The following is a 111,476-nucleotide window of genomic DNA, read 5'->3' on the forward strand; positions in this document are numbered from 1 at the left end:
GTTCAGTACAGGACAATGATGTTTGAGGAAATGGAGCCTTGGAGTATAAATAAAAAACTAATAAACAAGGAAAACTACTATATAACTTCATTACTACTATGTAGCTTTGGCAGTTTTCTGCTTCACTGATGAATATATGTATTTATTTTTGTAAAAACTAATCTTTTATTTGCAAGTTGTCAAACATTAAACCTGCTAATAATAACTAGTAGGATCGCCCTTTCACTGTTTGCATTTTTCCTATTTATTCAGTATTGCTTGTTGAGGCAACCATGTGTATTTACTGCCATCTAATGTTGGGATAAAATTGTGATGAAACCAGTTTTCCATGATCTAACTGTATTTCATTGAATATGCAGTGTGCCTGCATGTCGTTGAGATACTCCAACATTTTATTCCTCTTTCTGCTAAACAGAAACCGTTTAATAACCGAAGACAAAAATCCATTTTCGACTTTTATTTTCCATTGCACAGTAATCTCTATCTACAGAATTTCTAAATTTTTGTGGCAGCAGATAAAGTCATAAACATCCATGTGAAAGTTGCATAAAACTGTACAAGAAAATTGGCTACAATGAGAAAAATACTGCAACCCACTGATAACTGTTGAATCGAGGACAGAAGATGGCATATGGCAGATAGACAGGACTCCCTCTTATTGAGTGTGGATCATATCAGGTAGGAATACTGCATACTGTAGTACATGGGCTGAAAAATCAAATTCACTCAAAGATGGGAAAACAAGTATAACATTCAAAGAAATAACAGCTGGATTAAAGGGAAAGACATCAAACGGATATTGGTGGGGGGCTGACTTGTAGCTAAAACAGCTATTTTTCCTGAAGTACTTCGTTTTGTCTCTCTTTTTAAGCTTAGGGGCGAAAGATAGACCAACCAGCCAACATTCACACCACAATGCTTACTGGAAACACAGGAGGCCACACCTGTAGCTGCGCAACCAACGGAGAGAATACAGAGGACAAGTGAAGGACTTTTAAATTAAACCAAAATTTAGAGGTCGTCCTCACATATTATCACACATTATCTTACCCTTGTCCTCTTTTTTTTCCTTTTTTACTTAATTGGTGGTTTGAGTTTGTCCACACTTACCTGAACTAGGACATCACCAGCAATGAGTAAACAACCGGAACAAAATATAATAAATCATATCACTTCATTTACATGAACATAACCTTACATACAGACAGAGAAGATGTACAAATACACCCATTCACACAGATGAATACCATAAACATCATTTGAGGTGTGGTGGAATGATAGTGATTTTTATGATCCATCGTGTTATAAATGGCTGAGTTCCTTTGCGACTTTCCATTTCCTGAACCCTGAAAAGTGACAAGGGTGATATATCTAAACTGGATAACACATATTCACATGTACCGTGTGGTTTCCAGACTCGCGGCCAAATGCTATGGGACAACGCAATGGGAAAGGTAAAGCAATTCTTTGGCGTCAGAAAAAAATATGGCCTGTCTCCTCTTTTGTTGCCTGAGCAACTTCGGCATTTACTTTCCACTTAGATTGTCAAACTATTTACTTATATACAAATAAAGGTTAAAAGCCCGGCAGACAGATACATCACATTTGAGTTCGACTGCAAACATGGAAAATAGAAACAGGATAATAATGAAGATAACACCAAACACAGCTGTCTCCTCCACCTCAGTAAGTAAATATTAAAAGGAATCACACGTACAGACAAGTGTGAGCAAAACACAGAAAAAATTGTAAAAAAAAATACACGAAAAAAGTTTCAAATATGTCCCTTTGAAAGATTACTCAGCCATTTTCTTGTTTTTATCCCACCTGTATGATTACTGTTAGGATTTATGCTTGCAATGTATGTAATCCAATACTGATACTTGGCTATTTGTGTATTTAACGCTGATTTCATCAAACCACCGAGCTCGTGACATCGGAGACAGAGCGAGCAAGTGGGAGGCAGCTCACATTGCATCTGCTAAGTGATTAAATTACATTTTCAGTAAAGGAATAAATGTGTGTGGCTCATACATTCTCTCTTTTAGAATAATAATTAAAAAAAAAAGCTGATGTCACCATGTTACTGAGTCCCAAATATGCCTTTTATATCCTTGCCCTCCTTATAGATTCCAGCCCTTTTCATAAGGAGAAATTAATTTCAGTTGTTAGACAAAAGTCACAAAATGTATTTTCTTTTTCAACAAATTAAATATCATCCACTTTCACAACAATAGAAAAATAAGAGTTTTTCCAATAATATTACTACTAACAATAATGATCATAATACAGACGGAGCAAATAACCCAACAAATAACAAATAGAGGAATGGCGAGAAAAGAAATTCACGCACGCACATACGTTCTCACGCACGCACCCACACACACGGTAACGATTTGAAAGTTTGTCAAATACAGAGGTGAGTCTAGAGATTGAGCAAGATGATGAAATATCCAGTGTACTTCCGAATGAGTTATCCCTGCGACCCTCTGCATAGAGGAGACATCGCTATCGCAGCACTTCTTATACCTCTCCAACGGTGCCTCCTTCGGCCCTCGCGCCCCGCTTCCATCTCCCCGATGAGTTATCCCTTTGTTTTGTACTTGTCACTTGGAAGTGGATACAGCATTGCACATTTATTAGATCTATGTATATATAATGATGTATTTACTTTTTTTTTTGTACATTTTAATAACTTTTTGAAGTCTTTGCTTCTTCATTACACATTTGTCTTTTTTTTTTTTTTTAGCCAGTTTGAATATTGGCCACGAGGGTACAGAGTAGAGACAACAGTAAAGAACATTTTGGCAAATGAGAGTGAAGAATCTTCAGGTGCATGGGCCAGTCAGCTACCTCAGAGGAGAGGCTGAACAGAGATAAACAATGAGACAAGAACATAAAAAGAAGACACCATTTATTAAGTTATTCCCTCTGAGGTCGTCTTCCTCTCCTGTCTACCCCTCAGTTCCACCCCAAGACTGAGGTAAGTACAGTGTTTCATCGTTGTGCTAGGGAAGAAAATCCCCAAGTGTCTCAGTGAAGGAGGCTTGGAGGGACGGATGAAGGGACAGACAGATGGGTAGGGGTCACGGTGAGTCCAGATGAGCCAGATGAGGGAGGTCAATCAGACAATGGTGTCCACAGAGCTCTACTCCACCCCTTCCACCAATCAGAACTGGTACCACTTTTTGTCTTTGCACTTCAGCATCATCTGGAAACAAAGAACACGTAGTCATGGGAACATGGTCCAAATGATCGGGCAGTACCACAAAACCATCACGTCTCTCTCTAAAACCACTTCCATTTGCTGTTGATAAAGTTAATTTTATGTAAGAATGTATATGAATTTGCTTTGATTTTGAATTTTGTTTACTTGGTCAGTCAAACACTGTAAAGAACAGGGGCCCTCACATAATTTTAGAAACCGTTTCCATTCTGAAAGAAATCTACAATTTGAGTAAGTTTCTTAGTTACAGTACAGTGAAAGTTTCATGGTTACATACTGCCCTCTACTGGTTAAATAGTGTCAGGTATTACATGTAATATTTCACAGTAACTGCTTTGCTGTGTAAAATATTTTATGGAGGGTCAAGACTGGTCACAAGCATTTAATTTCATTGTTTATTGTTTGTTAGTAGCACTAATGTACAGTGAGCATTCATGATGTCACATCGTCGCTCTGTTAATTGTGGGTATGAATTTTCAAGCTCGACGTCCTTCTTGACACTTTTGCTCACCTCGTGGGCGTGTTTGGAAAAAGAGTCTGCACTGGCCATCATGGCGGCCGTCCTCTCCTCCAGTTCACCCAGTTTCTGGCCTCTTTCATCTAGTGCTATCCGGGCACGTGCCAGATCACCAACCACACCAGAGGCAGCTCCCTTCATCCCCTCAATGCCACCTGGGCCAGGGATGTGCTGGGCCAGACTTCGCGATGCCCTTCCAGCTGTTACTTCACCAACTGATCGAAGGAAGAAAAGACAGATAAGCATGAAGTGATGGTACATATAGGACAGAAATATACTGTATATATATCATCAGATACATATTCGGCATACATAGTTCCTCTCTGTCCAGCGACTGTGCACCGCCACCAAACAGGCCTTTGAAGAACCCTCTGTTGGGGGCCTCCGGTGTCTCCACTGGTGTGAAAAGTTCACCCAGCATCTCCTGAAATATTAACACATTTTATAAATACATATATAAAATGTATAAATATAGATAAAGATATATATATACTAGACATATAGAATAGAATAGAATAGAATTCAACTTTATTGTCATTGCACATGCACAGGTACAGGGCAACGAAATGCAGTTTGCATCCATCCAGAAGTGCTTTAGTGATATAGATATATTACAATATATATTAGCAATAATATAGATATGTAAGTATATTACAGAAATGGGTCTATTATGGTATGTTATAATGTACACGGTATGAAGTATGTTGTGAATATGCTATAACTATAAGTATGTACAGGCTGTAGTGAGTACAAGCTATGTACAGGCTATGAACAGGATATAAATATGAAAAACTATACAGAATATGAAATAAATAACTTTACAGAAATCTGAGATATACAGCTATACAGAAATGTGAACTATGGAAGTTCTAAACAGTTGTAGAATTAAAGATTATCGAATGTACAGAATGATTATTTACACAGAGCTATACAGTAGTGCAGTTAAGATAAGTGAGGGTGTAGATAGTTTCTACAGAGGCTATATAAAGTGCTAGTGGTTGTGAGTGGTGGTTCAGTCCATGTTATTATTGTGTGTTTGAGGGTACAGTTGTCCATTGTGGGTGTGTGTATGTTCAGTCCATGAGTTAACGTGGGTCAGATGTCAGGAGGCAGAGTTCAGGAGTCTGACAGCTGTGGGGAAGAAGCTGTTCCGGTACCTGGTGGTCTTAGTCCGGAGGCTCCTGTAGCGCCTCCCAGAGGGAGGGCTATCCCCCAATAATACAAGTCCCTAGCTTGTGAGACACACTGCAGTAAAATCTGGACACGGTTATAAATAGAATAGTTCTCACCATGGATGACTCAGTTCCCCATAGTTATTTCAGGCCAAGCAACTTATGTGAGACAAGTTTCAAACTACTTAGGCTACTTTGGATTAACTCCATTCCTTGCATTCATTTATTGATGTTTTGTGTTCATTAGCTATGACACAGGCAGTAAGTGAGTGTATGACAATATAAAGGTATCTCCTGGTCCAGGCTTAGGCGTGAGAGCTTTGTGTGCCCGCTGGATATTCAGAGCAAGGTCTGGTGGGAGAAAGAGCTCAGCTCTCAACAAGTGTTCCACAAACTGCAGCACAGAGTTTCCTTCAGAACCTTCTATTAGGCCTATTGATCCATTGATAATATACATTACTGGACAATATACATTTTTCTAGGGCAGCCAGTTTTGTTACAGTGACTGAATTAATGCATCTTTTGTGGCCATGTTCCAACTTTCCATCTCTTCCAAGTGTTTTGCAGCTTCTTTGAGTCTTGTCTTATAGCTAGCTACCTCACCTATTGTTTCTGTCAGTTTTATATTAATGTCTGGAATTCTACCTTCATTTCTTGTTTAATGTCTTTGTTCAGTGGGACAAAATCAGTTCTGAACTTTGCCTTAAGTGAGTGAATTTCTTTAATGATGTCCTGGAAGCCTGAGTGGAGGTGGCTAGCCCCTTCTCCTTCCACATGCTCACCTTGAATTTTGATTAGATAGAGGGAGTTTGGCGGGAGTTTTTCAAAATCTCATTCTGGCATGACAATAGGAATATAGGGTTATGGTATTTCAAAATTCTTCCTGTCTGTTACCCATAGAGACAAGGTTAATTTTAATACGTGAATATTTCTTATAGGTATAAACAAACCAAAACAAAATAGCCTAGGTACTTAGTTGGCTAATGTGTGTCTCCAAGCCATGCAGAGATTTTAAACTGTTTTGCAATAGTAACACGTAGTAGTGCTGTATATAGAAGGCTAATTCACCTGTAGGTTTTCACAAGTGTCCTGACTGTAAGTGATCCTCTGGATCTCAGTGGGGGAGCAGAGGTACATGGCCTGACCCAGGTTAGTAAAGCAGAAAGTCCTGGCTATCCGCATGTCTGTCAAAGGTAGGTAGTTCACATCCATGAGCGGTCTCAATCCTGGCACACTGTATGGGAGGCACAGAAACAATATCAATAAAGTTTCTGACCTACTCTGAACTCTAATTATTTAAACTCAACGTCCATTTTGTTAGGTATACTATTTTGTTAAGGCAAATAACTCATCAGCCAAGATGTGCAGCAAATCCATAGACAGTCAGACCTGCTGAAATACAATCTGAGCATCAGAATGGGAAAAAAGGTGTCAGATTGTCTGGTCTGAATATTTCAGAAACTGCTGATCTAGTGAGATTTTGCCAGACAGACGAAACTAGACAATAACCCAAGATCAGCAGTCGTCTGAGTTGACAGGAAGGAAAGAGTAACTTGCAAAAATTAAAAAAAAAACAAACTCTGGTTATAAACAAGTTATGCAGAGAAAGATCTCTGAATGTACAACACGCTGAACTTGAAGCAGATGGGTTACAGTAGCAGAAGACCACACTGGATGTCAATCCTGTCAGCTGAGAACAAGAAACCAAGGCTATATTTTGTAGCCCAAAACTGAACAATAAAAGACTGGAAATTGTTGCCTGGTCTGACGAGTCATGATTTCTGCTGCGACATTCGGATGGTAGGATCAGGTGTTGGCATAAACAACATGAATGCACGGATCCATCGTGCTTTATATCAATGTTTCAGACTGATGGTGGGGGCGTAATAGTGTGGGGATAATTTTTGGCACACTTTTGACCCCTAAGTACCAACTGAGCATTACTGAAATGCTACAGCCTGCCTGACCATGTTCATCTCTTTATGAACACAGTGTAACCATCTTCTGTTGTTTCCTTCCAGCAGAATTACACACCCTGTCACAAAGCTCAAGTCATCAGACTAGTTTCTTGAACATGACAATGAGCGGTGTAATGAGAGATTCACGTCATAAATGTGTAGCCGACAAATCTGGTCAAACTGTGTGATGCCAATTCCAATATGGACCAAAACCAAAAGCTCTTAAGATGGAATGTTTCCAGCATCTTGCTGAATCTAGGACATGAATAATTAAGGAAGTTCTAAAGGCAAACACTTTTCCAAACCAGTAAAAGCAAAGTGTACCTAATAAAATGTCCAGCATTGCCTGGTGTTTTGCACTTTATCCTTGCTTTTAACATAGTCCAGAAAGAGCCTGTATTATGACACAAAGTCTGAATTCTAAAAATGAAGTCCAAAGTGTGAAAAAAAGTGAGAATGCTGAGATTAAAGTTCGAATTCTGAAAATTCAGTCTGGAAAAAATTTTTATTTCTAAAATCAAAGTCCAGATTCTAAGTAAAAAATCTAAACTTAAGATCTGAACTAATTAAAGTCTGTATACTATAAAAAAAACACCTCTGGATTTCGATGAACAGGTGCAAATTATGACCAAATTAAATTATGACCCCAATTTTTGTATGTACCTGTCCTCTTTCTTACCATATGGCAGCTTTCGCTGTACACAGTTTACAGATTTTGTGTGGAAAGTCTTTGCAACAAGCACAAATATGAGCAAAATTATTTGCTCTCCTGCTTCTTTTGTTAAGTCAATTCCAGTTCATGTATATAAATATATAGACATGCCATGCATGATAGAGGGGAGAGCAAACATTCTTAATTCTAACTGCATGTATTGGTTGAAACATTGCCTGACTTTAGATGTAGCCTTACCTGAGGGTCATGATGTGGCCGTTGGCACAGAAACAAGCCACGCACATGCCTTGGTTCATCTGCACCACATCTGCCCGTAAGATGAAGGAGGTCTCTGTGATACTGTGTTTATAGATGCAGGACTGGGAAGGAAGGGCAATGACTTTGGCCTGTTTCTCTGAACACACTACAGCATACTGGCTCTCATTGAGGTCCTGGGAGGTGGAAGGGGACACTGAGACGGGCCGGCGCTTACGGACTTTTTCTCTTTCTTCGCCGTCTGCTGTAACGTTGGGTTCATACCAAGGCTCATATGCAGATGGCAGCTGAGAACCCGTGGAGTCTATAAAGGCCATCCGCAAGATGCTTCCCTTCAGCCGTACCAACATACCTGGTGAACAGGAGGAAAAAAAATCTATTGGAACATTATATTTCCAGAGGACTGCTGCATTTTGGAAATGCTTAGTGTGTTCTGGTGAAAAATGACTCCAAAGTTCAGTGATGGACGCCGAGATAATGCCATTCAAAATAAGTATCAGGCTAGACACTGGCTGCCTCAGATTTTTAAATACAAAAACTAAAGTTTTGACTGAATATATCGATAGGAAATTACAAGTTATCAAGGCCTTCATATCCTTTATATCTTTAAGACACTCCTGCAGTTTAGTAGAGGACAAGTAGAGGACAAAAGAAGAAGAAGAGGCAGGCCTAAAAACTTACACACAGAAGTAGAACAATATATGAAATTCGTTTCTTTGAGAAACAGGAAAAATCTAAAATATACACATGATAAACAGTATAATCCAATGATCTGCATATGATCACACCGTATATTTAAAACAACTATTTTAAGAACTTTTGGAATTAGTCATAATGTCAGTAATTAGTAAATAAATGACTAAAGTGCCTACTTTAAAGTAATGGTTTGATTAAAGCCACCTTAAAAGCCTCTGGTATGTAGCCTATTAGCAGAGATAAATTGGTCATACTGTATTTATGTGTACCATTTTTGGTCCATTTTCACTTAAACATTTAAAAATCATTGTGTACTGTTTTTCCTTAAAATTTACAGAGTGGGTTGCCAAGTTTGGTCTTTATTGCCGTTAAAAAAAACAAAAAAAACCTCTCACACTCTAATTTCCCTCCCTCCCTCCCATCTGAGATTGCTTTACCCACCGGCAGGTGAAAGGATAACTGGCTGCAGTTGCCGTTGCTCTCCAGCAGGTGGCAATGTGAGAGCCAGAACCAGGACAGTTCCCAGGGAGGTGCCCACATACAGGCAGGGTGTCAAAATGCTGTCCCCCTTCCGAGCGAAAGTCTCACAGAAGTGGAATGAGCTGATGGCCTCTCGTGCTTCCTTATCGATGCTGGTGACACTGGACGAGCGTGAGCGGCTGAAAGAGTTGTCCCGGTGGTCTAATGGGTTGGCACCCCGCGGCGGGCATACAGACAGGAGGACAGTAAGGAGAAAAAACAGAGAGGTAAAGCACCTGCAAAAAAGTATTATTGCAAGACAGACAATGGAGAAGTTGGCACAAAATATGCTAAAAAAAATAAATAAATAATGAAAAAAATAGAAACATAACAATCACTAGCTTCTTACTGCCTTAAAAGAAAGAGTTTGGAAGTTAAATGCAAATGGATTTACACTTTTCAAAGCAAATTCAAGGCATACCAGTAATAGCATTTTTATTTGTTTATAAATGATTGATTTTAGTACTGATAATGTAGATACTGGAAATTGAGAGAAAGAAAGTCGACTCGCACTTTTAACAGCTAGTGGCAAAATAAAAGTAAATAGTTAGTGGTCTTGTCTTTCTAGGAAAAACAGATCTCATAAGTTGAATTGCCTTTTTTAACAGAGCAGCATCATTTAAGACCTATTTGTTGATGATTTAACATCACTGCAGTTCCCTTACATTATACAAGAGCCATCAATTTAACACAATTTTATTACTATAAAATAAACCAGCTGTTTGGCACATTACGAAAGTTAAATGTGCATAACACTGAGATCATTAAACAAGCATACAGGTGAATATCTTATTTTAAACCCATGAAACCTAACAATATTCCATGTTTGGGAAGAAGGTTGTACAGAAAAAAAGTTGTATTGATATTATTTTATTTTATTTTTTTTGAAGGACCAATCAGACAGAGAAAAGAAAGCCATGAAAAACACACAAGAGAAAAGAAAAGCTGCAAAAGTTACACAAAGCTTTAGAGTGAGATGGGGTGTAAAAAGTTTAGCTTAGCACCACTGACCTCTGCTTTAACCCCCACCATGGTCAAAAGAAGTGTGAGCAAGGGTTCATTTCCAACAATTTGATTGAGTTCAATCATTTTAATTCAGTTCAGATCAGTGCTACTTTTGATGCATGCAAACTAAAGAGAACAGTTGCACAGCTTGCCAATTTTGAGACTAATAACCAGAAAAAAAACTGGACTAATGTAAAGTGATGGAGTCCAGTCAGAGCGAGAAAAGTATATTGCATTTCATACAAATTGTTTGGAGACACGAAGTCAAGGCTTACCCAAGTCTGGCTTTAGCTCAGTAGGCAAGCTTAATTTCCGTGACATCTTTGCTGGAAAAAAGAGAACATCCCTCTTTACAAACACATGTCTAAGCTAACACACGATGCCATGCAAAGCTAGTTAATCTAGCATTGGACTAGGACTGTGCACACACCTGAAATACACCAAAATGGCAGAAGACTGTTGAACAAGTGCCAAGGGATTGTTTTATAGAATAGGAGAGCCAAAATGCTTTAGACAGGAGGAGACACTGCATAAGGATTAAGAGACGACCCTCTGTATCACAGAGGCATGCTGTTACAGACTAAACAAAAGAGGTGACGTCTGTTTGCACAATGCCCTGAAAGACAGGACAGGTAAGACACACGTCAAAACTGCACGGCCATTCAGGACCTTCATGCCAAAGGAGCATGCAGCAAGAAGAAGGAAGTAACAAGAAACAAAAAATGAACCAGAGATGGAAGAAAACATAGTGAAAAGGATGGTTAAACCTGCTGCTGGTTATATACTTTCAGTACTAGTTTGTAAAGCATTCCATCTTTCAGAAGAGTGAATATAAATAGCAGTGAATGAAAGTCCTAAATATTATTTTCTCTGTCTGTAGGAAAAAGAAGAAGGACGATAAAATGAGACATTCAGGTAATAGAGTTATGACTGTCTTGCAATTTAAACTGCCAGAAACAATACATAAAGAAATCCATACAAGTCCCTTTAAAAAAAACTGCAACATTCGTAATACCTTCAAGTATTTGAGTTGAATTTGATTATTTTGGCTTTTTATCATTAGCGTTTTATTTTTTAAGCTAAGTGGAGAACATAAAATCTTGCTGTTGCCCGTCTACGGTACTTATGAAGGTGTAGACCAACTTTTAGAGCCCAAAACGTGCATATGCTATCCATACATGCATGATTTATCCAGATGATTTGATTTCTGTTCTCTAGTATGCTGGAAATTGGGGGAATTTTATTGACTTTATCAAGATTTTTTTAAGCTAAACTAAAATACTGAACTCACATATGTGGGTTTTGGGGATATTGTAAAAATATTGCACTGTGAATAATCAGGTGTTAAAAGGACTCAGGAGGACCAGTTTCCGGACCAGGCTAAGCAAAGACAAATAATCCAGCACAAACAAAGCAGCCACAACATTAAAACTATTTACGAGACGTTGTTAACAACAATTATCTTGTACTCTGAAAAGCTGGCTCTCAACAGTCACGTGAACGTTACTTTGGCATGGTTCACCCACCTTCACATTGCTAGAGACCAAGTATATCGGACATGACGACAGCAATCCCCAAACTTTGCCTCCTGATGTTCACGTGGACGTTACTTTGGCATGTTTCACCCACCCTACACTTTGCTGGAAATCAAGCGTATTGGACATGGCAACAGCGATCCTGAAAGGCAGAGGCCTCCCCAGAAGTGCAGAAAGTGATCAGCAATAGCTCAAGCAGCATGTCAATGAGCCCAAGATGTTGAACTCCCAATACCCATGGGATGTGCCTGAGTAAGCCTGATCAACAGAGGGCTCCACTGTCAAAATGTGAGACACTAAAGAGTCAGGGCTGCTATGTCATCACAATGACCAAAAGAAATTTGTGCAGGTGGTTTTAATGCTGTCGCTGATCGGTGTGGATATTGTACTTACTCACTGTCACTTGTATGAGATACCGAATCCTTCCTTTGCTAATCCTCTTTTTTGACTTGCTCACTTAGTTTAAATGTACTTTTACAAAGTTTTATCAACACACACTGAAGTTGGACAAAGACAAAATCAGACAGACGAATTTCTCTCTGTTCAATGGTATCATCAAACTTCGTACAATTAGTTGGGACAAGTATCAGATGCAGGCACATTTACAATATGACACTCGTGCTACATACATGTAGCATGCAATATGTACAGTATATTTGACAAGTAAGGTGTCTCAAGAAAACTGCAGTCCCACCGTCCTTCCAGGTAAGCTTTTGCTTCACAAGCTCTGAATCCTTAGAATATAGTTTTCGTATATTACTCTTCTGTGCTCAAATATCAAATATGAGCATCTTGTCATTTCAAATGAAGAATACTCATTTATGTTAAAATACAAAGTGGCTTCAAAGATAGTTGAATAGAAGCTAACCCAGGAGTATAGAGGAACGTCAGCTCTCTGTTCCCTACTTTAGTTCTTCCCACTGTGGTGAGTATGGACAAAGGAAGACAGAGACACTTTCTCCACAAAAAGAAAAAAAGGGAAACAAAACAGGGCCACCAAATCTAGACCACGTTTTTTCCTGCCTAAACAGCCTCTGATAGACATTTTTGCCCAATCTTACCTCCTCTACCACCTCCATTGTAGAATTGGTGTAGATTGCTGTTTGACATCAAGACTTTTGAGGGTGTTGGGGAGGAGGGAGGAGTAAAATAGAGTAAATGCGCAGTTAGAAAAACACCCATTTTTACCCCATTACCCCAGTGCGTGTGTGTATTAGCACAAAAACTGAGTAAATATTTATTTGGTCAACTATTTCTTTGTTGTAACAATGCTTCTTGGCAAAAAATCTTGGAGAGGCAGTTTTTTTACCCTTAAGTGATGCCACATTTGTAAGGAAAATGCATTTGGAAATCCCCCATTATATGGATGTTAGCCCTCAATTTGGAGATTGTACTAAGGCTCACTCAAAATGGTTTTATGGAACACCAGCTTAAAGTTGCCCTGTGGCTCTATCCAGATCAGTCAAATGTGGCACAACCCATACTCTGCTGCTCAACCCACAAATGCATTTTCCTTACAAATGTGGCACCAATTAAGGGGAAATAAACAGGCTTTCCAAGATTTACTGCCAAGCATAGTTAAAACAAAGAAATAATCAACCAAACACAGATGTGCTTACTTGTTCTGAGCAGAAATTGGCTTGTAATGTCAATGGCACCTTTCTTTTTGAAGGAACACTGATTTCACTAAGACATCCTGTCTTCTGATGTAAATTATTCTCGTACAATGTAAAGAACTGGGAAATAAATCAAGCCAGGCCATCCACATTTACACTGTATTTAAGTCTAAAACAAGCCATCCTACAAACGTTACATTATTCCTCTGCAGAATTCATACCACAAATACTCAAAGAGAGACAGAGAGAGGAAATAAACAAAAATCTAAAACAAACTGGCTCACACTTAAAACCTAGATTACAAAGAGAGTTTTGTAGGAAAGCACTCTTTTTCTCTCCCTGTCCCATGAGTATAGCAAAGCAGACAGATGTATCACATCACAGTCTGGTGGCACCAGACACAGAGACTGGGACAGCCATCATACCTGGAAATAGCAGCAAGCAGACTCTGTGATTTGTTTTCTGTCTGACCTTTTTAAAAAGCTCCTTATTTTCATCGTGGTAATGCCAAGTTACCCATAATGAGATAAACCTAGGCTGTTCTCTCTTCAAGCGCCTTCAGATGAAATACTAATGACGCAGATTAAGATGGAAGCAAGTAAAAGAGCAACGGGGAATCTTGTTCCTGCATATCACAAAGCAGTAGATCATCAAAAGGCTGAATATTTAAAATCAGAGGTGGGATAGTGCAGCATAAAGTGGATTGTGTTTTTGTTCTAGTACATTCTATTGAGTTTGCTGTCTAAATGTCATATACACACAAAAACTGCTTAATTTGGCAATACATTTAGACGAATCTGCTTCAATACACTGCATCCGGACACAGGGAAATGTTGAAAGACGCACCCTTATCGAAATCCAAGTTAAAAATAATCAAGAATCTTGGCATGCAATATATTTGTGAGTATCAAAAAGCATGGAATTTCAGTGCTACGGAATATGTGAAGCCCCTTTTCCTACTAATATTCATGTAAATGAATAGGTTTCTCTACCAGAATGCAGAGTTTGGTTTTCCCATAATTTCGAGCAGCCTCAGTGAATTACCATCAGTCCCCGGATGCATTTACAGCCTATGTAACCCAGTTTTTCAGAATACAGAGTGAGATTATAAATGACGTATTCCCCTTTTTTCAACTCTGCAAAGTGGTAAAAAAAAAAGAAAAAAGCATGGACATATGGCAAAACTATTATAAATCCATAAATGTGCAATATTTAACTGAAACAGTGCATTTTTAAAGAAAGAGGTTGAATGAAGCCAGACACGTGAATGACTCAAAAAAGAAGAAACTTCTAGAGTTCAAGTTTGATGAGCAACAACTTCATTACAACATTAATAACCGTAAAGGCTATTTTGAAACATTAATCTTCCTCCCAGCACACGTAAGTGGTTTTCTAGGTATATTTCTGACTGCTTTACTGTTTGGTTGTTATTTCTGCTATATTCGCCACTCCTCTCTTTCAATGACAAGCTGAAAGATATGTTACCTGAAGTAGGCGACTTGCAGCGGTCCTCCGATGTAGCCGAGCCTTCATTGATGTCACAAAGACCTGTATGAGAGATGACATAATCAAAACAAAAATCAGGTGGATTTTCAAAAAAAAAAAATATTGGCTGTTCGCTCTGCGTATGCATAAAAAATATGTTTCTTTAACTTTATATTTTAGTGTCGCCTTGGCTAGGATCTATGTGCAGTCTCATCCGCCATCTGTCAGAGACTATCAAGGTCTCTAGTTTTCCTTATCCAGTTTTAAATGCTACTTCCTCCCTTTCCCGCATGCATGTTTGAGTATAAGTGTGTTTATTTGTGTGTGACATTGTTCTGTGAGGCAGAAAGCCAAGCAGACAGAAGTCCCTATTGGCAGAGCAACACAGCTGGATGCCTGATTACTGCTCACACTTGCCAACCACTGACAAGTGCCAGCCCACTGCTCACCAGTTAGTGACACCAGATGCTCTGCGAGTATTTAATGTGAGCCTTTTTGTGAACATTCGGATGTTTACACATACAGTACTTTGAGTCTTTACTTGCATGTGTGGTTGCTTTGCATACAGCATAAAAATCTCTCAACCCACGTGGACACACTTTGCTAAATTCATTAATCAAACTTTTGCTCAAGTATGGACAGGAAACTGTCGTGACGTTGCGGCAGTATCAAAACATGCACTGCTGTTTTCTGACACGTGGTGGCAGTGTGTCCTTACTGGAAAGGATACCGTTCGCTGTCCGTGGTAGACAATAGTAAAAAGGAAGGGATGCGTGGAAAAGGGATGGGCTGCGAGAGAGTGGGTATGTGAATGAGAGGCAAAGAGAAAGAGAGAGGCGGATAAACAAAGAGAGAAAGTCAATCGAAGCACAAAGAGAGAGCGAGTATTTGGTCGTCATCGCTCAATCATGCGTCAGCATTGTAGACTAAGCAAGAAAGAGAGCATCATTGTGCATTCAAAGCGTGTCGTCACTTTATTCATTCTCATATTTGCATCAGTTTACAGTTTAGAACGGGAACTAAAGAACTGTGGGGTGAGCTGTTCTGGCAAAAAAAAAAAAAAAAAAAAAAGCTGTCATGCTCAGAAAAATGAATAAAATGTTTTTCTTTCTGGCTTCAATCTTCTCTCTTTTTATTACCTCCAGAAGGCTGTCGCGTCTTTCTTGGCGACCGGGGCTGTCTCTGGTAGGGGTCATTAGAGCCATAAAGCTCGACCGTCCCCAAGTTGAGGACTACTGTCTTCTGGATGTAGTCCACCACTGCCAGACCGTTACTGTTGCCAAATACCACTCTGGGGATTGGCAACAAAGTAAAGAAGAAGTGGGAAGAAAAGGAGGGGTGAAAGTTTTTAAAACAAGAATAACGGAAAGTTACAGTTAGGAGATTTGATTTTGTTTTGGAATACGTAAACATTGTAGTTGAAGCCCAAAATCAGGTGGAATCTCTTAAATTCCCGTAGCTGCTGAACTGTGTCGACAGGACTTGAGCAGTAACTTCTTGAACAGCACCGGTATCTGTGACGATTTTGCCTGCAATTTGATTTGCGCTAACTTTGCTAATGTTGCTTTTTACCTTCAGATTAAGCGTCTTAACATAAATAGCATAAATCCCAGCAAAGTCCCAGAAAATGCTTCTAGTTTCAGTTAAGGCTTGCGTGTACTTACAGGCCGTAGGAGGAATTGACGGCCAGACTTGTGATCTGCTGAGGAGGCTCTCCACTCACCCACACTAACTGGACCACCAAATCTACCTGGTAACCTGGAGACTGCTTCAATGGAGTACTGCGCACTCTGTGGATGAAAGGAGGCCATAGACAAAAAAAAAGGTTTCATAAAAAGAATGACGAGGGGCGCAGCTGCGGTTGTGAAGCTGTTGTGTATTGAGTGGCTGCAGGGGAATGTTGGGGAGGCTGTGGCTGAGAATGCTTCGAGTGTGCTTGAGGCAAAAGGCAAGACTCTTGTGTGCATGAGTATGTGTGCAAGTGCTCCTGCAGCTTATGAGCGTTTATGCGAGTGCTTCTCTCTCCCTCTCCTTAAAGTTATATATGTGTGTATGTGTTTCATACTTGAGGCAGGGTATGTTGCCTCCATCAGAGTTGTTGCTGCTGGTGGAAGGGTGTGAAGGTGGGCCGCTTGTCTGAGGAGAGGCACCGGGCGTCGGGAGCGCCGATGTCTGTTCACCCCCGCCATCTGGAGACTCTATGTCATTCAGCTCGTACTGCATTCGCACCTCTAGCAACTGGATGAGAGGACATACACACAGGTGCACATATTAACATGCACATTATAAACGAGGAACATCATGGAACTTCCTCTTCTACATTATTGTAAATAATAATTCCTCAGGACATGATGACTGTGTCGCTAAATGGCTTTCATATGCGATCGCAGAGTCACTTTGATGATAAGGAGGTGTTTGATGTTTGTGTGGGAAGATTGAGAGTCTTAGAGGTCCTCCAATACTGCGATGTTTCATTCCTTCTGAGTCCTCCTTCAGGCTACCCCTTTGCAACCCGCGCCTTCGCAGAGACACGCGTGTACGATTCACACACACCGATACACACGCAAACTCATCAGCTCCTCTCTTTTGCATTCTGTCAGTCTCATTAGCCCCACTGACATGTGGGAGTGAAGAGTGATCAGTGCCCTTGTTCAGAGACTACCTTCATTTCTGCAAGGTTATTTAGAGGTGTTTGACCTTGTTCTAACACGGGCTGTTTCGCCTAATTACTGCTCGCCATTGCTGCATGTAGCGTTCTGATCCACATTACAGCATGTGGCGTTTAGGACTAAGGGCTCTAACATTTCTCTTCTGCGTGCATCAATGCTTACTGTCATTTACCCACAGAAAACTGCAAAGCTTTCAAACATGAACGTAGCTGATTTTTAATCTCTTCCAACAGCTACTAAGAGGCTCCTAAGCAAGGCACTTGAAGTCTATAAATTCATAATTGCTTCTCGCTGTTTGTTTGAAAGAACAAAACATTTGGGCATTTAGGACAAACAGTGCTGAACACAAAAAGGGCATCAGCTAAACGCGCCACAGTGCCACCCACATGCTTTGATTGACAAGTGAACACTGCGAAGTCTGCTGCAACAACACCTCAGCAATGACTGTTCACAAGAAATATGTTGCCAGGACTAGAAAGATAATCTCATGCTAGACACTATTTTATTGCTTTGCTACCACAACCAACAGCAAAGCATATATGCACAGTTTCACGCTAATACAGAAGCTGTGAGCATACGCGGAGATAATAACGGCATTTCTCTTTATTTCATTAAGCACCCGCTCGCATCACACCACCATTAGCATTTACATCGCTATCAAAGCAGGTCATAATGATGGTCTAGCTTTGCTTGTTCACTGCCCTGTCTGTTGGCATGGTAACCATACTGCCTGTGACTAGGCAGATCTTTGAGTTCATGTGGTTGTGCATATGCCTCAACATCTGATGCTTAATTTATAATACCGCAGTTGTGTCCGTTTGCTTACGGAGAGGGGTTTTGGAGCGACGAAAACCACCCACTGCCAGACGAATGTGGATGACACTGTGCATCGGTCAAATGCAGATTGGTTGACGAGTGGGCTGATGTCATGCCAGAAAGTGATTGCCTTCATTTGCAGTGTTGTAAATGACTTTTGGCCGATAATTTGTCAGACATATTATGAACGATGAAATCATTTTGAGCCAGAAAGAACATTTCTGTCAAGCTGTAAAGACACACTTATATATCCTTTATTTATCCAGGTAAGAATAATCCTAGATATTAAAAATGTCCTTTTTAACCAAAATCTGGAGAAAAAGGCAACAGAAACTACAACAAATATGTCATGAAAGTTCTATAAAGATACACTAAGTGGTCAAAAAGGACAAGATAGATTATAATGTAAAAAACTGAGTAGGTACAATAACGCAGAGTTATAAAAATAATCGCAAAACAGGTAATTTCTTAATTTTATCTCCAGTGCTTTGTAAATCCTGTTGACTACGGCCTATTTACCAATTTTAAGAAATTATATGAAACATAAAAAACATCTACAATCACTTTTTTGCAGATAATCTTGTTTTTGACATAAGAACAGGGAAGGGAGTGTGAAAAGTACAAACAGTGGCTGCAGTGGACACTTCATTGTTTTTAACACTGTTTCACTTCAGCTCTTTGTATCTCATAACTTAGTTCTCCTCCGAGGCAAACCGATGGACCAAAAACAAAACAAATAGTAGCCCACAGCTCTACAACATATTTCTGACAATGCACCCAGTGAACAACAGGCATTTATTGCAGGCAGGCATTAGGAAGCCACGTATTACAAAAGATGATTAAGAAAAACATGAAATTCCTGGAAGTTGAGGCTAAAGGTAAAACTGAAGACTGATACCCACCTGAACCACCTCAGTAGTTACTTCCAGCTTACTGAAGCGGTAGATGATAACATTGGCTGACACACCGGCCACACACAGCATCCGGCTCTCAGGGCACCAGGCCATGATCTGAATGGCAAAGGGGTCTTCATCTGACACCTCAGTGCTGCCCTTGTCCTCCTTAGACCTGTTCCTGTCAAATATCTTGGCTGTTTTGAGTTTATAGAGCACCTGGAGCATTACTAGAAAGAAAGGAGGAAAGAAATAACATCAGGAGGAGCAGCTATATTGAAGCCTATGCTAAAGGAGACGCTCTTACAGGCTTAAATGAATGAGTAAAAAACAAAGTGTCATTTAAATTTTCAAAGTCATTCTGTTTTCTTTCTTTCTTGACTTCCCTCCTTTTTCTTCCAAGTTAAATTGAAACTCAAAGTGTCCTTTGACTTTTTCTGTTTAAAAGCTAATAAAATAGTCAATAAAATAAACTATATTTGTAATTTATGAGCTTAACCTACTTGCAGAGGCATCCCAGAACTTCACAGTTCCATCAGCGTGCCTGGAAATGCACGGGAGTGACACGAGACACAAATGAAGGACCATGTCAGTTATAACTTTTGACTTTTTATGTGAGCAAACAACACCAGCCAATTTGTAACATTTGCAGGGAAAGAAAACAATATCAGCCCTGGTAACAAAAATGTGTCAGAATTTGCCATAGTAAAGCTTTTACAATCAAATCTCATGAGAAGTGAGAAAATCAAAATACACTTAGAGGGTAAAATGACTGAAAGGGAAGTTATTTATCCCTTAAAAAATCCTTTACATCAGCCACACGTCTCTTCTTTGAAACCAACAAGCTGATTCCCAAAGAGCTATTACCCGAAAACTTGGTGTGCGGTGTGTTCTTGAAAAATCTGAGGAAACTGGACAAGTGGAGTGAAGTGGAGTGCAAATGAAGAAGTGACAAGCCTATGTCATGGTTTGATCCACCATGCAATACAGTACCATCTCCAAAGCATCAATAGATTGATGTGAAGGTCAAAGTGATAATGATGCTATATAGAGCTATTTAAAACATGTTTGTTGCTGCTATTATTTTGTATTGATAACATATAGGTATTCTTTGGGACTCTGACATCTTCTTAAAGATCAAATAAGTCAAAACTTTTATAAAATGTCTTCTACTGTTAAAAGGATGCTGACATTTCTTCTTCTTCTGTTTGTATAGTGAACATTTAGATAATGATACTGGTATCTGGGTATTCTTTCAAGTTGTTCCCAAAACGCATTATATTTTTAAAGAAGGTATTGTCAACATAAAGAGAATGAGCTATTTCTAGTTAGTTAGAAATATACTGTAATAAGCTCTCATTACTAAAGTAGTAACATTTAGAATCCCCATATGTCATTTCATATATGCCTATATGCTGTCAATACAAACAAAAAAAATAGTTCTATATTGCATTTTTATCACTCTGACCTTCAGACCAATCTTTTGACCTTCAAGGAGAGGCAAAACGTAGCATAATTTAAATCTTCATACAGCAGTTTCTATTTGTTAATAATACACACTACACTTGTTCACATGACCCCACTCTACACCCCTACAAAGCTATTCAAAACTTCTCAAGCTATCATATTTAGAGACAGAACGATACGCATGCATGTAAACACTACCAAAAACATTTTGTCAGAGGTAATTAGAGACAACTCAAGCCTTCTGCGCAGCGCTGTCATTTGTGATTTTTTTTCATAACTATAACAGTAAGAAATAAATATATAGCCAGAAGTATTCGGGCATCTGAACAGCTCCAAAGCAATATCAACATAATTCAGATCACAAGACGTCCTAATGATATAACGAGGAGATATATTCTAGACATACACGGGTTCCCAACTCACTAACAAACATTAGAAGAAGAAAACCTTCAATGATCCATTAATATCCAAGCACTTCTAGACAAACATAAAGGCGTAACATCAATATGTGTTATAAAAGAATGCTTTCGTATTGATAATTGACAGATTTTCTATTTGGTGTCACAAAAAAATGCATGTCATTTGGCTGTGTTTCTTCTTTGTTTTGTTGGCAATTCAGCTAAGTGGAGAGGGAGAGAAATACTGTGCAGGCTGTGGCACTCTTCGAAGGAAAAAAACCTGGGCAGAATAATAATGTGGCACATGGGGGAGAAGAGACAAGGAGGAAGGAGAGGAGCAAGGGCCTCCTACTGCCTAACCCATACCTCAATGTCACTCCTTTCCTGCATGTGTTCTGTAAAAAACACCCACCCCCCACCCCTGGCCCCCTTTGTTGACAGCTTTGAGAGGGATAATAAGCATCAAATGGGAGCAAAGTGCACATGATGGGAATATATAAAAACTTGGTGACCTGACAGTGCAGGAGAGGGGAAAGCAATTGTGCAGGATAATAAAGATAACACTAATGAAATTAGTGTCTTACCCAGTGATGATGATCTCTGGGTAGCTCTGTATGCCTTGACCCCAGTTTCCACCACTAATGGGCCATTCCTGGACAGACAGCAGACAACACACGCGTTACCTTAGTAAATGAGATCGTACAGGAATCACTATGTCAGTAAACAAGGTGTCAATGAACACACTGATTGTGCAAATAGATGACATGATAAACCAGCGCAAGTGTGAGTGCACGCAGGAAAACAAGCGCGAGTCCTTGGTGTACGTCTCTCAGCGTGTCTTGCGATTATGGTGTGCGTCTCCATGTGTGTTAGCGGGGGTTTGGCTATGAACACGTTGACACATACAAAGGTCAACGGGATGACTCACGGTGATCTTTATGTGAGAATACCCTCCCGCAGCTCAGTAAGGCTTGTGCTTAACAGGAAAAAAAAAAAAGGAAGAAGCTAGGCTGCCAGTTTGGGTCAGTGCATGCTGACATTTCAGACAGAAAGCCAGAACAAGGCAACAGAGAAAAGAACATAAGCATACATAATGGCTGAAAAAGCAGCGGGTCTGTCTTAAATGATACAGAGATGTGAGAAGAGAATGAGAGGAGAGAGGAGGTGTACTGAGGACGGGAGTATCATTAGGTAATACGGCACTATTATATAGTCCATTTGGCTTCATGGAAACATTAAAAAATATGTTTCCGAGGACTAAGACAAATTCACCTATTATGTAGAGCGAGGTATTAATCTACCCTTCATCCTGTGACCTTCTTGTTCTTTATGTATGTAGGCGCATTGTGGGAATTTCTGTTTCTTCGTTCATCACATCAAAAATCTGTGATGATTATTTCATGAGTTACTGCAATTCATTTTATATCAAAATATTTCAAAACGTGCCTCATTCAAAAATGTGGAGCAGCATTTAGTTGTTTGTAGTCTCAGACTTCTAATTACAGTTCAGTAACTTCCTAATAATTTGTGTTTTCTGTGACGTTTCCCCAAAATACTCATTTGACACCAGTAACAGCTGTGATAGCAGCTCTCTGAGACACAGTCATGCTTTGATTTCATTTCTAACAACAGCATGCTATGCTGACAAAGCGGCAATATAAATATAGGGCTGTTTAGCATGTGGTGTCTACCCGAGGCCTGTACTCAGAAGCTGGATTTCAAACATAACCTGCTCTGGACCTTGCTGCGAAAATATTGAGGTGTCTAGTTGATCACTGAAAGCTTTTTGTGTTTCCCAAATGACCACTGATAATATAGATTTTTAGACGCAACTTTATTCCTTGTTTTTCTGCTACGAGCAATTTAAAACCCGTTATTGTTATATAAGTTTTAATACAGCAACATAAAAAAGGGCATGTGAGTCTAGTGCTTTCCGAGCTTATATAATTATATATGCAACTAAGCGTAGTTACTGGTTTGATATTGTTTTTGATATATATTTTTTTCTTTTATTGCTCTCAAACCTTTTTTACTGCCTGGTTTGCAGCTGAGGGACCTGCTAAAATTGTCTTACACACCATAGGTAGGCCTTTATTTATTCATTATTGTGCAATAAGAGCAACATATCTATGAATTTACAGTGTTTTTTCCCCCTATCATTACTTTCTTGCTTTAAAAACATTTTAAGTAGCACCTTTTTCATCTTACTTACCACTCGCACACATGCAGCACTTTTTATGACGACACTTACTTTACAGCAGTTTCCTTCTCACGCAGACTCACATACCACCTTGACTAAAGCAGCTGTATTTCATTTCATTTTAAGTATATGCTTCTTTCTTTTTATTTGTTTTATTACATCTAAAATATCGCAAAAAGCAACGAATAATGCCTCGATCTAAATAACCTCAAGAACAGATCAAAAAACAAAGTCACTGACGTCTATCAGTCTGGAAAAGGTTACAAAGATATTTCTAAAGCTTTGGGACTCCAGTAAAAAAAACGAGCTGTGAGAGCCATTATCCACAAATAAAGAAAACTTGGAACAGTGGTGAACCTTCCTAGGAGTGGCCAACTCATCCAGGAGGTCACAAAAGAACCCAGAACAACATCTAAAGAACTGCAGGCCTCAGCTAAGGTCAGAGTTCATGATTCAGCAATTAAAACGATTTGGCAAAATAATGGTATCCATGAGAGAGACCCAAGGAGAAAATCTGTACTGACCAAAAAGAACTCAAAAGCTTGTCTCGCATCTTGATAATCTCCAAGATTTTAGGGGAAAATATTCTGTGGATTTATTAGGTTTAGGGGTAGTTACTTTTTCACACAAGGCCAGGTTTGGTTTAAAAAAAAAACCCAGATTTTTTTATTTACTGAGGTTATCTTTGTCTAGTATTACATATTAATATTTGCTGAAACATTTAAGTGTAACAAAAACACAAACATATATGGTGGATGCACTACTTTTAGTCTCCTCAGAATAAATGAATATTTTCAACCATGTAAAACTGCAAATCTGAAAAAAAAAAGAGGCTTTGCCCTTTGAGTCTATGTCTTAATCCAAAGTCTCTTCTTCACCCACGATATGTTATACAAGTGATTTTCTATTAAGATGTCAGAGGAAGAAGGACACATAATGGCATCTAATGATAAAACGTGCAGTACCTTTTTGCTGTAGCCCTGTCGTTTCTGCCGTGAGCCAACAGAGTAAAGTGCAGGTATGAGGTCCACAGAGCAGTCGGCAAAGTACTCGCAGCAGGTCACAGGAGACTCGTGGATAGTCAGAGGATAGGGGTTCTCGAATATTGGATAACTGTTAAATACAGCCCGCACATACTCAAGTGACAAGTCAGTCTAAATAAAAATAATATGTCTGCCGGTGTCAGTTGCACTGGTCAAACACAGTGTTGCATACCTGCAATTCAACAAATGTTGGACATTGACTAAAAATGTTGAGTAAAGAAAGGAATAATAAACAACAGTGACAAGCTGTACTACTGGGCCAAGTAGCAGTTTACCCCATGGTTAAGAAACAAAAGTCAAGATAATGAACCATTTTTTGAACCTACCCATTTTGTGCAAGGTCGATCACAACTAAATCCTTTTCTAGAAGGACGACCACAGCATAGGGTTCCTGAAAATCTGCAAACCGCACAAAGATTCATAACATCACACTTTTATCAGTCTTGTAATTCCATGAGAAAAGAGCTCCCCTAAAATATGCAAACCACATGGGAAGAATTTCCCACTCTTTATACAGCAAATTATATCTATGCCCTTAAGATGTGAGGGCAGGAACGCTCAACGCTAGAATTTTATTATACTATGTAATTTATAACTGTAGGGGATATTGCTCAAGTTGAATATTTGTATCAGTCTGATTTGAGAGTAAAATGTCATATTCCATTTTAAGATTAGTGCCTCATAATAGATTTTAACTGTGGTAATGAATAAATTCATTTTATTTTACTTGCCACTGCATATTCTGCAGAGGCTCAGTATATATTGTAACCTGCAGTGCAAAAATTACTTCAGTTTCATACATTTGCAATAATCAACGTGTCAAGTGGAGCGTTTCCCAAATCTGGTTGTTATTAACAGCCCCTTGACAAAAGCAGACTGGAGTTATAAAGACCCACTTAATTTGTGGGAGAGGGCAAACATGCAAAACCTCCTCTGGAGCTTGCTGCCCTAAAGGTTTGTCCAGACCCGGCTGTCACAGAACACAAGGGTTGTTTCCTATCATATCGTCCACGATAATGTAAAGTAAAAATTCTAACGTGCCATAAAATGTCATATGCGATATAAAATGTTTATGTTTCCTAGTGTGTGCCACCATGAGACAAGCCCAGGCATGTCTGAGAACAAAAACTGTGTCATAACCCTCGATGACAAGCTTTAATAAAACACCATTTCTCTTATATCGTCAGAAATATCATCATTGCAGATTTTCTTGACATATTGTTAAATTACTTTAAGTCCAAAGACATGCAGTTAGTGGGGATAGGTTATTTGGAAACTCTAAATTGCCAATAGGTTTGAATGTGAGTGTGAATGGTTGTCTGCGTCTATGGGCTAGCCCTGCTACAGACTGCAGACGTGTCCAGGGTGTACCCTGCCTCTCGCCCTAAGACAGCTGAGATAGGCTCTGGACCTTCCTATCAACGCATCTGTTGACCACTTACTCCCTATAAATGGGGACATGGCAAACCAAAACAACATCATTTCCCCTCACTGAAGTATAAAGCATTTAGGCATTTTCTTTCATTTGTCTCCTATATGTCTGTACTCTAAGTACACCTTAAAAAATTCTTCAATTTCCAACACTACCGTTTGTCAGTGTTTGGATTTTTATCATTTCCTTGTCTGTCTTAAGAAATCCTAGTTTGTCTGTTTAGTTTATCATTCATCCAAAATATTCAACTTTGTATTGACAAATATAGTTTATAAATGATATTTAGGGATACCGTCTCATCTGCTTGTGCCAGGATTATTAGACTATGTGGACAAACATTCATTGTGGAATCCAAAGACCCAGTAATGTCCATTACCAGATGATTTCAGTGAGCAGTGACATCAGATTGTCAGTGACATAATGAAGTCGCCATTCTTACATAATTCACTAATCCGTCCTGTAGCTGTATACGTGCCAGATAACACAGCAGCAGAGATTGCATCCTGGATCACATACATACAGGCCATACTGGTAAGCTCCAGCTGTTGGCTCCTCAATACCATAAATAAAATAATAATTAAATTTAGATTGAAGGGCATTGTGCACAGCGGGATGAAATGAAAATGTAATAGCCTATGTGTCAGATAATAAAACTGAAAAGTAGCATCCTTTCCCTTGGGAAATTTCTGATTTATTACAGAAACACACTCACACACACAGACAGGCTGTCCAACATAATTAAGAACCAGAAAGTTGTGTGCATATTTCCGCAGGTGTTAGTGCAAAAGAAGAGTAAATTAACAATGTCCACAATTCTCAGACGTTCTCATTCAGACCAAAGTATGCACACTTACCATTAGGATATGGTGTCTCACATAGCGTGAGGAAGTCTACTATAGGATAGTCCATCTCCAGCACAGCAGTACTCTTCCCATGCATCACTGTTAGACAAGGCCTCCGGCCCACCGTGTCGTAGGACAGACCACCAGAAAAGATTATGAAGGGGTCTCTGGAATGAGTTGCATTCATGCAATTATTTACTTAAATGGGTTTTTAAAATATTAGGCATTTTATATGGTGGGGCTTTATTTAATAATGTGCGTTCACACTCTTAATATTTTATTTAGCCAGCAGGAAATTGTTGTGGCATTAAGAGCCTTGGCACAACTTAAAGCACGAGTCAATCTGACTACAAATGAAAAAAATCAGTACAGTGAGCTTAATTTTTCAGGAACTGTTGCATGGATATTAATGTATGTATACCATGGTATACTGTAAGTAAGATGTCATCATGCATACAAAATAACATCAGGGTTGGAGTTAAAACAAAAGACTTTGATTTAAAGAGGACTGGGCTTGTCTTGTCTTGTCTTTAGTATCCACAACTCTGAGTTTATGCTTTATATAACAAAATAGCTGATTAAGAAAAGCTGATACTACAAAATATATAGTTTTAAATGATTGGCTTAAGTTACAAACATGAGGAGTATCTGTATGTAAGTAAAATGCAACTTGAGCTGCTTTGTGGGGACTTTTGTCATGGCTCTGCCTGCATTAAACACATGCATGTCTATAAATATGCTCAAGTGAACGTGCATAGGCACAAGTGTATAACAGTATATGTGTACGCGTGTGAGACTGAGGGACCATACCCAATTCTAGTTGTTTTGTACTCCACTTTAAGAATGGGCTTACAAGACTCTGGCTTCTTCCCGTCCTTGGGCTGTTTTCCTAAAATAGAACAAACAGAAGTTACTTTGGTTTGCAGTTCACTCCTTCTTCACCCAGTCTCTTCTGTCATCTTGGGGTTTTTTCCCCCCAGAAGCAGCATTGTAAAATGCTGTGCTGAAGAGTATGCAGCAAAATAACAGAAACCTATTCATCAGAGAGAAGAAAGACAAATTCAAGGACGGGGACATGCAAAGAAAGGTGTAAAGATCCTGGATGATTTACAGAATCCATCTTTTCAAACCTCAAGGGGTGTCAGTGTGGAATAAAATTACACATCCATCACATGCATGCCTATGTGTGCGCATTTCTGTATCACAAAGTACAGTGAGCAGTTGAATTTATATGAAAAGTCTTACTGAAGAGCGAAAGTGACCCCAAATGCAGGTTATGCAAGGCAGGTCTGTATAATAAAGAACACTTTTTAATAACTACCATTTAATAATGGATATCTAAAAAGACAATTAAAAGAGGACTTATAAGCCTTACTTAAACATGTCAAAGGAATTTGCATAATTGCCCATTAAATACCAAACTAATTATGCATGCAGCAGTGGGAGAAACAACTAATTAAAAAGCCCATGCGGTGAAATCTTTTCTGCAACCCCCGACACATAAAATCAGCTTGAAAAACTGATTCAAAGTTGTTGTAATTTTTGATTTAATTTCTTTTCTTGTTCCCTTTTTCTGACTCTCTTGCTTTCTCTGCCCAGTTGCCGTCGCCTATTTTTCTTCCAGGTGCTTCATCTGTGTGAACTAAGTGGGGTGAGTCAGTGTGTTGGGGGACAGAAGAGTATGGATTAAATGCATCTTCAAAAGAGCAGACTTGCTTTCTGCAGGAAGTAAACAGAGGACGCACATGCACACACAAAGTAAGGAAAACAGAGGCAGGAAATAATTGAACCGACAATAATCCTCTGCCTGAAATGAGGAAACAATGATTGAGCCATGTGTAGGCAGACACTTGAGAGATGGCTACAGCGAGAGTGGCTACAGAGGGAACAACATAATCAACACTACAAGACCGTCAAGTCATCAGACCATGGGCAATCAGTGTTTTTATGTAACAATTAAAAAATAAAGTTACAATCACACTCTATATGGATGTTTGTTCCAAAGCTATATTCGAACAGGTGGCACCCAACTTTTTTGTTTAGATCCTCTAAAGCAAAGTCTACCTGCAACCCATCCACCCATATTTTAATTCTCCAGCCTAATAAACATCTCACACCCTTTAGATTTATCTCAACACTCTCCATGGAGGTCTTGATCCCTTCACCGAAAGTTTCTTCACTGTCCTCAGTCAACTAGCTTGTGAGACAATATAAATTAACTCCATATGCACTGCATGTCAAATTTCAATAATGGTGATTGTTATACAGAAACGATGTGCGTCAAAGATTATAGAAATGTTGAATCTTGAGAGGAAAAATCAGTTAGAGTTCAACTATAGTTGATTAATGACTTATGAAGTGTAAGGGCTATTAACTTCTTATTAGTGATTGTGATTGACAACAACTGGCAGTTTCTCTTTCGATGTATAAAAATAATTGTTTTGATCTCAGAACAATGAGAAAGTCCTAAATGGTGGTCGTTTTGAGCTATTTCTAAGTAACTTAAGACACCAAGATCACTTCAAACAGGTGGAACATCAATATAACTGCCCATAGTGAAATGAATTTTACATCACCATGGACTGAGAGGGTGCCAACCAAAAAAGAAGCCCCTACTCCACTGACACCTTTAAGCTTGACTGAAGGTTTCGGCTGCCCACAGAAATAACCCAAATGCCTTGTGAGGTAAAGTTTTATGGTCATATGTGACAAAGATTGTCATTATGACCAAATAGCTCAAAGGTGTGTTTAGAAGAGTAAAGGTAAAGCTTATAAAGCTAACATTGTACCAACTGTACCAACTGACAAGGTGGTAGCATTGAGCTCTGCAGCTGTTTCGCTACCAGTGGTACTGGTATATTGCACAAAGTGGATGAAATAATGAAGAAAAACTCCAAATTCCCCAGGAAACCAGCCAATTCAAATGAATTGTATCAATGAGCGGTGAAATATCCAGCAAGAATTATGCCAAAAGCTTTTTAATACCTACCAAAGGCATCTAGAAACTAGCTAAGGGACATTTAACCTATCAGTGAGTGCATGGTGTATGTAAATATTTGAGGCAGCACGTATACCTTTGACCCTGTCTGGATTAAAGGAAAGACAAAATAAAGTCAAACTTCTTCACCCAGTTCTAGTCATTAAAAATGTAGGAACCCTTGAAAAAGACCAGTTCAAGGAAATCATTACAAGCCAAAAAATTACTGTGACATTGTATGTATAAAGTGTGTGTGTGTGTGTTTTTTTACTTCCTTACCGTGTGGTGTGATTGTCTGTATGGGCTTGCCCTGGCCTCTGACGTTCCATATGGTCAGAGTTCCATCTGAGTGACTGCAGATGAACTGCTTGCCCTCGTGATGCCAGGCAACTGAGTGGATAGCCTAAGAAATGACAGGCAGGAAGGCAGGGGTTGGGGGCAGTGGTTTATTCGAATGAAACCTTATGTGCCAGCATGCAACTTGCACACTACAAGTTTGTTGCATTACCACAGCCATATGGTACATGACTTTCATACGTGGCTTAAATGGCCGCGACTTTGCACACTTGCGCAGATGGTTGAAGTGAGATAAAAGAGCTCCCTGGCTTTAGAAAATTTCCTGTGGCACAAATGCATATATTAAAAGCTTTCATAGGAACCATTTGTTGAATGTGAAATAAAGAAAAAAGAAACCCCAGCTAGATGGTTCCATTAGCAATATTATTAACTTAGGAGTCATATTTCATAAAGATACAGCATTACTCTGACAAATGTGTCCATAATATTCAATATAATTGAAAAACCGCTAATACTTCAATCAAGACCATATGGTTTAGCATGAATTACTGTGGAAATAAGAAAAAAAGTATTTCGCTTTGACTCTAGTCCATCATTGAGAGCTAGAGGAACAATAGAAGCTTTTTAAAAGGTTAAAAAAACTACTAAAAGGAAATACAGTTAATCACAAGCTTAATATCAACTACAACAGTTACAGAAAAGGTTGGAAAAGAGGAAGTTTAAGAGGTGACCTTTAGTTAGGGCTTCAAAACCGAGAAGAAGGCACAAGTGAAGAAAATAAAGACCAAATGGAGATACAGATCTGTGATTCACAGACAAGCTAACAGATAAAGAGAATAATGGGGAAAGACAGACAAGATTGAGAGAGCTGGTGCCCTCTCTGTCCTCTCATCTTTCCCATCATCTGAACAGTCCTGCTGCTGTTGTAAGCCTGGCTTGGGATGATTTATGTACTAGCAACAAAACACAAACACATCAAAACCAAAGTGTATCTGCAAAGGCCAAGCTTGCCCTTTTGTCGTCGTATTCAATGCTGATAATTAAAACCAGCAAACATTTTGACATCAAACCATATGTTGGCTGCACGATGTGTGAAGCCGACAGCCATCCACATCAGCCCTTTAATATTTAGGGCATTTTGTCTGAAAATCCCCTCGTTGTCACTGGTCCCACTCGCCTTGTGTCCTCGGCGCAGCTGCTTGTCTCACATTGCTCATCTGAAATGAATGACTGCCTCTCTGTCAGAGCTGATGTGAGTGCATGGTCAGGTTAAGTCAATCTCTTCCAATTGCAGCTGCCATTTATTTAGGTGTATATCAATTTTGCCTTGAGTGTGTCATTAATCATAAGCAGTGCTATATGTCAGGCTCACCAAATCTGCTGAGTTTTAAGAAAAAAGCTGCATGAAAGGGAATAGCATCAGTCAGCGCTCTTATGGCATGCTCTGAGCGGTGTACCTGTTTTGTGTGCTCCAAAGTGAACAGTATCATACTTTTGCTTCCTAGTTAAGTGTGTGGTGTGCTGCACAGACTCTCCTGGCACGTTTTATGAAATCATAAAGACTGAATCACCTTTATGATCACACTGCTTGGTTTTAACAAACTAAAGACCAATCAGAGACTGAGATCAGTCTGCTATAAAGCGTAAAATAACCCCCCCCCCCCCCCCCAATGTGCTCTTGGTTCTGAGGTTTTCTCATGGAGATTTCGTCTTCCTGAGGATTGTTAGAAATAAATAGACATGATGACTAACGGCTTCTGTGTCTCTTTAAACTGGGGCGGCGGTGTGGAGAACATGGTGGGGATGGTTGGATGCAGCAGCCCAGAAGGAGAGACAGTTTGACAGCACTTTTTTTTCACTATACACCAGTGATTCACTGGTGTATAGTGGCAGGTGGTGTGGATGTAGTTATTTGCAGGTGTCTCGAATACAGTGCGAACACATCTCTAATTTTGTCAAATGTTTAGCATCCCACACTGTGGAAATGAAATCAATGTTCCAAGTTTTACTTTCAGTTATAAGTGCAGACTGTTCTCCTGGGGATCTAAATTCTGTTGTCAACACTAAAAGTATACTTATGGATAGATGATATCTAATAATGGATACTGGTATAAACTGTCTATGATTTTCCCTCAATGCAGTCCAGTCCACTTTTGAATATTCCTCCCTGGAAAATTCGCCCATTCTGTGTTACCCTGACACTAACAGACTTCTAGAAATCTATCAGTGCATTGTTCATCACGCCAGTCCCAAGAGGCAACAATGCCCTGTGCTTAATTGGAAATGAGCAGGATAATTGAAACACATGGCACTCATCAAATCAAACAATACCAATTAAAAAGGCTAATTTCATGATTTATCACATCAGGTCAGTTTTTCATAGATTGGTCTTTGGGGGCTGAGAGGATCCTGTCTACATTCATCACAGTTACACAAGACCTCCTCACACAGACACACAAATACACACTCGCGACAAAGACGCTAACAAGCATAGAAAACAGGAGAAAACAAACACATTAGTTTTGTGTCACAGTATGACCCGAAACAGCCCTGAAATATCATTGGCTAACCCTAAATGACACTTTACCTTAGAGTAGGGCTGTGCGATATGAACAAAATCTCATATCCCAATATAAGAATTCTATCATCCTGATAACGATATAAATCACAAAAATGTAACATTTTCTGTAAATTCTGTGAATCTCGGGCAGCTCGACTTGCGGGAAGTGTTTCCAGCTGCGCGTCATGTAGCTGGAGTCGAGTGTTTTAACAGATGCATGAAACGATACATTTTTAGACATAAGTTGTAAAGGCCGCCGTTTTCTTTGTGAGTATTTATTACACGGCGTGCTGCGGGGAAAAGCCTGGGCCCTGTGCTTCGTACGTCGCTTACTACATCCAAGATCAAATGAAACATCCAAGACCAAACCATCGCGCTAACCGTGAGCGCGCTAATCCGGTTCCCCGAACACACCTGCTGTTGACGATTAGTACAGCTGGACGCAGTAATGTGACATCACTGGGTGTCGTAAAAGGGGCTATGCATCGATAGTAGAAACATTGATCGGCAACCCTCTGATTGGTCGGCGAAAATGTCGACGGAGCGCGCTCGGCTCGGTATTTTTCGGCAGCAGAGCAAGAACTCTTGAGTGAGGGATTTCAGGAGTTTCAGAGTTTAATCAGAACGCAAGGGAACACTGCAAAGGCTGCAAAAGCAAGGAGCGAGGGCTGGCAGGAAGTTGCTGACAAATTAAACTCGTAAGTAATTTAATAATAACAATAATAATGGAGTGGATTGATATAGCGCTTTTCAAGGCACCCAAAGCGCTTTACAATGCCACTATTCATTCACTCTCACATTCACACACTGGTGGAGGCAGCTACAGTTGTAGCCACAGCTGCCCTGGGGCAGACTGACAGAAGCCAGGCTGCCATATCGCGCCATCGGCCCCTCTGGCCAACACCAGTAGGCGGTAGGGTAGATTTATTATATTACACTATATTATCCAATATTATATTACATTATATTATAATATGTTATATTTTATCCTCTTTCACATTAGAGCCACGACAGGACCCACTAGAACATGGGAACAAGTAAAAGTGGAATATAAGAATATTCTACAGAATGGTAATATTTATCACTTATATTGCTTTTAGTCTCTTGGAAAGAGACCCTGGAATACTCTGTTTGTTTATAACAGCAACCAAGAAAAGGGCAGAGCAACAAAAGACAGGTGGTGGTCCTGCACCCCCTCGTCAACAAGTTGGTTAAGTAAATAATACCCTCACGGGAAAATCGATATCTCTCTATGAGCACACTGTCGCGCTGAGCTAAAGGATCCTGTCTGTCCCACAATATACGCTGAATTCTGAGGACTCTCCTTATCAATCTTGCACCTTCCGCAATGGGTGGCTCGCGTATACGGACAGGACATGGCTGCGACAGACTTCCCAAATCCACCTTCGCTTTTATAGCCGTGGCCCAAATCCACCTTCGCTTTTATAGCCGTGGTCTCTCATCTTGATTACACGAAGTAATTTACAATTGCTACTCTGAAATATGAATTAAATCTGTAATAATCACATACATGTAATATTAATTTTTATATAGTTAATAGTACATTTCCCTTTTTTAGGAAATGACCTGTGTGAAATCAATAAATGGATCAGGTGCTGCATTAAATGCATTAAATAATTTCCCCCAGGGATCAATAAAGTATTCTGATTCTGATTCTGATTCTGATTGTCTTTAGTTACATTGATGTTATTTATTTATGGTGAAACAGTGGTGGAATATCGCTGTTGCTTTCGTATGAATGACGCGGGCATACCTGCGTGGCCGCGATCTAATCCTGTTTACATAAAGTAAACCTGCTCCCCAGCAGGTTTACGCTTACGGCTCTGTTGCTATGACAGCAAGTCCCGGATGGGCTTCGGGGAACCGAACGATCCAGGATCACGCGAAATCGTCAACAATCTCATCCAGCTAACTCACTTAGCGCGGTACGAAGAACAGGCCCCTGTTCTAACATTTGAGTCTAAGATTTATTTTTTTAGCACCTGGCGGCTCTTTTTTACTTCTCATCCGTAAATAAGCTGCTCTTTCACGTGGTTCAGTTTATTTTGAAAAGTCTCAACAGGATCTTGAGCTTTATTGTGAAAGGTTTATGTGGAACATAAACAAGCGGACACGTGATGGTGTTGTTACCGTCGTTGTTGCTAACCACAACACATAAAAACAGGCGCTTGTCCGTCCATAGTGTGGTTATATTAAATATAAGAGAAAGAGAGAACTTTAGGAAATTAATATAGCCACTACAGTGACCATCAAAACAATGAAAAAATATTGCTGTAAATAGTTCATTTTGCGACACCACGAAACAAACGATAGCATAAAATGAAACAATAGACGTTTTTATGTCGTCATCCGATATATATCGTTATATCGAACAGCCCTACCTTAGAGCAAGACTTTACACAGAGTACTCAACATACTGCTGTACCTGTTTTTGTACACATAAAAACACATACACACACACAAGCAGTCACATACACACAGCAAAAGTAATGCGAGTCAAGCAACACAACCAGCTTAATCTGAACAAACAAGGCATTTGGGGGCAAAACGTCAGCAGTGATTTGCAATGAGCAATCCATTTTTATTCAGTTATTTTAAATCCACATTTTCTGCTTTTGTGTTGCAAGATGCTCGTTACATAAGTCTTGAAAGAAACAAGCCCCAGTGAGCCTCTTATTTACACATTTAGATTTGTCTCTGTATTATGAAGATGATTCACCATCACTGTTTCTGACTGAATAAACAACTTTGGAAGCACAATATACTGTCAATCTCTACATAACCAGCATAATCAGACACTCCGAGTATGATGGCAAGGTGGCAGTGTGTAAATACCCGTCTGAACGAAAAGCTTTTTTTCTGTTCAGAGAATCAACAGGTCGAATTTCTTATTCTGCAAAACTCAAACTGGATCTTCTTGAGATCTTTTATAAGTTTTTAAAGAATTCTAAAAAGAGTAAACAGTCAGTATCCAACATGAAAGCGTGGATCCATCCTGCTTTGTATCAAAGGGTCAGGCTGCTGGTTGGGGTGTAATGGCTTAACTGCCACAGCCTGCCTGAATTTTGTTGCTGGCATGTCCTTTTCTTTATGACAACAGTGCACAAACAGTTAAGGCAGTTCTGAAGGCGAAAGGGGGACCAACCCAATATTTGCAAGGTGTACCTAAGGTGAGTGGTGGCCAGTTGATAACATGCTAATGTTGAAAATAAACTCCAAGTGGAGCCTCACAGAGCTGTTGGCATGGCTGTGCGGTTTACTTGTAAACAGGGTGTTGTGGTTTTTTTGTTTTAAATGAGTAAAAATGACCAAATCAGTGAGATATGTTACATGTTCTTATGTGGGTTTTTTTAATAGTCTGAGCAATTGATGACTATTCTACAGAGAGAAAGACTCATCCAAATGGTTGGGATACCACCCTGAAACCTCACAGCTGGGATGATTATGTGACTCACGTGTTATAAACAGCAGCTCGTAAACATCTCTAAAACAACTTCAGGGTGGGAATAAGCATTAGAAAACCAAATTCACCAGCAAACCAAATGCATGGGAAGTCTTGTTACAACATTACACTTATGCATTTGCATCCACTTTATCCTGATGGATGGACTCCCTAAGAGACTGACCATCATGTAAAGAGTGATACTCTCACCACTAATGGGTATTATGCAAGCCTTGCCAAATCACCCATGAGCTCTGTACAGTTAAGTTGTCTGTCTGAAATCTCAACAGGTCTTAGGGGGAAAGAAAACACTTCCTAATGAAGCCACACTTGTGTCAGATAGTTTGCAGATCATTTTGTAGCATTTGTTTTTAATCTTAAGGGATAAGCAGATGGGAGGGATTCACTGCGAGAGGACGCATTAAATTAAGATAGCGGAGCTGCCCATCACAGAGAATGCTGCAGGAAATGTGTGGAAGTCTTATCTGCCAGGTGGATTTTTTTTTTTCTTGTCGAGAATCTCACCCATCCGGTTAGAACAGTGCCGGTCTGATTCAACAGTATTAAAAATACTGGCAGGCTGTTTACAAAATGAATGCTGGAATAAAATATGTTAACAATGCAAATTTGTCCACAACTGGAGCAGGTTATTGTTATGTTTTATTTAAATTCAAATAATTAATGCTTCGTGGTTGAGGGGAATATGTTTTCCAATTTTATTGTTATTGTTGCCCTTTATTAGTAGCTGCGAGAATTATGACCTGCTCCTGCACAAATCCCTGCAAATATTTTGTCCCCCAAGTTTTTCTCTTGTGTTTGTGGACTTTTCTTCAGATCGTGGCGTAGGTGCTAAGTTTGGGTGCGCTTTGTGTTTGCGCGTCCTGGTTATCGTAGTCGCAGTCAAAGTAACCAATTTCTTATTGGTCCATTTGTGAAAAGAAATAGAAAGGAAAAGAGGAATGGGGAGAACAAAAGGAAGGGTAATAGGGAAAATAGAGTGCCTTATCTGTGCAGCTTTGGCTGGACATCTGTGACAAAAGCCTGAACAGGTCGTGCCTTTGCAGCTATAGAGACTGACTGCCAGATGCACTCCGAAGTTGAAATCAATAAAAATAAACTGCAAGCTGCAAAAGTAATGTTTTTTTTCCAGGGATACTAAAGATGTTTACTTGAATTCTACGCTAAATTCTTGTGAATAATAGCGGGTGCTGTGCTCCCTACTATATAACACTGTATGGCATCTATACACCAAAATACTACTAATTTTTTTTACTGTAAATGCACATGTATGCGTGCAGAAAGGAATGTTCATCTTTCTTAAAAGCTCCTTTCCTTCATTCCTTTCTGCACACAGTGGAAGAAGGCTGTCTAAATTAGTGCAATTAAACAATAGGCTTACTGAAGGGGAAAAAAGGATTACAAATTCCATCCATGCATTCAGTGTGCGCCACCAGGACACAAACACAGAGGGCAGAGGGAAGAACTAACTCAGATTTGGCTGCAATATTAACCATTCATCAGGTTTTGAGTCAGATGGAGAAGAGCGAGGCAGGGTCACAGTGACAGATGCTCTCTGGCTAGCACTCACTGGAAACCCATACTGCTGATCCACAGCTAATAATAGACAATCCACTGAAAGACACAGAGTTGAAGGCGTGCTCTCTCAGCTCTTTAGGAGCTTGTAAAAACAAGTTTTATTGCCTTTGTTTGCCTGAACTCTGCTGGAAAGTGTCAAAGTTTTTTCTTTGCGGTACAGGATAAGTTTGCTAATTTGCTAACTGTTCTTCAGTTTGTCAGCATCTGTAATTTCCAAATGCTGCCTTCATATATTTTTTTTTAACAGAAAGAATTTCATTTCCTCTACTTGCACAAATCATACAAAAACGCTTGCAAGACATGTTAAAAAATGTGGCAGGAAAACAGGAAGTGGCATTGCTCATTATCTCGATCTTTTGAAATCAAAGACCACAGACTGCCTTTCAGCTGTTTAAACATTCGCAAATTTCCATCAAGAGTAAAATACGCTTTAAGATGTCTGTGCATTTTCTAAAGTCTGAATCCATCACCGCGCGGTCTGCTGGCTTACTCTGCTGTTGAAAAGGAGAAGACGAAAAGCTTCCTTGTTCATTTCAGTTGACAACTTTGATACTTGGCAGGAAGCTTCTAGGCAAATAGGGTTTGAATGAAAGCACGCTGGAGGAAAAAAAAGCACACGCGGCAGGAAGACTATAGCTTGGAGAGGATGTGAGAGCTGGAAAAGAGTTACTTCACAGTATTGTTTGAAGAAGCTATGTGGAGTTTGCATAGAGTCATGATGCCAGTAAATCACAGCCAGCGAATATAACATCGCCTGCAAATCCATGCATTATCAGTGGCTTACAATTAATGTTAATAGTTTCATTTATATTGAGGTTAACAAATGGATGCTAATTCTATTTATGCTTATTATTAAGGTTACAGTGGGTGGCATTTTAAAGCATATTATAAGAAATATGCTTTAAAATATAGACAGAAAATAAAAAGAAATTAACTGCAGTGAAGTCCATTTTAAAGATACCTGACCCTGGAAAACATTTAGATTTAGTAGCCAGGGGAGTAACTTCACCACATATCAAATGAGATGAAAGAACAGTTGCATGTTGCAGGCCCTTTTTTTAAGTCAGCCAGTGAAAAATTACATTGAAGCAAGACATAACACCCCGCCCAACCTCTAGCTCAATACCCTGTCCCTCAGTTCCCACCCAATCTAACCCCCCCAGTCCCTGGGGAGGTGTATCTGCGAGGGTTTGGAGAGAGGAGATGAGCTCCTCTGGGAGATTCAATACTAGGATCTGTAATGCCCAGGAGCAGTGGGAGGATATTAGCTTATCTGAGAAAAGGATGTAGGGAGAGCAAAGGCAGAGAGGCAGACAGAGTAAGAAGGAGAGCTTCATACATACTGAACATACAAAATCTCCACCTCTTTTTTTTTTGTATTTGTATCTTACAGACTGCCAACAAGGTGAGCATCTACGTGAGTGATACGATAATCTCATTATCTTAAACAGACTAGCCCTTTGTAAGGCCGCAGACACAGCTGCATGGCCGTGTACATGCTGAGTCAGCATGTGTGTCTATGTGTGTTCTTACAGCCATTCAGCTGGCTTAAGCCTCAGTAACAAAGTTATGAATGAGAGGTCCTATTCATAGAGATGTTTCGCTCCTACCAGGAAGTCTAAATCATGGACTGTAGGAGTTCAGACTATAATCAGATTGAAGGGGAACAGCTAGGTTTGATGTAAAAAGGCAGATATTTCTTTTACCGACTAATAGCATTAAATTAGTCAAATTTAACTCATACATTAGTAGAATTTGTGGGGGTTTTTTAATTGCAAATCAATAAATTAATAGAGTTTAGAAAGCAGAGTAAGTGATACAGTGCATGGCTAATATCAGCGTTATTAGTCATGTACTGCTTATAAGATGAAAGCAGTGAACATGAGTCTAAATCTTAGTTTAAAACAAGATTTCATTACAATGCTGTTTAACTTGCAAGACCCAATCTCAGTCAGATAAATGCTAGGTCCAGAGAGAGTCGAAGCAGCTCTGACACCATCTCTATTTAACTGTCATGTTTTCTGTTATTTACAGAAATACACTGTTACCTTATAAAGCCAAATAATCCATTATTTAAAAAAAAGTGTATCTGTTTTTATACAAGAAAACCACTGTGCTGCTTTACAATCAGACATGAGCACATGGCACTCTACTGTGTGAATCATAACCGTGGTAAAATATGTATTTAACAAAGTCTTCTTCTTTGTAAATGACACAACACATCTTCTGCAGTGCTACCCAGAAATGCTTTTAAAGCTTTTAGAAACTACTAAAGTTTTACATACTTAAAATTCCTAAATATCAGCCCGTGCCAGCACTTCATTTGTAATTTTACACCCTCTCATACTGTTTGGGTGAAATTTGGCCCGTTTTGATATTTGACAGCAGCAAAAAATATCCTAAATTGACCCAGAATACAAATGAAAAGTGAAAATATTTTAACATTTTGTACTGTTACCTTGTACATTTAGGCTGTTCTGGGTCAAACTGAACCTGTATCTATTTTAAATGGATTTTAGAGCCACCAGTGTGAGTAATACCAAGGGAAATGGTGGTTTTAGGAAATCTTGAAATTGTATTTTCTTACGGGACAGTGGTGACAGAATCTAAGGGGGATTTTGAAACTGTAACAAGAACTGTCTGTGTTAGCCTGAGCTCCTGCTGAGATGGGCACCTGCTGGTCTTTGAAGGATAATGGGCAAACCTTGAAACAGCGAAACAGAACAGAATACGGTGTACATAAGGGGTCAGGCAGAGGTTAGAGAATTTCTTGAGAGATGGTTCCTGGACACTTGAGATCTATAACAGAGTGATGCAGTGGTTATCACTCTCACCTCACAGCAAGAAGGTTCAGTTTGAAGTTAGAGCTGGGCGATATGAGATTTTTTCATATCACGATATGTTTTTTTTCATTTCAGGCGATAACGATATCTATCACGATATAAGCCAAATAACTATATTTGTAAGATTTAAATGTGCCGTTGCTCACAAGTAAAATGTGAAATAATCAGCAGCTTGTTTTTATTTAAATATTTATTTCCCATAATAAGTTCAACAGGGTAGATGTACTTAAGGAACATGAGACTTTTTCAGATAAATAAAGGCAAATATTGCAAACTACACAAAAGGCAGCCGCTAAAGCGTTTAAGTTTCAAAATAGAACAAACAAAACAGACTAAATTGTCAATTCCACTTAGAAACAAAATATTAATTCTAAAAATAAATCTTAGTTTGTTTTACAGAAGAACAGACAAAACTGACTAACTTTTGTCAATATCAAATAAACTGAGAACTAAAAGGAAATTCTCAATCTCTCCTTGTTGTATAGCTTAGCTTTTCAAACAGTTTTAACAGTTACTTTAGTCTGACAAAAGCCGAATGACGAATTAGCGCTTCCAGTCAGAGACTGAGGCCACGTCCACACGTACACGGGTATTTTTGAAAACGGAGATTTTCCGTTTCCGTTTTAAAAAAATAATCCCGTCCACACATAAAGGCAGAAATGAAGGAAAACGCTGCTATGAACATGCCAAAGCAGCAGGTGGCGCTAGATTCCTAACCGTACCGAAATGTTGGCCAATCAGAAGTCTAGAAGCCTCGGTGGGGAAAAAGTAAACAAAGCTGGGGCATAGAAGCAGAACCGAGTCGTATGTGTGGACGGACAGTAACTGTGTGTATATGTAAGCATTTAAACACTGCAGAGAGTAGAATTAACAGTAACAGTATTGTAGAAATTCATTTCACCGAAACAATAACGTGGCGCACAGTGTGACGCATGCACCAGTTTATTGTATTTCCAGACTTGCTTTCGGCACAATTTACAGTGCACGCTACTCTGTTTTTTTGTCAGACTTGAAATAGCCGAAATACCTTCACACTACGGAACTTCTATGGCTCTTCCGTTTGACAATCTCTCCGGCATTGGAACCATCATCTGTTTTCTCTTCGGTCACGCTCGGTTGATTTTTCTAGTCGGCACACTCATTTCCTCCATTACGCGCCGGCTCCATTACCCGCTGGCTGCTTCCCAAACAAACACACGTGCGGCTTGGCACTTGTGCTGTACGTAACAAGTCACGCGACGTGACGCTGCGGCTGTGATTGGTTTGGCTCTGCGCTACTTAATTTGGATTGGCTGACTTTTTTTTTTTTTTTTGAGGACAAGAGCGGCGAGGTCTATCGCGATAGCTTAATTTCTCTATCGAGTAAAAGTTATATCGCGATACATATCGTTATCGTTCTATCGCCCAGCTCTACTTGAAGTATATGGACTAAAGTGCTGCATGGATGCATATCTCAGGTGGTTAGTAAAACTATAAAAGCTCTACGTGAATGTCAGTACATTACATTTGCATCTAGGAGCTTCCACAACGTAACAAAATAATCTGAGATTAAAACAGAAATCAAAAGAGGGACTGGGTGTTTTGTTTATGATACAGCAGTGAGAACAGAGTTTAACATTTACAGAGGTTACACGTGTTTTCCATGATTTATGTAAAGCAGGACATAGTACTGCATAAGAGTAGATATTTTCTCAAAAAACAGTAGTAATTAAGGTTTAATTATCCATTAATTGTCCATTTTTAAGTCTAAATTTCCAAATAAACCTGTAGATCAAAACTTGATTTAGACACTTAAATGAGAGAATTCTTGGCCTGTGTCAAAATGGACCCAGACCATGCTGTGAAGACATAAAATATGAACAGTGTGTGAGGGATAAAGAGGAAATACTTTGTCTTTAGCTTGACAACACAAATCTAGTTAGTGATGGCTTATTTAAAAGTTATTCTCTTATTAAGCAAATTCTGGCTTCATCCTACTATGAAGTCAAACCTGACAGCCCCCCTTTCTTATTGAGGTGAAGCAGAGACTAGAAAGTTTTATCTTTCTTATTTTATCACCCTGCCAGCACTCTTTTTGTCCTCCATTGTGTGGTTTAAAGCACAGACAAGAGAAAGGAAACACAGCTGTAGTAAAGTATTTCAAACTCAGGTAGACACACACACACACAGACCAATACACACATTCACAAAAATGTATGCAATTCAGTTCAGAATATGTGATTTCACTTCCAGTCCTCGTATTACATTTTCTTAAAATGGAAGTCAAATGAATGCTGGAAATCTATTAGAGAAGAAAAGAAATCTGGGATATTTGCCTACCTCATCATATGTGTAGCGATAGTCTGCCTTCTTTGATTTGAGATCCCACAGGACCACGATCCCAGACTCAAATCCAATTATAAGCTGGAGAGGAAGAGCGACAGGCAGTCAGTGAGATAGGTAGGAGAGATGACAGACAAGGGGATAGAAAAGACCCCATGATGGGCAGAAAAAGAAGTAATACGTTTGACATTCAAGCACAGCGTGAAAGGAAGTCAGGTGTAAGAAGACTACAGCGGCTTAGGAAAAAAAACCTGCCCACCCTACTTCACAAAAAATGATATCAGATAATACAAAAAGAGCTGTAGAAAAAGAACATGATGCTTTAAAAAAAATCTGAGCTTATTCACAGAAAAATACTTCCCGCACTCAGTCTCAAAAATCATCAAAAATCATCTGCATTTGTGTCAAATTCCTCTCATCAATTAAAATAACCAAAACAAATATATACAATAGTTGTCCTCCAGCACCTCATGGGTGCTGTCTTGTCAACTTATATCCTTATATACTTATCACACGCTGTTTAAAAGGCATGCTGATACATATCTGAAGAGTGGTCAAAGTGGTCAGCACAACCTGCATTCAAATTAAACTATACTCTAAATGGGGCTACACTAAAAAACTAAGTAATGCTTTCTCTTGACTCACCCCTTGTTTCTTCATATTTTGCATCCGAGGTGCCAGACTTCCTGTAAATTATTTTTAAAAGTGGGCTTAAGCTGTAATTTTCCTGGCTTTCTGAAGCTCTTTCAAAGTTTTTCATTGTGCACTGACTGCTTTTTCACTCATTGGCTTTCAATGAGGCATTCTTAAGGATAGGAAACAGGAAGAAAGGGCCGAGATGTGCCAGTTTACACAAGAACTGGCCTGAAAATTAGAGGCAATAGGTCTTATGGTGAGATCAATACCAATTTAAAAACTCTGGTGCAAATTATCATCAGTACGCTGAAAAGTACCCTCAGATGTTGATCCACCATGCAATATCATCTGGAAAGTGTCTGATTGGCAAATTTCAACATGGCAATGATCCCAAACGCACTGCCAATGTAGTAAAAACATACCTGGACAGATTAAATCCAGGTGGAATCAACCACGGAACATTATCAGTCATGGCCTCAACAAAGTCTGGACCTGGACATTGTTAAAATACTGTGGGATCATGTTAACGGAGTCCTTTAGGAAGCCTGGAGAACTATTCCTAAAAGTTACTCAAATAAATTACAAGAAGTGTTGCCTAATAGAGTTCAGGTAGTGTTAAAGAATAAAGGTAGTCACATTAAATATTGACTTTCAAGCTTGTTAAAATTTTATAATCTGTTTGCTTTATATACTTTATATACTGTGCAATCCCTGTATGTTTCCATGTTTTAATAACTCGCTGCACATTTATCCAATTTCTTAGAAAAATATAAAGAATTGTGGGGTAATTCAAGACTTTTGCACAGACTTTTGACCAATGTAAGCTTTGCAAGATATTGCGATTGGGTGCAGAAAGCCGCTGATTCTTACCTTTCCTTCATCCATGGGGTTATCACTTATGTGAACAACTGGTCCAGGATGAGCCTTAGAGGACCTTGTAAGAAAGATCAAAAAGACAGACAGTTTTTTTTCCCCTTTAAGCCAGGATGGAGAAGACAGGCATCATGTAAGATTTACTAATATGACATGGTCATAGCCCTCATCTTAACCCCTAGTGAGGGTTAAGATGAAGACCGAGTGTCTTTGGACTTGTCGAAGAGGTCTGCTGGGAGGACAGAGCTGTCAATCATTCCAAGGCTCTAAAAGGCCGTACAAAGAAATAAGCTTCCTGAAGGTTGTGATGGATGACTCTGTCAGGCCAGGAAGTCCCCAGTGGCTATGTGTATGTGCATCCACGTGCTGATATGTGTGTCCATTTGCATGTCAGTGGAGATGATAGAGCAAAAAGTGCTCGACAGCCTCTCCTCTCCCCCTGCTGTCTGTGCTTTACCCTCCAGACAGTCTTATGTCAAAACTCCTCTTTCTGTGAGCCACATGGGAGCCAAATGTACCTAACCTGCCCTGCCTTAAAGAGATGATGTGGACAGAGGATTGCCAGGCAAGGTCACTGCTGAAAAAAGTGGTGACTCTTGGAGCCTGAAACATATCCCCAGCACCGTGAAGCAAGGGCAGGGATGCCTGACAAAGAGAAGGAGAGGAAGGAGCTGCAGCCAAATGTAAGTAATGCAAAAATGAGGCAAGGCAAAGTCGTTGTTTTGACCTATGCCTTTGCATATTTGTGACAGCGGAGGACACGCTGATGACAATATCAAAAATGTAAAAAAGATGTACATATTTCACTGGGAACATATTTTGGATGGAAATCAATTAGCAAGGGATGAATGTTAACTCTGCTCATTTGATTTAGCTTAGTATATTTCCATGAATCTATGAATATAACCAAAGGGCAATAGAAGGGAAGAAGAATAGACAACAATGTGTTTGTGTGTGTGCTTGTGTGTGTGTGTGTGTGTGTGTGTGTGTGTGTGTGTGTGTGTGTGTGTGTGTGTGTGTGTGTGTGTGTGTGTGTGTGTGTTAGAAGGTAGCAGTTAGTGGGCAGGCAAGCAGTCATTCAGTCATCTCTATATTTAGCCCGTTAGTGCTGGAGCCTTATTACCTAAGCTCTGCTGCAGCCAGAGTTGTTGATTTATCTAATCCCCCCTTCACTGCCTGTGTCTCAGCGAACAGCAGTCCACACCCGCGCACACATTTGTGTGTCAGTGCAATTAAGACACATCTTAACATCTACCCCATCTGTAAACAATCCCCCTCAATGCCACAGCAAAATAGTACTCTGTTGCCAAACTACAAACTGCAAGTTCCCCTCCGTCCCACATGGTTTACTTGGGGTTTTAGGGTTTTTATATATAATGTTCTCTGTGCTTCCCTTGAGACTTCACAGCAAATCTATTTTGTTAAAACCTGTTGTCGTACAGTAAATAAACCAGAAGTGAACATATTTACAAAGTTCACAAAAAACCCCAACACATTCAGGTTTGGAGATAAAGGAATCACCATAGCAACAGAGGCAGGATGGGCAGAGCGCGAGCAGGCTCCCAAAAATCATCCACAAGCAAACACACACATGCGCACACACACACACACACACACACACACACACACACACACACACACACACACAGATACACGGAATGGTGAGATGCTATACTGTGCATGTATGCCACTGTATTTGTCTCAATATATGCTTGTGTGCGCAGAGTATGCTTGTATTCTCATAGTATGTTCGCATTTATCACATTCTTGTCTTTCAAAACCTAAGTGAAGGTTTTATATGTCACACAGACAGACACGCACACACACGCAGAACCAACAGCAAGAGTAAAACTAAATACCCCGTGGCAAATATAAGGCTTGTTCAGAACGTCATAAAATCTTGCAATCCCCCCCACCCCGATACCTTCAGCCAGTCATCTGTTATAAAGCCTTACTGCACCAAATCCTTCTCTGTATATCAAACATTCTCCCTACCCAGCAATGCCTTTAGCGCATTAAAGAAAATGGCCTATTACAATACATATGTTGCATGCATGCGCACGTGCACTGTAAAGCAATTGTCTTTGCGTGTATAATGAACACAGGAGTGAGGGGGTATTTAAGCACTTGTAAAGGTAACACCTCATTGAATTTAAAAGCATCTCCTCGGCGCTGACACACCCACATTTCCTCATTCACACGCAGAGAATATAGCAGTAACTGAACTCATAGGACGGTATAATTTCAGATATTATGCATTTAGAAATGAAAGCACAAAAAAATCATCGAGCATACCTATTCAACAGCTTAACTCCAACACTGACACATGCCCACACAGTGAAGTCCTGAACATCTGGTGTCATCATGGGTGACAATCTCTCAGGCTGCAGAGGCGCAGTCAGCATGGCAGTGCCTCTGCGGCAACATGGCTTGAATAGCCTATTCGCAGCCTGCTGATTTCTTATGTGGCCTGATGTGACCTCAACAGACCACGCGTGTTGTATGCGTGTATGTGTGTGTCTACTATAGCGTCATTTTGTGTGATTCTTTATGTAAGCATTCATGACAGCTACATATTTTTCCAGCATAGGATCACGTTCCAGACATCAGTCCTGGCTTAGCTATACTAATTCTGCATAGAGAGCTGCTTCCTCATCAAAACTGTAGCCTCCTGAAAGAGACCAAAATCAGCAGAGGCAGCCATGAAATGGTAATTGTTATATTATTGGAACAGATTTACTTTTTTTGGAGACGTGCTCTCATTCATCTTCCTGCCACAGGTTAGAAAATAGGTGACACATCTCGGATCCGTTTCTTAAAAATGAAGCTACCACTAGACATCGATTGGCTTAGCTGAGTACAGCTACACAATATCTGCCAGAACTCGCTCATAATCCCAACATCCGATGGCATAAACCCCTATAAAAAGGTAACATGTTTTTTTTTAGAGAAAGAATAAATGAAATTTTAATTAGTGACATTTAGCGTTACTGCTAGGCTTGGTTTAAGACAGGGTAGCTGTTTTCTGCTGCTTTCTGTCTCTATGTTAAGCAAGCATTTTCAGTCATATTTAATGTACAGAAATAGAGTCTTCACCTTCTTCATCTTTCCTAATGTCTTCACCCTCTAGCAGGCCACAAGGCCACAAGTTCCCTCCATTTAAGTTGTCCCCTGAGCTTGCCCTCAGGACACAACAGTTCTCTTCCAGATAATTCAGGGTCTGCCTGGTTTGTTTTGGGGGGGTTTTCCCCTGGTGAAGTCCAATTAATGACCCAACCATTTAAAACATTCCAGTTTTACTTTACTGCAACGAGAGTCTTCCACTCTAACTTTCCGAAAAACACCAAATACAGGTATTTAAAAAAAAATCTTGATGTTTTACGACCAAAAATCTATTTCTTTGGTACTGAAAAAAGATTAGAACAAGAACCAGACTATAAATATGTGTAGGAACCAAACAAAATTAACCTGTGAAGTGACTTATTTCTACCCTTAATTAAACAGAATATCAAAAGGATATGTATAACAACAAAAGATCACTGTACCGGGTCTACAAGCGGTAGCACAGCATTCCTGAAGTCCCAGTACATGGCTAGGGGGATACTCCCAGCCATAAATCTTCTCTAATCTATTTTAGTACCAGCTGAGGATTTCACACATGCATATAAACAAAGTGTGCAGGAAGTATTCATGTAAGAAATTTTTTTTTAAGATTCAACCAAGTATTTATACTAGCTGCAGGGTTCGAGTGGGGGAGCAGGAGGAAATGAAAGTGGACAGAACAGGAGATGCCTCGGGTCAACATGTTCACGTGAACTATGTGTCGTAGTAAGCTCTTAACATTTGCTCCAGTCCCACTTCTCCTTGTCTCTCTGCACCCAGTGACTGTTTAGCTGATTTAACACACACCAGCGCACACATAGTCACTGCTAGATACATACAAAACAGCTTCAAACTGTATATTCAAGTTAGATGAAAGGATACGTTGAACACTTAAACATTCAATAACTGCATACCCTCCTACACAACTAGACAAGAAAAAGGAGCTGTGTTAATATCAGAACAGTTAACAGCCACTGAAAAGGATATAATAACTCAATCTGAAATCATGGAGAGATGTATTACAAGTACGGGGTACTTAAAGAATATGCCTTTTTTCAGAAATTGTTAACTTGGTTATTTATTTATTTTTCTTGTCTTTTTCATAATTCACTTTTTGGGGGAGGGAATGTAATGCCACTGGGAACGCAGCAGTGGAGTGATGAGAATGTAGGGGATCCTAATGGAGTTAAGTCTTTGATAGGGATGCTTAGTAGAGCACAGTGGTACACATTTTGCATGTATAAAGTTTGTGTATGCTAATTTATGATTAATATACTGCAGTCAAGTATATCATATATGAAGGATTAGCCTAATTCTATTTAACCTCCTAAGATCCTGACTCTTTAATAGCATGCATTTTTAATTTCTCTTTGCTATTTGGGCTGATCAGGACCTGATGAATGCGAAAACAAAGAATTACATGATTTTTGATTTTTTACCTCATTTTTGTTTCTGAGAAAAAATGAGATCTGTATATGAGGACATTTGCTTTAAATTTCGATAGAACAGTGGCAGTATAACGTCCTCGTAAGTGGATATCAGGCCGTTGTAGAGCAAAATTTAGCATTTTGGTCTAGACAACCCAAAATGTGATGTCGACATATGTGGACGCCAGGTCCTAGGAGGTTAATTTGCTTTCTAGTAATGTTGTAAGAAGAGCTTTAACCAATACAGAATTATTTAAGACCAATACTAATACTGATATTCCAATACACTGGCTATTTTCTTTCCTTTCAGACACACCCAAAAAAAAGATTTCCCTGATATTTATTATATTTGCTTGTTTAAGCTCTTCTCGGATCAGCTGGATATTGTGTTTTTGGGGCATTCAAAAACACGTGTGTGGCTAACAAGGAAGTTGGAGAGTGCCTTCCAATGACTAAGGCTACGTCCACACGTACACAGGTATTTTTGAAAACGGAGATTTTCCGTTTTCGTTTTTAAAAAAAAATCCCGTCCACACGTAAAAGCCAAAACGAAGGAAAACGCTGCAACATACCAAAGCATATAGCGATATATTCCTAACCGTGTAGAAATGTTGGCCAATCAGAAGTCTAGAAGCCTGGGTGGGAAAGAGTAAACAAAGATGGTGCATAGAAGCAGAACTGAGTCTTATGTGTGAAGAAAATCTCCACCCTGGCAGGAGTTTTTAAAACACAGTTTACGTGTGTACGAAAGCTGCAAACGCACGGAAAAATCTGCGTTTTCAAATATAACCGGGTACGTGTGGATGTAGCCCTAAGTCTGTAACGTCAACAATCATAACATGATTAAAGGGTTTTCTTGTAGTTTTCATTTAAAAGGCTCTTATAAATGCTAATACCAAGAAAAATGGCTAACATCGGCTGACAATATCGGCCCGCACATAAATCGGTCAAGTTCTAACAGTAAGTTTGTTGTGTTGTTATTTAAAGTATACAATATACCAATTCATTTAGAAGCAGAATCCTTTTGTTGTCATTAAACATCAGATGTTCAACGATATTAAAGGCAGTTTCCTGGTAGCAGCATTTAGACTAAATAAAAAAGTAATAAAAGCTAGCAGTAAAACACACCTAATAATGTCAGCTGTACAAACTAATGTGCAAGTTTGCTCTGAAGTATTGCACTTTTCTTGGGGTGTGGTGATGTGTATGAGATATCATGTCTATTGAGATATCTAAATTATTTCTATGATTGTTTTAAAAAAGAAAAAACGTGCATGTTAACAAACTCAGATTCATATGTTGACGTAGCAGCCTTCATGCCTGTAGCACTCAGTCAACAACAGCGCTGTGCAGACGGCGTAGGATGTTAGTTGGTCTAAAAGTCCAGTACAATTTCTAACACAGTAACTTGGGAACAGAGGTGTGAGTCATCCAAATACTCGGAGCACTCGGCCTGGGGCTACTGGCACAGCAACTGCACAATTTGTCTCCAAATAGCAGGGCCCAAAGGATGATGACCCCTGTACACACTGCATCTTATCCTCATTAGAGCAGTCACAGCTGCACTGAGGTGTACTAGGCAGGGCTTGAAATACAATGTTTAGGTTATATTTTCTATAATACAGCATGCAGATAACAGCAAGAACATTTTGGATATTTATGTCTAATGGAGATTTGTTTCATCAGAAAGCTGCCCAAGGTGACACCTTCCTTTTTTCACTCTTAAAAAAAGGCAAATTTTAGAATTTCATACTTGACACCAGCAGGTGTTGTTTGATAAACGAGACAAACAATTAATCACTTTGCTGATTGGATATCTATCACACAACCAGTCACTGCAGATGTAAGTGGAGTGACTGTGATTTTGACAGAGCACTATCTTGATCTGATGAGAACAACAGAAGACGCTTTTGTATCTGGAAAGTGACGCTACTAACGCCACAGCTGGCTGAGGCTCAAGAGACAACAAGAGAATCACCTCACACCTCTCTGATCTTCATCAAAGCAAACAACCGCCACACACTCATACATTTAAACAGATATGCAAACTGAATGCATCCGCATCAAGTCTGAGAACTGATTCCTGACGATGCTGACATCTTATGCCGTCGATCGAGGCTTGAACCGGAGATATGTCCTCCGACTCACACCGCAGGTTGGGACAAAAACAGCAATACGTGAAATAATATTTTGTAACTCTATTTTCTACAAACCTGAATGACTTAATGTCGTGTGAGATGATGCCTGATAGGGAACACGATTCATCTTCGGCTCGAGGTAATGAAATGAAAGGTGAAAGCAGATATACTGTAGAGATTTAGATGTGAATGTGATCTTGAGAAAAAGTGGAAATCTGAGGAAGGTATGGAAGCCACACAGGTCAATACATATCAAGAATGTTTAAAGAGATCTAGCATGAGCAAAAAGACAAGTACGGCACGCTTTTGTAATAATATTTGGTTTTAATACTAGAAATCCGGTCGTTAAGTGATGACGTGACGAATCCTACTTCCGGGCCTAAAGTAGTCTGCGTTTAATATGGCTTTTGTGTTGTTAACATGTTCAATGTTATGTATTTTCTTCTATTTAATCTCAAAAAGCTCCTAAAACAGTCAGTGATCACTGTTGACCTCCCTCGGCTTTTATTACCGCTAATCATTTATTTAAGCTCAGTTTTTAAAACCTTAGGATGTAACTACAGCCCAGCCCATGCAGCAGTATATGAATGACTAACCTCATATTGTGGATGGATTATCTCAGTTGTTCTCCTAGCTGAAGTTTGGTCCTTTTACAGCATCCTGCAATGCGATTACATTTGTTCCTGACCACCGAGAACACTCACGTTAACTTTTATCGAGTGGAAAAAAAGTTAGCTTGTTTATATTATGCTAACATAGCTGTGTCGCTAGCGGTCACGTAGCACATCATTATATACCAGCTAGCCAAACTTCAGTAACCTTACAAACGTCACTGCTGTTTAGTTTTCTGTCTTCATTTATGTTGGAAGTGATAACAGAGCTGTACGTTTTAATTTGTTTCCAAAACCCCGCAGTCAGGACATGCTATATTGTATTTAGATAGAAGCTAGCGAGCTAACTCCCTGCTAACTTCTAACTCCGTTAAATGTCATAAATTCCGTTTTCATGGATTCCTGGATGTTAAACTCAATTGTTACACCTGGTAGAGCAGAACGCTGATTATTTTATTAAAGATGAAAGACTTTAGACAGTTTTTCAACTCTCAGTAATGCCATAGTGATCGTTTGATATATGGACCTGCAGCAGAGTTTAGGCCCAGACACGGCTAGTGACGTCAGACTTAACGACCGGATGGAAGGACTAGATTTTTATTATTTCCAACATGGACGTTTTTGCAATTTGTGATATCAAAATGGGAAATTGAGTAATTTTTGAGATTACTACTTTGAAGAAGGTAGAAGAGTAGGGTAAGCTTTTACTTTAAACTTTCACAATTTCACATTTTCTGGAGAATATCACAAATATTTTGAAACTCAACAAACAAAAGTGTAACTTTTGGTGAAGCAGCCATATTTAAAGCAGCTAAAACGTCACATTTCAAATCAGATATTGTTCCTACGGTAGTTGTTATGGCGAGTGCACTGGTAGCATACCACAAGCTGTGTGTGAGAGTCTTAACGAATTTGGAAGTAAAAGAGAAAGCGCTATTTCCATGAAGTCAATGTTAACATATACATATGCAGTATTAACTCAACTGGCTGTACATGCAGCTGATGCCCAATAAACTGCTATTTAAATATTCTTCCAGAGATGAATACATTTCTCATAGTGCAAAAGTCTTTACTCTTTCATTTCCCACCAGACAAACATTAAAATAGAAGTCACTGAAACAATTTATGGGTGGCAGGGGATGCCAAGGGAAGGTGAACAGACATTATGAAGGTGAAGGGGAACAGCGTGGAAGGTTTTGTTTGTCCTTTAGTCAAAAGGCACCACGGTATCTACCTCACCATCATCCATATCTACTCTCCATCACACATTATTACTCCTTGCTTTCCCCCTTTGCCCTTTTTTCTTTAATTGGAAAACTTTTTCATCTGCCTCTCTGACTTATCCGTGCAACTTTATTCTTCTGGGCGATCATTCCCTGCCCTCTCTTACCTGCATTTATCCTTCTGTCCTACTCCATTCCTATATCACTCTTCATCTCTACATGTCCTTTCCCTCAGGCAAAAGCCCTGTGTCATCCTTTCCACTCTTCTCCCCTCCTCTTCTTTCTCTCCCTCTCTCTCTCTCCCAACGCTCACTCTCGCCTTTTCCTCCCTGCAGCCCTGTCGACGAGACGAGACGTCTGTGTGTACCATACACTGATCTCGGCAGACACCTGTTCCACCCCCTCTCTCCCTCCTACTCTTTTCACTCCGTCTCCACACACACACACACACGCAGACACACATGCACAGTTGGAGATGAGGGGAAAGCATGAAGCAAAATGCTCCAGTGAATAATTTAAGTCTATACAGCAGGGAACCAAAATGGAGCCTGTCAAGCTGACAGATCCATTCAAACAGCAAAGAGACAGGTCCCTTACTAGCTTGAATCTGATACTGGGAGTGGAAATGATACAGTGACTAATGATTCTTTCTTATCTCCTTACATTTGGAATACAATAACCTTTTGACCGGTAAAACGTCAAACGGCGTTCTTCTGTTTTCAAGGTGAGTCACAAGACCCCAAGGTCCTCATTGGAGTGTCGCTGATATGAGTTCAACTCTAACAAAATCTATATATTGATCCACTTATCGGTGATTCTCTTTGGATAAGATACCCCGCCATGTGAGACAAAACCTATGAAGGTTTTTAAGTATAAGACAAAAGCAAAGCTTTCAGGACACAATCTGGAAGAGAGCATCAGAGGGTAAAAAAAAAAAATCACGAGGGCCACTCACAGTTCAATGGCTTTGTTCCACATGATGACGTAGCCTGAGAGCATAAAGGACTCCACGTTGACAATGTGGATGTTCCCTCGTTCTGTGCCGATGTACAACCATTTACTCTGGAAGGGCAGGTGGCAGAAAGTTATTCTGTGGACAGAAGGAGAGGAGTGTTAGAAACAGAGGAAAGGGAGGAAAAGAAAATGTGGACAAAACCTCAGAGGAAGACAGAAAGCCAAAAGTAAGAAGCTTCTTGAAAATCACTCAGTCTTATTCTAACACGACAAATTATGCAAAACTATGAGAGGATTATTTACCACTCCACCAGGTCGAAGCAGTCAAGATGAGAGTGGCAAACCACAGATTTCTGAGTCATTCAATCAGACCCTTTTCCTCTACACCCACAAGATACATGAGGGCAAAGAGGCAGCCATCATTTTCTTCGGTTTTTTTTTCATTATCACCCACATCTCCTCCTTTTATCCATCAATCAGACTCAAGTTTAATGAGAGGTTATAAACCCTTCCCTCCTTATCCATTCATCTTCTCATCCCTTTTTCATCATTTTGTTCTTTCATCCATTCTCCAATTCAACTTTCAATCCATCTGAGGAATAGTAATGTACAACCTTGCTAATCCGGCTTGCTAATATTTCAAGGTTATTCGGCTCCTCCAGCGATCCTTTTGATTCTGCACGGTGGTTTGAGCCACACCTGTGGTGCTGAGAAGCTTGTATCTATAGGACAAAGCCCATAAGTTTCATCAGCTGAGAAAGCCATCCATGCAGGAGGAGAAATAAAGCTGCACTTCTTGTTCAGTATTTCTAACAATGGTACAGCGACGTACTTCCTCCTCAGCGCTGACGGGTTTGCTCAAGTTTAACAGCAAAGTCACTTGGCACAATTGCTGGCAATTTGCTGCTATCAAAGACAGATTAAGTGGAGGCAGTGTGTCAACAAAATGCTTTGAGATAAAACAGAATATAGTTTACATTTATCTTGGTACCTTGGCAGGGATGAATTAAAAAAAACTGAACTTAAAATCAGGCTCTGTACTATATCATGAAGGATTAAATTAACCATACGCAACTAGGGCTGCCACGATTAGCCGACCAGTCACAATTATGTCGACTATCAAAATCGTCGACGGCGTTTAAAGCCTTGTAAAATCCTGAAAGACGCAGGAATACGTAGTAGGATTTAAGTGTGTAATAACGGACTGAAACAGAAGATGCATGTACATGGATGCCAGCTGCTGTTAAACCCCGACGAAGAAGAAAAGTTATATCGTAGCTGTGTTCAGGGGCCGCATCCTTCGGAGGCCGCATTTGAAGGCCGATTACGTTACAGCGACATGACGAAGGCTTTCCAAATTCGAAGCCTTCTGCAAATGCAGCCGACAAATGCGTCCTACTTTTCCCCAGATTTGAAGGATGGGTCGGGCGTATCCTTTGTGGCCCAACCTATCCCAGAATTCATAGCTCAGCCAATTCGAGTTTCAAACAATGGTGAATGTAGCTGTGTAAACTTCAAATATCTGCTCGGTTTATCAAGACATCACATATTTGTGCTTCGACGTTTTCAGAGACATCTGTTACCCACCAGCTCGATAGCTAGCCGGGGTTCAAGGCTCACTAGAGCCCGTGAGAACACCGGACTCCCGGCAAATTGTTTTCAAACCCACCGCGGTCTTTCGCTACTCAGGTTAAACATGATATATAAGTCACTTAGATAACTTAAAACTGTTACTGTTTGGCTTTTTTCAGTGTTTTATTTGTTCCTGAGTAAATCGGTTTGGCTGATATTAAAGTTACAGTTTTCACACAGCTGAATAAATGTCAAACAGAAAACTGATTATCAGAAGCATGAGATGGTCGAGAATTTACTCCAGTGTCCTGTCATATTTTAGATAGCAAGAAGTTTATTAAACTTCACCGAGACAATCTGCAAATTTTATTAAAAGTTTAATAAACTATCATCTTGTCTTTATTTTTAGTTAGCACATACCGTAAATACTTAAAGCTGTAAGCTAATGATAGTTATATAAGTGCAGACGCATGCTGATGCAATAAGCTGTACGTTTTACGTCCAATGGATGCATGATCTGATTAGTCGACTAATCGCAAAAATAATCGGTGACTAGTCGACTATCAAAATAATCGTGTGCGGCAGCCCTATACGCAATATTAAAACAATTCCTTATAATTAGAAAAATATGCAATCCCATTTTCTGCATGATTCAATGATGATTCAATTGAGCATAACTAATGTGCAAAAGCATTTTAGAGATTAGGGATGGGTATCGTTTAGGTTTTATCCGATATCGGTGCCAAACCGGTACTTTTGAAACGGTGCCCGTGCTCAAACTGGTGCTTAAAGAATGGAGAACACAAAATTGGTCCAAAAACCTCTCATGTTCAGCTGTTTTTTTGTAAAAAGATAACAATGTTAGCCTTTTTTATGGCATCACTCTTGGCTGGAAGCAGTGCTTAATCAATGGAAAAAACACAAACTTTGTCCAAAAACCTCTCATGTTTAACTGTTCCCCACTTTTTCTTTGGTCATTTTAGCCTTTTTGGCCAGGGTGAAGGGAGTATCTGCCATCAAACAAGAAGACAGCCGCATGTAGCTATGATGATGTTTGCTAGTTCACCTTACATGCATTAATTTGATAATGCGGTTAGCCTACTCAGCGTAAATTACACACGAACAACATTAAGCTACTCACTCAGAGAAGAACAGCTGCTGCTGCTGCCGTCATCATCCGTCATCATTTCTGCTACACTGGCAGGGCTAGGGGCCAGGACTCTCCTCTTCGGGTTTTTGGGGGATGTTGCTAACTCCGGGTCCGATAACAGGCACCACACCCGCAGTAGATGCGCTCGGTGTGAGGTCTCGCAGCAAGCTATCAAATACGGCGCATTTCTCAGCTTTTAAAAAAAACGCTATGCGTCGCCAGGTGTTTCATGGGATTCGAGGTGTTACCTCCTTTGACAGTATCACAGTATCAGCTTAAAGCACTTGTTGCAGGCTGCTGAGTTTGCATATTTTGCTGTGAAGTACAGCCAGACTTTGACCACTTCGCCTTGGGCATTTTTAATCTGTAGCTCTGCTCTAAAAGAACGTACGTACCTGGACCCGCCTGCTATCCTCGGAAACGTAAAATGATTGGCTAGAATCTAAAGTGTATGACATCTCAGGAAAAAAAGCACCGAAATAAAGCACCGAAATGTGCGCTGCTTTTCGGTCTGGTTACTACCGTTTATGTCAGAACCGGTACCCATCCCTATTAGAGATACAACTAAATAATAGAAACTGTGATCTTGGTTATACATATGCAAAAAAAAATACCCTGTTGAAGCATGACGGGTAACTCGATCTCTAGTTATCAGGATTTGTGTCTCCATGTGCAGCATATGGATGTTGCCAGTGAACATTAGTAATTGCATCTCCTCCAAAACTTACTTCGCAAAGCTGTTCGGTAGCTTAAAGCATTTTAAAACTTTTCATTCACTCTGGGAGTCGATCTCACACTGTTGCTCCGGGGCTGTACTGAGATCAGCAGCAGCTCTTACTATAACACACGCTCTTCCCCTCTCTGCCTCCATGCTCTGCTTTAACAAATAAATATATTCATACTTTTGGAGAGGCAGCAGGCTGCATCACATACCAAGCCTCCAAAATAACACATGCAAAGAGACATAAAACAACATTTAACTCATATTTTGTATGACCACGTTTATTCTTCAACAGAGGCTGAACCTTCTTGAGCGATTTGTCTTGTGATTTCTTTAAGTAGTCTTCAGGAATAGTTCTCTAGGCTTCTTAAAGGACATTTAAAACTCTTTTTGGATGTTGACTGCTTTTTGTTTTGCTCTTAATGTTCCCAATGTGTTTGGGATCACTGTCATGCTGACAAATGAAACTGTTGCCAATCCAGTGATTTCCACATGGTATTGCATGGTGAATCAAAATCTGATGGTACTTTTTGGTGTTCTTTATTTCATCATATTTTGTGAAGACCCCCACCACCACTGGCTGAAATTCACCCTAAACCATGACAGAGCCTCCACCATGTTATACAGATGGCTGTGGACATACATTCTTGTACCTCTTTCCTTATACTGTTGATGATTTGAACCACAACTTTCATAGATTTATCAATCCATAAGACCTGTTGCCACTGATTTTCAGTCCAGTTCTTGTGTAATTTGGCATTTTGCCACCTTTTCCCCTTCTTAACAGTCACCTGAGATCATTTTTCACGAGCTTTCGGCAAAGTGTAGATAAATCAACCTGCAAAGACCTGAAACAGATCCTGTGTCAGAACCCAAGGACATGATTTTCAGATGCCGTTCATCTGCCTTGCCACTTCTTCCAAAGAAATGTTCGCAAATTCTTTAGAGACACATGCTTCATGCCTAGATACACCAGGTTTCCAGCCAATAGCTCTTTGGGAATCACTTTTTTGGTGCAAAAATGATATTTTATGCTTGTCAAAATGTTTTATGTTTAGCATTTTTTGTAAATTCAGCTAAAGAAATGGAACAACTTTGTGGTTTTGCAACAAAATGCTAGTAACATTGTGTCTACAATTAAAAATTGGTTATCTGTTATGTGTAGACGTAACAGTGGTTCATCCCTTGGGCTAGATGGCTCTTTTGCGCTTGAATGGTTCATAACTCAAAGGTTCACAAAGCCAAGGACATTTTAAAAACTGAAGAATGAATGGTTCCCCAGAAGCAAAGTGTAGAGGAGTGAGGTGTGGATCAAGGCCTTTGGACAGTCTTGTACTATTATAAAGTGGAAGAGCTTAGCTTTCATCATACTAGGTTCATGACAAAATCAAAATCAAGTTTTAGCATATTGTGGAAAGTACTTTGCAGTGACTGACCTTTTGAAATCTTCAAAAAATAAATGTAACCCAGATTTTTCACGTCCATGTGTAAGATGCATCTACGCAAAGCAGGGACATGATAAGGCTTAAAGGTTGCTGATTTGATTTTGTGTGTTTACCAATCTCAACAGTTTCCATATATCTCTTTCTTCAAGAATAGTGTTACATACACACTTCAAAATCTCTTAGGGAAAAAACGAACCAGATACCAGAAACCATAGTTGAAACCACTAAAAACGTGATTTTTAGTGGCTAACTCGCATGTGGACAGATTATCAGAGAGATGCACATGTTTGTACAGATGCACTTAACCAGAGGAAATGTAACAGCAACACGGATATTCATGATAACTTGTGGGATCCTTTTATCTAGCAGACGGTCCACTGCACAAGCAGATGTGCCTCGTCTATGCATATGAGGGCTTGCATGTGAGCATGCGTCGATTTCATGAGCGATGGTTTTGTAAAATGCAAACATATTGTAGTTGTTACTGCATTTATGCTTACTGTCTGTCTGTATATGTGAGTGCAAATGGGTGTGTGTGTGGTTATTACGTGCTCCCCAGCTGTTGATATGAATTAATGTAATTGCACATGTATTGTGTGCAAATGTATGTTGTGTATAAATAGGTTTGATCCATGAGCATATACAATTCAACTGCCAGAATATAAGGGCCAACTGTGAAGCATAATTATACAAATTATCCTTGCAGTTTGTTAGTGTGTTACTGTGTATGTGTGTGTCCATTTCTCTGTGCGTGTGTGCAAACACGCACTCAGTTGTTTGTGCAGTTGTCATTACGTGTGTGTCACTGTGTTCACACTTGTTGTGCATGCACGCGTCTCCTGGTGAAACCTCCAGCTTCAAGTGGTCACCACACAGCTGCTGGTTGCAGGCTCGGAGCCAAGCACACGGCCTCAGAAATGACAGACACCTGCTGCACAACACAACTCTGACACTAACTGCAATGTGAGCTAGACGTATGACAGTACGGTTCGCTGTGAATTAATTGTGGAGAGGGGACACTCCAGAAAGTCATCTTTTATAAAGCCTGGTTTTATGTGGCGTTCCTATCAGTGAGGATCATCCAGTAATCTGCTCGCGCCTGTAATTAGAAATCACCAGTTACAATACTTTGATCTACGCTGCCTTGATCTTGTGACACTTTCCTTTTTTCTGAACAACATTTTACCATGCTATCCTTCAGCACAGACCACAGGGTGCAGAATGGCTAAATAGACAGTAATATGAAACAAAGTTGTTTCCAGTGAAGCTGTCCTGTGTGGTTTTATATTAATTCACATTCCTGTTTGCAAATACACTCACTGGCCACTTCACTGGTTACACTTTTTCAACTGCTCCTTAATGCAAATACCTTATCAGCCAATCACATGGCAGCGATTCAAAACATTTAGAAATGCAGACAAGTCAACCTGCTGAATTTTTCCCTGCATAAACATCTATAAGGTTTACAGAGAATGATAAAAGGAAGAAAAAGAACATATATGCAGTGAGCAGCAGTTTTGTGGGTGAAAATTCTTTGTTGACACCAGAGGTCCAAAGACACTGTTTCAGGCTGATAGGAGGCCAACAGTAATTCAAATAACCACTTGTTACAGCCAGTGTATACAGAAGGGCACATAATACATATAATCGAAACTGCAGCAGATGGGCTACAACAGCAGAAGACCACACTAGGTGCTGGATTAGTCCACAATTCACCTGCACTAATCAAAATCTGATAACAGAAGACTAGAAAAACGTTGCCTGGTCTGACAGGTGTCAAATTCTGTTGCAACATTCAAATGGGAGGGTTAGAATTTGGTGTAATCAACAGGAAAGCATGAATCCATCCTGCTTTATATCAACGAGTCAGGCTGCTATTGGTGTTATGGTGTGTGGGGGAAATTTTAGTACCTTCGTGCCAACTGAGCATCATTTAAACACCACAGCCTACTTGAGTATTATCCATCTTCTGATGGATGCTTCCAGCAGGATACTGCACCATGTCACAAAGCTCAAATCATCTCAAAGTGGTTTCTTGAACATAACAATTAGTTGACTATACACAAATGGTATCCACAGTCAGATCTCGATCCAAAAGAGCACTTTAGGGATTTGATGGAACAGGAGATTTGCATCATGGATGTGAAGCTTTGCAGCAACTGTGTAATGCTATCATTTCAATATAGAGCAAAATCTCTGAGGAATGTTTCTAGCGCATTGTTGAATCAATGCCATGAAGAATTAAGGCCATTCTGAAGGCAAAAGAAGGTCCAACACGAGCAAGCTGCAACTAATGAAGGGGTGAGTGTATATTAACAGGGGTGATCATGAACATAAATGTATATTGTTTATAAATATGTTTGATCTGTAAACAATGGGAGGAGAGGATGAAGACAAAGTTAATCATTGTTTCATTTTACTCACTGTGTTTCTTGCCAATATTCTCTTTCAAAAGCTATTCAAAGTCTGAAATTTTACAATAGTTTGGATTTCTTTGGTATTATTTGGATTAAATTGGATTATTTGGATTAGAGTGATTCAGACACAGACAGCGAACAAAAAGAAATCTCCATAAAAATGACATCACCATTGTCAAGCAGTTACAGCAGCCAAAAAAAGTCGTGTAAGAGTTGAACAGTCTTTAAACATAGCAAATTATCCATGAGAATGAAAGCTTCTAATACCCCAAAGCGGTTAGGGGATTTTAATCTAAGGTGCCAATGCTCAAAGACATGCACATACTTTTTCACCTTTGCATGTTTCAATGCATGTGTGCAAGGTTAGAAGCTGGGGAGAAAGTTGTGGAGTGAATCAAATCGAAATCATCAGCCCTGCAGCAGCTTTAATCAGCCAAATATCTCTGAGCAAAGTCTGCTGAACTGAATAATTCATTTTTCAAGCATTTTTAAGACATTTGATTGACGCACTCCCAATGTCAGCAAACTCCTAAGTACAAAAAAAATCTGTGATAGCAGGCTGTGACTTTAGGCTTATTATTAAGTCACCTTGATTGACTGTCAGACAGCTTCACTGAAGTATAAGAGGAATACAATGAGGTAGTATTTATAAAACAGACTTTCCTTAATCTTACCACAGAGAACATAAAATATTAGGTGTCACTTTTTTGCAAGCACACACTCCCACCTCTCCCACCATTATCTCGTATCATATCACCCTATTTTGACGATAACATCCACATCTGCAATGCATTCCTGTGAGGCCAGGAGGTGACGAGAGCATCCTACGCCAGAATGACTCGGCAGGATTTCTTTTTCCCCCCACACTCCTTCCCACAGACTGACTCACTGCTCTCTGGCTGAGGCCCAGTGTGTCTCAGCTCATCCTCTCTTCCTTTCTCTCATCTCCCTGTTGCCTAATGTGTATGGATACTGATGCTTGAGGGGCTTTCTGCAACACTGCTCTCAATCATCAACTCAAATTCTGATCAGGGCTCAATTAGGGAGGAATGAAAGATCTGTTTAGAGCACTTGAACAGGCCTAAAGATGATAGGAAGTGGGCTGTGGTGGCTCAACAGTGATATTTCTATCATGGAAGAGCCCACACTCTGACCCCAGGTATCAAGCAACTTGGCATACACGGAGAAACAAAATTTCCCAGCATGCCTACTAACCAAACTACATTTTTTGGCCATTAATCACCAAATATAGTTCGCTTTCTTTAGCTTCTCCACATTTTACAGCCTTATCAATAGTAAAAGTGAAGTTACCGTTTTAAAGATAGCAGTCATAAAGACTGATCTGCTGGCGAGAAAGCTGTCGAAAGCGAGTGCCGTCCAAAACCAAAACATCCATTAAAGGAATAGTGCAACATTTTGGGCGACACGTTTGCAGTAATTGCTTTCTTACTGAGAGATACTGCAGCTGGCTAAATCAATAGCACCCTCATGTCTGTGCATTAAATACAGAGCCTGAGCCAAGAGGCATTTAGCTTAGCAGGAAGAAACAGCAAGCCCAGCTCTCTCCAAAGTTAAATAATCTGTCTACTGGCACCTCTATCCCTCTCATTAATTAACGCGCTTTATCGTGTTTCGATAATCACGGAAAGAAAGAAACAATTTGTGGCTTTGTGGTAAACGCTGGAACTTTCCAGACGTGTCACAGATTTGTCATCACCAAGAGATTAAGCAATAACCACTGACTGCAGTGAAGCGCAGAGCCAAAGGAATTTTGTTCATTACGCCAAGTTAAGTCCATCTACAACCACAAGCTGTCATAATATTTGTTTTGAATGTTGTCTTAACTTTACTATGACTTAACATTATTATTATAATTTTTATTACTATGGTGGAGTATTTTTCACCCTGTTAAGAAGCTGCTGTCACAGTTCTGGATGGGTGAGTCAGTGCTTTTCTTGATGGAGTTCACAGCTGCTCTGTCCTCTGGCAAGTTCAAGTCAAGCTTTGAACAAAGTGTCAGAGAGGGCAAGAAGGAAAAAAAGATGGGATTGGATTGCAGTGGGTGACCGACATCTTGGCCTTACAAATAATTGAAAGTTTTCTGGCTTTACTAGAACACTCACTCTTAACTTCAGATGACACTTCAAGGTGTGATATCTATTGGGAAACATGACCTCATGGTATTTCTTTCTTTTGACAGCTACAGAAAGTATGATCGGGGTGCACACTTAAAAAAACGCACACACACAAACATAAACAAAGCAAGGATTACAGATATCTGTAGCTTCTTTTTAATGGTGTGACAGAAAAGCTGAGTGTGCATGAGGTCCTACAAAATCTAAGTAATTCCAAAGATCAGTTGTTTTAATAAAAATACCTATGGGAGGTATCAGCATATAATAGTAAGCTGATTTCTAATACTGTTAAAGTTTAAACCCATTAGCTTCTACACACCTATCATTGTATGTTTAGTCCAAAGAAGTCATCCAAAAAGCCTTATCAACTTCACCTTATCTGGTATTTTATATGTAAGACCAAATCAACTGATGCACATTTCTATCCGATTGTTCAGTCTGACGTCACTAGCCGTGTCTGGGTCTAAACTCCGCTGCAGGTCCATATATCAAACTATCACTATGGCATTACTGAGAGTTGAAAAACTGTCTAAAGTCTTTCATCTTTAATAAAATGATCAGCGTTCTGCTCTACCAGGTGTAACAATTGAGTTTAACATCCAGGCATCCATGAAAACTGAATTTATGACATTTAACAGAGTTAGAAGTTAGCAGGGAGTTAGCTCGCTAGCTTCTATCTAAATACAATATAGCATGTCCTGACTGCAGGGTTTTGGAAACAAATTAAAACGTACAGCTCTGTTATCACTTCCAGCATAAATGAAGACGGAAAACTAAACAGCAGTGACGTTTGTAAGGTTACTGAAGTTGGGCTAGCTGGTATATAATTATGTGCTACGTGACCGCTAGCGACACAGCTATGTTAGCATAATATAAACAAGCTAACTTTTTTTCCACTCGATAAAAGTTAACGTGAGTGTTCTCGGTGGTCAGGAACAAATGTAATCGCATGGCAGGATGCTGTAAAAGGACCAAACTTCAGCCAGGAGAACAACTGAGATAATCCATCCACAATACGAGGTTAGTCATTCATATACTGCTGCATGGGCTGGGCTGTAGTTACATCCTAAGGTTTTAAAAACTGAGCTGAACTGAATAAATGATTAGTGGTAATAAAAGCTGAGGGAGGTCAACAGGGATCACTGACTGTTTTAGGAGTTTTTTGAGATCAAATAGAAGAAAATACAAAACATTAAACATGTTAACAACACAAAAGCCATATTAAACGCAGACTACTTTAGACCCGGAAGTAGGATTCGTCGCGTCATCACTGAACAACCGGATAGGCCTGTAATGTACACAGCTACACTAAGGTTTCTATAGTATTACCACTTGTCTATAGAGAAGCACCAATTTTTATCTACAGTATAAGTTGGATGAGTATAGCCCAGCTAAAGACAGCTGACTCAATTTGTTTCAGTTTTATTTATATAGCGCCAAATCACAATAACAGTGAAGTAACGTCAAGACCCCACAATAGTATGAGAAAACCCCGACATTCAGATAACCCCCAATGAGCAAGGTGACAGTGGGAAGCGAAAATTTACTTTTAACAGGAAGAAACCTCCAGCAGAACCAGGGTCAATCCCTCACTGCAAAATAGTTGGGGGTGAGGATACTGTCTGCTGTGTCAGATGACACAGTGGACTTTAACACCTACAACCAACCATTTTCTTCTGTTCATTTAATTCAGAATCAAGGTGCAGTTGAAGCCTATCCTAGCGGTTGACAGGCGATGTACATCCTGAGCAGGTCAGCAGTCTGCCGCAGGGTTTTACCATCATTAACACCTCAGCTAAGTTGTATGTCTTTAGAAAGTAAAAAAAATCTATTCATACCTGAGAAAAAATGCAAACTCATATTGTGGATACACAGGGCAAATAAAAAGTTAATTCAAACCTCAAGCAAGATTGTGCCTGTGAAGGGCAGAAGAGATAGTCAGTCTGATTTTCCCAATGAGTCTGACTGGAAAGACTTCTTCATGAAGCTCAGTTATCTGAATTTTCTCCAACTTGTTACATGTTGTGTATTGATTTCAACTGAATGGGGCTGAGAACATGAATGAATTAAATGGATGCTCCATTCTCCTGCTCCTACCTTATAACCTTCTTTGGTAATCTCTAGCTTTCTTTTCTTATTCTATTTCCATCTCAAATTCGTTAACTGTTCTAAGCTTCTTCCTAAGATTTTTTCAGTTGCTTCCATTGCATTAGTTTAACGGTCTTCTCTAATTTTCCCATTTCAAACGTGTCAAGTGACTTTGCAGCTTCTTTTTCCCGTCTTGACGTCTCTTAGCAGTAACTCTGCTCTTCTTTGATGCTGTGTCTTGAGGTCATTCGGCTGGGCGGCAATGTTTACTAAATGTCAGAGGCAGTCAAGCGCCTCCACAAGAACACAATCCGCCCTAAAAGCTGCTGCTGGCCACCTGTCCATCACATCATCGCCATCTCAGATCATTTGTTCTGAGGTTTAACCCTTTCACCGCTTTCCACAGTGACAGATCGTGGGCCAGTGATATGATTGGCTCTGATGGGTGTACACTAACTTCCTGGAGGTGAGGTGATTCTGTACTTGTGTCTCAGAACTTAAACTGCATAAAAAAAAAATGCAGTATTCAGACAGTATGACTTAGAATTTTGCCAGTATGTGCACCATTCCCTCTGTCCTTTAGATGCAACCCTGAGAAGATGTCTATCCTGGCACCTTAATTATCATAACACAATACAATTATAGGCAAAAAACAGTGTTGATTCTTCAGAAATTTACATCACAATCTAATGTTAGGAAGTGGTATACTAGCGAGCAATAATATGGTCCACATATCCATATGTGGATTTGGGACCTGAAGAAGACTGAGTTTTGGACCCAGATTACTCGTTGAGGCTCCTGACTACGGTAGCTGTAATGCTCAGACAATCCATTAAGCGGTGCAGCTTCGTCGCTTACCAAAGTCGTACTAAAGCATTTTTGATTTTTGAGCACCGTGTAGCACATAAAATCAGTTCGAGGTCAGTAAGCACAACCAGAATTCAAACATAAGGCGCCCTGGATTATAAGGGGAACTGTGGATTTTTGAGAAAATTTGTATTTTAAGTGCGCCTTATAGTGTGGAAAATACGGTAATAACTTAAAGTCGATTGAAACATGCAAAGTGGCCGAACAAATATGTATAGACTGCTTTTCTTCTTCAGGGTAACAATAGGGTAGATTTGTCCAGTGGAGGAAAGGTTTACATCACCATACCTGATCAACTACTTGAAAAAAAAAATCACTCACATTACTTCTGTTTTTATTCATGACATGTTTGTGTCTCTGCGTGGTGTAAACTGGTATAAACCTTCAGGTGTTTGGGTAGGTTTCACACCTGTGCCCCAGTGATGGGAAAAACCTCAAAGGCAAAGCAAGTGACCCAAATACCAAGTGTTTAGTTGGAGACCAGCAGAGAGAGAAATCGAGAGTATCAGACTCTCTGTCACTTCCAGTGCTCTGTGCACAGTTTTGCAAGCGCACAGACAAATGTGCCAAATGAAATACCATCTGTTTGCACACTGTATGACTGCAAAAACTAACAGCTGAAACAGGCGGCAAACTGACACTAACCCTACTCAGAAAATCACGGTTCATGTTGCATCAGACCAGGTGTGGGGTCTAACTGAGCATGCAGAGAAACAACTGAGAGAAAAACTGGAAAGCAAGTGGACTCAATTAAGTATGCGGTGTTTCTGACCAGCTGCAGCTTTTATGCGCGACCCACTTACCTCTCTCTGTTGAACTTGAGGGAGTGGAGGATGGCTGGTCTCTTCTGTCTCAGGTTCCATAGGTGGACGCTGTCATCTGCCAAAGCGCTCACCAGCGCCCCCTGTCATAACAGAGGCATTGAGTTTCCTTTTTTGAAGGTGACAAAGGAAAAGCATTCACACAAACATGGTAGTGTCATTAACTACATACTACTGAAGCTTCCATGAACACGTCTGCACATTTTGTCTGCGAGCATGACATGTATTAGTCAGACTGCATTCCCTAGAAACTCAGGGAACTGAGTTTAAATCAGGCAGCTTTCTCCCAGGTAACGATGATGATTCATAAGATGTATATAAGTGTATGTCTGTGTGTGTGTGTGGGAGGCACAAAAAAATCATCTCGATCTCCCTAAGGGTTCGTTTGAGCTGCTGAGTCACAGCCACACAGATGCTAACACACACAAGCACACATACCGGAAACACTAAGTATGAAATACTGCACTGGTCGTAAGTGATAAAAGTCTGAAAAGATAGTCAAAAATGTTTGTGTCTGGCCTGTACAGTACTGTGCAAAAGTCTTGAGCTGCTCCTTCATTTCTTTATATTTTGCTTCCAAGGAGCCAGCCTTTCAGTCCAGGCTGGCTGACAACTCTGAAAAAAAAAAAAACCTCATAATTTCTAATTTCTTTAGCTTATTCTTTAAAAAATATCTAGGATAGCACAGTTAGTCAGACATAAATAGTATTTTTTAATCAAAGAACCGTTGACATATCTCAGCATGCTGTGCAATGATTTGAGAAAACTGAACAACAACAAGAAAAGTGCCGTAAAATTTTGAACCATCGTGCAAAATATGATCTCAAACACACTGTCAATGCAGTAAAAATGTACCTTTATAGAAAAGACATCAGAGACCAGACATCAACATTGTTGAAGCACTGTACAATGATTTTAACCGAGCTACTTTTGCACAGTATTGTAGCTTAAAATTATATAAGAGGTTTTCTGGTGCAGAATAATGTTTGGGTAAGTTGTGCTGTGACTGTGTTATTACAAGGAACAAGCCAAAAAACAGTTAAACTGCCACAAGATGTAAAACAACTTCATGTTATATTGTTTTTTAAATCAATTCGGCACAATAAACTTTCAACGCATCAGTATAGTTCAAACACAAGCAGCCATATTGTTCTAAACTGGAAAAAGCTCAATATTACCTGATAAGATCAATGACGAAACAAAGAAGGTTGGAGAAAATCGTGACATGGCTGTTGATTGCTAAATTTCAAGACTAAACAGCAGTTGTTTGAAATAGCAAAATCAGCCTAGTAGCTGCAATCAGTCATCAAGCGTGTATTAGAAGTAACCACAAGTAAAAATGGGAGTCATTTCTCTGTTTTTGTAACCTACCTCATTGATGAGAAACTGTAGCTGGATGACAGCCGCTCCACTCTCATGCTGACAGTAACACTCCACACCAGGACGCCCGAACCTGAAAGGCTCTCAGTCAAGGAACGTACAGTTCCAGCAAAGAGATCATCAAAGCAATAGCGCATGTTTCTGTTTGTGCAGAGAAAGCTGGTGTGTTCTGTGTCTGCATGAGAGAAGAAAAAAAAATGGCAAAAAAGAACAAGTGCCTCAGCATTTGAAAGCTCGAGGGTCACGACACCTGATTTAAATGTCATGACATGTGTTCCTGGGTAATTGTTAGGAAGGAAAAGGAAACATCCACAGTGACGTAAATTTTATGGTCTGGTAACAGAGATTCAGCCCATTCCTCCCCTCCAACAAAACTCTTTACAGTGCAAGACTTCCTCCTTACACACATTTCATTTAAAATATTAGCTCATTATGTACCCTACAGATAAAAATCACAGGGATCAGTTTCACCAAGGAGCATTTAATTTTAACCGTACGCTCTCAGTATGTATGCACTGCAAATGTAACTCAGGAAACAGTAAGCCACTTACAGTAGATGACTGCAGTTCTGTAGAAATAGCAATAAATATACAGAATCAACACAAAACAGAGCTACAGTAAGGAACAGACACAGACAGATTGACAGCGAGAAAATGGAAATGTGGGGTCATGAATTCAAGTATAGAGAATATGAATCAGCAGAGAGGAGGTGGATATTATGTGACCAGCTGAGCAAATAAGAGCAGGAAGAAGAAAAAAAAAGAAGAAGAAGAGAAAGGGCACATTTGGATATACTGTACACTGACAATTCTAACAACAGATGCAGAGAGAGAAAATAGACACAACGATGGAAGTTTTTTCCTTTCTTTAAAATAAATAAATAAATAAAGGGGGAAAAGGAAGGAAAGAGCACAAGTCTAGCAAAGAATAGCAAGTTTCCTTTCTCGAGGAGAGTGAGTGGGTGAGCTTACTGATTATTTTTATTCTTCCCATGAGTATCAGCACTAAGGCAGGGGGTGTCAATTTTCATATGGGGGCACATGAAGACACCGCACTCTGGGGATGACACTATCGCTCATCATTAATATGCGAGGGGAGGGGGTTGTGTGTTTTGGCATGTGGCCAGCTACAGTAAATTTCCTGAAGAGCTCGATATTTCTCTTGAATCTACATAGACACAAGAAGCAGGATGATTCAAAGGCAGAGAGAGAAATGTTGGTTCAACAGTGGTAGCGGCAGCAACAACAAACAAGAAGAAGCTTATCTCACCTGAATGCAAACACCAATAATCAAGTCCCACTCAACACAGTGCGCCATGTGCCATAAGCCCTAAACATAGGTATATCTTATCAAAGTATTTTACAGGTGATCATAACACCTACGAAGCCTTTAACGCAGCTAGCATTCACCCAGCTATGTTAGGCTTTTCGTTTCCTCCACATTTATTCTTCTTTTGGCCTCAATACACAGGAAGGTATATATAAATACACTACAGTATATATTTATCTGAACTCTATTCGTATTTTTGGTCATTTAGTCCTTTGTATTTAGTCATCTGTAGCTATGTTGACAACAAGGTGTTGTCTGATAGCATGGACAAGGCTATGCCTAAACCAGCTCGAGTCAGTATGTTTTATATTGATCTTATTATTATTATGTGTAAATCACAAGGTTCGCTCATAGCAAAGAATCCACAGAGAACTGTTGCATCATTAACCATGGAGCTCTCATTAGGCAGCAGCAGGTAGCCAGTTTTAGCTTTTAGCAACTCAATAACCGGATATTTTCATCAAGAGCTGGTTGAATCTGTATGGGACTGTGAAGAATTTCCACTCATTTGAATCCCTGTTTTACCCTGAACAGGATTATGTCTAAGGTAATGAAAGCCCTAGGACCCCTTGACAGTTTTTCTAAATATTCTAATTTAATTCAGCGTTTATTTTGGTTGCTCATGTTGAATGGTTTTGCACACTGTCCTACTATGGACCCAGTGACACCTCTTTTTCAGTAATGTTTTTGTTGTAAAGCACTTTGTGATATTTATCTTGGACGGTGCTACAGAAAGAAAAAATATTGGGGCAAAGTCTCAACAAATACCTGACAGGGAATTTACCTGGTAAAACAGGTTGTTATAGAACAGAGTTTTAATTGCTGAAAGGGGGTTTTGTTTGGTTTTTATTTCAAATCCAGTTGTAACCTCAATATTTGTACTGAATAATTTTACTTTTACATCTAGAATTTCTTTTATACCTGGTGTTGTTACTCAACATAATCTGTAATTTAAAAACTGCATTCTTCTTCTTGAGTTTGCCAAATTGGTTTCATATGAAAAAATGACATACCAGCAGCTAGCTCTCTGTTTCTTAAGGAGTAGCAAAGTGACTGAAGACTACACACACGTAAGCTAACCTATTTATTTAGAAATACAATGTGATACAATGTTTACAATGTGGTTTATCATTTGCAGTGTTGGGAGCAACACATTCCATTTAATCACATTACATTTCTCAGTGATGTAGCAGCATACCATGCCACAGTGATTACATTACATTTACAATTATGCTATCACTTGCGTTACAAAGGTTCAAACAAACAATCTTTTTCTTCTTTTTGTGCAATTGTGCTGCAATCGGCTGATTTTACAAAATAGTGGGGCAATCTACCGCTTTTCAGAAGTGGACACATGTGCACTGGGTTTATTTTTATTGCACAAAAAGACAAGACCACATGGCACAAACTGCCCCCAAGCCAGAAATAACTACATTGCACTGCTAGCACAACATTAGCTCTTTGTAAGCATCTGCACAAAAAGCCATAAGCTAGCCAAGAACCCAAAATGATGTTAAAGCTGGGTGCCAACCCCAGCCCAGGACCTAGAGCCTGAACTTCAACCAGGTAGTAAAGGCAGTGATGAGCAGTCAGGCTTGTAGCACTGTAGCGTCCATTTTGACATTTACACGTTTTTACAGTAAAATGCTGTGAAATGGCACGTTGCATAAAACTTTTGTGGTTTTATGGAGAAATGTGGTGCATGTCTACCACTGTGATGGCATTTGTGTGTGGTTACAAAAATGTTCATGAGAAATTTTTAAAAACCACAGACAGGACATAAAGAAGAAGTTTAGTGACTGCAAAACTCCTCAGACAGTATTGAGTTTGGGGCTACAAATGAAGAAATAAAAAAGAGAATAATGAATATAACAGAGGGCCAGAGAGCTCATCAGCATGCACCAAACCTTTTACACCCAGTGGATGAGAGTCTCAGTGCTCTCTCCACTTGACCTAGTGTGCCTTCTTTCCTCTAGCATACCGCTACTAGCTAACCTGTCACAGGGTAATGTAAGCCAAATGTGCAAGTAAGGGGGGAGAGAATGATTATAAATATATGAATGTTGTGTTCATATTACATAAGTGTTTTTTTCATTACACATCACCCAACTTTTTTTGGAACTGAGGCAGTACTTTGCACGGCTAATGTAGCTAATGTCACCATTAGTTTTGATCGTGTGTACAGAGTTTAGTCCAACTTGTTTTAAAGGGAAAATAATTTAGAAATTGTGCCTCAACTTTGAGAATTTCGATACGAATACGATTGCGTTGTATGGCATAGCAACTGCAGTCTCTCTACTTCTAGGTCTGATTCTGATCTAGAACATTCAAAAATACAATAAATAGTACAGTCTACAATAAACAGCACAGTTGAAATAAAAGGGGCTTATACTATGAAGTAGTGCAGGAATTTATATATCTACAACAGTGATAAAAACCAAGAAAAGTAAAAAGGAAGTTAGTTAAAAGTAGTAAAAGTAAGACTGAAGACTGACATTGTGGAAGACAGAAGTGCAAATTGCATTAATAAATATTAGATCAGAGCAGACTAGGCTTAGAAAAGGCTTGACAGGACAAGGGCAAAGACAGAATATTTCAGACAGAGAAAAAAAGATGTGCCGCTCAGTTTTTTTTATATTTAAGCATGTAAAACAATTCTAGCAGACCTCTAAAATAAAAAAAGAAAATGATATTATTGGCCTGTAAATGATAACAAGGATTTTTTGTTTCAACAAAACTCAAAGTAAACGGCAATACAATTGTTCTTAACCATCAGGTCACAAAGTGGAGCTAAATCAGCCTGCATGACATCACCTTATGAAATCACTCTGGGTTTTTTTCAGAGGGGGGGGTTTAAAGAACCATTTTTGGATAATTAGTGCGAAAGTGGCCCTTGTACACATTTTGTCTTTCATCTCTTTGCAGAAAGCTGCCGAGCAAACAAGCAGAAGGGCCGGCTTGCTGTTAGTTAAGATGGTTTGGACCCAGAGACAGTGCAGACCATCTAAGTCAAAGTGGCTTAATTGAAAACTCTGTCTGAATGTTGCCTGGCAACCAAATCTTCCTCTCTGTAAAAGAGAGGAAAGGATTTAAGGTTGTGCTTTTTAAACTGCTCTTATTGCTTTCTCTCTGAAGGAAGGCAGCCATCCCACATGTACGATATCATGAAGCGAACACACAAACACGCACACACACACACAGCCTGGGGATGTGATCAGGAAAACATCCTGCCGCAAAATATGTTGAAAACACTGGCTTTTTAAAAATTGTTTCAGTGAGTGTCGCTCACTTTTGGTCATACCCTCAACAAGAGGGTATGACCAAAAGAAACTGGTCATAGACTGAATTTCCTCATGTGTAGTTCAGTTTGAGTTTACCTCTGCTCTGTGTTTCTCAATTGGCATGCACCAATTCCCTCGGCATCCAATCAAGAGTAACCAAAACTGTCAAAAGTGCCCTGTTTCCTCTTTTTATGTGTTATATTGTTGTTGTGTCTCTTCAGGCAAATAGAGGAACTGCAGGACAAAAATCAACATTTTCTTTTTACCATTTGCTGACATTTCAAAGAACTAATGATTAATTAAGGAACAACAAGAGTCAATAAATCACTAAACAGGCCAACAAGCAATTCATTAAACAAAAGCAGCTATATAAAAATGTTTTGTACAGGTTATTATTGAATGCCCTTTCTGCTGATCTCAATATCTGATTAAATCTTTATCCAGTAAAAGAAAGCTTCTACTTGTGTTTTTGTAAACCTCTGGGCCGAGTAAATGTTTTCTTATGCTTTGTCAAAATGACTTTCCTATAAAAATACAAATTCTCTCTGGCAGTGTGTTTGTGCTGCAATTTCATGGCAGGGTGGGAAAAAAACAACAACACAGCTTTCAATTCCTGTGAATTGTTTTCACATCACTGACTTTTAACCTGTTATAACAACACTGACCGAATATTTTAGCAGATGAAGAATGAGGAAGACAAATTAGAGACAAAGACAAAGTTTCTATAATGACCATGCTTTTCTGTATCGCTTGATGTACAACCACGATTCCAAAAAAGTGCAAACACTGTAAAAAGAAAATAAAAGCAATAGAACATAGAAAACGCATCAAGTGCTTGAGCTGATGTGAAGATGGCACAGGTTCACCAATTGGGGGAAAGAACTGCATCTACAAACTGTGAAACGATTTCTGAACAATGTTCCTCAACATAAAATTGCGAAGACTTTGAATATGACTGTGCCTTCCACAAATGCAGGTTAACATTTATCATCCAAAGAAGAAACCATATGTGAATATGATTTAGAAATAGTGGCATCTTCTGCTGGCTGAAGTTCATTAACATGGACTAGCCCAGGACTGTTGAGCAGCTAGAGTCCTGTATCAGACAGCGAGGGAGCAACGTTACCGTCCCAAAAGTCCAGCAGCTGATCTCCACAATCCCTGCCCATTTATGGACTGTTGTTAAAAGAAAAGCTACACAGTGGTAAATACAGCCTGTGTTGCCGTCGTCAAGTTTAAAATGAGCTAATATTTTTCATTAAATAGTAAAATGTCACCGTTTAAACATTTAATTTGCTTTCTATGTTCTATTGTAAATAAACTTGGTTGTATGAGATTTACAAATGGTCGCATTCTGCGTTTATTTACATTTTGCACAATGTTCAAACTTTTTATAAACTGGGTTAGTACACAGAATAAAGCGAATGTATTTTACCTCTAATATTTTCTCAGAGGAAAGCATTTTAGTTACTCACAGTCCAGTACTGGTTGCATTACTGAAAACAGAATAAGAATATTACATAATCACAATGATATTCACCACTTTGCAAATAAAAAGTCCGGGACAAGTCAGTTGTATTTTTTTCATTAAACAAACATGCTTCAAGCTGTCTCAGCTCGATGCACATGGGACAGGCTCAGTAGGAGCCGTGTCGCAGTTGTCGACAAGAGCGGTCCTCATTCATTTTTACTCGAGCGAGCTCTATCTCAGTTTACGTCCCACCCACTGCACCGACTCTAAAAGTGGACCTCAGGCAGCGATAGCAGCGAGACAAGTCAGGAAGACAGAGAGCAAAAGCAGAAAGTGGGTCAGCGTCCCGTCTTGTCAAGCCTAATGAAAGTTTCCTGAGCTATTCTCGAAGTCAAAGATGACTGACAATTCGCTTTTTTATTGCTCTTCTTATATTTATCTTTGTCAAAGCCACAGGCAATTTTTCTGACAAATAAAGGTGAGTCAGTGGGAATTTGGTAACGGAAAAACGGTCATAAGGAGGACTGGCTGTGGGAAACAGACTATGGTATGGAGCTTAGCTTATCTTGATAAGTGGAACTGAACAGGGATGAGCCTGTGTGTCATACAAGACAGTAATCTTTGTTAGCCTTTCTGCTCACATCAAACATGAACTCACTGTGCATGGTATGTTTTTGAGAGGAATAGCAAGCCACATCAAGGGGGTGCAGCTTCTGACGAGAACAGAATAAAGAGGGTGGACAAAGAGAGAGCAAGAGACATGAATCGGAGTGATGCAAAATAATGAAAAGGCATGATAAAGAAATGAATTTGCAAAACGTGAAACATTAAGAAAAGTGACCATATCAGAGGAGTATACAGTGAAAGCGAAAGATGGGGGGGGGGGGGGGAAAGGGGATTAATGGAGGATACAGAGGAAAAGGAATGAGGGAGAGGCAGTGAAAGAAAGCACCAGAAAGAGCAAGCCTGGGAGCACTGAGTTGCTGTGACGTTGGGCCTGAAGTGACGTCAAAGCTAGCCACTCGTACATCACCCTGCCAAAGAAGAGGCGGGGCCACGGGGCACAGCACTGCTCTGCACTGGACCCAGTGACAGGGATGAGGTGATGGAAGTTGGGAGGCAGAAAATGCAAGGAACAGAGTGAAGGCGAAGCGAAAACAGTGGGGGGAAAAAAATGAAAGACAAACAGAAATAAAAGAATAAGAAGGATAGATGCAGGGGAAATAATACCATAGCAACAGCAAACCAAAGAAACAAACTGAAACAGACAAAAATGTTGCAGAGAAACCCGCCCCGCGGACAAAGGACTCGGCTGCCTCTCCTCACATCATCGGCTCTCATTTAAAGGCAAAATCCTACTGATCGTACATAACGTCGCAGCAGACCTTCACCTCAGTCTGCTAGGTCCCGTGTCACTTATCTCTTGCCCTTCCTCTGGCTGCCCACTGTTGTTAACATCCAATTTAAAAGCTGCTAAAGGAAGCTGTATCTCCTTTTTCTCCATCATGAACAAGCCCTGCGCTGCTATTACCAGACACCTTTGTTAAGTCAACCCATATTGCTTCATGCTGATTTGGCACATCTACAGATATCCTCATGCATTTTTGATAAAGATTATGATTGCATTTAATGGGCACTAAATGCATTTCAATGTATGACTTAATCAATTAATTCTTTTGGTATATTCTAGAGTCCACAGTATATCTCTCAGGGTTAACACATTTTCATGTGCCTTTATAGCACTGTAACACATTCTGTGTGTTCACAAGGACCCTGCTTTATAGTGTTGACATGGTTTTATTAATTTAGGTTTAAAAAAAACAAACATGCAATGGGTAGAGAGAGCAGGGCTGGATTTTATTTATTTGCGGAGCAGCACAGTGCTCAGTAGAACTTAATAGCATCTCAGCTGTAGCGCACACTGCAAGCTACAACAAGCTTCTGGGCACAGGTCTTCACACTGAGCTTTAGAGGTAGAATATTTTAGTACCAAAGAGCCCCCAATGACTTATTTGTGTTCATTTGTTTTCCTTCCGCCTTCCTCTGACACGGCAATCAGGCACAGGACACACCAGTGACAGAGAAAGTGCAAAGATGCTCCAGAAATCACTCTTTTTCCCGACTTTCAGTGTCACGCATGCAAAACAGACAGTTTTGATAGTTAGATAGTTATACCGAAACACAAAAAGCACAAATGCAAAAATCGTATGCAAGCAGCATGCATGTAAAAAATAAATAAATATGCAGAGTTGAGAAAACTGGTGATTTATTTGTTTAACACGCTCCTTGTATAAATAATCCCCCCTGACACATTTGATTTATTATGTAGTCAAACAATTAAACTGTGTTGAGCCACAGTATTTTCCGCTGCCTCAGCTCCCACACACACACGTGCATATATATAACACCCCCTATGTCTATAGATGACATTCCTGTCAATGGCTATTTGCTGAAGAGCACAGCAACATGGCAGTAATCGCCCTCCAGGTTAAAAAAAGAGGCCCGTTTTAGGAATTTAAAGATAGGTAGCTTATTAGGAGCAGTAAGCTGCAGAATGAGTGGTGCACTGGCAGGTCCATTGTGTTTAGAAAAATCATAATTTACCAAGAGTTGCAAAACAATGGGCAAAGAAGAATTACCAGCATTCCAGAAAAGATCACTTTTGACTTGTTCTTTTTTTTAGGACTTGTGTATTGTGTGTTGCACTGAATTAATCTGGCCACCATGCTACTATGCTCATGTGAGCCTTTGGTCTCCTTGAGTGACTTATGAATGCAATGCAATGATGCAGAGGCAAAAATGTTTGTGGCCAATTGTACCAGAATCTCTGTTCCGTTAAGAAATATTAGTCTGGGTCTGAGCCAGTAGGCGATGCAGCCACAGTTATGATTCACAGTAAAAATGCTGTAGGGATAATAGGGATTGTTGGGCTCTGGAGTATGGCCAGTATTAGGGTGTTAATAACCAAGAGTCTCATCTATACCAAGACAAGTCAGCGGTTAGCTACTGTGCATCCACTCAAGAGAAGCAAGAGAAAGAGAGTGAAGAAGAAGAGAAGGAATGAAATTAATCCACTGGCTGTAGAGATTGAAGGTGGGAAAGCGTAAGGGAGGGTGGGAGCGGAGAATCGGCAAGGCCAGAAAGGAAGCAGAGAGCGAAGGGGGTAAACTATGAGAGAATAAACGTTGAGTCAGCGGAACAGCTTGTGGCCGATTGCTGCTGCAAGAACATGCAAAGCAAAAGGGAGAAAACGAGAGATGTGAATGAAGGAGGAAGAGGTGAGATCGAAAGAGACAGGAGAGGAGAAGGGAAATAAAAGAGTGCGACAGAAGAAAGAGGTAAGTGGATGAACAGGAATAGAAATACAGGGATATTTAGTTGTATGACAAGATCAGCTTTTCCTATTCCCTGAGCATTTTGGAAAGAAAGGAAAGATTTTTTAGGTATGCTACTGCAACCGCCAAAAAGTCTAAAAGTCTCATTTAGATGACTCTGACAGCCTGCAGCTTAACAGAAGTCATGAGTTCTGCTGTTGTGATTGCAATGCAAAGCCAGTTAAAGGATTACGCTCCAACAGGCAATGGAGCTCAACACAACAGGGAGTGTGTGTGGATATTGGCACTGATTCCTTCTGATTTGGAGCCCCTTAGTGCTAAATTGATTACATTTAACTAGATCTGGTTTTTAATTTGATTCATTTACATTTTTGGTGTTTTCAGTTATGCCACACAAAGTGGGATAACGCAGTTTTACCATGCATGAACTGTCAGAACCAGATGTTTCTGAATATTCGCTTTAAGGACAAATATGCCAGAAACTGAAGGGCTGAGGACTCGTCCACCTGCAATGTCTGTGCTGCCTATATAACGGTGGGGTTTAAAATGTAATAGTAATGCCAGCGAGTAACATCAGAATAGAAAGAGTCATATTTTCAGTGTATTTAATAGCAATCAGACAATCCCACATAGTAGATTATCCTAATTTTCCATATGATCGGATTTCACAGGAAATCCAATCGCATCATAAAGTAAATAACACCATTGTATAACCCTTCCAGCGCAACATGAACCGTGTGATTAGTTGTAACAACATCAAAATGCATTTTTAAGGTCACAGACGTTTGTAATCAGAAAACAGGATGGCGGACTGACATCCCGAAAGAACCATCAAAGTCGTCAAGCAAGCACCTTCACAGCTAATGTCATGTGACCACGTGGGGAGCTTGATCATTCGTGATTATAGCCCAAAGGATGGTCCCATCTTTCGGCCAGATTGCGCACTGCTAGCAACAAGCAGTGGACAAGAAAAATTAAGTTTAGTGTACAATTTAAATCAGATGGAGATCACCAAGAATTCACAGGCCTCCTATGAGATCCCTCCCTGAGCCTGGTTCTGCCGGAGGTTTCTTCCTGTTAAAAGGGAGTTTTTCCTTCCCACTGTCGCCAAATTGCTTGCTCATAGGGGTCATACGATTGTTGTTTTTTTCCTCTGTATCTATTATTGTACGATCTACTGTGCAATATAAAGCGCCTTGGGGCGACTGCTGTTGTGATTTGGCGCTATATAAATAAAACTGAATTGAATTGAATATGAGATGTATTATTTACTATATGACATTCTGGAACTTACGATAACCACACTGTAATGCCTCGATTTCCAAGAAAAGGACATTTTGCATATTCCACATCATTTAGCTCTAAATGAACCATTTACAAATATTCAGTGGGTACACAAGGCTAGTATTTCATGCAAATACATGTTCACTCAAAAAGGTGCTGAGACTGAAAAGATTTGTATCTTTAAAATAAAAATTGTAATAATTAAAAATGTATTATTTTTGTTTAGACCTAAAGAAATGCAGCCAGATTGCTGTGCAGAATAAAGAGGTTCCTGCAAAAAGAACCTTTTAGATTCTTGTTCAGTTCTGGTTCACGTTCTGTAAAATATTTAAGAGAGATCATTGGCTTTGGCAGAGGATTGTGCTCTTCAGATGCCCTTCTTATTTCATATGTGACAAGAGAAATATTTGATAAAAATTAAAAATGAATCACACAACCCCCTTATCTCCAAAGGGATACTTGCAATTCCTTTGCACACAGAGCTTATTTCTATTTCTTCTGCCACACATTCGGTATACCGTGGTCAATGAATTGCACAAAATGAGCATTATCAATATGAAAACTGTGTTCAATTCATAAGCTCATATCAGATAGGCCACCCAATTGGGTATTGAATTCAGGAAGGGCTGTGGAGAGGAAGAATAAAAAATCTCCTTAACATCTGGGCAATTTTACCCAGTAAACATAAGGTTTCATAATAAAACACGACTGTTATTGAATATAGTGAATGAAGAGAGTGAGGAGGCATCTAAAAGGCAGATCCAGTTGAAATGCTTAAAGTGTGTGAATAAGATACACGTGTAATAATTTTCTCTCTGTCACACAACTGAGAGATTGAAGACTGGGGAAAAAAGACAGCGGGGAAATAAAAGTGGCTTTTAAAGACAAAACCTCGAGTGGAGATTGAGAAAGGCACCGGGGAGAATTATTGAAGGAAAAAACATGGCTGGAACGTATAAAGATAGAAAGGAAGGAGAAAGAGAGGGAAAGGGAGAAGAGGAGGAAGACACAAACATCTGCAGGACTAACTCGGTGACTGGTTTTTCCTGCTGTCTATGAATAATGGATGTGGCGAAAAGGAGCCAGTATATGCATTTAGATAGCCTCATGTATTATCCTTTCAGAGTAGTTGGGAAGAAAATGTTTTATTAGAATTTAAATCAATGCCAAATTAACCTTAAACACATTCACGTGGCAACATCGGGATACAAGTTTCAACAGCAATAAAATGCACCTGGAGACCTCGTTTATTCTGCTCTGAACGGGACTGCGTGGAGGGGAAAGTGTGCTGTTTTCTGCTGTATTAACTCGAATAAAAACTAGCCACTAATTTCAAGCCAGGTTTGGGTGTGGGTGGTTGTCACGAACAAATACAGATAAGCTAAGGAAGAAATATAATATATAATGCAAGCCCTTTTACAAAATCCAGTATTTCTGTCCACTGAAATTTTTAAAAAATGCTTACGTTTCTTACTTCCAACCAATGTTTTTTTCTTAGCTGCTTTTCGAGCTATGGTATGTGAAGTTCCTTGGACGTTTCAAAACTAATGTTTGAAAGATGGTGCTTAGTTTTCAACTAATCACAGATAGCTAGGAGACACTGGAGAACTTAGTACTCGAGAGTTAAGGTGAGAGGCAAGACAGCTTGTCGCAGTGAGAGTCTCACATCCACAACTACAGTTAATTTAGATTTTTGTGTAACAACCACATTTTTGGACTGTGGGAAAAAATCGCTGCAACTGCACCAAACACAGCACGCCCCTGCAATAACCTTACAGGGCAAATGATGCCTCTGATATCATCCTGCTTCAAATAAAGGTCTGTTACATGCTGCGGTTGAGGCATGCACTCCCCCCAGCACTGATATCAAGAAAATCTTTCAAAGGTAGGATCATGGGAGATTAGTAAAGATTGGCCACTAATGTGTTTCTGTGTGCCAACCGATGCAGAGCCAGATTGTGCTCTCAAGGTCATGGACCTGTGAGCTGCAAGTAAAGCAAAAATCGCTGTATTGCTAGACACGCAGCAGTATCTGATTGATAATATATACGCATGCACACCTCAGCAATTATATATGTAAAGAATTGATCATTAAAAAGAAAAATATGAAGAAGAAATGATGTTATCATCATCGGTTTGATGACTGAAATGACGAGAATGGAATCCATAGATTTACTCGGGCTGATGAATCGAGGTATTCGTACCACACTCCCTGCTGGCAATAATTCTGTTGTGTCTGGTTTAGGACTAATTAGGCATCGTTGGTACACTGTATGGTTGTCAGTTTGCCCGTAGCACAGCGGAGAAGGGCATCTTGCCAAGTGTCACGCAGCATATAAAATATTAATCTGAGTGCTGTCCTTTGCTCTTTGATTAATGCGAGACAGAAGGCCAAGTATTCGCAGCACTTAACCGGAGTCTACCGGTGAACTTGCACGCATGCACGCATACACTGAGGCAGCAGGGTGCCACAGCCGGTAATGAAGGTGTCCTTCAACTTGAGGACAAAGGTTTAAGGTTTCCGATGTGAGCAGCCAACTGCCCTGCTGAAGTATCGTTGAGCAAAAAGCTGAATTCTTCACTTCTCTGCGGTACTATTCAGCAAAGACCTGGCTCCCTCCCCACAAAGACAAAGACATGCAAAGGAGGTGAAATGGTGATTGTAGTTTGGATCTAGGTGTGAACGTGAGTACGATTGTCTATGTCTGTGTTAGCCCTGGCAATCTGACCAAGCGTCCCCTGCTTCTCGCCCTGTTTCAGCTAGGACACCGCTTAAGGAGACTGCTGTTGTGATCTCAGAAAGGCAACCCACTCTCTCTCTCTCTGGGTGTCCATGCTGCCTCGGTAGTGCCGGGGATGTGCTGGTTTTGTTTCCGGGTCTTCCGGTGGTGCATTCTTTTTAACCATTTGTTATTTACTTCATTTCTGATTAGTCATTCAAGGCATTTTCTAAGGAAACAAAATGTATTTCCAAGGTTGGTCCACCACATTTGGTATAGCAACTAATATAATAGAGAGGTTCACTGGTATCATGATGATTTCTGGGCACCTTTATCAATGTCAATAAGATCAACTATATTTGTATAAAATTTAAAAAATCAATAAAGTTTCAATTTAAGATTTAATTCACACTGCTAGCTGACCAAAACAGCCTAAACGCTTTAAAATCCCTGACCAGGCAAAGCTGTTATAAAATGCACTGATGGATGGATGAGTGTACATTTTAATACCTGTAAGTGCAGCTGTGGATTAATTCAGGAGATGCATTCAATTGGATTAAGCAATTCGGGGCACCGAAAAGGAAGATATTCTCACTGAATGACCGGATTAAAAAGAGAAGAATGCATATTCACACAGGCAAATGCGCCATGCACTTAATTAAACAGCAGCGCTTTGATGACTCACATGTCCATCTGTGCAATATAAAAATATGTGCCTCCGACTGCAGCACAAACACTACAGTACATGTTTGTATGCCATCTCCTTCATGCAGCGCAGTTATAGTCTCCCTGAGCTTCTTCCAGGGATTATAACAGGCAGGTTAGGGGGAAAAAAACGGAGAGAGTCAGGCGAACACAGTCACATCACACAGCACATACAGGCTTTCAGGGATGGATTTGAAGTGAGTGCATGGTACAACAAAGACAGCTGCATAAGTCGACAGAATCGTTGCTGTTTATGAATGTGCGCGTGTCGGTGGGTGTTTATAGACATGTGCCGCGCTTTGTGGAGGGCGCCCAGGCCGTGACATTTCCCGTTTTGCCACTGAGTTTTGGGCAAAGTGTATACAGCGTGGGAAAGACAGGAAAAAGAGCAACAGAGTGAGAGCACAAAAAAAGAAAGCACGTCTTCCTCGCTCTGCTGCTAATCCCCTCTGTCGCCTCTCCGCCTCTCTTGCTCGTACCATTGCTGTCATTTTTATCTCTATCGCCTTTCCGTCTGATGTGTCTTTCAACTTACTCCCCCCCTCTCTGCTATTCCAATACTCCTCCAAGTTGCCCATAGCCCAACTAAAATATGCATTTACACACACACAAGCTGTGATGTGTAGTGTTTTGAAACTAGGACAATGGATGTCTGTGTGAATGTGTAATGCATGCGTGTCTGTTTGCACATATTTTACCAGAGCGTCTGTCTCTCTCTCTTATGCAGTTTTTCAAACTCGAAGTATGGCTGTAGATGCACCAACCAGGCAAAGCATGTTACAAATAAATAAACAACCTTTTATGAAGTCTAGTATAATCCGTTATTTGAACAGATTTTTGTTCTTCGGGTTCCTCATCTTACTATTTATGTTTGAAACTAAATTAATCTCAAGTAGGTGCTTTTTTAGACTTTGAGTCAAGATTGGGTTTCAACACACACACACACACACACACACACACACACACACACACACACACACACACACACACACACACACACACACACACACGTTGCATTGTATACAATAGGCATCGGTACAAAATACTGCAAGTGCAAGAATACTACCATCATCGCCTGCTTGTGGTTTCTCCCTGCATTTAGTAACATCTTTACAAAGCCAAACGCTGCTGTTTGGATCAAGGTCAAATAACTGACTCAGCTAGTCAAGGATTCCCTGCTTATTCACCTTGAAAAGCTCTTTGGTTGCTTTGGCCTTATGATTAGGATCTTGAATAAAATGCTGTCCAAAGAGTTCTGGTGCAACTAAATGAATCCTCACAAGCAGAATTCTCCTGCACCTCAGAGTTCATTGTCTTTTTCTTCAATAAAGGCATCATTACATTTTTATTAAGTTTTTTGAGCTGTTCCTTTTGTTTTTCCATTATACTGACAGATTTACACTCGATCTTATATTCTTCTGGTTTTGGTGATCCTTAGTTTTTAAGGATCATTTGTGTCTAGCTGCTTTGTATATTAACATGGCCGTAGGTTTCTATTGGCATTTATTATACTCTATTTGTAGTTAGTTTATATTCTAGTTAATCTTTTAGGTGATATGTAGTTATTGTTTGTGGTCCCTGTCTGTCTACACTCTCTGTGCCTTGTCTCTGTAGTTGTCTGGTTTTCCTGTTGTGTAAAGTGAGTCTTGTTCTCTTTTAGTAACGTCTCTGCATTTACTTCTTCCCTGCGTCAGGTTTGTATGTCTTAAGTCTAGGTCACCGTCTCACCGTTTCCTGTTTTACTTTGATAGTCCCTTGTCTTACGTGTGTTATGTTCAGTTTTGCTTCCCTAGGTTCACTAATTGGATTCAGCTTCCTGGGTGTTTTGTATTTTTTTTTTGTTTGTGAGTATTAGGAACAAAGCTACCCTTTATGTTTATGTTTAGTCATGTCTGAACAGTGCAGATTTAATACTAAACTGGAGTAAATCTTCTTTATTCAGAATAGCTGGTGGAAAATATAAGACACAAGGGGAAAAAATGGTGGTTTGAATGTTTGTGAGAAAGTTAATGTACAGACAATATAAAGTCAAACTAAATATATGAGTCGAGGCATCATCGTACGTCTAAGTAGTGTTTGACTGTGATTTCAGCACAGTCCAGGTGTGGTACCGGCATTTCATGAAACAAGATCTCATGTCTCATTTTGTGTGTATTCTAATGGTTCTAGCGAACATTAAAATAAAATGATTTTAAAAAAAGGGAAATTCTTTGTAAAATATCCGGTTGCAGGTTGTTTGTTTCCACTTTTATTTTGGATCGTCATTTTAAAGGCTTGCCAAATCCTCAAATTAATTTTGGAAGAAGCGCAGGCATGATGAAAGCATTATTGGAGAGACCTCTGGGAATCTGAGCCCAATAGAGCTTATTCAAAAATGATTCAGGGACTCTGTCTGAAGCCCAGAGCTGCTGCATCACATTAGTCCCACTGTTAGCTGGTACACAAGCAGAAATGCAGACACTCATATACTAACTCACACATGCTATATGCTGATAGACCCTTACACACACACACACTGAACCAGCAGTTCTCCTTATAATGGCAGTAAAGACACCTCATGCATGCAGAATGCACCAGCTGTACACACACCCATGAACTCTCATAAAGGACAGCCATTTACATACATTAAATGCATATACTTAAAGAGCACAGTCTAATACAATGGCCTCAGCCATTAAAAATGCATTATACTGCAGCAACAGTTTCTAAAAATGACCACCTGGGCAAGCTGCTGCAACAAGGATCAGCCTGAGAGTGAGATGAAACCTAACAATACTCTTCTTTAAAGGATTCAGTTTTGTTTGCATTTAAACTGGTGATGCAACCGTCAGTGAAGTAGTTAACTGCATTCATTATCTGTCTGGATGCTAATATTTTGAGGTCTGCCGCAAAGGTTAATGCACTCACCATTGTTACCCCCCCGCCTCATCGTGTTATTGGCAATCATCAACGCCCACTTTTAATGTGAAAGCAAAAGCACTGCCAAGCGCCAGACAGGAGGAGAAATAAGGCCAATAGACCCCAGTCGAGGCTTAATGGGGGCCTAGCGGCGTGGCTTACTGAGACCTCTCCTACCGCTTGTTCATCGCTCACACCTCCTGGTCGCCTGAGAGACGGAGGGGGCTTCTGGCTTATCAAACAAATTAGCTGCTTCATCACAGGGATGAAAGTGGCGATACACAAGCTGTGAAGCTGTCCTTTTCTTTCACGGGCAGTCCTTGCTCGAATACAGTCAAACAGAGAAACGATGCTCTGTTTGACGGAGGCCGGCGGATCTACAGTGCACTGCGTGGTGAGTAAGAAGCGATGGGTCTCCCAGCCCTCTAGGGGTCTGACACTTCAACCTGCTGTCACAGCAGACAAATGGCCAAAGTGCGGTGGCTTCTGCTTGGACAGAGGTCTGATTACAGTTAGATCAGAAGCCAATTTTTTGCCCTTCCAATCTCTGCAAACCCCACCCACACAGCACCACAGTTCTGAGTCACAGAGCTGAATGGCTGCAACCACTATGGCTAGCGTCCATATGCATACACTCCTACAGTACACTTTATCTCCCTCTAATTTCTCATCCTCCTCTTCACTTTTCTAAACTTAGATGCAACTTCGTCAGTCTGCAGTGAGATCATCCCTCTGCTCTTCCTGTTGATTGTCATCTTGTCTCCTATAGCTGTAGGGCTTGCAGCCTGCTTGTGCTGCAATGAATGACAATCCAAGGACACATCTGCACCACTTTTAGGTATTTATGTCTTGACAGCTTTGCGTCATGTTGATGTTATCCCAGAAGTCTCCATCCTTGTGAAAAACAAAAAGAATCCCAGTATACGTCCCCTCATATGGAGTCTGCCAACTCCCAGCTGGATGATGCTACAGCAGACAGACACATAGACATATAGCTCTTTGTCTCTGGACAAACACGTCTAGAATTTTGTCCTTATTTTCCCCCGTCAGCCCTCCTCCACATACATCCCCTCGGGTCCTGAGATGTGCATCTCAACATCCTTGCCCAACCACCCCCCATCATTTCCACATTTTATAGGACAATATCTTCCACGCTGTGCACATATCAGACAAAAGTGCAGCCCGATGGCCAGTCACGTGCCACAGAGAGACAAACATCTTGGTCGTTAGCATACTCTTATGGACTTAAATATAGGCCTGTCACACTTAGCAACAGGCTGAGAGCTGAGTGGGGAGGGGGGCCTGTGCACATGCCAGCCATGTGGCAGAGCATTAAAGCCTGAGTCATCGCGTCATGTGACATGCGTGTCTTGCCTGCAGGCACTCGGCAGGACTGCATACTAAAGAGCAGCCTAGAGAAGCAACAGGGGGATAAATACCATTGCAGCTACCAGCGGAGGAAGGCGAACGTCGGGATTTGCGGAGCTCTTATTGACAGACAAAGACTGTGCCAAGTCCAGGCTCGCAGTCTCAGTCGGCTAAAGTTTAGGACATTGGCTTTACTCAAGCAAACTCCATTACAAAATGCCATTTATTTAGGCTGGCAGCAGTGAGGCTTAAGTCACTGATCGGACATTTAGAGCCTTTTCTCTCGAGCTGGGGAAAATTTCAAACATTTGTTTGCAATGTCACTGTCAGCATAAGGAAGAGACATAGAAGCCATCCAGTGCTCTCAGTCGAGGGAGGTGAAATAAATCAATGTCCCAGTGCATGAATCTGCGATCAAACTAAGTTTGGCCAGTTCGTATGGAATAGATTATAATGTAAATGTAGGGCAAGTACAGAAAAATAAAACACAGAGCTCACTTCAGCAGGGCATGGGGACCGACAATAATATCTTCCTCCCAAATAAGAAAGCTAGACTCAGGGCTAAAAGGTGGATTTAAATTCAGGGAGGGGCTTTTGAAATGTTAGCAACAGCAATGACAGGCACTCCAAGCACTGTGAAAGGCCTATACCAGTCGAATTACCTAAAAGTGAGAGGCCACATATATCACAGCCTCCTACACTCAACTGCAATTTCCACTGTTGCAAAAGCAGCCGTGGAAATCAGAAAGATTTGAAATTCATATTGTTTAAATTGAGAGTAAATAGGATTTGTTTGTCTACTTGGATGCTTTCAGACAGACTGAAGACCTTGGTGACACATAACTGAAGTCAGCGGCAACAGCAAGCTGTAAGAGTGCACTTTCTGCTTTTATAAATGTACATGGTTATGTTTTAACTTTTCCATCGCTGCCCCCTTTGTGACCATGGAAACCACAGAAGCTGCAGGACAATACAGGGACTCATTTTGCAGATGGGCTAATGAAGCCTTTTCTCATATAAAAGTAAGACATTTGAGGGGTTTTTTTTTTAATTATTTCCTTTTTTCCCCTTTTTTTGTAGATGCTATTACACTCTGTCCTATCAGGAGATATTAACAACATTAAGTCTTACCAAAGCAAAGCATTTTGTACATGATTCAGCAAAAAAAAAAAAAGGAAGTAAAACACAACCTGTTTGTTTGTTCTAACATCATCTTTCCCCAGACACTGCCCACCAGCTACACTTTATTTTATGTCAAATACTTTCTCTTTGACAAATAATGCACAGTGACAGCCATACAAGTGCTGCTATTTTGTTATTGTGGCACAGCTGCCCCTAGTGTGTTTCTTTACTAAGTTTCTAACATGTTACATATACACAAAACATACAATTTCAATTTATGTGTGTAAGGCCAGTGCAGGAGCAGAGCTCTTAAAAAAAAGAACATCTGAGAGGTCGTTCCAGCGTGGTGAGAAATTTTTCTGTTGGACATAGCCATGAGCAGCTTCAGATGACTGTGCAAAGTATTATCTTAAGGTAAGTGTCATACACACTTTGTTCAGCTGGTGTACACTGCTTAACACTGACTATGCAACGCGGAGCATGTGCTACAAGTAGGACCAGATTTATCCTGCTCGAAGGTTTTTGCGGCAGTTAAACGACAAACATCTTAGTTGCAGTTAGTTATATCTTCCATAATATGCTTATGAGCAACATAACCCACATGTCCACACTGGCAGTCTAGGTTTGTTAGCTAGAGCTGACAGAGACGCTAATATTCTACAGCTGGAGCTGATTTAGTTGACTATGTAGAAATTAGCCTTTAGCAAAGAAGATAAAAAGCATGACATAGAAGACTCAGACTCAAATTGCATAATCGTACGTCTTGGACCTAAGCTGTGAAGCAATAAAACTATAGGAAACTTTGTGTGTCTGTCACAACAGATGGTTCATTTGTGTGAACGTTAAGGCCTTGCTGAGGTTAACTACACATAAATATAGAAAAGGCAAGGCAAGGACACCTACCTACTGTACGCATGCAGCTCCGTCTCTGTCTACAAGAGTCTTTATCACACACATACACCCACATCTCAGCGCATAAAAACGCAGTGACAGGCAATTCCTCAAGTTCTGGCGCCTTGGGAACCTTTCTGTCTTTCCTCCTTTGCACACTCGCAAAAGGTTCAAATCTGGTTTTAGCCCTCAGGTTTTGGCTGATTTGCAGCTTTACATGTTTTATGTATTCATGCTTACAGAATCATCAGCTGGCCTCACATTATCTGCAAGTGCCCTTTTGATATCAGGATTTATTTTTAGTCAGTGACTCGAGCTGCCCGTTCTCTGAGGCAGCAAGGCAACCTCAAACCATAACTTTCCCAACACCATGATTTGCACTTAAAAACTGCCTTCAGTCCATGCCAAACATTTCTACCGTTTATGTCGCCAATTCTGTATCTATCTTTGACGTGTCACTCCAAAACACTTTATTCCAAAAGACCTGATTAATCATTTTCATTGGCAAACTGTAGTTTTGTTCTTTCTGGACAACAAAAACTCTTCTTGCCACACTTCCCATTCAGATCAAATGTGTGATATTTCCTGATTTTTTGAACAACAACAGTTGCAAGAGTTACTTAAGATCCTCTGACTACATGTTGGGTTGTTTTAGACTTCTTTTAAAGCAAGTGACGTGCTATTAGAATGACTTTGCTGGAACAGTCGGTCCTGGACACATCGGTAGTGATTTGAAATCTATACCACTTGTTTGAGTGATTTTCCTTACAGGGGAACGATTACTCTCAAGTCATTTGGAAACCTTTTCAAAAATCTTTTCCCTGGCTCACAGCCATCCAGAAGCCTTTTTGTCAGGGCCTTGGAGAGCTCTTGAAGACGTGAGGGTAAAAGAAAGCAAAGCAAACACCCTAGAAGGAAAAGGTTTAAACAAGACTGGGGTTACCTGCCACTCCTAATGGAGATTTTAATCCCTGATATCTAATCTGGAATTTGTGATTCTAATTTTATGATTTTGAAGAGGTGATAAATGTAGCTATGTACTACAAAATGTCATTATGTTTACTTTATCTGTAGGCTGTATTTTAAAGATCAATTTTTTTAAACGTGTGAAAGACACTGGTAATTTTCATGTAATTTAATTAGATTTACATAATAAAACATCATTAACTAACAATCTATCTGTTTCTGGAGCTTGGCATAATGGCCTTTTTACATTTTGCTTTTAATTAATTGGTCATAACCGTTGTGTTGGGGAAACAAAGCACATGTGGCGAACATTAACATGCGCGTCACCTCTCGCAAGATAAGCTCCTGGATGTCTGGGTAAAGCGATTGGAAGAGGAGAGTGTTCCGAAGCCAAATCATAAGGAAACATATGAAACATTAATGCGGAGGCAGCAGCGGCCCTTGAGACAGAGTGGAAGACTGCCTACAGTGGTTGAGAAGAAATAATTGGATGCAGAGAATAAGTAGCAAAATCAGGAGCTTAGATAAAATAAAATACATTTTAAAAGCACAATGCATAACAGAAGAAAATGTAGAAAAGAGTGAGACAAATACTTCACAGTCATTTCAGAGTCGTGGCCCTACGGAGACCCGGAGGTCACGTCAAAGGCAGGGGGAAAAGCAAGATGACAAAATCTTTGTGCTTCACAGCGTTCTGTAAGCCAGTCCCCCTACAAGCACCACAGGGACTGTGCCAACCTGACAGCATAAGTTTGACTCACCCCCACCACAGTTCCACACATTAACAACAATGTCAAGCAAAACCACCGAGTCTCAACCGCTCACGTCATATTGAAACAAGCACCTGAACAAAACACTCGGGTTTTTTTTGCTTATTTTTAGCTCATCAAATGAAGCGTTTTTATCCACTCGAGGAGAAGCCTTTAATTCAGTCCAGTCATTTTGACAGCAAAGCATGTGCGGGACAGTTATGCAGTTACGATTTCTTGCACAAGCTGCTTCTTGCTTTGTGTTATCAGTTCTTTACCGTAGAGAGCAGGCCACAAAGCCATGCTCAGGACACATGTTCACCCTCCCAGACGTGAGGATAAACATGTGTTTACAGACCAGAACAATCCCCTGGCACACACTGTGTGTACTGACGGTAATCGAAGGACATCGCATTCTCATTCAACCTCAAAAATGCCTTTAAATGAATCCCATACTGCGTGTTCTCTGTTGACGTCATGTATGATTTGTTAGATGACAGTGATATTTCAGCGAGACGCCGGATTTCCAGCATGTATGATGAAGTGATATTTATATCCCTTGACAGGGGAGCGCTATCAGCATGCGCCAAAACCTTCTCTTGGAAAGTTGCAAACAACAGCTTGTACTTAACCTACCAAATAATCGGCTATTTATAGGCAAAGGGCAATCTGGAGCTTTTTTTTTTTTAGCTTTGAAAGGAAAGAAACGAACGGTTTACATGATTTCTGAAGCACCAGCATTTAGTCCTCTGGGAGTCAACCAAAGTGCTACGATAATGAAAGCGACAGACTCACAAATGAAATCAATAGGAAGCATAGGGTTACCACAAGTATCATCACTTAATCGGAAGCCATTCACAATGACACCAAACAATCTATTAGAGTGTGCAGGGTATTTACCTTTAATGCTTGACTCTTGATGACAAGGGACCTGCTGTTGTACAGCAACCGGACAGTGGTCAAAGCTCTTGGTTGCAAGGATGCCGTTACATTAAGAGAAGAATATTGACCAGGACTTACACGAGTGCAAATCAATACAATAGGAACATGATCCTCACAAGTGGCCCAGCCAATGCTGAAAATGCAGCTGTGCGAAATAGATCCTGCCGTAAATCACAACATTCCGACAGAGCTGCGGGCTCTGACTGTCACTCACTCGCTAGGCCGAACAGCACAGCGGCGAGTATGTTATCAAGAGTGGCGTGGTTAAAATGGAGCTCACGTCTCAGATCAAAGATTATCAGTATGTTACAAAATGGGTGATATTTTCACAGTTTTGGCCACTGCTTTGGTTATAATAGAACTACAATCACTGAGAATATTGCTAAGACATGGGATGAAAGCAACAATGAAGTTAAATGAAGCGATAAATGAGCAGCAAATTGATTAGACAGCTAAAAAGGGAAAGTGTGAGGGCCTGAAATGCCTTTCTTAATATCTCACTGAACATGGAAACTAACTGTTGGTAAATACCGACATGCTTCCACGCCCTTAAAATTCCTACATACATCTCTAATTTATACAGCAACTCATATGGACTGGTACTTATATAGTTCTTTTCTACTCCAACAGTCCATCGACTGAGCACTCAAAGCACTTTTTAGGAAAACCCATATTCGTCCATCCTCAATTAGATGTCTGTGAAGGTTCTCAGTCATTCAGGTCATCGTAGTCTAAGGAGCTTGGAAAGAAAAGCGTCTTTAAGTTGCTTGAAGACGTTTCGACTCTCATCCAAGAAGCTTCTTCAGTTCTAAAGTCAAATGGTGGGGAGTCCCAGATTTAAGCCCTGTGGGAGGGACCAAACAGCCACTTCATAAACGCACGGCACAACATAGAAGAGCCACCTCCACGGGACAAGACTCGGCTGTCTATCTGCATCTAAAGGACAAAGGTCACTCTTTTGAGGATACCAGTGTTCACATTTCGGACAGATAAGACAGATGGTTTGAAAGAGAAGTGAAAGAGTCCATCTATGTCCACTGTGAACGGCCATTTTTGCACAGAGGCGGTGGCTTACGACACCAACTGTCTGCCATCAATAATCCAGTTTTTGGTTTCCCTTCCCAGACGCCTTAACACCCACTCACATCCTGGGCCATTGACTTCAGGAAATCACATGATAGGGTGGGGCTAGGTTTAACAATGAGCTCACCCGAAACCTCGGCTGATTGTGACCTACACCCGTTGTCACACCTTGGCTCGTGTGATTAGGTAGAGGATCAATAGGGGATCCATTGTACCTCTTGGGGGGACACTCCCACAGGGCTTAAATCTGAGACACCATTTGACCTTAGAACTGAAGAAGCTTCTCGGATGAGAGGTGAAACATCTTCAAGCAACTTAAAGAAGTCCAGACGCTTTTCTTTCCAAGCTCCTTAGACCACATCAATTAAAGTTTTGCAGGCAGGATTAAAAATGTCAATCCAAACTTCCTACTGCGTTTGCTCCACTGTCCTGGAAAATGTTAGCTAACCTTATACGGTAACTAAGGTTCCTTCAGGCTAACATAGGGATTTGCTTAGTACCACTAAGCTCACCTTAGTATGACTTTCTACCCATGTTAAAGTGGTCCGAGAGAAAATCAATCTTTTCATGGTTACTTACAGTTAATAATTACAGCTAACACAGACAGTGTAGCTTCACCTGTCCACAAGCAGTCAGAATAAAGCCGGTCAACATCCAGTACAATAGGTACACTCTCCGAGTGCGTGTGTTCAAATATAAACCTATTTATTCTCTCCAGCCCATGTGACACTGTGTATTTTCATTGAGCCACTCAAGCGTTGTCTCCCGTCTGTTGGGAATAATTAGTGCACAGGTTGGTGACCTCTCAGGCATTGCTACTCTGCATCAAACAGTCAGTACATGTGCATTACTTATAGCTTGGTTTCTTTTCATGCAGTGTACAGACAAAAGAATGAAAAAGTGCACATGCATTAACAACCAGCAGATGTAAAATGTGCCTTTGGTCAAAAGCTTCTAGACAGCACTTATTAAGCAGTCCTTCAAGTTCCCACCTTAAATGTGATGAGTCATGGTAAGTAGGAAGGCCTGTGTGTCTGGATGAACTTTACTTTTAGATGTGCACTTTTCCATTAGTTAACTGGTCAAACGGTTTAAACCATCAAAGCCACATGCCTCTCTTTAATGCGCAGACATACACACACTCATCATCCCTGACAAGGCAGGAGTTAACAGAGCAGAGAGACAAGGAGCAAGAGGAGTAAGAGCTGGAGATAAATGTACACTAAATTATTGAGGAGAAGCAACATGGCAGCACAACTTTAATCACCCTAAACCCGGATCCCATTTGGTGCCTGTCAAGGCTAAAGGACTTAAGCAGAACACGCTGTCAGGATATTGGACAGGGGGAAGCAGCAAAAACACTGTTGCGGTACTGATGCAGCAAAATTTGTTTTCCATTTCTAAGAACCGATAGAACAGAGGACGCTGAGTGCTTTGGGAGGGCATGAAAGATTCAAACCTGGTACATAAGGGGTCTTTGATTAACAGCACTTCAATACAGCGCACAGCCACAAACACATGCCCTCTTTGTTCCGGTAATAGTGTAAAGTTGATGTGCACAGAACTGACATGAAAGCCACATCTTGGAAGTTCCCTTGTGACCTTACCACGGGCTAAACTTTCAAGACTTTTTTTTTTTGACTATATCACACGGTTATATCGACTGGCAGTTTTAAGACTTAATTTCAACAGATTTTCTCTTCTTTCTCTCCCCCAGTCCTTGTTCTACTTGTGTGAAAAGTAAAATGAGGTCCGCTGGGATGAGATACTAATCCCTCTTTATATTCTGTGATACCAAACCACAATCCTTCATCCCCCATATGCTACTGCCAGCTCTCCAGCTAGCCACTGAGAAGGAAACAAACTATACACTTGTAAATTTAGTAACCTTTCCACCAGAGCAGATTATATGAAATGTGAAGAAATACGTACACTGATGTTTAAGTCACCAATATATAAAATATGCATTTCCCTTCTACACTCAGTTGCTTGCAATTAAGAACCTAAATCACACCACAAAAAAGCAAAGAAAAGAAAGTTTTAACAAAACAGATAAAAGACCAAACAACTGAATAAATGGTCTGTGACCTGAAAACAAGCTTTAGCTTTCCCTCCATCTCTAAAGATAGTGCAGCTATGCAGAGAAAAGTAGCCAGAGGATCACTGTAATTATTTGTTAAAGTCGAACTGTACTATGAAAGCAATAATAATAATAACCCAGAACTTATATCACTGGAATCCTCCAAGAGAGTCTCACATATATTGAAATACACGGAAATATTAATAACGTTTCATCGCGAGTTTAATCAAAATAAGAACTTCCCTCGCATACATATGATGAAGCGCTGTAGAGATTGTGAGCTACAACTGAACACTTCCTTTGGTGCATATTATACCAATTAAATTCACGCTTGTATTGCTAAGTAAAAACAATCTGTGTCATTAAGATCACGTCTCAGCAAGATTTTCAAGTGACTGTGGGCAAACGTTGAAGGGTAGCACACTCACTCATTGAATCAGAATCTGCATGCGTGCATGCATGCACGTGCCGTTTCTGCATCCACCAGAGTCTGCTCGCATATACAAATGTTTGCCCTTTTGTGCACGTCACACATTATTTGCATCCGCATCCATTAACATCTGTACAAATCATCTATCATCGTGCGTGTGCATATGTGCAGAGGCACAACTGCATGTTACCTCAGCCACCTCCGGACAGCTATTCTGAAATAATAATTCTGGGGATGAGCGCACGCGCTTCTGTGTGTGTGCCTGTGTGCCTCCATTTGGACGTGTGAGGCCTATGATGTCCTGCGTTTGTCGATGAGATAATCTGGCGGAGCATGGACTGACAATTTGATCTATTGATCTGCGTCTTGCTGGCTCACAGGGAGTCTCTGAGTTATAGCGCTGCCATTTCTCCTGGCCACCATTAGTAAAGAGCGATCTCTCTGGAGAGGTGATGCTGCCACAGTGTTAAACACATTTGCTGCAGACCACCCAGAAATTGAAATACATACAGATGACTCTGGTTCCAGTGTTATCACATTCCAAAACTGTAAATGTTTTCTGTCAGCCGGACACTCAGTTTCTATATACTGTTGCTTTGATGCGCAAAAACAATGTCTGATTAAAATCGTGTTCAGTATTACACGTTCTTGCTGACACAGCATAGAAAATATCTGACCAAAAATGAGCAAAAGATTTTCACAGTTGTTGACAGTTTGACACATTTTAGATTGTACTTGATTACTCCAATATACTGAAGTTGGAGATCCTAAACTACGGGTAACTGATCCATGTGTTGATGTCACTTGTCCCATGCTTATCATACGCCTGCAATCTCATATATCGACTACTTCTCTCACCCCAACCAGTCGGAGCAGATGGCCCCGCCCCTCCCTGAGCCTGGTTCTGCTGGAGGTTTCTTCCTGTTAAAAGGGAGTTTTTCCTTCCCACTGTCGCCAAAGTGCTTGCTCATAGGAGGTCATATGATTGTTGTGTTTTTTCTCTGTATGTATTTTTGTAGGGTCTACATTACAATATAAAGCGCCTTGAGGCGACTGTTGTTGTGATTTGGCGCTATATAAATAAAATTGAATTGGAACTGAATTATTATGCAGGATATAGCACTTTTTAATGTAAAGACTTTAATGGGTTAAGCACTGCGTTTGAATCCGCTCCAAAGCCCTACCCCTGGTCCTTCTCCCAGTTTTCCTGTCTACAACTGGTCTATTACAATAAAGGCTAACAGCTTCTAAGAGAAGTATAGCAGGTATTAACTGCACGCTTGGTTAGTGTTAGTTTTGTCTTTGGTATGCCAAAGTATCCTGATGATAGTGAACAAGTTACTGAAGCCCAAGTTGCTCCTGAGTGTGAATGTTATACGGAGAGCACTTAGACATATAAAAAAGTGCTTGTGCGAATGTGTGTGTGGATGGCTGAATGAGACATGCTGTATAAAGTGCTTTGAGTATTCAAGTAGAGCAGAAAAGCGCTATACAAGACTCGTATGATGGAGCTCGGCTGGCACATGCGGTTTAATTAAGGCAAAAACTAGCATTACTCTCAGTACTGACACTACTATTATTTAACACAATCCTCTTTTTACTTTTACCCTTCATGTTGATCCACAGCATCACATTAAAAAGAGGTGTGGAGGAAGAAGCAAGAGCATCATTGCAGAATGGTTTCAAGCTAAATGCTCGTTTTATCTTTTAACCTTTTCATTTTTATGAATGCTGGAAGCCAAGATTGCAACAGTGTTTTTTTTAGTCCGGTGAAAAGCTAATCTTCTCATCTTTTTGTCTTATGTTGATGGCCTTGTGGTTAACCTCCTGGTAAACACTAAAAGGGCCTCTGCAGTGTTCATTGAAAAGTAGCGTCATCAGAAAGTATTTGGCCAAGAAATAAAGGGCATAGGAAACAAGGGAAGCTTTCTTTTTTTTTTTGCTCCTCCACCTTCATCAGAAACACTGTCTCATCACTAAAACCACTAAAAAAACTGCTTTATTAATTCAGCATTTTGCAATCTTGCTTATTTTTGAAAATACACAGCTAATCCAAAGGATAGCTAATGTGGGGTGACTGCTTGCACAGCAAATTCCGTTGTTTTTTTTAAATGCTTATGACTTCTTTTTGCTGTTGATACTGTGCAGAAAACAATTGAGTGTGTGTCTCTGTGTGTGCACTTGGGCATATCTGTCTCACTGCATTACCACACACAGATCAATAAGGATTCTATTCTTGGCCATTAGATCTTGAAAAAAAGGGATAGCCTGCCTCTCTCACTCTTCCCTAGCTATTCCCCCTCTCTCTCTGCTCTTCCTGGTTTATTGGCCTGTTCTTTCCACGGGCTCACCAGCCAAGCTCTTTCTCTATTTCCCGTCTTTCCCTCCTCCAGATAACACCAAAGGGACATTGTCATCTTCCCAGGTGGACGCTGAAGCCAGAGGCAGAGTGAGTGGTGAGCAGCCAATACGAGGCAGTTTTGGGGGACCACAGAAATGATTGGCTTTATGTCTACAGGGATGAGACATATCCTCAGAGAACACAAACACCGACATGTATCGCACATGTGTACACATCAGTGCACGCCTCCCGTTTGTGCTGTAATTTTCAGTGCTTTGCCACGTTGCCAGGCTGAGGCCCTTGATCTGCCACTTCCTGTAATCCTTCATGGAAGAGGGGTGCAGCCAAATGTCCTGGCAGGCCAACCAGGCAAACAAACACACATATACACACACTCACACAGACGTCGATATCCATGAGAAGCCTCTCATGGCCCGCCAGGGCTTAGATGTGACCATGTGTATCAGCACAGGGAATCCCTGGATGCCTTTCCAAAACCTGCAACCAGCCAAAACTTCAACGAAATCACAACCTGCCACAAGACCCACATCCGGCAGCTCAGCACTGCACAATTTATGAATCGCGAAAGCTCGAACTACCCCGCCTGCATCTGCGCCACAGTGGTGTCGCTGTCATCAGATAAAGAGACAGGGCTGACTAAACAGTAAAATAACGGGGGAGGAGAACCAACACCAAGGAGCAGATAGATGACTCCCAATTCACCTTCCACTGACTCTGATAAGACTCTATCTGATCCACATCACTCAAACACAAAAGAGATCCCTCAGTTCATTCAGTTTCAAAGTGACCAATTACAGCCAGCAGGAAACATCTGACAAGATCATTCGACCAAAGTCGGTATAGTCTGAGTATAGGCTGACTCGCTATAAACTTCTTCTTCCTACTTTGGAAGTAATGGGTAATGTACCAGAAAGCAAGACACAAGCCCTATTGAGCTTATCCCCCTTAACATAGTTCACCTACCAAAGCAGGAATTTCTACTTGTATCTACTAATACAAGTGATCGAATCTGCTCTAGTCCAGTTAAGGTTTATTTTGAATCTGTAAAGCTTTAGGAACATACAGTTATCGCTTTAAAATGTGGTGTGCCTACCATCTCACTCAGTCTGTCTTAAAACATTTAAAAGGTACACAGGCTGCCCATCTTTTTAAAAAAAAAATCTGGCAAACACGGTTCAGTAGACTCTCATGCTCATCATCATCCTCCCTTTTTTCCAGTGCAAGGTGAACGAGACTGAGTCACAACCATACCTGCCAGCAGGTGGGAAAGAAGGACAGCCAGGCGGACCGCTCTTAATCACACCGTAATGAGCTGGCAAAGGTTGTCGGACAGGCAGGAGAACACACAGAGGACCTGTAAAAGCGGCCCTCACACAGGCAAGTTCGCGGGCGTTCTCTGAAGTTATATGACTCCCCGTGGTGCCATTTCATCGCAAGCTGTTGTCCCTGTTTGTGTTAACGTCCTCATATTGCAAGAAAGCCGATGCGAGCTAACACACGTGCCGAACGGCAACACGTATTTCAATATGTGGGGTCTGTGCGGGCTTTGCTTTGATTTAGCATTCGGCACAAGGGTGCAAGAATGTAGCACGGTCAAGGTCTAAAAAACAGCTAAACTGTGAAATTCAGTGAAGGTAAATGTGGTCTATATTTTATGCATTGTCTCGCCTTGGGATAATATCTGGACTTTAAGTTGAAGAGAAATCAAACACTGAAGCTCGCAAACCCAAGAAACCCACCTTTCCAAAATCCCTCTAAGATACTGAAAACCAGCCAACATACAGGAGCGTCTGACAACAGCAGCTGAGGGGACTGTTCACTTACCTGCTACTGCCTCACAGGGATGCACCTACCCAAAGGAGCTGCCACGGGCCACAGCAGCTCATAGAGGCTCAGCGGCAAGTAAAAGGATACAATCTGAGAGCTCCACTCTGGGTGCCAACGGCCAATATCTTCTGCACAGGGTCAAAAGCCATGGACGACGGCTGATAGGGGAAGCCATGACGGACAGTCTGGTGCGATACGTAGAAAAATGAAGAAGAAGAAAGAAGGGAAAGAAAAAGAAAATGTGTTAGAGAATATCAATTTGCATTTCACAGCAGGGGTGTTGTTTTGTCAGTGGATGCCACACACCTGACTTTGATAAACAAATAGCCCAGACGGATGCGAAGAGTGTTATGAAAGAAATATAAAAACTGAAATTGTGCAGACAAGGGAATATAAAAAATTTAAAAAAAAGATAGAACAAATGCTCTTTCTGTGCATAGATATCCTTTTCTTAATGATAGGTATGATATTTGGACTCGCTTTTTTGGTTCCGTTTATAATCACTGGCCTAATTTGAGATTTCATCTCTCTCTCATTTCCCTCTTTTTATGTTGTTTTCCTTCTCTCGCTGCCTCCCACGTGCAGTCGTGATAACACTTAAAGTCTGGAAATAAAATACATGGAGAAAAAAAAACATGGATAAGGAGGAATCAGGTTATGATTAGCTTTTGTTTCTTCTTTACGGTATGCGACGCATTATAAGGTGTTCCTGGTTCACTCTGTGCATTTCTGTGAGGGTAGTTTTATGGCATCAGTCAGCCGGCGGTGGGCTGTTGGATTTGTTTGCTTAGTGACAGAAGGCTAAAGTACATTACATAAGAAGCACTCGGTGCAGCAGAGACACCTGCCTTCCTCGTAGAGAGACATTACAGAGAGATCCTGTCCAGACAGACAGCAAAGGTGCAAGAGTGAGCCTGAAGTCTTGTTCAAAGGCACTTCAATCAGACGTCTTGCTGTTGACAGACATATTTAGGCTGCCGTGGCTATAAAACCTGCAGTCTTTAAGCTGGTCTGTCTAGTCACCAAACCCCAACGTCCCCAAAGCCCTCGGGTATGTTGACATGATTCTAGATTATTTTCCCATGTTTACTTCACGCGCTCTCAACGTAACACTTCTTACTGATGTTAATCTCCCTGGATTTGCACCTCTGTTATGTGACTACTAAAATACACGAGGACAAAAAGTCTTTTAACACACAAGAAAAGACTTCATCGTGCAAATATGCTAAAGCAAATCAATGGCAGTGTCATGTTTTTCCAGCAACCAGACATAACGAAGGATATCACACATAGATGATTTCAAATATATCAAAAACATTAGGTGGAATAAGCAAAAAAGCTTCACAAGCACACAATTTAAATATGTTGGGAAATCAATGAGAAGCACACAGTGGGGTCTATTAAAAGGGCAATTAGAAAAGCTGCTGAGGAAACTCTGAATTGACTTAACAGTAGCATGCACGTCATGTAAACTGGACGGGTATTATCCCAATTATCCCATCTACTACTGTGGTCAATACAGACAGAGGAGGGAGAGCCTTTTTTAATCTCCCAAGCAGGCCTGTACTCACTTCAGGCGCCATCAGTCCCCAATGATCTGGGGATAAAGTGGTCTGTGTTTAGGTGTGGATGAGGGAGACCGAACGGAGGGGGGGTGCAGGGATGTGTGAAAGAGAAAAGACGAGGGAGAAGAAGGGAATGGAGAGACACTGCGTGGAAAAGACAACACGCACAGTGCCACACGTTCGCTTACACACGCACATCAATCACAAACCAATGTTTTACTAATCCAAACCAACAGATTATGCAAGAGGGGATCAGTTCAGCCCAACCCCTCGATATGACAGTTCATGCCATGCGCACATGCAGAAAAGTCCGGGATTTTCACAGAGTACACTGGCGCAACCCTAACCCTACCATACCCCGTGTTGCTCGATGATTTTAAAAAAGCTCGAAGTACATTACTTAACAAAAACATAAACAATCGAATAGAAACTTGCAGCTGGTCGGTGCAGCGCACTCGCCAAACAGCATGCGCATCGTAGCTGCCTATGTTGCACTGTTTATGCGCATAGGATGTGATCTTTCTGAAATGGACAGGCTGCTCGCCAAATGTTCATTAAATCTTTAATGAGCACGTGCTTGTTGTAGTTTAGAAGAAGACTGCAGTGTAAAACGCTTTGCGGCTAATAAATAATTCCGTGGAGCTCCACTTGCACCATCCGTGTTCTGAGATGGGATAAGTGCAAAACATTGCCTGCAATAAATATCATTAGCGCTAAAAGCCAATACGCAAACAGCTGTATGATTGGAAAAAAAAAGAAGAAAAATCTCCAGTCTCGCCCACCTTGCAGAGCTGGAAATGCTCGGACTGGAGGGTCTCCTGGATGAGATGGTTCTCTTGTGGCCCCACTTGGACAGACGGCGTGGAGGAGGACACCTCTTTTAAACCGTCCAGCACCTTCCTGATGTTGAACTTCTTCATTTTCAGACTGCAGAACACAGAATTGAAATCACCCGCAATAATAATGATTTTAAAAAAAGATAAAGGGAATGGCCACTTTATTTCTCTCACACACACGCGTGCGCTCTGTTCCCCCCTGTGGCTCTTACATTTTAGTGCTTATTATTTATCGCAGTCTCCATGCTGGAAAGCTCAACGCGCGCACCGCACAGGTCAGGTCGCCGCTTGAGGTGTTTCTGGAGAGGGGGCGGTGGGGGTGCTGGTGCGTCGGTGTAATTTGCTCCTTGGAGTCCGTGCTGTGCCCCACTGCGTCTCCGTTCTTCCTCTCGGCGTCCCTCCCCTCCCCTCTCGACTGTGTGCGCCGCTCAGCCAAGGCGGAAACGCAGCGCAGCGGCGGCGGCGGTGGTGATGCTGCTGCTGCTGCTGACGCTCTTGCGCATGTCTGACAGAACAGGCTTCAACACAAATCCCGCCACCTTGCCAACCCCCCCTCTCTCTCTCTCTCTCTCTCTCTCGCTCTCTCCCTCTTGTTTCATCGGCCCCAGCGACAACGCCCCCTCCCTCCCCTCCCTGTCACGCACGTATAGTAGGTTTTGCTCCACTGCACCTGGTGATGCTGGTGAGCCTGGGATGCAGCAGCGTTGAGAGAGTCTGTGTGGAGACAGACGAGCAAACAAACCGGGGCTCAGTGCCATTATTTCCAATACACCCTTGCCTTAACCTCTCCGCCTCTTTTTATGTGCTTGCGTGGAAGATTCGCCATATTAAGGGTCACGCACAACAGATGATGGATGTGGAAATCAGTTGTTTTTTTTAAGCGAAAGAAATGGTTGTGCCAGGCTCAGCAATAAAAGACAGTCACAACAATATTAGAGCTGCATTTTGAACAGTTTTTGGGGGGCTTGGAGAAAAATGATAACATGAAGGACAAAATCATCCACTTTCAATCTATATTTAATTTTTTAGGATTTCTTTTTCCTGCTTTTTAAAGACGTTATTGTGCTCCCTGTGCTGTTTGATTTCATTATTTATTTATTTTTTGGCGAATGCTGCAAGGAGCGTTTGCAGAGAGGGAGCCACGTTAAGTAGCCCAACAGCTGAGCAAGCAAATGCGTCTATCAGTATCCATAGCAATGATTGTGTCCATCCTAGTGGAAGTTTACGCGCTCAACCGAGCTCCACGGCTACAACGCAAGAGCAAGACTTCATAGTCCAAAGCTGATGAAAAGGAAGGAGTTTGGAAATGTCTGGAACCGTATGGCATGTATGTCTCTCAACACAATAGATCTAATCTTTATCATTCTGTTTAAGATTAGATGTTGAACACATACAAATGTTTAATCCTACTTATTTTAAAGGAATTAACACTCTAATGTGTGTTTGCTGTCTTTATAGATTTGAGACTAACATTCACATGAGTCAGCAACAAAAGAGGGGCTCTGACTTTAGCTGTTCCACATACTTTTTCTGAAAGAACTTTCATATTTGCCATCTAGTGGATATATTGAGGGATAGCATGCCAGACGGTTGAAAGCTTTGAACTATGGAGGGTGTATGTCCCACCACCAAAGCATGGAGATCCTCCAAAGATTTAAGATATGCAGAGTCCATGACATATGATTGTTAATACCTTGTGTGTATCAGACTTAGAATAGACTGGTGAGTATTGAAGAGCTGGACTCTGACCCTTCAAATCTACCAGTACAAGGGCACCAAAGATTTGAGATGTGTGCAAACAGTATTTAGATAGTCAATCCAATTCAGTTTTATTTCAATAGCACCAAATCAAAACATAAGTCACCTCAAAGTGCTTTATGTAGTAAGATAAAGACCCTACAGTAATACAGAGAAAACAGCAACAATCAAGTGCCCCCCCTTTGAGCAAGCAGTTGGTGACGGTGGGAAGGGAAAACTCCCTTTTAACAGGAAGAAACTTCTAGCAGAACAAAGCAAAGGGAAGGGCAGCTATCTGTTGTGACCAGTTGGGGGTGAAGGGAGGAAGACAGGATAAAAAAATACTGTTTTTATACACTTCTGTAAACCTTTTTCACCTCACACCTAGATTAGCCAAGGCTTGATTCATGAGCTCACAGTTGCCCTTAAAGAGTAATAATATATAAAATATGTCTCCACATAAACACAGTCACTTCACAGAGTCCCGTGATCATACCTATTCGGTACCTTGCGCAGTCTGTAGTCTACCAGGAGCAGCTGCTATCGAGATCTAACGCTCACACAACTTTAGCACCAGGTACGATTCTCCTGAGCACTGAAGTGAGTTGAGTGCAGCACCCTGGTACAGCTGTGTATGTAAGGTCACAGATGAAGCACGAGCCTTGACAAGCTCATGCTTGAGTGACACAAATGTTGCCACCTGTTTAGGTTGTTTGCTAACACTCTCATCTTAGACAGGTGCCCTCGAGCAGCATGTGTGCAGCAGTGGAAGTAATAGCTGTGTGTCTGCGCTCGCTAGCACCTGATGCCATTTCTGTCCTAAAGTGGAGAAAGTGAGGGGGGGATGCATTTCTGCGACTCCTGCAACAGCACATTGTAATCAAAGCTGATATAATGAGCTGGTCTATATGTGCTTTTACGTAAGCAGTCCTTTGAGTGAGCTTGGTTTGATGTAAAGGATGCATCGAGGAAATGAAGGCGCTGCTGAACAAAACGAATCAAAAACATCTGAAGAGGACCAAAGGGAGAGGGAGCAAATTATGAAATCAGCAATCATATCAAGTTGGCTCGAGAACAATTGTTGCCACGCTGATTTGCATAATGAACTGAAATTGACCGTGCAGACCTTCCAACCCCAACCGATATCTCCTGATCCAGAATACATTATGCCGCCAAACAAAGAGGTCCTTATTAGGTGATGCTTGCATGCGTGTGAGTGTGTGTTGTTGGGCTCACATGGTGACACTGACATCAGTGATTTAATTTGGCACCATTGTGTTGTAGCCTGGCCATTCATCTGGCTACGCCATGTGTGTTTGTGTGCGTGTTGTATTTAAAGTGCTTTGTGCTCTTTGTTAAGGTTACCGAGGCAGCGCAGTGTGCGAGGACTTTTTAGGAGTCAAAATGTAAATAAAGCAGGATTCACGGGATTTATAATCCCATGTAACATTTAAGATATACAGTAATAGTTGCTAATATGGTTTTTCTTGATGATTTCTTTTGATTTCTGCAAAGTCTGAAACAGGTTTTCCTACTATGTCCATTCTTTTGGGCCATTAAGGACTTCTTACCTTAAGAACTTCCTGTAAGACCGGAGGTGAATAGGGTACACAGTCATTAATTTGCAGGAAAAGAATGTTTCAAAGTTTATTTAACCTCCTAGGATCTGGCGTCCACATATGTGGACATCACATTTTGGGTTATTTAGACCAAAATACTCAATTTTGCTCTCCTAGGACCTGACATCCACTTACGAGGACGTTGTACTGCTACTGTTCTATCAAAATTTTAAACAAATATCCTCATATGTGACTCTTATTTTTTTTAAAAACCAAAATAAGGTAAAAAAAAATAAAAATCTGGTAATTCTTTGTTTTTACATTCATCAGGCCCCAATATGCCCAAATATCAAAGAGAAATAAAAAATGCATGCCGTGGAAGAGTTCGGGTCTTAGGAGGTTAATGTAAATTAAAAAGAATTAAAAAATAAGTGTACATGTCACATTTTTGTTTTAGACATGCATGTACCAGCCAATCATGGTTCTCTACTAGGCACTTGCCACTACTTGTTATCAATGTATTGAAATGTCCCCATATTTGAAATATTTTCTCCTAGAACTGTATCATGAAGAAACATAGAGGCGTAGTAAAAAAAAAAAAGTGAAAAAAAGTAATGCCAAGAAAGTGTTTCCCTGGGAGTAATGACAGTATGCAAAAAACCAAACAAAAAAACTGCAAAGCTTGGACTGCAATAACCCAAGTTGTGAATGTTGTGTCCCTTGAGACAAGACTGCAGCTAAGGTAAAAAAGAAAAGAAGAGCGGACCAGAAGAAAAAGAGGGAAAGAGGCACTGGATCTGTCAGCTTAAGTCAAGAAACTCACCCCAGTTTCTGGACAAACATGCATTAGTGGGGAACGTGATGACATCCATACAACGGGCATACTTTTTATGGCCGTTTCATGTATTTGGCTGCACGTACACTGATTAAGCCTAAATTTGTATCTATGCGCTCTTCATGAACGATACCCAGGAAGAGAACTGCACGTGGGCCAATTACAGCAGAGCACAGCTTCTTGCTTCAGTGGTCCCTCCATTATCTGCAAAAAACCATCTAATGCTGCTGACCCAGCTATATATATGCAAACTGAGCTGTTATACACACACGCCTATTCGCTGCTCATTCCAGATCAGAGATGATCAGCACTGATATCTATTTTCAGCAGTTCTGAAGAAACAAATCTTAGACTCAAAATACATATTTTATGCCTCTAATTTACACATACCCAGTTGTAAAACATGTTGCTGGACAGCAGATTACAAAGAAAATTGGAAAAAAATCCACCTCAGCATGCAAATTTGCATATATTACACAGATGTTTGGATAAAGATGATAAATACGCATTTTTATCCTACATACATACATCTATCTGCATAATGCTGCTGCGATCCTGTAAAAAAAGGCTTAACCATTCTGATTATGTATCAATATGTGTACTTTATCCTCAAATAATACACATATGCCCTAAAAGTAAGTCTCTTTACACATAGAATACCTCAAGTGGATTTCAGCCCCTTATAATTGTACTGACCTAACAGGGATGCACCTTGTCACATGAGCAAGGATGAGCCTTCCCTAGCACCACAATATGCCGTTTCAGAGCTCAGCATCACAGTAAGCCCTATATGACCCTTATACCAACAAAGTCCCTGTGCTGTCTGGCAAAAGTGAAAAACCCAGAGGGAGGCAGGGGACAATGTCAGGTTGCAGAGAGTTGAGGCGTCTGCCTGTCATGCAGAAGGACTGGAGGGACAGCACCCTCTGCCCTCACTGACAGCTGTAGTTAATCAAGCGAATCATAGCACACCTGAGTTTAATGCTTATGACCCAAACCCTCCCTGCAGCATTCAACCACTGTTTCCTTATACAAGCACTCTGACAAATGACAAGACGTACAACATCATTACACAAAGCCTTTACGTAACTCACACACACATAACGCTGGGAGCTTGTGACTGAAAGGAACCAGCAGACAAAGCTCACAACAGTTTTTGGCAATGAGAATGCCAAACTCACCGCTCAGTAGTCAGGAAAGCTAAGAGGGAAGCTATCTAGCTAACAAAGCCACGCGTGATACACACATACACTAGAGCAGTCCCAGAAGGATTGACTTTAATGAGCAAATGCCCTTGAGAAAACATTTGATTGTTTCTGCCTGGCTAAATGGGAGGATGTTTCAGCGACAAATGTTCAGCGCACAAACGCATGTGTTGGCGCATTACATGAGGAAGGTAACAAAATGTACACACTTCATTCCAACCAATAACACTTATAAATAGGGATGAGAGGATAAAAGACGGGAGATGGGAGGTGGAGAGATTGAAAACACTATAAAGCCTCCATCATGTTCATAGTTCTTGTGATCAAAAGCAAGAGAAGAGAAGAGAAGTCTCCTGCAGGCGAACACAACAAGACGTGTTTTACAGTTTTCTCTTCAAGGTCATGAGATTATGTGTCTTCAATGAGTCAGACATGTCTCATACTGCTGATTGTGGTTTGCGTGATTGTACGTGTGCGCGCGCAGTCATGTTTGTGCTAACAGCTCAGAGGATAGACGTAACACATTAGCCTGTCTCCACTCGGGGCAGCACAGCTGGTATCAACTCCGATAATCAGGCAAAGTGATAGGTTGACCGTTAACACACACACACGCACACAGGCACAGGGTATGGCATACACTGGGTGTTGCCAGTGTTACCAGTGCAGTGACACAGAATATCTGAGAGAATAGATTTTTGAGTAACCGCAGTTGGCCCAATTCGGCCAAAATTGAGTTTACTCGAGCCAGTCGTCTGGAGGTTGAAGAGACACGAGAGGTGAACAGCTCTTTATCCTCACATCCATGTCCCTGACTCACTGAGTCGGTGTGTGTGACCAACTACTAATGCTGGTCACAGTCCAGTGAAGTCAGTCAACAGAAGGCAAACATGACTTTACAGCTATTACATCAGACAAGGACTTGAATGTAGCCATTGCTACCATCTTCCCTTACATATACCCTATGTAGAGATAAATATAAGGGGGGGGAAGAGGCGCCAAGAGTTTGTGTGTCTCTCTGTTTGAGAGGGAGAGAGACAGAGGTCTTCTGTCCTGTTATCTGAGATAGCAATAATCAATGTGAAGCACAGGCAGGTTATCGATGACTCCCTTGCACAGCTGGCCCCAATTGGTCCAGCTCTAATCAATTCACACTTTATCATTTACACTTTATCATGACCGTGGCTGTGTCGCTGAGGTGCTGTGTCCTCTTTATCCACACATTAATAAAGAGAGTGTATGTCAGGAGGGAATTATAACTTGATGTGTTCAAATAAATTAAAAAAATCCAACGCTCAGAAGAGCTAATAAGTGCCAAAAGCGGATTCTGAAGAAAGTTACATTTCCTTTCCTTGAGGAGTACAGTTGTGTGGCGGTGAGCCGTCTTAACGGGGGGAGTCCTCTCATCTTGTAGCCTCCGATGGTAAATTAAGCTGCGCAATTATCCACCGTGATTGGCAAAGGGTATTGCACAATCCAATAAAGTGGGATGAAACTCAGACTCCTGTTTTATTGGCAACCTGACACCTCTCGGCTTTACTGTGTAAACTGCGTGCGCCTTGCTGAATTAATGAAAACTTCTCAGACACGAGGCAATTAGGTGGCGATTCAAGCAGTCACTGCTATGCTATTTAAGGAAATTGTGTGTATCCTTTCATCACACTGTCTATAGATTATGTCTCATCAACACTTTAACTAAGGCAGCGCTTTGAAATGTCGAACATGATCAGTGCTGCGCTACGCAGACGTGTAGCTCCAGACCATGCGTGTATGTGGCACGCAAACAAAGAACCGCATCTTGGCCGAATGTTTGAAATAAACGCTAGGTAAACAGATCAGCTGCACTCTCACAATCACACCGACCTCTCTATAATAACTATAGACATGTACAACTTTGAAACACAACAGTGCCCAAAGGAGTTCCCACATATCAGCAGTAGTTAGTATAACTGTCAGGAAATATAGTTGGGACCTAAATCGCAGAGGGCAGCTAAGATACCAAAGCAAACCTTGACGAAAAGTAGGTGTGGACATTCGCATGTACACCTACACACCTAATCCTTTCATTCGCTCTACTGTAACCTGTCAACACAAGCCATTGCTTTGAATGGTGACTAGTCTATCTCTGCTGTCACTGTCAAATCTTCAAGTATACACAGATGGACCACGGACAGTTTATCCAATCTGCCTCAACCTGCAGTTCCACAGCCTTGATTAAATATTGACTTGGTGTGACCTCCAAAAAACAATAGACTAATCTTTACAAAGTATTAACTGGGAGTGCAGGGAGGACCTTCCAGACATTGATAAGTGAGGACCACAGGGAAATAACGAGGATACAATTAGAAAGCTAATCTGTGTCATTTACAATAGAACACATTATTACCTAGGATTTCCCTCCACAGGTCTCTTGTCACCTAAATCTGATGACGGCTACTGTTTTTCTCCAGTGATGATGACCTTGTGTCCCCTACACCTAAAAAAGAATATTGAAGTGAAGTGTTGCAGTTTCTTTTTTTTTTTCTAAGAAATTCTAGCAACCAGTTATTTGATTTTCACATTCTCCCTTGGCAGAAAAGAAAGACATCATTGTTGGCGAGTTGGCCACAGAAGAGTGAAAAGAGAGTGAAGCCAAAGCAAGGTGAGAAGAATGAGGCTGCAAACAGGTCAGCAGTCTGTGGTTCCATCCAGCCTCCAGCACTGGCTATAGATTGTGAACAGTGTGTGTGTGGAGTGCAGGTTGTATTCCTGCTGTGGGGACCTAAATCTGTTTACACACTCACATTATAGATGTATATCCCCAATGGAGTCCAAAACAGCAAATTCTGTTAATATAAATTGTCAAATTTTTATGTTATTTAAGGTTTAAAAAGGTGGACGTTATTGATGATCTTGGAGTAAGTGAAAAGTAAATGACTGTAATGATCTAATGTCAAGGATTCAGAGCTACCCTTGTGTGTGCATTAGCGAGAATTACAAGGGGGGAGTGAGGCTACTGCAGTAATACATTGGCACTAATCTGTGAGCCCTAACCTTTTGCCCTTCAGTGATATCTTTCTGTCAACATAAGGCTTGGCCCGATGCTCTTTGTCATCTGAAATGTGGCTTAGCCATAACAGCACAAGCTTCTCCTTGTGAAGCCTTGCTCCTCTGACTTTTATCAGCAAGGCAGGCTCTGAGTGTGAAACTCTAGAGATGTTCAATCCCACAGGAGGAGGGCAACAACAACTAAACAATGCTCCAGCAAGTTGGGTCAATAAGCTAAAAGGACCCTGTGTGCACCCCTGTGTAAGCTGGAAGTGTATATTTGTGTCTGGGTACCTTTACTCCTCCCAACACATTTTCTCGTTGTGAACAAAAAGCTCAATCTTTGTCTTGTATCGCCATAAAGCTTTTCCCCAGAAGGCACTTGGCTTGTCCATGTGGGTAGCTCTAGCTTTCAGTTGAGCTTGAAGGTGCTGATTTTGGAGCAGGGTCTTCTTTATTGTTCTGCAGCCTCTGGTCAATGGTGATCTAAAAGTCTCTACACTGTGGACAGTGATGCTCGTAGAAATGCCTTCATAAGACCTTCCCAACTTGTGTAAATCTTTAATTCTCCCCTATAACTTCTCCTCTCAAACAAATCCTTTTTATTCTGGCAAAGAGAAACTACCAGTCGTAGTAAATCACCTATCTCCCCCCACCACACTCCCTGCTGGTGGTTGATGCCCTCAGCTGCCAGTGCATTGGTGTTCTGGGCTGGACGCTCAGGTATGCACCGGCTCATTCTCAGTGGCTGCTTGGCAGATCCAGGCGCCCGTGGCTCAGTCGGGCCCCTTCCGGGTGTTGGGGGCCCTCGGGCCTCTGGGCCCAGGGCTTGGACCACTCTGGCGCGGGTGGCTGCCAGCGGAGCCTGCAGGCTCGTCACTGCAGCCCCCTCTGGCTTCTGCACTGTGGCTCCTGGGTGATCCCACATCTGGGGCTCTCTTCAGCTCGTTCCAGGAGGGTGGCACGGTTGCCCCTCCAATGGTTCTCCTTGGGCTCTTGTGATCTGGGGGCCTCTGGATGTCTGGGGCCTGGATCTCCTCCATGCATGCTTCATGCCCTGGGGGCGGGGCTACGTCTTCTCTCACTGTCCCTCTTCCCCTCTGTTTTTCTTTTCCTCCCTTTCCTATCCCCCAGTTATGTCTGTCCTGTCAGTAATAAATAAAATAAAATAAAATAACAAAGGTCAATAAAATGGACCAATACGGCAAAGCCGTGATGAACCACGGTAAAGTAAATCTGCTGGGTATCTTACTTGGCCTTCAGACAAAAATTCTGATTGCTGAAGAACCAAATGGGACAGGCAAAAAACAAACAAACAAAAAAAACAAAACAAAGCAATAGACCATGTAGAACCTTCAGTACCACTTATTATTATGACATTCATACCCATGATGAGTCTACATTAACTTTAGGTAGGCCATATTTTGTCATTTGAAGACTGTGAATTGGATTTACTGCTCTACAAGATGTTGATAAAAACAGATTAGTAGTTTTTCCATTGTGGGCTATGGTCACTAGAAATAATAAGTTTGGTAAAGATTTTTTTCTAAAGGAAAAAAAAGAGAGAGCGAGAGGGCAACCAAGTAAAGACAGGATATCCTGCAAGTGCAAAATGCCCTTTTTGTCATTCATAAAACAACAGCAAAGAAATTGATTAAGGTATTCTTGAATTATTACCTCTGAAATGTAAAGTGAATTAAAATACCATCACCTCCACATCACTCGGGAATGTGTATTTAGTTCATTTCAACACCGCTCAATATGGGTCCATTTAAGAATCAAATATTTTCTTATTACTTGTGGAAGTCACACACCCATTCTCTCTCTCCCTCTCTCT

General features: G+C 40.6%; 1 protein-coding gene across 3 annotated transcripts; it reads right to left on the reverse strand.

Moving 5' to 3' along the window:
* Positions 1–442: 442 nt before the first annotated feature.
* stxbp5a (syntaxin binding protein 5a (tomosyn)) lies at positions 443–101,789 on the reverse strand. Of its 3 annotated transcripts, XM_026143415.2 has the most exons (28): positions 101,492–101,789; positions 101,226–101,370; positions 98,966–99,063; positions 68,027–68,108; positions 66,638–66,738; positions 53,441–53,575; positions 43,982–44,045; positions 42,473–42,556; positions 29,674–29,797; positions 27,228–27,306; positions 26,430–26,584; positions 24,470–24,542; positions 24,066–24,213; positions 21,485–21,552; positions 19,539–19,579; positions 19,045–19,265; positions 16,723–16,895; positions 16,322–16,447; positions 15,797–15,948; positions 14,658–14,720; positions 12,618–12,671; positions 10,297–10,347; positions 8,939–9,220; positions 7,784–8,153; positions 5,984–6,149; positions 4,056–4,167; positions 3,738–3,958; positions 443–3,211 (listed from the first exon to the last, which is right to left on the reverse strand). In XM_026143415.2, exons 2-28 carry the CDS (start codon positions 101,361–101,363, stop codon positions 3,170–3,172), a joined length of 3,423 nt encoding a protein of 1,140 aa, XP_025999200.1. In that variant the 5' UTR covers positions 101,364–101,370; positions 101,492–101,789; the 3' UTR covers positions 443–3,169. The 3 variants fall into 3 exon arrangements, with proteins under 3 accessions (XP_025999200.1, XP_025999204.1, XP_025999206.1); XM_026143419.2 differs by lacking the exon at positions 12,618–12,671; XM_026143421.2 differs by lacking the exons at positions 10,297–10,347; positions 12,618–12,671 and having other exon boundaries at positions 8,939–9,178; positions 101,492–101,788.
* Positions 101,790–111,476: the final 9,687 nt, after the last annotated feature.

Source organism: Astatotilapia calliptera, chromosome 15 (assembly GCF_964374335.1).
Source record: "Astatotilapia calliptera chromosome 15, fAstCal68.1, whole genome shotgun sequence".
Lineage (NCBI taxonomy): Eukaryota > Metazoa > Chordata > Actinopteri > Cichliformes > Cichlidae > Astatotilapia > Astatotilapia calliptera.

Coding starts and splice junctions, on each gene's coding strand:
- stxbp5a (XM_026143415.2), bottom strand. CDS start 101,363: ATGAAGAAGTTCAACATCAGGAAGGTGCTGGACGGTTTAAAAGAGGTG. Junction 26,585..27,227: donor TACAAAACAACTAGAATTGG/GTATGGTCCCTC, acceptor AACTCATTCCAG/AGACCCCTTCATAATCTTTT. Junction 16,896..19,044: donor TAACTACTGAGGTGGTTCAG/GTGGGTATCAGT, acceptor CCTCTCATCCAG/TTGCTAGAGGTGCGAATGCA.